General features: G+C 51.6%; 4 protein-coding genes across 7 annotated transcripts; 2 read left to right on the forward strand and 2 right to left on the reverse strand.

The window, feature by feature from the left end:
* Positions 1-3,162: 3,162 nt before the first annotated feature.
* On the forward strand, positions 3,163-10,461 carry PRSS27 (serine protease 27; the record flags this gene model as incomplete). Its single annotated transcript, XM_082670420.1, is given in 9 exon segments — positions 3,163-3,195; positions 3,464-3,472; positions 3,474-3,500; positions 3,504-3,621; positions 6,936-6,962; positions 7,620-7,782; positions 8,896-9,167; positions 9,548-9,717; positions 10,168-10,461. Coding segments are annotated over 9 exon segments (1,113 nt in total).
* Positions 10,462-13,788: 3,327 nt separating this feature from the next.
* On the reverse strand, positions 13,789-41,459 carry KCTD5 (potassium channel tetramerization domain containing 5). 2 transcript variants are annotated; one of them, XM_082671275.1, is made up of 7 exons: positions 41,197-41,459; positions 29,142-29,250; positions 27,401-27,492; positions 25,334-25,429; positions 21,987-22,112; positions 19,153-19,211; positions 13,789-15,465 (listed from the first exon to the last, which is right to left on the reverse strand). In XM_082671275.1, the coding sequence occupies exons 1-6, from the start codon at positions 41,449-41,451 to the stop codon at positions 19,167-19,169; spliced, it is 723 nt and encodes a 240-aa protein (XP_082527401.1). In that variant the 5' UTR covers positions 41,452-41,459; the 3' UTR covers positions 13,789-15,465; positions 19,153-19,166. The 2 variants fall into 2 exon arrangements, with proteins under 2 accessions (XP_082527401.1, XP_082527402.1); XM_082671276.1 differs by lacking the exon at positions 19,153-19,211.
* A 346-nt stretch (positions 41,460-41,805) lies between these two features.
* Positions 41,806-113,201, reverse strand: PDPK1 (3-phosphoinositide dependent protein kinase 1). Of its 3 annotated transcripts, none has more exons than XM_082670205.1 (14): positions 113,075-113,201; positions 85,690-85,956; positions 82,673-82,715; positions 82,271-82,408; positions 77,122-77,266; positions 76,137-76,234; positions 64,298-64,373; positions 59,974-60,042; positions 59,642-59,738; positions 58,443-58,616; positions 56,510-56,565; positions 49,103-49,160; positions 47,937-48,089; positions 41,806-47,511 (listed from the first exon to the last, which is right to left on the reverse strand). In XM_082670205.1, the coding sequence occupies exons 1-14, from the start codon at positions 113,096-113,098 to the stop codon at positions 47,395-47,397; spliced, it is 1,515 nt and encodes a 504-aa protein (XP_082526331.1). In that variant the 5' UTR covers positions 113,099-113,201; the 3' UTR covers positions 41,806-47,394. The 3 variants fall into 3 exon arrangements, with proteins under 3 accessions (XP_082526331.1, XP_082526329.1, XP_082526330.1); XM_082670203.1 differs by having other exon boundaries at positions 56,510-56,727; XM_082670204.1 differs by lacking the exon at positions 59,974-60,042 and having other exon boundaries at positions 56,510-56,727.
* A 1,048-nt stretch (positions 113,202-114,249) lies between these two features.
* LOC309832191 (large ribosomal subunit protein eL39-like) lies at positions 114,250-114,458 on the forward strand. The gene has a single exon (XM_082669833.1). It carries the CDS (start codon positions 114,281-114,283, stop codon positions 114,434-114,436), a length of 156 nt encoding a protein of 51 aa, XP_082525959.1. The 5' UTR covers positions 114,250-114,280; the 3' UTR covers positions 114,437-114,458.
* The last annotated feature ends 7,438 nt before the right edge of the window (positions 114,459-121,896 follow it).

Consider the following 121,896-nt stretch of genomic DNA (forward strand, 5'->3'; position numbering starts at 1 on the left):
CATTTAGGTCTTTAATCCATTTTGAGTTTATTTTTGTGTATTGTGTTAGGGAGTGTTCTAATTTCATTCTTTTACATGTAGCTGTCCAGTTTTCCCAGCACCACTTATTGAAGAGGCTGTCTTTTCTCTGTTGTATATTCTTGCCTCCTTTATCAAAGATAAGGTGACCATATGTGCATAGGTTTATCTCTGGGCTTTCTATCCTGTTCCACTGATCTATATTTCTGTTTTTGTGACAGTACCATACTGTTTTGATTACTGTAGCTTTGTAGTATAGTCTGAAGTCAGGGAGCCTGATTTCCCCAGCTCCATTTCTTCTTTCTCAAGATTGCTTTGGCTATTCGAGGTCTTTTGTGTTTCCATAAAAACTGTAAAATTTTTTGTTCTAGTTTTGCTGTCACCTACTTTTGAGAGAAATCCACATGACTGCAGAAGCCCTCCTAGATGATCACTCCTGAACATTCTGCAAGCTTTTCTTTTGGATGGTCACTCCTGAACATTCTGCAAGCTTTCCTTTTTAAATTTCAAAACAACAGCTTTTCTGCTGTTGTTTTGAAATTTAACTTCTTTCAGTCATTATATTTTCTAAAAATCTTTATACACATTCTTTTAAAATTTCCCCTTATATTATGAGCATTTTCCACATTTACCCACTCTCCATGGAAATGTCATTTTTTATTAATTATATTCAAAGGAAGTTTTATTTACCATCATCCAACAAATTTTTGTTTTTGTTTTGTTTCTGCAATTATAAATGACCTGGCCACTGACATCTTCATGCTTTTTCTGTATTTAGGATTTTCCTCTTAGAATAGATTTCCAATGATGAATTCACTGAGTCAAAGCAAATAACTATTTTTAAAAGACTGACAGACCAATTTATGGAAGGGTTGTGCCAGTTACATGCCCACCAGCTGGGGCATTTCCCCACGTCCTTGACTAACAGCATTCCAAGGTCAAGCTAACTCCACACAGGAGAACAGTATCTCCTTGCTGTGGCTTTGATTTGCATTTCTTTAATCACTGATGCTGAACATTTCTCAAAAAGTCTATAAGCCAAATTGCTTTCCTCTTCCGAGACTAGTCTGCGTCCTTTGTTCTTTTCATCTTTAGGGGCTCAGGGTTTTTCTGATCAATTTCTTAAGCACTCTGGACAATAATGTTGTCATCATTTGGCCACATTTCCTGCAAATATTTTTCCTATTGTTTGCTATTTTATTTTGAAGCCAACTTTGCTTGTATTTTTTTAGTTTATGGGCCACATCTCTTTTCTTTTGTGTTGTGTACTGTGACTTCTAACATTAGAAAACATGCCCCCTTCCAGAGTTGATAGATACCCACTTTTTTTTTTTTTTAAGGAGAAACTGATAAAACATATTTATGTCTCTGAATCCCTCTGGATTCCAATCCTCCTCACCTATTTGGTGGCAGGAGTGAGGAAGGGACCTAGCTTCCTGCTCACCCTGCACCCCTACCCCCAGCTCCCTGCTCAGTTGGGGGTCCACAGGCTCCGGGCCAACGGGTGTCCAGGGTACACGGGTGCTCTTTCTCTAGTCACTGGAGTCATCAGGAGCCCAACCTTCCCCGGTGTCCCCACTTTCTGATCACCTCTCGACTTTTGTTGCTTGCTTGATTTCAAGGCACAGCCTTCTTAGAATTGGCTTTTAAAAGCAAAGGCAGAGAAAACCGAGAAGGACCTGAGAGTAAGTGGTCGGCCCAAAAGAATCTGAAAGGCCTCTGAGATCCTGGGAATTAATCATCAGGTGCCTGGAGAAATGTGGTTACCCTGACGTTCTGAAGCACTTTCCAAAGTTTATGATTAGACATTTTTGATTTAATTCTGTCTTGCCATCTCCTCCACACCGTTCACCTTGATGTTCCCCATAACTGGACAGTGCTGGGCACCCAACGTGCTCAAAAAACACTTGTGGACTGAATGACCGAATGATTCTAGAATCCCTCTTCCCATACTCTGCTCCTCCCTCCCCGAGGGACCCCACTCGCCCAGACACCCCACCGGGAACTCCGGGACACAGGGGTCGCAGAGAAGGGACAGGGGAGGCAGGGGGGCGAGAAAAGGCGGGTCAGCGCCTGGGTGGCAGTCACGAATTCAGGGTGACGCCTCCTCCCCCTCACAGGGCTGATGGAGAAGCAAAGTGAGAATTGGGGTGAGGGGGTCAGGAGAGGAGGACAACGGACGGTGGGAGTGCTCGCGGTGTGTGTGGGGGGGAGGTGGGAGGAATGGGAAGAAGAGGGACAGTGAGGAGGTGAGAGACCCCCCCCCGCACCCCCCCTCAGCATCCTGCCCGGCCCGCCCGGCGCTGCTGCAGGCGGCCACTAGAGGGCAGAACTGCGCTGACCAGGAGCTCCCGCGAAGGCCAAGGCAAGAGGGCGGGGGTTGCCTGACACCCAACCCAGCCCCGGAGACCGCGACCCCGGCTCCGACTGCCCCCCGGGGCGTACCGTAGCACACCCAGGCCACGCTCGCACCCACTGCGCAGGCGGGGAGGCTGAGGCAGGGCTCTGCCTCTTATCCTGCGCTCCCCATCCCAGTTCTGGAGGGGATCTGCCGGTCCTGGTCCCTTCCTCCGGCCAAAATCCGAACCGCCGCCTGGGCGGGCAGTGGCCGCCGAGACCCGACTCCGCCTCTGACGTCAGCCCCATACCCCAAATAACTTCCTCCCGGAGTCGCTTCCGTGGCGGCCGCAAGTCCCGGACACGGCCAGCCGCGCCCAGGGCAGGGTTACCCGGGGACGGTCATCCCGGCCCGGCCTTCCCAGAACCAGCTTCCGCCCCGCCCACCCCGGCCCTCGGGTTCCGGGAAGCCCACCCCCCCGGCCCCGGCCCAGGGGAGGAGGGTGCTGCCCCGGGGACGGGAGGGAGGCAGGGGAAGGGAGGTCATGGCCACCTTGGGGCCGGTTCTGGGACTGCTGGGACCCACTTCCTGGAGGGAGGGCCGGTGAGAGCGCTGGGGTCGACTGGGGACCCCGCTCCGGACTCCTTCCCTGCTCTCCTTTGTTCCATAAGCACAGGTGACCTGGACTTTTCCGTGCCCATGCCCCCTCCCCCCAAAAGTGTAAGCCCCAGTCCTGGACTCTGTTTCTTTCACTGATGTCCAGTACATAGTAGATGCTCAATAAATATGAATGAACAAATGAATGAATGAAACAGGAAGGGTCTCATGGGCAGACTGTAGTCAGCTTATGTGGGGCCTGTGGTCAGTTGGGGGATGCGGTCAGCCATGGTGGGGGTTGGAACCCCATGCCACAAGCACCTAAATGGGGCAGATGCACCTTGGCCCCCAAACCCCAAGGTGTCTTAGGGTGAGGGGTCTGGCCCCTTGGGGTTCAGGGCCAGGTCATGGAGGAGTCGGGGTTCTGGGGTGCCTCCTTCCTGCTGAGAGGAACTGGGCGGGCCAGGCTGACAGGTCCAGTGGCATAGCCAAGCTGACACTCATCTCCAGCATATAACCCCACTTCATGGAGCCCCGAATGTTGTGCTAGTGTTCACGGAGCTCCTGCCACTGCTGTCCCCTGCCCGTCGGGCACTCCAGCCAGGCCAAGACCATGAGGCAGGTGCCGGCTGTGGCCCTGCTCCTGCTCCTGCTGCTGCTGCGGTTTGGTGAGTCCTAGAGGCTGCAGGGCCCCTCTCTCCTACCTGGAGCTGTAGCTAAGCCCCCCACTCCCTGGCCAGGCCTGGGGCTGCAGCACGGGCCTCTCCTCCTTGCCCCAGGGGGAAGGTTCCAGACATCCCACCTGGGGGAGTGAAGTGGGGAAGTTGGATTGGGGTGTGGATGCAGGCCCGGGAGGAGCCCAGAGGCAGTAACCATAACCCTGCTTCCCTTGCCTTGGGCAAGCACGGCCAAGCTCTGGGCTTGGCGCTTCTGCTTCCTCTCATCTGGGCCTCTCTCCCTTCTCCAAGGGCTGCATGGGTGCAGGATCTGAACTCAAAACCCCTGCCCTCCAATCCCTGGGCCACTGTTTGCTGGGCCCGGGAGAGGTAGCTGAGCTGCTGCCTGAGCCTGGGATCCTTGGGAGGCTGGTGAGGGCTTAGCAGGGAGCAGGGGGACAGGGGTGCAGGCTCCAGCTCCCACCAGAGAGGGAGGGTATGGGAGGAGCAGGCCCTGAACCCCTGTCCCCTCTCCCAATCATGGGTCAGGGTTAGCAGGTGCCAGCCAGGGGACCCACCTGCAGGCCCCTCCCAGTGGGCGGGCTGCTCTCTGCCAGGGAAACTCTCCCGCATTCCTGGGCCACCTCACTTCCCTGTCCTTAAGTCACCTCCCAGGGCCAGGCCGGGTCACCCCAGGCTGCAACTCAGCCAGGGCTCCAGGCTTTCCACCAGGGGAGGAGGGCACCAGGGCGGCACCTTGGTGGGGAGGCCCCAGCCTCCCTGGGCTCCACAGGGCCTCTCCAGGTCTCGCTGCCCCGCCTACCTCCCCTGGCCTCCTGGTTCAAGAACCACAGCGTTCTTTGAGGGAGCCCATCTCTGCCAGGGTGTGTAACACTGTGATTGCTCCTGGTGGGTTGAGAAACCAAGGTCATTGCGAAAATGGAAACAGCGGCCTGCACTTGGCTCTCAAACAGCTGTGACCAGAGGCCTGAACTCCTTCAACACTGTCTTTGCCCCTCATCCCTGGCTGTTCCCTCCTAGAGCCTTGGGTCTCTCCTATCCCCACTAGCAACTAGCTACAGGAGCATGAGGGCCCTGGGCCCAGAGGAGGGGCCTGACACCCCCACCAGCTCACCCAGCCCCTATAGGACACCCACCCTGCAGAGTTCAGGTCTCCACATCACCCCTTCCCGGTCAGCCGTGCTCCCACAGCTGCTCCCATTCTCTCCCTCTTATACATTCCCCGGGCTCAGGCCCCCTGGATGTGGGCTCTGCCTTCACAGAGCTCCTGAGCCCATAGGTGAGATGAGACAACAATTCTACCCCCAGGGCAAGGTAAGCAGAGCTCTGTGAGGCCAGGCAGGAGGACAGAAAGCTCAGAAGAGGGAGCCAGGCTTCCCAGACAGTGCAAGCGAGGAGGGCTGCCTGGAGGAGGAGGCATTTCAGTTAGGCCTGATCTGGATTAGGACCATATAGAATCTGGATTTGTAGACACCAGGAGGAAAGGGGTGCTGTGGGCAAACATTCAGAGGCCAGAAGGCTCAATCCGAATGAGAAGCAGAGTTGCATTAGGCTGGGGTGAGGAAGACTGCAGAGCTCTAACGGGGTAGGGGGTGGGTGTGCTGCCAGGCAGGGTGGGAGTGCCCTTGATCCTGGGAGCAGGCAGTGGAGGATCCATCTGCATGTATGGGAGGGGGGATGGCTGTGGGGAGAATCTGGACAAGGCTCTGGAAAAGTCCCACAGGGAGGGAACAAGCCTGAAAGCACGTTAATGCCGGCAAGGACAAGGTGAATGGGAGCATCTTGCCAGCAGAAGCATCAGCCTTAGAAAGAGCATGGGGTCTGGTGTTATCAATCTAATTAAATCATATTATACTAAGATGAGGGGCTGGAGGGAACTGCCCTCCTGGGGGTATTTGCATTTTAAAAAGGCACCTCATTAACACAAATCAATGTCCAGGCAGAATTCCTGCTCCCCCCCACCCCCCGCTGGCCTGGGCTGACTACTTCCACCCTCACATTTCTGCTTGGCACCTCTACTTTGAAGAGTGGCCAGTCCTGCCTGTGCCTCCTCAGGCCCCTCCTCCTCCTCTTGCTCCAAGCACAGCTCCCCCCCCACACCGCTTCTTCATCCAGCACCCCCAGCATTGGGGAGTGCACCCCTTAGACTGCAAGAATGGGGGTCCTGTAAAAATCCCCAGGGTCCTTGGGCACCCCATAGAGAGGCGTGGCTCAGCCTGGTCGTTTCCTGCCCCCAGGGCCCCTCAGCTGCCTGGAACTGGTTACCAAGAGGGGCTGGTGTATAGGGGGAATACTGAGGGCTGAGGTGGGGAGAGGCTGTCCTGAGCCCCCCACCCCAGCTCTGATCAGATCTGCCCCCAGTGAACCAGATATGTGAGTGGGGCTCTCTCTACAGGGCGGGTATTTCTGGAGTGTTGCTGGCACTGGGCTGGGGACTGTCGGCCTGGCTGGGGTTTCCGGGCTGGGGGGGGGTGGGTCCTGTCAAAGCCAAGTAGCAGGCCCTGTGCCTATGTCCAGAGACATGGGGGCAATGATCCATTGGGGATCATTGGGGAGATGGAGGCCATTACCGAACGGTTCCACCCTCACACCTCCCCTGTCCCTCCCATGGGCAGGGATGCCATGGCCCAGCAGGGTGCCCTGGGCTCCAACTGCAAGCATGCTGGAATGTCTGAGAGAGGGGTTGGCTCCTGGGAATCTGGAATCTTGGAAGGACTGACCCACAACCACTGGCTGGCCTTTCTCTACTCCCCCGAGACCCAAGTATCTGGGCTGTCGCCCCAGGACTCCAGCCAGACATGGAGCCCCGCTCCCTTTATCTCGTCCTTCATCCCAGCCCCGGGCTGGTGGAGAGGGATGGGGAGGGAGATCCCACAGCACCAGGGCCGAAGGCTGGATGCTCCGCAGAGCTTCTGACCAGGACGAGTGTGGGGTGTGGCGGGAAGGCCCTGTGGGGACAAGAAGGAGTCCTCCTGCCCCAAACAGGAGAGTCAGCCCTGACAGGGTCCCCTCACTGGCATCTCCTGATTGTTTCCCCCTGTGGCAAGGGGCTTGTCTGCCCTTGCAGGTGAGCTCTGGCCCACATGTCTGGCCTGTACACATCTCGGGGGCCAGACCTGTGGGGAACTGAAGGCTGCTGGCCTCTCCTGCCAGGTCCCCCCGTGGGCTGTCCTGCTGAGTCCTCAGGAGGTTGCGTGTGGAGCAGATGAGGGGCTACGCTGACCAGCAGTGGTGGGTGGGGCGGGGAGGAGCAGACCTCAGCTTCAGCTAAGTTGGCTGATCACCCTCTTTTTTCTCATTTCCAGGGACTCAGGAGGCTGAGGCATTAACTGGTAAGCATCCAAGTCCCCTGGGTCGGGGGATAGGAGTGGGCTTGTCTGAGAGCTGCAAGACTAATCAGAAACCCACACCCTCACACACCCCTGGAATGAGACCCAGAATGAATGGGCCGGGCACAGGGAATCCCACAGTGCAGGAAAGTTGTGGAGCCCAGGCAGGAGTGGAGGGGGAAGGTCTGACACACAGTGCAGGTGGCACAAGAGGGCCATCAAGGCAGGAAGCATGGAGAAGGGGGGCAGGGAAAGCAACAGAAAAAAAGGTAAAGACAGAGTTGGAAGACCACTCACCTACCCTACGTGGGACCCTCCCAACACCCACTGACCTTCCAGGAGCCCATTTGTCAGGCTCTGTGATAAGACCTTTACCCGTGTTATCTCACTCCCCGCCCCAGGTAGGTCTGATGTCACCATTTCACAGGTGAAGGGAGTGGGGCCCATGGTTGTGGGGGACTTTCCCAGAGCTGGGAAGGGTCTGCCTGTGTCAGAGGCTGACCTGATGCCCAGGCCTCTGACTTGCCTAAGGTCCCCAAGCAGGTCAGGGGCAGGGAGGCCGGGAAGTGAACAGAATGTGAAAGTGTGGGTTTGGGGGTATGGAATCAGAGCCGATGGAACTGGCCCCCAGTGAGCGCACCCCTGGCTGTGTTCCCCTAGCCTGCGGAAGCCCAAGGATGCTGAACCGGATGGTGGGCGGGCAGGACACCTTGGAGGGCGAGTGGCCGTGGCAGGTCAGCATTCAGCGAAATGGAAGCCACTTCTGCGGGGGCAGCCTCATCACAGAGCGCTGGGTCCTCACTGCAGCGCACTGCTTCTCCAAGTGAGTTGGCTGAGCCCCGACGCTCCCCCTCCCCACCCCCTCGCCAGCACAGCCAGCCTCCCTCCCCACCAGGGGCACAGACAATGCAGACAGGACAACACCTCCCACACCTCCCCAACCCCGCAAAACGCCCAGCTTCAGCACCGCGGACAGAGCCGACCCGCTGCAGTGTGGGGCGCTCAGGCTGACCACCTATGGGGGGCGGGTTCGGTCTGCATTATCTGAGCTTTCCCTACCAGAGCTCCCTTTAGGTCCAACCTTGGGGCCAGCTTCCAGCAGCAACCCCTGCTTCCTGGCTCTTGCTCCCCCCAGCCCAGCTGGGAGGGGTACACTCCCCTACTGCTGGTCTCACCAGTGAGGTGTTTTGCCAGACCTGGGGCCTGCCCCTGCCGATGCTGGCAGGCTCCTCCCATGCCCTGGCCCTCTTCCCCGTCCCCCTCCCACACCTCAAATCCAAGACACTCCCTTTCTGGCTGGGACTCTGGGTACAGGTGGACTCGAGCAGAATGGCCTTAAGGTCACCTATGCCGTCCCTAACCAAAGGGCCAAGTCACCCAATCCCTACTACCATACTATGACCCACCTGGTCCTAGACCTTCAGGGTTTCCCAAGCATCTTGGCTCTTGCCTCACCACAGCTCTGCAATTCTTTTAAAACCTCACATTTTAAGTTCAGATATTCGGGCTCAGAGGGAGTAGGCGGCTTGCCTAAGGTTAGGCCCAACCCCCAGATGCACCCTGGTGGGTGATCATCTCCTTCAACCCTCACAGCAAGCCTTTCAGGTGGGGAATGTTAGTGTCCCCATTTTACAGACAAGGAAGTTGAGTCACAGAGAACTTGCTGGGTGACTTGCCCACGGTCGCCAGGCTGGCCGGGGTATAGCTGGGAATTAAAGTCAGGAATTAAAGCTGCTTCAGTTTCTACCCCCTTACCCACCTCATCCTGATGTATGTCCCACTGGAGATTACTTTTTTGAAGACAATGTACAGAGAGATGTTGGCACCATGGGGAGCCCAACTCCTCCCTCTTTCCCATCTCCATTTAACTTCCACCAACTCCACCTGTGAAGCCCTTGTGGGGCTGCCTCACACCAGCTCTCTGCTCTCCCACCAGCACCTCTGAAACATCCCTGTGCCAGGTCCTGCTGGGGGTGCGGCAACTGGCGAAGCCAGGGCCGCATGCCATGTACACCCGGGTGAAGCAGGTCAAGAGTAACCCCCTGTACCAAGGCATGGCCTCTAGTGCCGATGTGGCTCTGGTGGAGCTGGAGGCACCTGTGACCTTCACCAATTACATCCTCCCTGTGTGTGTGCCTGACCCCTCAGTCATCTTTGAGACGGGCATGAACTGCTGGGTCACCGGCTGGGGCAACCCCAGTGAACAAGGTAATGGGGCAGGGCCAGGAGAGAATGCGGGACATGCCTAGAGAAGGCAGTGTGGGGGCCACTCTGAACCAACAATCTTTTTCTGTTGATATTGGTGCACATGATCTCTACTCAAATGGGTGGAGTAGGTATGGGAAAGGGGCAGTAGACTCAGGAAGAGGAGGCATGGGGAAGTGGAGAGTGGGGAATAGAAAGAGCCCAGGCTGGTGGGTAGGAGGAGGGAAGAAGGAATTCTGTCTCACAAAGCCCCCAGCCAGAAGAGAAGGTCTAAACGCAAGCAAGAATGGGAAGGGACAGAGTTGTGGTTCTCAAGAACCCAGGGCCCCGGAGTCCTTAGTAAGACTGTCCACTGAGTCGCAGGCTGTGTCTCCCCTCCCTAGACCACCTGCCCAACCCCCGGATCCTGCAGAAACTCGCTGTGCCTATCATTGACACGCCCAAGTGCAACCTGCTCTACAGCAAGGATTCTGAGCCCGGCTTCCAGCCGAAAACCATCAAGGACGACATGCTGTGTGCTGGCTTCGCCGAGGGCAAGAAGGACGCCTGCAAGGTAGGGACCAGGGTGGGCCGTGCCAAGGCTGAGCCCTGCTCCCCAGACCCCAGTCAAGGTGGAAGCCAGCCCACCTGGGACAAGGGATAAGGCCCCAGGAGGCGGGCCCATGGGGTCAGGACAGGGCTGTGCATTTGACCAGCTGGGAAAGCAGATTCCTGGACCCCACCCGGGGGAGTCAGGCAGCAGGTCTGCAGTGGGACCCAGGAAACTGCATTTTCAACACACTCTCCTGAGATGAATCAGGGTGGATAGTCTGGGGATGTTAGAGAAATGGGCACCCCAGGTCAGAGAGGAAGGACTGGGTGGCGGGGTGGGGGTGGGGGGGTGGGTCCTGGGCAGGGAAGAACAGATAAAGGGAGGCAGACAGGCATGTGTGCACCCATGTAGCTGCAAAGTCTGGCTCTTGCGCCTCCGTGGACTCTAACGGTACCTCTTCTTCACCTGCAGGGAGACTCGGGGGGCCCCCTGGTGTGCCTTGTGGGTCAGTCATGGCTGCAGGCTGGGGTGACCAGCTGGGGTGAGGGCTGCGCCCGCCGGAACCGCCCAGGTGTCTATATCCGGGTCACCTCCCACCATAACTGGATCCATCGGATCATCCCAGAACTGCAGTTCCAGCGGCCTAGCTCGGGTGGCCAGAAGCGGGACCCCCGGGGCCAGCAGCCCCTCGGTCGGAACTTTGCACCCTGCCTGGCAGCCCATGCCATCCTCCTGGTCCTCATGGCCCTGCTCACCTTCCTCTGAGCTGCGCTCAGGCCAGTGGGCCAGTGGCGCCCCGGAGCCTATGGTGTACATTTGTAAATAGCTCTCCAATTCTCCCTACTCTCTAACGCCCACTTATTTTTATTTATGTTCACTCTCCAATAAAACCCTAACCTCAGTGCCGGCTGCCTGGGTGTAGACCCTCGGGGAAGGATGGGGCCGGTGCTGGGCAGGGGGTGTGGCGGATGAGGCTCCCCAGTGGAAGGAGCTACAGCAGGCACATTGGAGGCTAGACATCCCCGAGTCCTGTGACACCTGTGCCCTGACCCCCTCACAGGGGCTTCCCTGACCCGCCCCCCCGCCTCAGCATCCTTGCCAACGTGGTCGTCACCATGAGTGTTGCCAAGGGGTGCCCTGTTCTGGGCACTGGGACACTGGCAGGGGGCCCGGCAGAGGGTCCTGAAGGAGGGGGGCTCTGCGGGGCGTGGGGGAGCACAGCCCCCACTGCCTATGTCTGAATCACCCTGAACTTCTCTTGGCTGTCACACAGAGGAGGCAAGGCCCAGGCCATTCGGGGCCGTGGAGGTCAGCAGGACAGGCCCCCCACTGAGACAGGCCAAGGCTTCAGCAGCTCCCTGGGCCAGGACCCCCTCCTTCTTCCTTCTGCAAAGTTTGGGGTTCAGGCCATCCTTGCAGCAGTCTTTAATGGTTTCTGCGAGGATCCCTGGGGAATTCAGGAATGAGCTGCAATCCTGCACAGAGAGCCTGGTGCTTGGCCCTGCCTCCAGGGGCCCCACCCCAGCTCTGCTGCCCCTTCTCGTCCCTTGTCCTGTCAGTAGCTCCACGCCATCCCCCTCCCAGTCCTCCCGTGACGGCCTGTGGCCACCAGGAATCCAGCAGAAATAGGTCTCAGAGCCCAGGCCCCAGCTCGTTCTGGCCCTGCCTGTCCTGGCCGCGATGGTGCGGCTGCCCACGGAGGTGGCCCCGGGTTCTCAGCCTGGCCCAGCATGTCCACGGCAGGCCTTCTGCAGTCGGACGGCCAGCTCCCCAGTGTGGGCTGATTCCTGAAAGGCACCCAGCCTCCTGCCGTGCTCAGTGACCATGAACAGACGAAGAGGCCTGAGAGGGCAGGGCCTCGCACACCACACACGCACACCCATGCTCACATGCTAGTACATGCACACACTTGCACACCCACACACAGAGAAACATGCACACGTACGTGAGCACGTGCACAGGCCCAGCTGGCCCGGCAGGTGCTGGGAGAACGCAGGCCTGGCTATTTATGGAACGTATCAATAAGCACTTAGCAGGAACCTGCTGTGGACCGGCCCCGGGAATGGAGTGGGGAACACACACTGAATTCGCCTCTGCTCTGCTTTGCCTGGGCATGTTCCTGCCAGGCAGGGAGCACTGCTTGGTGGCCCTCCAGGGACTGAGCCATCTGAGGGCTTTTTCTCCAGAGCAGAGATGGATTCCGAGTCCCGGCGGGGAAGGTGGGGGTGCGGGGCAGCGGGTGCACTGAGGCCTGATGGGGGGACGACCGGGCTGTGGGTGTCCTGAGAGTGGCCCCAGGGACAAGTTCTGGGTCATCTTGGCTGGGAGCAGGGGCTGGCCTGGGTCCTGCAGCTTGGGAGAGAGGCGACCCTGCTGTGGGGAATAGAAAGAGCTTCAGGTCCTGCAGTGATATGGGGGTCAGAGGAGGTTAGGTGGCCCATCTGCCACGTCTGTGGTGAGAGGCCAGGATGGAGCCCAGGTGAGGGCCAGGCCCCCCTTGGAGGAGGACTTGCCACCCTGCCCCTGCCTCCTCTTCCTGCTGTCTTAGCTTTCTGAGTGCCCTGGGGTCTCCCATCACCCCACCATCCTCCTGCCTCTGCTACAGGGCAGGGGTCTGGTCAGGGTCCTGTGGGCCTAACAGGGAGGAGGGGCGAAGATGTCAGGGCAGCCCAGTGCTCCCTAGTGACGCCCCACCCAGCCGGGCTAGGAGAGCGAGGCTAGGGTCCTGGGTGGGTCCCAGGCGGTGGCCAGTGTGCGACCCTAGGGCACAGATCCCCCACGCCCTGGGCTCCCTAAACCCAGGGTGGACACTCAACGAGACAGCTGCAGGAGGGGAAGGGACACACTCGTGCAGAGACTAAGGGTTTAAAGGGAAGCAGGTTTTATTCACACTGTTCACAGTGCGCTCAGTGCTGTGAAGGGGAAGGAGAGAAGTGCCCCCAGCTGTCACGGGTCCCCTCTCCCACCTGGGTGGGGCGCCACTCAGACACAACTTTTGCTGCCCCCAAGCAGCGCCTCAGGGCCACTGCCTGGTGGGTGGGGGCCCCACCAGGGCCCCGCCGGCTGCAGGGAGAAGGCTTTGGAGTGATAGCCGGCTGGCACAGACCACTAAGCCGTGGCGGGCGGAGGGAGCGGGGCTCAGCCCAGGGCAGGGCCCACCTTGCAGCAACCAGAGCAGCCAGCAGGTGAAGCCACAGGAGGGGGCCACAACCGAGCCTGGAAATCCATGTGCACACACACCATACTGCACGCTTAGGATCAGCCTGTGGGAGCCCCAAGAAGGAAAACCACTGGGCCAGGACTCCAGGACCCCTGACCCCTTCTGGCCTCAAGGATCAGGGGTCAGCCATGGTCCTGATGCCAACACCTGGAGCAGGCAGGGGTGCAAATCAAAGCCCCCCCCCCAAACCAGAGACACCGTCCCGACCCAGGGACTGTACACCAGCGTCCTGATTTGCAGTTTGTCTCAGGGAAGCACGGCTCAGTCCAAAGGCGCCAGAGCGGCACTGCCTCTGCTCACAGACGCCAGCCCTGGAAACACGACAGACACTCCAAGAAGGCTGAGAGTTTGGGTTGCAGGAGACTCCGGCATCTCGGGGTCAAAGACATCCTACCCAACCTCTGGGAGCCAGAGCTCTCCAGGGAACACGTGGAATGGGAATTTCCTCAAAGCCTTGGCGTCCCGGGAGTTTCTGAAGAGCCACCACCAGGGGGAGCCAGAGTGGCTGTGGGGGGTGCGGGCCCAAGGAATTTCAGAGAAATTTCTCTGAAGCTGGTGCTTCTGGCCAGGGAAAGAGACAAGACAGGTGCACACGCTTGATGCAACGAGGCATCCGTACTTTTAAAAAAGTCTCTTGAAGATGATCTCCTTGGCCCAAGGGATGGGGGCACGATACCATCAAGAGATGATGGGTGAGGGCCGGGGGCTGGTCCAGCCGAGGCGGGGAGACAGGCCTGTGCTGCTCTAACCTGCCAGCACCAGGCTGGACAGTGACACAGGCGGCAGGCCCGGGGCTGTCGCGAGCCCAAGGCGGCGCTTCTGCAGTAGTGGCTCTTCCGTGCATTTTAAGACACTAACAGTTGTTCTGCTCATTCATAAATACACAATTTTATTTGCTATTTTCAGGGGAAACTTAGGCATTAAACTGTAAGCTGATAAAATACGGATACCTAAAAAAGTACAAAAGTATAAATATCCCCTTACAATAAATTTTAGTGAATTAAGTCTTAATATCTTTAAATTAAAAAAAAAAACCCACAAGCCTATCTATTACGTCAAGGTCACAAATCAAACAACGCTAAATGGCCAGCAGCGCCCCACTGGTACACCCCGAGGCCAAGGAGGGGCTGCCCAGCCCCCACGCGCTCCACCGGGAGGACAGGTCACCAGGGCGAAGTGTGTCCTACAGAAAGATTGCTATAAACGGATGAAGCCAAACATTTAACAACATACAACAGACCTTACAAAAGGAGGAGGTAAGTCCTAGGTGCTGGAGAACTTGGTTCATCAGGTAATATTGGCAAAGGAGAAGAGGGCACAGGCAAGAAGCCTCTGGAAGCGTCTGGAACCAGCCAGCGGTCGGTAGGCACAGCTCCCCTGGAAGCTGGAGGTCAGGTGGCAGAGCCGCCTGCCCGGCCAGGCCCCCCAGATGGACAGGACCCACGACCAGCTGAGGAAGGTCTGTTCTCAAAGCATGCGGACAGCGGTTTTCAAAGGAATCCCGGTAGCTCCGTCACGTCAGGGGGCAGGGCCCGTGCAGCCTGTGTCCCCACCGCCCCAGAAACGTCAGAGAGAACTGCATAGTTACACGAGAGAGCCGGCGAGAGAGAGAGATGTTTGTGATGTGCTGTAAACATCCAATTTCCAATGTGACCTGGAGTTTCAGCTCCAGAAGCCGGGTGGACAGGCTTCCCGCCCCGACCTCCATCCCAGGCGAGACCAAGGCACTGATGGGCGCCAGCTCCCCCTGAGCCCCAAGGTGGGTCAGACGAGGCAAAACTTGTACCTCCCTTTACATGACTTAACAGATCAGCCCAAAAAGCAGCAGCACTTTTAGGCATTTCTAAGAAGTGAAAGCACTGGGTTGTCTATCCACAATTGGAAAGAAAGGATGCAAAGGTCTCTCGCCTGGAAACTACAAATGGAGAAGCCTTGACTGTGCCAGGCCGGATCAGGCCAGTGGAGCCCAGCTCTGAAGGAGGACCGGGAAGTAGTGAACACGTGGAGGCTGGGAGAAACCACCAACCGGTCATGTCTGGGAGGCACAGCAGACCCCCTGCCCTGAGGAAGAGGGCCTGGTGCATGCCAGGGTGACCAGCAGGCACCCAGAGCCCAGGGCTGTGGTGCTGCGGCCACTTCCTACCAGCAAGGCCCAGGCTCTGTTACAGACTGTTTATGTAGCACCAAGAACGCTGTCCTTTAAATGATCTTCGGTGATTAAAGGGTCAGTCAGGAGCGCCCTGCCTCAGGCCCGAGCGGCACTTGTGAAAACCAAGCGGAGGGCCCTACAGAGACGCCCGCCCAGGCAGCATGCCGCCTCTGAGTGGCGACGCCCGGCCTCGGACAGCTGGTCCTGTCTCTCACCACCCACCTCAGAGGCAAAAAAAGGATTCACACCCAGATCTCTAGAGAAATTGTCAAAAGCAGGTTTCTTCTCACGGCCAAGCTTCCTCGACATGGCAGATCATTGCATCTTGGGAAAAGGTAAAACGTCTCTTCAGTTGTCAACACTGTGTTCCTCACATCCTTGAACCCCGTTCTTGCAAAATCTGAAAATGCCAAATGCAGACAATGAGGACTCGGGCCCTGAATGGAAAGGCAGCCTGCAGCCGGGAGCTTCACGGCCCTGAGGCCAAGTGCCCTGCTTGGGGGTGGAGCCCACCGCAGGCCAGGGTCCGAGAACGGGGACCCCGTTGTGCAGGCCTAGCTTGCCCACCTCCAGGCCGCACACAAGGGGCAGGCCTCCCAGCTCTCCACCTCTCCACCCGAGCCTGACATCACCATGCCTGGGAAGTAGTGAACCTGTGGAGGCTGCGAGAAACCACCGAGCAACCACGCCTGGGAGGCAGCAGCAGACCTGTCCTCAACCCGGCGCCTCCCGGGCCTCCTGAGACATGCGGCAGGGCTCCGGGGAGATGACTCCTCATTGAGGCCCCAAGGACTTCTGGGCAGCATCTCTCTCAATGGCCTCCTGAGGATGGGAGGCTCCCTGCTCCCAAGGGTGCCAAAGCCCACCTGGCGGTTTAACTGCCCACCGACTCCTGATTTTCTCTCCAGCCCAGCTTGATCCCGGGCAGAAGACACATGTGTGCAACCAGGGCCCCTGGGCCGCCAGCCCAACCTGACCCTCTTCTTTCTTCCATGCCCCATCATAAACCACGTCCCTTCCACCCTGCAGCCACACACCCAGAAACCTGGGCCCCTGGGATTGCCGTCACCCCCACATCCATACGTGCCAACTTGCTCCCCACACTGCCTGGCTGGGGTCACATCTTCTGTAAATGGACCACCCTCCTTGAGGGTGCCAGCCGCCTCCTTGCTACAGCCAGACAGGACTCTCTGGGACACACACCTGACCCCACTGGGGGACCCTGCCAGCCCTCGGCCGCCATGCTTGAGCCTCTCCCTCCCACTCCTCCTCAGCACCTCGGAGCCAGAGCAGCGCCCCCACCCGGCCTTCCTCGCCACTGGAACCATCCATGCCTCCCATCTTCCCCCAAATCAAGCTGCGAGCTCCTCAAGGCCACAACCCCATGGGAGCCAGGGGAGACTTTGGAGCTGGCAAAGTGTGCTGTTTCGACACGTCAAGCGTGGCTACTGAGCATCAAGTAACCAGGACAGAAAGGCCACGCGTCCCGGCCAAGCCCAACCATGCCCAGGCCAGCGCTGTAAGATGACCCTCCTTGCGATCCCACTGGCAGCGAGAGTGGCCTCCCGGGGGCATTTTCCACTTGAATTTCAGAGCTAAGAGAGATACGGCCCAGAGGACACTGTGTGTTGCTGAGCCCTGGACCCGGTGCAACGCGGGGACATGCCTGGAAGGGGCCCGTCCTGCTCGTGCCAGGCCCAGCTCACACGGATGACCAGCCAGAGTGAGGCCCTGCGGGCACAGGCAGACTTCTCAGGCTCATGGCCAGTGGCCACCGGCCCTGACTCCTGCTCACTGTCAGGGCGGCTGTCCAGAACCACACGGCCCATCTCTCACGTCCCCCGAGGGCTTGTTCAAATGACTTAAGAGAAGCCCAAGCTCTCCAGGCTGTCCCCTGACGCCCCCCCATCCCTGTGGTTCCCCAGGCCTGTCCCTCTCTCTCTGACAGCTCCGAGGCCGTCCAGGAAGCACACCCTCTTGCCCGCTGCCCATTCCCCAGTAGGTGCACCTTCCACTGTGCTGGGGGAACAGCACCCCAGGCTGAAGGCCCCTCCTCAGGCCAGACAAGGACAAGCCCCTAAGCTCAGCAGCACTCGCCCGCTCACTGGGAAAGCCCAGGAGGCCCCTGTCGGAGGGACATGGTCTGAGGACGTGACTTGGGGTGAGGGTGGGTCCCCACTCAGCCCTAGAGGACCCTCTGGCCCCCTTGGTGCTAGTCCCAGCCCCAAGAAGGTCTGCCACCCTATCATCGTGGCTGTTTGCAGGGAAAGCTGGAGTTTGGGGGGCCATGAAGCCGAGAGCTGCTCACTCAGTGGGAGCCCAGCAGAGCAGACGGCGTCCGAGTTCACAGGCCTCAGTGGTGGAAAGGACAAGGCCCACGTAACTACCACGCGGCCTGGGAGCAAGGTGACAGCACAGGAGGGGCTGCCCTGCCAGAGCCAGAGCCCCAGTGACTATCTCCTAACAAGGACAGAAGACCCCTCCTGGGACCTGTGACGGTCACGGCCCGTCTGCCCTGGAAGGAGCTCTCACTTGGGCTGCCGCCCACAAGAAGGCCTGAGCTGGGCCACAGGGACTGAGCAGGCTGTGCATGGCACATGGCACCCCCGCCCCCCACCCCAACCCAGCGGGCCCAGGGGCCAGGGCCACTCCAGGGCTGCCCTGCCATCAGCTCACCTCGCCCCTCCCACAGCCCAGACCCTGGCAGTCAGGGCCACTGAAGCGGCTCCTGCCAGCAGATGTGAAGTCTGTAACTGGGGGTAGGGGGTGGGCAGTGCTGCTGAAAGAAGCCCCTCCTCCTGGAGGTTGGCTCCTCTGTCCCTGCCCCCCCACCCCACCCCGTGTCCCTGGCTCCTACCACAGTTGACCATCAGGCCACGCCAAAGTCAAGCTGAGCCCCTAAGGTGCAGTCACTCCAAACCGAGACGGGCCACAAATGCAAACTACCGCCTGATTTCAAAGACTTAGAGAAGAGCGAAGTAAAATATGTCAGTGATTTTTTAGGTTGAAATGACAATATTATGCATGTAATGGGCTAACAGTATCAGCATCAATTTCACGGATCTTTTTACTTTCTTAACGTGGCTGCTAGAAAGTTTAAAACAACAGATGGAGCTCGTGTTGCACATGCCCTGGACGGCAGTGGTCCAGACCAGGGCCCAGCAAACCTTTCCTTAAAGGGCTAGGTAGTAAATACTTCAGGATTTCCAAGTCAAGAGGTAAAGCTGAGGATATTATGCACTCATATAATCACCAGAAAAATAACCACTAAAAATGCAAAAGCCATTCTTGGTCTGCGTTCCCAGACCAGACTCATAGTCAGATGTTGGCCTCTCAGCACGTGGCTGGCCACAGGCTCTTCCCAAGCTCCTCACCTGCAGGGCTTGGCGGGGAACCCCTGCATGACACCTGTGCCCTGCCCTCTCTGGGCCTCAATCTCCCCTGTGCAACGCAAGGGAGCAGACGAGGCGCTCCCTGCTGATGGGATCCTGGCTGAGCCACAAGTTTTCGACAACAAGAAGGGCCAGGAGGCAGCAGGGACTTGAGGAGCAGCGAGGGGCTGAGGGGGCGTCCACGGAGCCTCCCATGACAGGGCAAACAGAAGGAGGGTCCCCACAGACTCCTCTCCACCAGCACCCCTAGTCTGAGGCATGAGGGAGTAGGGCTGCCACAGGCTTTGGTGTCGGGATCAGGGCCCACTCTCTGTGGCACAAGCTCCGACTCCTTGGCCCTGAGCCTGTGGGTAGACTGGTGACGGTGGGGAGACTGGCGGGCTGGGGGCTGCGTGTCCCTAGGGGGCGCAGGCCCACGTCCCTGCTGCTGGCACCCATGGCAAGGAGGCCCTTCCCAAGCCTGACACACACAGCGCGGAGGTGCCTCAGCCAAGGTCCCAACCCCACCCACACGGGCATCCTCAAGGGGACAGACAGCCCCGCCCCGAGACAGACTGGCTCCAGTGCAGATCTATGCGCTGGCATCTATCATGGAAGGTTCTCTGTCAACTACAGGCATGAGACAGACGCAGCGGAGGAGGGGCTGGGATCAAGGAGACTAAGGTAGGTGGTCAGTTTCAAGGGCGCAGGCTCACCATGACATTTACACTTAATCTGAGTCATTCCCTTCGTGACCCGTGTCCTCGTCGTCACTCTGGCTCGGCACCGGCAGGCGGCAGGGAGGAGAAGAAGAGAGGGACCGTCAGTGTAGGGCGAGGCGGGAGGCAGCAGAGGGAAGCCCACCCAGACAGGCCAGGTCTCCACAGGACAGCAGAGAGCACGGCGCTCAGGGATGGACCTAAAGTTGTGCTGTGCGGCGAACTACAGGCCAGCCTCGTCCAGATCACACTGTGGGGGGAAGCACGACGTCCCTGGGCCCCAGCACTCCCGAAGTTCCAGAGTTTTCCTTCCCTCTGTGTTGTGAAAAACTGAACCTTGCCCAAACAGAGGTCTGGCCTTTGCCCTCAGCTCCTGGGAGGTCACGACCTCCAGGACACACCAGTCTGACCATGTGATGGGGGGGGGTCAGTTGGCTGGGGGACTGGAGACTGCAATCAAGCACATGGGTGATCAACTGTTGATCAATGGATCAATCATGCCTACGTGACTGAGCCCAGTAACATCTCTGCACACGGAGGCTGGCGGGGCACCCCTGGTGGGCGGTGCTCTGTGCACGGTGCCACGCATCCTGACTGCACGAGGAGCACCTCTGCGACCTGAGCTCCACGTCTGGCATACTTCCTGGCCTCTGCCCCACACACCCTCCCCTGGCAAGTTTGAAATCCCCCCTCTTTGTACTTCCTGTAATAAACTGTAACTTTGAGCAGAACAGCCAGCAGTGAGTTCTGAGTCCTCCCAGCAGATCATGGAGTAGGAGAGTGGTTTGGGAAGCCCCTGAAGCTGGGGCTGCTGGTGGCCGCTCTCAGTGGACTGGCCCCCTCACTGAGTTGCCCGACCCCCACCCGCTCTCTCCTGCCACTTCCACCTCAAGACGTGTGTGTGTGTGTGTGTGTGTGTGTGTGTGTGTGCGCGTGCGTGTGTGTCTGGCCCGTGCTGTGGGCACCCAATGAGCAGGTCCACAGTAGTGGACCCAGTGTCCTCAGAACATGAAGTACTGCTCCAACCAGGCTGTGCACAGGTGTCCCCAGATCGTGACCCCCAATCTGGCCTCAACACTTTTCCATGGCTTACAGAGGCCCTGGCTGTGCTCCACCTCCTGGGGAGCTCCTGCCACGGCCCCAGTTTAGAAGCCGCTGTTGCTGCCACACTCCAGAGCCAGGTATTTCTGGAGAGAGAAATAGGGCCGCACTTTCAATGGCAAAGGGATTTGGGGTCATGAGTGGAGTTCTGTCAGCACAAACGCATCCCTTCTGCAGCTGAAAAGCCACCTGAGGGACATAAGCTCAGGCAGTTGCCCTGGAGAACTTGGCTATGAGAATTTTTCAAGTTCAGAAATAAAAGTTTCTAAAAATAAGACAACTTGCAAAAGAGCCCTGCAAATGCTCAGAGGTATGGCTCCTTGTGAGGCTGGGGGCTCCGGGAAGTGGGGTTGCCTCCTACCCTGACTCAACAGGAAGCACGTCCCCAGGCATGGCACCAGAACCCCTTTGCTCCCGGCCCATTGCGGGGACCTGCACCAACCCCCACGACAGCCTGTCCTGGGCAGTGGCGGAACAGCCCGGACCCTGCACTTGCAGCTGCAGGCACCCTTGCAGGCCAGGGGTTGGGGGTGGGGTGGGGGGGCAGGATGTGAGGACTCTGGAGGCCCCAGGGCCTGGACAACTGCCCAGTCGTGCTGGGGTGAAAGAGCTGCCTCGAGCACCAGTGGAGGATGGCCACCGCGGGAGGACCAGCGGGCGAGGTGAATCTGCCATCCATTTCCAAGCCCATGCCTCCAAGGAAGACCCTGAAAGGCTCACAGGGGCAGTTCTAGGCAGGTAGCAGCCAGGGTGGCACCAGCCAAGAGTGTGAGGAAGGCCTGGAGCCCCCAGTTTAATGTCATCAGTTAAAACCTCGCTGGCCTTGTCCACACTCACTCAAAACACCCTCTGACAGCATGCCAGAGCCTTCCCCCAGGGCCGCCTGTGGGCCCAGGACACACAGGCTGGCTGCCACAGAGCCCCTGGATCCCCTCAGAGCCGGCTATGGGGCTGTCCAGGCACCACCTGGCTTGAAGGTCCAGAAGTCCTGCCCAGGCTGATGCTGGACTCTGCAGGACAGACACATCTGGAGTCACCAACCTCAGGAACAAGCCCAGAGGAGATGCCACTAGAACCTGTCACCTGCAGGCAAGGGTAGCAGCTGCTCCCTGCCACGAGGCTGCCCTTGCGCTCCTTGGGAGACAGAAGGGCCAGACGTCCAGCAGGGAGCCGGTACAGTTCAACAGGAACTGGCCTGTGCCAGGCCAAGGCAACACTCCGTGGAGTCTCAAAATCACACAACCTGCCAGATCTGCTCCGTTTACAAACCAGCACGACTCCCAAGCTGGGATGGGTGTATCCGAGGCAGGTGCCACCAGGAGGCTCTGCCCTCCAGCCTCGACGTCCCCAGTACCCAGGAAAACAGCCCACAGTGGCATCACTCAGAAGCATAGCCCCCACCGGCAGAACTGGAAGACAGCAACACTTCCAGGAGCAGGCTAGCGGGTTAGAAGAGGTGAGGGCGGAAGGCCTGGGCTGTGGGAGCCGCAGCATGTTCAACAACCCCGCGCTCCACCACTCGCGTCCCGTGGACATCCGTGTCCTCTCTTCCAGGACTCTGCTTCTGATATGCCAGGCGAGAATTATGTGATGATGGACAAGCAGCATGAGGCGAGCAGGCCGCCAGGAAGCCTGCATGGCCAGGAGCGCCGCGACGACAGTAAGAAACAACACAGCAAAGGAGAGAAACCCAGCCCTGCAGAGGGCACTCGGGCCGCAGCCTCACCCACCTTGGCCTTCTCACTGGGCTCACTGGTCGTGCCATACGGGGAGTTGTGCAGCTCCTTGGAGACCACGCAGAGGAACTCGGCCTGGTCTTCACTCCCGTAGTTGTAGGAAGAGCCAATGCTGACCAGCTGGGAGGAGAGAAGGCCAGTGGGATGTGGGCAGAGAGCCTCACACACCTGGCTCAAGACCAGCCCCCCACCAGGAGGGAAACAGCCTGCAAAGACCCCCGGCAAAGACGGCCGATGCTCAGGGAAGCTAAGGGACAGGATTCAACCAAGAGACTTTTAACGAACTTACTGAAAATAAAGTTCCTGAACACCAACACTCAAGCTCAGATGCACCCGTACACACACACCACGTGCAGGACAGGCCTCCTGTGCCAGCACGTCCAAGCTCCTCTCAGGTTCCTGGCTGGGTCCAGGGGACGCTGAGTGACCCGGGGAGGGGACTGCAATGCTGGAGTGGGCATCAAGCGGGCCGGGCCCGAGAGCAGGCAGCAGGGCGGTGGCACTCTGCTCTGCCCATAAGTTGTGCCCTCCGCACGAGCTCTGAACATACGAGTGTGAGCACACGCCCACACACATGTGAGGGCGAGTCCCTCCCCAGGGAAGCCAGGACCAAGCCTTCCTCTCACTGGGGCTACTGACTGCGAAGGGGCATAGGAGGGACGCAGCAGCTCCGACAGGCTCAGGAAGAAATGCCGGGGCTGTGGCTTCCCACGCCTCAGCCGCAATCTCAGTCTGGGTGTGTCCACGCCCATGGCCCTGCATCCCTGGGCCTCCAGGTCACCACACAGGAGCTGAGGTCCGACCTGCCTGCTCCAGCTTAGCCCAGAGCCACCAGGGACTCTGTGTTTAATCAAAAGAAACGCACTAAAATTGTAGTGAGCTATCAGTGGCACAATTATCGAGGCAGTGCCTGGAAGGCCCTCCATCTTTGCCTTCTCTACTGATGGAACTGCCCACGGAGGAGAGGCCAGGGGCAGGAGCGCCACGTGCAGTGACAAGGACACGGTGAGCACCGCCGAGTGAGGGAAGTGTGCAGAGCGGTGCGGGCCGCTATGGGAAAGGAGAGGAAAGCCCCAGGGCCAGCGTGCCCACCCTGTCTCTCTGGTGGAGAGAAGTGGATGGTTTTTAGAGGTTATGGAGGGAACTGATCAGATCCCCTGAGAAACTCATCCCTCCCACCCTTCCCCCAAGGCTAGGTAGGGTGCCCACCTGACAGTCTCTGCCAGAGATAACACTCTGGATGCTGGGGAATGGGGTCCAGGGAGTTTGTGTTTTGTGTACACATACAGGTATTTGTTTTCCCAAACATGGGACTGATTTTGCAGCAATGCTGTTTTGTAATTTCTTTGTAAACCTTAGGCTTTTCAGTGGGGGTTAGATGGCTAACAAAGCGAGAGTGAAATAAAGAGTTGAGGACGGGGAGGAAAAAATAAATAAAAAGGTCTGTTCTAGGAACAGACTGGAAGGCTGTTCTAGGTTCATAAATGCCTCTCAGAGACAGACCTGCCACCTGCGGACCTCAGGGGTGCCCGGCCCTGGGTGCAGATGGAGCAGCGCATATGCAGCCACTCATAATCAGGTCTGCCCAGGGACCACATCCTCACGAGGCGTGCAAGCCTCTCAGAACCTGGCTCTGGCCTTGTCACTGACCACTGGCCAACTCTGGGTTAAGCCCCACCACCTCGTGGGGTCCCAGGCTCCGGCCCCTCTTCCCCTGCAGTCTGGCTCCTGTTTCTAGGAAGCAGACAAGTGAACAAACGTGACCCTGGTTCTGGGGTTTCTCTGGCATGAACGGGGGGAGCACGTTCCCAAGGGAGGAACTGGGCAAAGCAGGTGAGACTTAGGGAGAGAGGAGCTACTCTTTGCTGGGGGTTTGGGATCCGCCCAGAGGAGCTCAGGACAAAGCCCCTGAGCTGGTCTCAGGGAGGATATGCCCATGCAGGAGGCACGGGAACCCCTCTCCCTTCCGCAGGAGCCACAGCGAGGGTGACCTAGTTCACGGATCCTGAACCAGTGACCGCAGCTCCTGTCTCCCCAGCCCTTTTCCAGGCTGCACACCAAGGGACAAAACGAGGGGTGGTGGGAGACTTCCTTTTCTTTGTGAGCCTGGTGTGACTGTGCTGGGGTCAGGGAGTGAGGAATGCAAATGTAACCACGGGACCCCACCGGGACACCCTCCACACCCCCGCCCCAGGGCAAGGGCAGGGCATCAGAGCAGCCCTGCTGGCTACGTCTCCGGGTGAAGAGTGGGACACAAGTGCCGACTGTGCCTTTCATGACATTTCAAGAGGACGCCAAGCATTCTACAGCCTGATTCATTATTTCAAAAGACCCATAAGAAAGGGTAGCCTTAATTAGGAGGGATGCCAGGGAACCCCATGATTTCCTACCGTGGACAGAAAGCTGGCACCAGAGGAGGCTCTCAGGAGCCAGAGGGGGTGGGCTGGGGTCACAGACCTGGTCTCCGCCCTTCAGGACCAGCGCCCAGGGCTTGGGCCGGGCAGGGTCATAAGCCCAAACCTCAGAGTCTCTGCCTAAGACACACAAACAGCGACAATGAGCTTGTGGGCAAGGTACCGCCCACTCAAGAGGACATCCTTGCCGTGTTCTCAGGCCCACAGGTAACGGGCTACAGTTCCCCAGGACGAGAGGCAGCATGCCCACAGAAACACCAGAGCGCTGTGAACAGAGGGCGGTGGGTGGGTGGAGGAGACTTGGCTCTCACCCCTTCTCACAGGCATCCTAGCAAAAGCAGAGCCGAGGAAAATGAGGGGCATGGCCGAGCCAGAGTCAGCAGCACTTCCCAATCAAGGGCTGGGGGACTGCAGAGCAGCCCCAAGGGGAAGGGCATCTATGCCAGCAGCAGCACAAAGGAGCCGGAGCCCCATCTGCTCGGCCAGCACAGAAGGGCCAGGAGGGGCCAGGGCGGACAAGGGAGGGGATGGGTGCCGGGGTCATGCCAGGAGGCACTCAGGATACATACACACACACACACACACACACACACGCACACGGAGATGTTAGAAAAAAGCACACAGAACAGTGCTCCCACAAAAGAATGGGCTAGACTAAGAAAAATAACTGCAGAGAGAAGACTTGGGAGGTGGGACCCTAAGAACAACTCTTGCCGCTCCCCCCATCACCCGTGACCAATCTAGTCAGGACTGGTACAGCTGCTGCTTGTGAGAGGTGCTGGAGACATGATGGGGACCCATGCTTCCATGAACTGCAGGCCGCCCAACACCTCATTACTGGTCCCGGGGGCCAGCTGACCTGAGGACCCGAGCAGGGCCTTTATAATTAAAAGATCCACTGTGCTGCAGGCTCAGGGGGTACTCTACCTGCTCAAACTTCCAGCCGTCGGACATGGTGGAGACCATCTGCGTGAGCTCCTCCTCCTGACACTGGAGCACACGGTACACGTGCTTCACTGGCACCTGTGAGAAGGGCCACAGGTGAGGGCAACGCCCGTGCCCCGCCCCCTCGCAGCCCCGCCCCACGTGCCAATTGGGGATGGCGACGGGGGCCCAGGCGACAGGGGCCCAGGGGAGGCCTACGGTTCCCTTCCACCTCTTGGGCCCAGGTCGTGATGCCTAAAGAAACCCCAAAGGCATCCACTGAAGAAGCAAAACAAACATGCTGGAACAGCTGCCGTCTTCTGCTTTCCCATCCACCTCCAAAAATATTTCCATTTCTGAATTCCAAAATAAAATGAGTCATGTTCCTGAAATCCCAAGAGCACCTGTGGCTAGATGTGAATACACGATGACAGCCATTCCTGTGCCTTGGGGGAACCACACAAACTAAGGGGGTGCCTTGAGAGCTAAGCAGGACCAGCCTCAGCCCTGCTCACAGAAAAAAGCTCTCAGACACGCACAGCAGCTCAGACAGGAGCCTGTGGATCTTCCGATCCACTCACCCACCCGACCTTCGCTGAGCTCTGCTCCAAGCTCGGCTTCTGGCAACACCGCGGGGAGCACTGGCCAAAGGCCTGTCCTAATACAGCTGCCGCTCCAGCCGATACACAATGTGTCAGTGATAGGGTCACAGCTCGAAGTACACGGGTCACCACACAGCCCAAGTGCTTTCATTTGTGAAACAGTGGAGGACACTGAGCACTGCTCAGCCTGAGCCTGCTAATCCCCTTGCCAGCCTGTGAGGGGGCCTCTCCCACATCCACCATGCAGGGCGGACACAGGCACAGAGGGCTGGTGCCAGCCCAGGTCACAGGGTTCGTAACCAGAGGGGCTGGGCGGAGGGAAAAGAGGCCTCAAACTGGCCAGAGATGACTGGGGAGCTCGTGGCCACATCTCCTGCCCCCTCCCCAGGCCCCTCCCGCTGTCCCGATGGCCCTGTGGCTCCTGCAACAGGGAGAGGGCGGGAGCTGTGTGGTGGGTGGTCCCAGCCTCCCATGCCGTCACCCCAATGTGCCCTCCCCTGGCCCCTGACCAGCCACTTGGAGCGGCCAGGCTGTCAGCAAGCCTCTTCACAAAGGCCAAGAGCTCCAGCTCTGGGCCTGCTGGGTGCCCAGCGGGAAAGCCTGGGGTGGGTGGGGGGCAGTGAAAGGGTTTTAAGTGGATGGAGACTCTTCATGTAGTCTGGCATGAAGCTCTGAGAGAAAGCGCACTTCACAGCAGCCTCCTGGCAGAGGGAACCCGCCAGGCAGGGCCTGGCGCTCTACTAGCAAGTGCAGAGCTGGCACTGCAACAAAGACTAATGCCTAGACCCTCTGGTACCTCCCTTCGTGGGAGGTGCTAGACACAGCCCATCTCAAACAACACTGGCCTAATGGGCAGCAGAGTGGCCGTGCTGGGCCTGGCACTGCTGACCGTGGCCAAGTGCAAATGGGTCCCACATGGGGCTCTGCACCATTGGGGACACAGTCCAGCACAAAGAGTACCTACTGAGCCCTTCCTTCCTGGTAAAAGCCAAACTCTCATCGTGCCTACACACACCTACAGGACCCCCACCTCATCCGTCTGTGCCCAGCTTGCCGCCAACTCCCCTGTGCTGTCCCTCCAGCCACACTGGCCCTCTGAATGGGTTGAGTACTCAGCTACCACAGGCCCTTTGCACTCGCTGTGCCCTGTCTGCAATGCCCTCCCTGAGACGGCCACACACTCAAGCCCCACAGAGGCCTCCTGCTCTCCCTCTGCCCCCTCCTCACCCTCACTGGACCGTCCTCCTCAGCAGCTGCTCATCGTTCCCCACTGGAGTGGGGCCCCCGAAGCATGTGCCCTGTGTGCCGGCCAGGGCGCCAGCTGACAGCACCACGGGAGGTGTCCAGAGGGCGGGCCACAGGCACCAGGACAACTCCAGAGGAAGCCAGTCAGCAAGGAGGGAGGGAAGCGAGCCGCGCCTTTATGCCAGGCCTCGGAAGGTTCCTGCACCTTAGTCACCGGTCTCACCTGTGATGTTCTGCTGTCTCGTTCTCTAATTTTGTCCTTTACAAGTTTTATTAGTGAGGTGATATTGTAAAATTCTGCTTCCTCCAACACCCCTAGAATAAAGAAAAACAACTATAATTCCCACCAGATCAAAGAATAAACGTTGTGCCTCTGCCCCTCAGTGGACCGGTGGCCCGTTCTCAGCCCAGCCCACTGGAAGCCCCCGGCCCCCGTCCTGCCATCCTACAGACTCTGCAGACACCGCTGGCTCTCAGGGCCCCCAGGGTGCACACGGAGAAAGGGCACGTTTGTGGACGCACGTCTGGCCCGCGTCCTTCCAGGTGACCTGCTGGGTGCTGAGTTCACGCCAGGCCCCCGGGACGTTTCTCGGACAGACCCCCTCCAGAGCCTGCGGTCGTCTGTCCTGGGCTAGCGGCCACCTCACATGGGTCCCTGTGTCACTCAGTCAGAAGACAGCTGGTTGAGAGGCTGCTCAGCTGTGGAACTCCTGCCAACTTAGGAACCCTTTCCTGCCGTTTGCAAAGTCCCCAATTTAGGGGCTCTGAACGGCCAGGTAACTCTGAAGAGCGGATCGGAGGGGCCCTGCCTCGGGGGCTCCTCATGGGTATTCCAGAAGGTCAGGTGCATGCCTCCTGCCACCATGCCTGGTCGTCCCAACCAGTCTGCACTCTGCACAGCGGGTCCCGGCGCTAGCGGCACCGGGCGCTCGGAGCCGTGGACTCTGTCTGACCCTCAAGCTGCAGCCTAATGAGGTCTCAGGGACTCAGCAGAGCGGGTGGTGGGGCAGCCAACGCCCAGGCAGACGTGTCTCTCTTCAAGGCCCCAAAGGGAGGTGCATCTCAGGATGATGCGGGGCGACGTCCTATCAACCCTTCCCTTTGGATCCAGGGGTGGGGACTGTGGGGCTGTGAATAAGCCCTGGAAGCCTCAGGATAAGCACTTTGGCCTGAAGGGCCAGCCTTCTACCATCCAGACGCTCCAGGTGCCCCTCGTGCTCTGAGGGGCAGATGGGAAACGGCACCCGTGGGGGCCTTTCTCCCGAAAAAAAGCACTGCATCTGAGGCTGACGGAAGACAGGTGAGTGAGGCCAGGCAGCAGGGGCTTGATCCGTGGCAAGTACCACATTTGCTTTCTAAGCAAATCATGCTGGGAACAGTTTGCCTAAAACTGTACAGCTGCACACACAGAACACACGTGTGTGCACGAAAAAGACACTGCAAAAGAAGATGCAGACACGCAGTCGGAGGAGCAAGAGGGCCCGGAGACAAGGAGGGAGCAGGCTCAGCTCAACAAGCAAAGGGGAGAGAGCCCTGGGCTCTCAGCACCGACCAGACCCTGAGCTGGGAGCCATAGCACGGCAGGCATCTGGAAACGCAGGAAGAACTCAGAGGGGGTTCTGCCAGGGCTGCCCCAGAAGGAGAGCAGACCCAGGGTAACCGACACCGGGGACCCTTGGGAGGTGGCGGGCCCCAAGCTGTGTGAATCAAGGCAACCAGAGAGCAGCAGGCCCCAGGGAGGAGTTCCACCCTCAGGGCACCACCAACCGGACACCTGAAGGAGGGAGTGGGTTGCAGTCCCAACCAGCCCCCACTCAGCTCTGGATTGTCTCAGCTTCCTGGAGGAAGAAAAGGGGAAGAAGCAGCACCGAGCAGCCCTGTTCCCTCTGAGATAAGCATCTGTGAGGGATGGAGCTGGAGAGCAAGGGAGGGCCCCCCTGATCCCGGTCCTGCCTGCAACTCACCTTCCTCGGCAAGGTCTTTGTTAATGACCAGCTTTCCGTGTCTCAGGTAGTTCAGCACAGGCCCAAAATAGGTAGGGTCTCTGTCGATTAAATAGGCACCTGTTTCATCCTACAAAGAACAACACACCAAGGTGAATCCCAGACAAGAAAGCACAGTTCCCACAGCTGGCCCGCAGCCCAGCCACAGCTAAAGGGGGTTTTGGAGGCTTGTGGGCTGTACGTGTCTAACACACAACTGGAAGGATCAGCATTTATGGCTCTTTAGGGAACCCCTAAGCAGTGTCGCCTGCTTCCAGCCACCTGCAGCCGTTGACCCTGATCTGTCACCACTGCAGGTGAAGCCAAGTTTAAGCTCTGCTGCGTCAAGGTGACCTCCCTATTTACTCTGAGGCAAGGAGATTGTGTACAAGGCCTCTTTCCTCATAGCTCCAATAATTCCTGAGAGCGAGTTCATCCTTTTCTCATTTCAGCAACCGTCTCACAAGAGTAACCTGACACACTTTCCCCCATGGGATGCTCTCAAAAGCGGGACTGATGCCAACAGGTCAGCATCTGAAAGACACCGTGACCCAGGCCGCCGCTGCTCATTTTGGGGCTCCTCGCTGGGCAGGACTGGGTAGTCAGAGGCTCATGGAACACAGCTTCATTTTCTGTTGCCAAGTGACCCTAGAGCTCCCCTGAGACTGCTGACCACCGAGGAGGCCTCCCCCACAGCAGCGCCCCCCCGGGGTCCATCTACGGAAGGCACTCCCTCCACACCTGGGCAGGCCCTGCTTCGCCCCCAGGGCCAGGGCCTTTCTGAGTGTTAGGGACCCTCACTGCCCACGGCACACGGCATCAGGCATCTTGGCAGGGAGGTGGCGAGGTGGAACCCCCTGAACCTCTTGGACACAGTGAGCCCACGGGCCCCAGAGCTCACTCCCACTGGGAGGAATCTCAACTGTGAAGCGGAGTGCTGTGTTAGGGCCCCCTTCTCACTCATAAGCATCAAACCTGGAATTTTGTGTAATAAACCTGGTGGTTTCAAGGGTTTCCTCCTGAGTCCACAAAGCTGTAAAAATCTGCTCTCCTCAGATCAAATCCGGATGTGGGGCCAGCAGGACCCAGAGTCTCGCTGATGGGTGGGCAGGCCCCGCTCAGCCCAGAGCACCTCTGCCCCTTCCTCTCTCCTACAGGCCCTGGGTGCTCAACCCAACCTCCTGCCTCGATAGGCCACTGCCTGGTCCCCCCATGGGCTTCCTGTCCCCCAGGGCAGCATCCAACCACACACAGCCCCCCAACTTCGTCTAAGGAAGCACTGGTCAGATATTGTCCCAAGGGATCCTGCCTCCCGGCCTGGCTCCTCAGCCCTTTCTCCAGACTCCCTAGACCCCTCCTCTTTTCCAAGCAAGGCCAGAAGACCCCTGGGCCAGGCTTCAGGAAGAATGATGCTTCAGCAGCCTCCCTACTGGTGAAGAACAGCCGCCATTTCCTACAAAGGGGCCGAGGTCTGGAAAGAAAAGGATGGAGCTGCCACAACATGGAATCCAGGGGCTCTTCCCTGCACCTTGTGGATGAAAAGAGCCCAAGTGTGACAAGTGCAGATTGCCAAGCTCAGGAATTATTCATCGGCTCACTGCTACCTCCACAGACAGCTGGCAGAAGGTCGAGAAGGAAAGATCAGACAAGGACTGGGCTCTTCTCCGCCCTCAGGACACCCCAGGGAGCCTCCCTTGTCACACGGGGCTGAGGCCCCACGACGGGGCTCAAGGCCATGCCACCGACACACTGGGTATCTCGCTCAGCACTGGGAGTGGGCAGGAGAGGAAAAGGAAGTGACCCAGGCCTCCAAAGCCTGGAGGGATGGGGGATGGGACAGAGAAGGAGGGAAAGGAGGTGAGCCCACAAAACTGTGGTGGTGGCACGCCCAGGGCCAGGTGAGAGGGCCACCGCCCAGATGCAAAGGGACCCCAGACCAAGCACTGGAGAGCATTGGAGAGCATTGGAGAGCCAGCGATGGGGCTGGGCCTCCAGACATCAGGCTGACCCGTAGAAGGGCAGGGGTGGGAGGCTGCTGAACAGGGGTGGCTTTTTCACTAAAAGGCCACGTGGCCAATGCTCCGAAGGAACTCCTACCCAGGCCCAGCCCTCAGCTCGGCGCACACCAGGCCAGGCTCGTGGCCCCATCTTAGGGTGCCTGAGGTGAGGCCCTCTAACCCCGGGAGGCTGAGGACTCCCCAGGAGGGACTGGGGATCCAGCACCCAGGCTGGCAAATGCAGAGGTAGCAGCAAGGGGCGGGGGGACAGCACGCCCCCAGCAGCCTCCCCAACATGCTCCCACCCATACTCTGTGCTCAAAGGCAAGTGGCCTCCGTGCTCAACTACCCAGCCATCCAAGGGGAGGGGCAGGCTTGTCGCTGCGTGGGGACCCTTGCCTTCATAAAAGGAGCAGCCTCACGGATACGTCCAGAACAAGGCCAAAGAGTCCAAGGTGTTTGCTGCTAACTGGACTGGAGCCCAGGCCCAAGGGTGGAAGAGCAAAGAGGACCCCACCTGCGTCTCAGGGTCTGGAACCCAGGCTTTGTATCCACCAACAGACGTTCCTGGTGGCCCACCCGGAGAACAAGAGAGGCACTGGTCCCTGGAGGTGCTGGGAGCACAGCTGGGAGACAGCTGGCACCACGGCGAGTGGGGGCACAGAGCCACAGCTGGAGGGAGCACGGAGGTCAAACCCCTGGGGTCCAGGCTCACGCTCAGCTACTCAAGGCGCATTGCTCCTCTCTCCAGGCCTCAGCTTCCCCATCTGTCAAATGAGATACTCAGCCAAGAGGCCGGGGGCCCTTCTGGCTCTAACGGTCTGTGTCTAGTCCAACGTCTCTTCAAGGTGACAGAGCTGGGCTCGTGACCTGTCCTGGGGGCTGGGACAAATTCCAAGGCAGAGGAAGCCACATGTTCTGGCCACAGAGATGGGGAAGCACTGAGCCAGGAGACTGAAGCACACACCTGGCCGGGCCCTCGGAGGCCTGCGCCTTCCACGCCTCCTCCCCGGCAGTGCCTCCAGTGACACCCTCCCCACCCCCCACCCCCCGCCGCACAGTCCGTGGCTTATCTTAAAAACCCGTGTGAAAACCTAGAGGAGGCCATCCTGGGCACTCAATCCACACATAGGTTTAGAAAGCTGGGGCCGAGCACCCCAGAAAGAGAGGCCTGGGTGCTGGGCATCCAGACCTGCACCAGAGCACTGGCTGCCCACAGCTGGGCACCGCCCCCCCATCTCATGCCAGCTCTCTGGGTGTCCCAGGACCCGCTGCCTGAGCCAGCCTCCAGGGCACTGGGGAAGCTGGAATGGGCTTCAGTTGGGACCCTTGTCACCCCATGCTTCTCCCACGTGGTGTCACCAGCTGAGGGCAGGAAGCTCAGTCCAACAGCTGCCACGCTGGCCCCAGCAGTGTGGCCTTAGCACTCCCTCCCGGGAGGGAAGACCCACCCACCTAGACCTGGAAATGCAGGCCCATGGGGTGACCCTAAGATACTGAAGGTCAAGTGGCCATCCCCTAGCAGTGACAAGCCCACCCCTCCAGCCCTGCCACTGCTAAGCAGACTTCAGGAGGCTTCATGGCAGCTTCCTCCATGAACCCCACAGGGCTCTCTGGCCCAGTTTCTTCCCGTGGATTTGTTTTGCTCTGATGGGCTTCATTACGAAACAAGGACGAGGACTTCCCTGGTGGTCCAGTGGTTAAGAATCCACCTGCCAATGAAGGGGACACAGGTTCAATCCCTGGTCCGGGAAGATCCCACATGCTGCGGGGCAACTAAGCCCGTGCGCCACAACTACTGAGCCTGCGTGCTGCAACCACTGAAGCCTGCATGCCTAGAGCCCATGCTCTGCAACAAGAGAAGCCATTGCAATGAGAAGCCCGCACACCACAATGAAGAGTAGCCCCCGCTCGCTGCAACTAGAGAAAGCCCACACACAGTAACGAAGACCCAGCACAGCCAAAATTAAAAAAAAGAAAGAAAGAAAGAAAGAAAAAGAAACAAACAAGGCTGAGACTCTAGGGTTAGGAGAGACTGGGCAGCAGCATGTTGGGGCGGCGCTCTCATCCTACAAGGAGTGCCGGGGGCCCCCAAATTCCACTGGGCTTTATCTTGGACAACAGCCCAGAGGACCGCAGACTGACTCTCGTTTAGAGGCACCCAGGCAGGAGCTCTGGAGGAACACCGTCTTCCAGCACCTAAGCCCGAGCAGCACTGGAGAGTGTACACGTGCCGGCAAGGGCTGCCTGCACACTCGACTGTGACCAGGCTGCGACTGACACGGGCACCAGGGCCCTCGGCATCTCATGTTGCTTGTGTTTGTAAGTGGCCCTGGGGCCTCCATCCTAAGGCAGAAATAAAGAAAACTACAGAACACAGAAAAAGAGAAAATACCAAAACATCCCAAATTCAGAAGTCTCAGACTCACTTATGCAAAAGCTAAGAGAGAATGGTCTCTGTGACACCCACACCAGCAGCGGAAGGGGACGCCCGAGGCTCGGCCACTGGCAGCTGTGATAACAGCACCCCATCCATCACCTGCTCACGGGAGAAGAACCTTGTGATGTGCACTTGGCATGGTCACACTTACAAAAGGCAGCAAGACACGAGGATCTCTCTCCCCCCTCCCTCTGTCCTCTCCTCAATTTATATAACAAGCGTGTGCTACATTTATATAGTGGCAAGGCTTGAGGTTTTTGGGTTTTTTTGTAAAAGAGCCAGAATTAAGATTGCTTGCTTGACAAATCATTTTCCTCTATTGACTATCCCCACTTCTCACTGAATCTGCATTTGACCTACTTGTGCTGGTTTTTAAAATATATATCTACCTTAAAGGCATAAAAGAGAGAAATGCTGGACTTAGCTCTTGAATATTTAATGGAGGTCATGCCCGTCAGGTTACACACTGTTTGCTGGGGGCTCACTGACGCCCAAGTTGGCCGAATCCCACTCCAAGGGGGCCCAGCCTCCGAGGCCGAGCTGTTGGGCTCCAGGGAACTGTGAATCCTGCATCCCTGAGCCTGTGCTGCAGAGGGAACGCCCTGGCCACGGCCAGGAGCACCTTGCCCGCAGTCACTTCTCTGAGAGGAGGCAGCAGGCAAGACAGGCCACGTCACACGCTCTCTGAGGAGACCCCTGACCTGCAGTCCCAACATGGACAGAGGCAGAGAAGACGATCCTAATTAGAAACCCACACAGCCCCAACCCGTCCACTCCCTTCCGAGCAGCCCAGCAGCCTCAACCCTCGGTGCTGGTTAGGAGGCAATGCTCTGACAGGGCCGCTGAGGTTCTCCTGTTCGCCTGTGCCTGGCCCTCACGTTCAAGACAGATTCGAGTGCACTGCGCGGCGAAACATCATAGGTCCAGGGCGGGCCCCCCACCCCCTTGATAGAACCGTGCACATGGCCTTGAAAACGGCCATAAGGAACAAGGGTCGAGGAAGTCAGGCTCTCAGGCAAGGCTGGAGACGGAAATGCATTCTGTGGCCACGTCTCACTCCAGCTCCGTGCATTCTCTGGAGAGGCCTGCACCTGGCTCCTTTCTATCACATTCCCAACTTCCACAAACACACGAGGAAATGGAACACGAGAAACACACGGCCACTGGAGACTAGAAATGCAAAGGGTTGAGTGTCCCAAGCTAAACGCAAGATGTATTCTGTCAAATTTCCCCATTTGAAATCTGAACGCAAAAGCATAGAATTTTCTGTACACAAACATTTGCAATCAACATAATTAGAATTAATTTTCACTCTGAAATTATCCATTTCAGTGATTCTGTTTCACTTTAAAACCTTCACCTCTGCTCTCTTTTCTCTTTTGTTTTCTACAGTTTGTCAAATCCTTGACCTAGAAGAGGCCTTAGACATCACCAATTACAAATGAGGAAACAGAGGCCCAGAGACCTGTCCAAGCAGCGGATGTGCAGAACTGTGCTGACGTGTGTGGGAGTGCTGGCTGCTTCTGACTTAGCTTTCCCCATATAAGACCCTACGACGCCCTGTGTACACCTGGAGATCGGAAACCCTCCGGCACACACAGGGAATAAAGTAAAAGCAAGAGCTCTGGGCCATTCCCACCCTCAGATCTCAACCAGCACCCAGCTCTCAGGGTCCTGACCCCCGGGTGCCTCCCAGTCTTAGAATGTGGCTTAGAAACAGAATTTAGGGTGACATAGAGGACTCAAACGAGGCTCACTAAGAAACAAATGCAAGAGGACGTGTGAAAGGACCCCAGCACATGAGGCTCCTGGTTATTCTCGTAGAACAAACGTGCTTCAAATTCACCTAAGGTGGGGTTGCGGGGGGGGTCCCACCAAGCTCCACGAACAAGCGGAGATGGCTCACAGGGACCGTTCAGCTCAGCTGGACCAGGGCCCACTTGGAGCAGATGCCACATCAACTGTGCAGGCAGAAACAGGCATCGGGCCACCCCAGGGTGTGGGGCAGTCGTGAGCAGGATGTCATGGGTGGACCTGCCAGCCGGAGAGCCACCCGTCCAGGTCTCAGTGCTATGAACATCTCTGTCACAAGGCAAGGGGGCAGCCATCTGTCCGAACTTCTCAGGTACTTCCCTCCCTACAGACACTCCAGTTACAGAACACCTGCACATAAATCCCCTACAGATGCCACACTACTTAGCTTGGTTGAGAGAGAGAGAGAGAGAGAGAGAGAGAGCGAGAGAGAGAAACTAGGAAGTCAACTTGACATGGAAACAGGCGGAAACCACGACCGCCTGGGAGAGAAGCACCAGTAGGAAGAGCCCAGGGTCCCTGGCCGCAAACCTCCCCACAGTGGTTCTGCCAGCCTGGAGGCGAGGCCCCCTCCAGGCCCAGAGTCTCCAGTCCCCTGGACGCCAGTCACTCAGCTCAGGCAGGCAGGACATTCTGCAGCCAGGATGCCCCGCCAGGGGTTCACACCACGCCCGCTGCTCCCAGGGGTGCCCAAGCCCTCCCCAGCAGCTGCCCCACAGCCACCGCCCTGCTGGCTCCAAGGCAGCCTCTGTTCTCTTCCTATGCTCGGCCCTGCCAGCAGACCGGTGCAGAGTTCCCCCTTCCTTCTCGCTGGGGCTGAAGAGCAGGCCCACGGCTCCTCTGCACCCTCGCCCACCTCCCCTCCTCACCGAGGAACTGCCTGGCGCCCAGCACTGCCTGCCTCTCCGTTACCTGTTTCGAAAGACCTACCTTGGCCTATGTAGTGGCAGTGATGGGCTGGCCCAGCTCATCACCTCCAGAACCAGCCCCAACAGAGCCTGACTTGTAACACCAGGCCAGGATCCTGGAAGTCCAACTACTGAGGAAACTAAAACCCACAGAACATAATACGGATGATGAGGAAAGATGAACGGTACACACCCCTGCTCAGACGCCTCCCTGATGCCAAGAGCCCATCCCAGACACACATGGAGGATGGTACTGAACTCTGGAGCTGTGTTCTCTAGGCTCGAGGGCATCAGGTTTCTCGTACGATAACTCGATGGCTGCCCAGGAAGCTGTGCCCCTCCCCACTGGCACAGGCTCCAGTGCCCAGAGTTGGGAACCGGCCCTCCAGGGCCTGTCCTAAGAAGTGTCCATCTGGGAAGCAGGGGGCACTGAAGGGCCCAGCTTCCACACCCCACCCTTTGAGGTCGGCCCAGCAACCAGAGCTACCTGCCAGCAGCATGAGGTTTGCCGCAAGTGAGGGAGCGTGTAATAAGTGACAAATAGGAACAAAAACAAATTCTGAGGGGGACAAAAAAGCATTCTTGGTACATTCTTTCTAAAAACAAAGTACAAAAGTAAAATAAAGACTACTAAGAGCCATCTCTAATTCCTGCAACAACCCAGCATGAGGCACTGTGTGGGGGAGGGCTCAGATTCCTCAGCTTCCTTAATTCTCACAACTCCTCCTCTGTGACTCTGCTCAGAGAGGTACATTAACTAACCCCAAATCGCAGGGCAGGTTAAGTTGTGGGTGGAGTCAAAGTCAGGCCTGAGTCCAAAGTCTAACTCGGCCACCATGAAAAATGCCCCGTACCCCCAACACCCACATCCCACCAACTCCAGACCGGAATGTGCTGGGTGCTCGGCAGTCTGGGGAGAGCACCAGTGCTCGAGGTGGCCTGCTGGCACCCTGGCCACACAGACCCCTCCCTGGGTGCCACACAGAGTCAGCTTCTCTAAAGGACTTTAAAGATTCCTGGCCCAATGAAAGCTGTCCTTGAGCACCCCTGGAAAGCAGCCATGTGCACCCACTCCAGGGGAACGCAGCCACAGATAAGCCATAAGGAACTGGCATCTCTGGGTTCCCATAAAACTCTATTTGCAAAACCAGGCAGGTGGACCGCAGCTTTCTGACTGCTGCTCGAAACCAAGACCAGTGACTGTCCTGCTGGCCAAGAGCAAGTGAAGGCTGCCCGTGCGGTCGGGGGAAAGAGGAACTGCTCTTCAGTTGACGACCACTTCCTCCCAGCTACCCTCAGACGGCTGACAGGGGGACAGCTGATGGCTGTGTCCGATGCCCCGAACAGCTCTCCTCACTAAAGGCAAGCCCTTCCTCAGGGCTTCCCTGCTCAGGTCCAAGGGGTCCTGTGGAGAGGTGATCATGGCATCCACGGCGAGTGAACCCCCACTGCACTGGGCCACCACCTGCCCAGGGCCTGAGCCAGGCGTGGGGTCAGGGCTGAAAATATGCTCGGAGCCAATCCTCAAGTAAAGCGTGAGACGGCTCGGGACCCCCACTCCTGGCCTCAGACTGGAGACCCAGCCCTCTCACTGGAGTTCACGATGCTCTCAGCCTTTTCACCTCTGACTTAGTCACACGGAACATAATCTGCCGTTTCACTCTAAGTAATCCCCACTTCTCCTGCCAAGCGGCTTAAAAGATAGTCCTTCCACCCACACCCCCATCACTTAGCCCTGTCTGTAAAACTCCTTTCACTATCTTTCTAATCCTGAAACTCTAGCCAACACCAAGTACGCTGGGGGTAGGCACAGGCAAAGAACTGCAGAGGACATGGCATGTCATCAGAAACACCTCGACGGCCCCACCCCTCAAAGACCCATCTGATGCCACCACATCTGCAACCCCAAAGCCAGGACAACGGCCCTGTTGAAGGGCAAAAGCTCATGTGAAACACACAGTTTTCTCCAGGCCTGGCTCAGCTGCAGAGACTGAACCCCCACCCCCATCCCAAATCCTACTTAATCTGAGTGGTTTCCAACCACCAAGTAGTATTTCCTGTTTCCCTTTTATTCCTAAAGCATCTCCACACTGAAACAGGGACTGATTCAGCTCTGAACAAACTCTAACCTGTTTTCAACAATGCCACTGGGCCAGGTACCATGGAATACAGAGAGATATAACCCAAATGAATCACATGTCGAGTATTTACAAAGCACTTCTGGGAAGGAGTGTTACACCTGGCCTGCCCCTGATGGAACAGGGGAGAGAAAAATGACCCAGGATAGCAGGTGAACAGATGCCGAAATGAATAACACAGACACAGCCCTACTGGGGAAGCACCAGAAGGAAGTGAGAATTCACACTTGGGCTATCTATAGAGAGAACTTCGTGGCAGCAAGGGCTCCGAGTCAGAACTGGAGACAAGAGGGTAAGGGTTTAGCGGCTTGGGGCACCGTGGGCACTGGGTCCCAGTTACAGCCCAGCTCCCCACCATCCCTAACAACCAGTCTGTCGGCTATTTAACAAAGCACTCCTCCAGAAAAATGTCCTGACACCACCCCTCCCACAGAGCTTCATGACTGAGCCCCCCGCCAGACCTTGAGCGTTTAACAGCAAGCTCCAGGTACTCTCCCAGTGAACTCCAAACCCATCAGGCTCCTGAAAGATTCCAGATCTTCCACTTCTTGGAACTCCTCCCCCTGATCTCCCCACCCAACCCCGACCCAAGCACTACTCTGCAAGCCCAGGTGCTCAATAAACAGGAGACAAATGCCCAGCAGGAAATCTTCCACCAGGTGCGTCCAGCCCTGTGAATATCTGCAAGGTATCCTTTCATCAATCTCAACTATGAGGTCAGGGCTTGGAGATTTTTACATGTGAATCAACATCCTGTTTCTCTTCCATCACATAATTGCTGGCATCCCACTCTTCCAAACACCCCTTTCCCTCCACCCTCATCCTCAGATTCCTCACTCAAGGTTTAACTACCTAGGAGTGAATCTCTGGGACATTCTTTCACCAGAACCAAAGGGGGAAAAAACTGAGAAGAATGAGTACTTTATACATTTTCTCATTTGAGGTAAAACACTCTACGACCATGACTAACGGGAATTAGCATTACTCTTTCTGGCAAATTCACATCTGTGGCTAAAACTAACCCATATTTACTATCAACTATTTTATGAGACAGAAACTGTATCTGCTGCATTACCTTTATGTTCTAAATTTCAATTTTACAATTGGGACATCAAATGTGGTTAAGTGGATGATGGTGAAAAAAAGCAACTTCAACATAGACATACTCTGATAAATTACCCTCCCCAAAGGACTACTATACAGTAAAGCATAATTTTTTTAAGTAGTCTTGAAACAGTAAAGACTTAACTGGGCAAACTATAGTTAATCAGCTCTGAATAATTGTCTCAGTGCTGAACAGGCAGCCATTGCTTCAAAATAGCCCAATGGACAAGAGCAATGTAAAATCGTACTCAATATACAAAAGAGAAACCCTCAAGTAGAAATGCAAGTGAATGACCACTAAGGCTCACTGTTTAAACAGAAAAACAAAACAGTAAAACATACACCCACGCTATAAAAGGAAAATCATAGCTAACAAAAGCTTATTTCTATCCTGGAGATGACTGTCATTTTCTGGGAGGTCAACTCTCTAAGAGTGGAGAGCTTGGTCAAATGAGCAATGGAAACAGCTGCGGGGGGGGGGTGGGGGGGTACCAGAGCACTGGCATCTCAAACCCTGATTTCTACCCATGACTGGTGGTTTTGTGGTAACTCGAGTTCTCGTTTCCCAATCATAAGGTCATGCCACACAGAGGATGGTCTGTGTCAGGCTTCTGGATCTTGAAGAGGGATCTGAATCTTTCGGGAAGCCTATGCCTGGCAAATGCTGGGCTGGCAAGGCACAAAGCCAAGTGCAATTATGTAGGCTCGAGTGAAAGACACAGGAAAGTTGGAATAAGGTTTGTGAATTGCCGAGGATAAATACAGGTAACAACTATTCTTCCAACAGAGGCTTTTCTGAGTTTCAATGCTGTTCAGCTCCAGAGATATTCTTCAGCCACACAAGTCTTGTAAAGGTAACAATCAAAATAGTTTCTAGTACCATCTGCACAACAGTATGAGCATTTAATCTGATGAAAGGCAATCAGCAAACCAAGCTAGAGATTCCTATCCTTTTGAGAGGGCAATAGGAAAACTAGGTTAATTAGAAAGCAGATTGAAAAAGATTTCCTATTTTGCCCTTCCTTAACACCCCTAAGCCACCCCTTAACATGAGCAACATTCCGTTTGAAAAATCACTCTATGGACGGCAATTTCTGAGAGTGCTGAGTGGGTGCGTGTTGCGGCTGAAAACGATGGAGCACCAACTCTCTAAATGCAAGTCACTGGGAAAGGCAGGCCACCCGTGTCAACCCCCCACACCAACGTTAAGTCAAACGTCTGGAATGTGAGAAGATGAGAAGAACACCAGGGTTCTCGGATTCCAGAGCCACTAAGTACACTGGGACAGAGAAGAGGTGTTCTCACACCAGGGACAAAACAATCTGGGGAAGAAAAGAAAGTAGATCCACAGCAGAGTCTGGGGTCTGCAAAACCTCCTCCACCGAAGAGCAGAGAGGGCGAGACAGAGACACTCCGAGGTGGACTGGCTGGGGATCTTCGAGGGTGGTGGGCGCCAGGGCGCCATCCTCTCCTTCCCCGGCCCAGGACAGGGAGTCGGGGGGCTCGGGTCGAGCTGGTGACGAGGGGAGCGCGGGGCTCGGAGCCGAGGCGGGTCTCCTCAACGTGGGGCAGGGGGCGTGCGGCGGGCCGCCGACCAGGGCGGCCCGAACCCTCCTGGCTGGCCCGCGCGGCCCTCACCTTGTCCGAGTCCAGGTCGGGGTCGGCCTGGCACAAACGGTACAGGAAGGATTTCGGATCCCGGCACAGCGTCTGCCGAGTGGTGAGGAAGTAGGTGCCGCCGACGTTGAGCCGGACCCACTTGGACACGCTGCCGGGGCGCTGGGCTAAGGCGCCGAGCCCCGCGCTACAGCGGCGGCACAGGCTGGCCCCCAGCCCCGCCCCGAGGCCGCCCGGGGCCGGCGGCAGCAGCTCGCAATGATTCTCCGCCATCATCCCAGCAAGCCCCGCCACAGCTCCTCTCTACCGGAAGCGTCCGGCCTTTAATACAGTCCTCCGAGCTCCGTCCCGCCCACAGGTCCGCCCTCGTAAAGCGCCCACCCCGACGTCACGCGGGAGGCGGAAGTTCAGGTCCGGAAAAGCGGCCGGCCGTGCCACCTTCCGGCTGAAGCCCCGCGCGGAGTGGTCCCATGACGCCGGTGCGAGCGGGCCGCGCGTCGGACTCTAGAGGGGTTCGCTGGCCTCCGCCGGGCACCTGAGTGCCCGGACGCCAGGTTCCCGGCCCCGAATCCAGGTCACCCGACCCGCGCCCCGGCCAAAGGAAGAGCTACGTCAGCGAGCGTCTACACTCTGCATGCTTTTTTATTACAAGACTACCGAGCATACGTGGAAAATTCATCATCCGGTAACTACATCTAAAGCACAAATATTTGAAAAAAAGAATAAACAGATTCATTAAATTATGATATGATTAAATCATCGACCAAATAGAAAATTTATATAATAAAGCCAGAAAAAAAAGTTGTAAAATATAGTTTACAATAATTATTCACATTCAAGGCTGTACATCAATACATACAACGTGGCCCCGAACATGAATTCAATCCAAATAATTCATATATTAGATTTTAAATAACACAGACTGAACTAGAGGCCAACAATAGCCAGCAAATAACCTTATATAAGAAAATACAAAAGTGTATATCCTAATATCATTGCATTATTTGTCTTCATAAGTTTTTTTTTTTAATTTTTGCTTTGCCTGTACATCACAGTTACAGCTACAGACCAGGTAGAGAATATTATACATGTTCTAACTGACTGCCACCAACCTGAAAGACAGCTAACATACTACTGATTCATCCTATTTTGTGTTGTTAAAGAACAGCTACAGCAGCTCTAAATATTGCAAAAATTTGATTGCAATGTCCAAACTTATCATGACAGAGGTTTTTCATCAGCAAAACGACCCTTATTCATAGTCACTCAGCCAGATGGGTTAGACTAGGGTGGATTACACAGCTACAAAACATTTTGCCTTTTGTAAAAAGTTCTCTGTACATAAAGTTTGGTATTTCTTCATATTGAAGAAATGAATTCTGGGGGAAATTCAGGTATACATGTAGGCTTGCCCACCACGCTGTCTGAGCTACAGATAAAACTGCCCTTTGCTGGAACAGCTTCCGCCCCAGACCAGTTCTCCACAGGCAGCCTAATTTACAACCCTGCAATCTTGGGCCAGCAGCCTGCACCCCTCAGAGGCTCTGGGAGTGACTCCTGCCCCGATTTAAGGCACTTGCCATGTAGTCTGCCTAAGAGACAAGGGCCACACCCACTTGAGTCACCATCAGTTCATGTTAGGTTTGGATATGAAAAGAAACAATATGGAAAAACGCATATGGCACCATCTCCAAGAATAGTACCTTCACCATGTTCTCATAGTGGCTGCAGCCTCTGCCTCATTCTGTGGACCAACCTGGGGAGAAGGGGATTTGGGGTGTCAGAGGGAAGGTAGGAAACCTACTTCTGCACAATCTGGCCATAATCTCTGGCATAGCCAAGTGGTACTGAGCATGGCACCTAGAAAAATCTTTCATGCATGTTTCACCTCAGAATTGACAGACCCCAAACTAAAGTGGAGAAATTAAGAATGAAACCAAATTTGGGTGGTCTGTACTTCAAGACAACTAGGCAACCTGCAACACTGTGGGCGAGGGGAAGAGAAATCATTAAATCCTTGTCAGCCAGGACAATCACATTCTACAATGAAAAAGCCTGGCCAGGGTGCTCTACTGAACTGCTAAGACCTTCTGACTAAGTCCCGCAATTTGAAGAACACGGGGGCAAACAAACTTCTGTAAAATCTAGTTGTCTACATGGTTTCTTTTTCAAGTAGAGCCTTTGCTCTTTTACTGATTCCAAATGGCCCAATGTACTTTCTGAGTCTACAAACTTAATTACAACTAATCCACTAAGAATGTGGCAAGGTCAGTTCAACACTTTTTATCTCTGCTGACTGTGCAGATGCAAATTCAGTACCATTGTGGACACAAAGTACAAGACTCTGTAAATATCACCAAGCACTTGAAAGCCATAGCAGCAGGGATGGGAAGGTAACATGCAAGCACAACCAGGTTCTTTCAATAAAATAAGGAAATTGGCTTTTGGAAAAATATGTCACAAATGGCCTGCAGTAATGACAACATTTTAGCATTTAAAAAAAAAAAAAGAGCAGTCTTATTCAAACATTCTTGGGAACACACAGCTTACCAGAAATTGATTTGTTCAGGATCTGTAGGACACAACTAAGAAAGTTCTGTACTGGAACTCTGAACATCTAAGCATCAGATCAAGACAGAGGAGAAGAGAGACTATACTAGCTTTAAAATGAACAAACTCTTTGACCCCAAAATACCACTTCTAGGAATCTGGGCAGGGTGGGGGCAAGGGAGATCAGAGTCAAAAATCAAAGAATTATAAGGATATTAATCACAGCATTATTTAAATAGTGAAAAACCAGAAACCATCTAAATGTTTTATAGCAATGAAATGGTCAGATAAATTATAAAAATTATTAACCATTAAACTCTACAATCATTAAAAACAAGGTTTTTGAACGACATTAAGATAAATACCAAGTGAAAAAAGCGGGGTGCAAAATGGTGCATGTTGCAATGTTCCCACTTCAGTTACAAAAGCAAACACATGTGTGCGGGTGGGGAGTAGGGGGCAGCAGGCTAGGCACCAAGATGCTCACAGTGGTCCTCCCTGGGCGCTGAGCCTCCAGTTGATTTTTTTCAGAAAACAAATGTTTCTTAACAAAGTACAAAATCACCTGGAACCCCATGCTGGCACCCTGTCCTCGGGGGTCTGTGCCACAGACTGTCTCCTACAATTCCTTCAGGTCTGCACCACAAATACCACAGAGTAGCCCCCAAGGGGGCTGGGGTAGGTGCAGCTCCCATCAGCTCTGGCATGACCCCAAGAGCCATCTTTCCCAAAGCAAGTCTGTAACCAGCCTCCCGAGAGTCAAGGTTCAGGATGGCAGGCATGCAGGGTGCCACTCACAGGGTGGGGCTTCGTGCTCCACATGGGGCTGCCCATTGCCCACTGGCCTGGTCAGGTTCACAGAGGGAAGGAAACCCCATCCAAACCCAGCTTCCTCACGTTCCCAGAGAGAGGCAAGGCACAGCGGGCTGTCTGGGCCAGCAGAGACTTGGCCCTCCTGGCCGTTCTCCCTCCACTCTGTGCCAAGAGAGGCTGCATGGTGTGAGACCATCGCTGCTTGACAGGTGCTGGCTTTGGTGCTTATCCCTGTCTTGTCCCCTCTCAGTAAGACACTCCTGGATCTATTAAACACCAGGGCATTTTCTTTCTCACCTTGGTTAAGACCACATTTATATATATTTCTAGGTATGTCTGCATGTGTACAGAGACTGACACCCACGTCCACGTCTTAGAACATAAGGCACCTGCATGCCAGAACGATGGCTCAAAGGATGAGGTGGATAAAACTAAAGATGACATGAGTAAGCACAGGGTAAGACTGGAATATATAGGGGCCTTAAAAAAACAAAAAGGAAAGAGGACTCTAAGCAGAGAACGGTGACCTACAAAGGGTTCAGCTGTCACTGGCTCAGGTTGGGCAGTCACTTCAGCTCTGCCAGCTTCGAGCTCAACCCTGAACCCCTTATTCTCTGGTTTCGGAGGTTAAGATGGAGCTTGTCGGTTAAGCCCAGGAGGTAGTGGCGCTATCCAGAGGGAAGAATGCAACAGAAGATTTGTCTCTCCCCGAGCAGCCCAGCCGAGTGCTCTTTTAAAAGCCAAATATCAGCTCTGCTTATTTCCCTGCAACCAGACACCCAGGAAAGACGCTGTGCAGAAGCGGGCTCCTCACCCTAACTGCACACACACAGATGAGGACGCTCTGACGAGGGTAAATATAAACACGGGAGTGCGCCTGAAATCAAAGTCCTGAAAGAAAGGGTCAAGAAAGACTCACTTTCTGGAAAGCACGTGAACACAGGCAAGACTTTTCCAAAACGAGGAGGAAAGGGGGCTCAGTCTACGACCACACGCCCAGGGCACCCTCAGACGCCCCCAGGGCAGGCATCCCCTACACCTTGGTATCCTCGACACACACACACACACCCCAAGCAGAAACCCCTGGCAAACCTGGCTCCCACCTCTGCTCCCATCCAACCCCTCTCCCTGTCCAAGCACCGTGGGATTCTCCACATCCGAACCTTTCTCCTAGTTTAAGAGCCACTACTATTATATCACTAAAAAAACAGTTTAAGACATCTTTCCTCTACATGTGGACCAGTGGTCACACAGGGTGATGGATGGTTCGTTCGAGATAGGAGATGGGGGTAGGGAAGTAGTCAGGGGACCTTTTCTGTGGGAGGTTCTGTTGGTACCTTTGTGAAAGTCTAAAGGAAATGGCAAAGTCATCCCTCCCCTGGGGACAGAGCCATTCATGTCTGTGAGCGGCAGCCTGCGGGCCCCAGTGTCTGCTCCTCTCCCACCTGGGACTGAGGACTGCCCCCCAGGGACACCCTGGGCAGGGAGAGGAATGGCTGAGCCCTGCCTGGCTGACAGGCGTTCTCTGTTCAGGGGGCAGCAGCAAAGACAATCAACGGACCGGTAAGCCCTGGACCATCCTAAGTGCACAGCAGTGCGCAGCCTCTAAAGAGCTAAAGGAAATAAGCCTGAAACTGGAGGAGAGCGGGCTGGGGCTTGGGTTCAAGTGTGGTGTTCCTGCCCCTCATGCAAGGTGAGTGACACTTTTTTCCAGGCAAAGTCCACTTGATGGGGACCAGATGACCGGGCAACATGAGAAGGCTTTTTGATTTTCATTGTGCATATGTAAAAACACTCTGAGTTAGACTATGAGAATGTTCAACTTTAGCAGGAAAAGTGTGCATGTGGCAGCTGGGAGCCTGCCCTCCTCCATGAGGCCTGGGTGTGATGGAGGACCATCCAGTGTGCCAACTCCAGGCACCTCTCAGCCCTGACTTAACCCTCCACCTTTCAAACAAAACTCTCAAGAGGGGCCACCAGCTCTCACTCCTCCACAGGGAGGCCTCCAGGCCCATCTGTTGCACTGCCCTGGCCTCACACGGGGAGGGGAGGCCACTGAGCCCCATCTCCTGGTGCACCTGGTGTTCCTCCCGGGCAGGTACTCAGTTCCTCGCCTCAGAGGGCAACGCTGCTCCGAGGGATGACACATCAGAATGCTTGGCTGGCACCTTCTAACACAGCAGCGACTCCATGTTTCACCGGGAAAACCTGTTCTACTTCTCAGTGCCCGAAGCCTGCCCGGCCAACACAACTCACAGACAGCAAGGACCGCAGAAATCTCACAGCCAGGGCTACTTGAGGAGGCAAGCACGGGCCGTGGAGACCAGGCCATACACTAGGGACGCGAAGAAAGGAGCACACAGACAAAAGCCAAGAACCCGCCTGCCCCACAGAGCTCAGGGGCCACCCCAAGAAAGCTATGCCCGGCTCCCTGGTGAAAAGTTAGTTCCATGATGATCCGGGGGCAGAGAGAGCCCAGAGACATGCCTGGGTGGTCCCCTTGGCCACAGCAGGACCGGCAGGTGACAGGGCACATGGTAGAGAGCTGGTGCCGCGAGTCTGTCTACAAGTCCGGGCAGGAACCAGGCGGATGTGCACGATGCTGGTTCCCATTGCGAGCAGAGTGCGAGAAGCTCCACATGGCACAGAGAGCAAGCAAAGCGACCCTGAATTCCTTTTCGTTATTGGTTTTGTTCTTTGTGTGGTTGGGTATTTTTCTTTTCTTTTAAATAAAAAAGCTGCAAGGTTCCGCCGTCTGCGTCCCCCTTGAGATGGCTGGCAGGTGGTCTGGAAGTGTCCAGGTGGTGGTGAGCCGTGCTGGGCACACGTCCTGCAGCGGGTGCAGGGCCGCGGGCGTCACTGCACGGCGGCGTCCGGGTGGCTCTGGTATCTGTGCCTCCACACCTCCTGGATCTTTTTGCACCATTTGTGAGCATTCCCGCTCGGGTCCATCAGGTAATACGTCCTATTCGGCTGCAGAGACAGAAACGTTTAACATTCTCCAGGGAGTCCCACTAAGACCAGCACCTCCACCCATCAGCGAGCAACTGTAAAAAGAAATCGCCGTCCACTGCAGCCACCGCAAGTCCCTTCTGGAAGCACATGAACATGTGAATTTTTTCCTTCCACATATGTGCAGAAATTAAACATACAGGTGATGACCTATAGCTCCCTGAGGTCACCCCCAAACTGAAAACAAGCACAGGTATCTCCCAGCCCAACTGTGAACTGAGCCATGAACATTGGGGTCCCTGGAAGGTGGGAAAGGGGGAGACCACTGCCCCCCCGACTCCAGATGCCTCCTTGGGCCACAGCATTTGGATGCTCTGAATGGAGGCACAAATTCCCAAAGGCCTCTTAAGTGCCCTGCAAGGGAGAACCCGTGGGGACAAACTCACCGTGTGGACAAAGAAAGTTTTAAAATTCTTAGCCTCTGGCCGGAGTTCTTGTGACCATGGAATTTCACCTTTCAAGACTTTGTTGACAGGATCCACATAATATAAGTGTGGCCCTTCTGTGAGCAGTAACTGTCGTCGCCGTGCAAATAAACCCTGATGCAAATTAAGAAGAAAAAGAAAGAAAGAAGACACTGCTAGTTAAGGCTCAGAAGTGGATGCTGACAGCACTTACTGCTGCCTTGGAGGTTGGACTGTCAGAGTAGCTCCAGGCACAGGGACCACTGCCAGCCACCTGCCCACTCGCCTGGGACAGAGGGGCGTGCACACCTCCTCCTCACCTGGACCCAGCCCCTCAGGTCAGAGAGAAGCGGGCGCAACTCACTGTCCGGCCTGTCTCCCTCTGTGAGCTGGATCCCGACGGCCCTGTGCCGGGCGTCATGTGGGGGAGCGGTCACACAGGCAGCGCACCCGAGGCCAGCACACCGGCACACGGCCCTGTTGCTGAGTCGGCCAAGAGGGGCCTGCCCTTGGCAGTCAGGACCCTGCCGCTTCTCCTGCCCTCTGCTCCGTGCCGAGGCACAGTGTCCTGTCTGCTGGCGGTCCCACCACAAGCCACCTTCACAGAGGTTCTCATGGCAGAGATGCCCCAGGGTATGGGAGGCTGAGTGCAGCCAGCATTGCAGGCTGGGAGCCCTAACTGAGAAGGGCCCACAGCAGCAGAGAGAGAACATTTGTGGAGTCTGATATTTTGGACATGTTAATCCATTTAATTAATCCATAAGACATAATAAATAAGATTTTCAAAAACAATTCTAATGAAGTAATAAATGACTTGCTGGGATTCAAACAGAACCTCTTCAACCAGACAGAAACCTTGACCTCAGTGAACCCAGCCTCAGGCACAAATCGGAACCCTGGCTCCCCAGTCAGAAACGAGAATCTGCATTTCTGTCTGCCACGGCCTCTGCGTGCTTTCAAGTGCCTCCCCCGAATGGCAGAAATCTTCCTCAGCTATGAAATCTAGAGATGATCTCTTAAAGGGAACCAAGACAAAGGTGCTATGGGCAATGAGTTATACAGGAGCCCGAGGAGCAAGGCCTGATCCTGAGTGAGAACTGGGAGGAAGATACAGACGCACAGCAAGGAGCCATAGTAATCTAACTTACCTTGCGCTTGTCTACTGGACCCATTTTTAGTATTAAATTATTTTCTACAAACTGGTGCCTATAAAAAGAAGAAAACATGAATGAGACACCCATATCAGAGTCAGAGACAGAAATTCTCCAAACTCCTCCCTTCAAAACAAACTCCCCGATGGCACTGTGAACTTTGCTTCAGTAACGTGAGAAAACCCAAATGTACCTTAGCATGCAAGCCCTACTGCTTTACAGAATTTGCAATCTGTATGTGGACCAGGGTCCACAGATCCTAGAAATATCACCTACCCTCACCTCTCCTCAGCAGTGTTTGCACAGCAGGGGAAAGGCAGAGGGGAGGTGGTGGGAACACAAGTCTTCATTACTTTAAGCAAGGCTGGGGTGAGACGCAGAACCCCACCAGAGCGGGGAGGCCGCTGCGAGGAAAGCTCAGGATGCAGACTGTTGTTCTCAAGTCACCTCCTCAAGCTGGGACCCCAACTCAGCACTCAGAAACCACTGCACTGTTTAGAATCACAAATCCCTAAAAGAGCCAAGTGGGAAACTTGGTTTAAGAACATCTTATCTGGGGACTTCCCTGGAGGTTCACTGGTTAAGACTTCACCTTCCAATGCAGGGGGTGCGGGTTTGACCCCTGGTGGGGGAGCTAAGATCCCACATACCTCAAGGCCAAAACACCAAAACATAAAACAGAAGCAATACTGTAACAAATTCAATAAAAGACTTTAAAAATGGTCCACATCAAAAATAAAGAGAACATCTTATCTGGTATTTCTACCATAGTAATAAAGCACTTGTATACAAAGACGGCAGGAATTTAGAAGGAAAAGCTTCAAATACAGGTTTTGACTTAATATATGTTGTTACCAAGTATAGTCCACTTTGATTCGTAGGAGTTTAATTTCTGCAGGTTCTCTCTTTTGGTTAAAGCTAACAGTTACTGCTTTACGTTCTGTCTGATTTTACTGAAATTCCTAAGGTTCTACTGTAGAAACAGTAAAAGGCATATGACAATTGTCTCCTCAAACAGTGACAATTTTACCATGTGAGTATCTGAGCACATCCACCTGCTTCCCCTGGCTCCTCTTGGGACGTCCTCCCACCAAGCTTAACTGGCCCCCAGGTCTGCCCAGCCTAACCCACCAGACCAAGGCCCACTCCCCAGAGCCCACTGGGCTTCTCCACCAAGGCCCCATCACGGAGGACCCAGGCCCAGGTAAACTGACACAGCATCATATGGATTTTGAAAACAACTAAGAAAAATGTCAATAACAACAAAAAAAGTGTTATGACCTTTTTGAGGAAAAGTGCGATGCTTCCTCTCAGACGTATTTAAAAACCAAACAAACAAAAACAAGACTTGAAACAAAGAAAAAAATCAAGGAGATTTTATGAGAAGGAGATGTAATGAGGGTCACTGCAGCACAAGAAATACAGGGCCAAAGGGAAAGCCCCTTAACCAGCAGGCCCTACTATGTCAGAATGTTTGCGTAGTAAAGAACCACAAATTGATAATAAGCGGAAGACTTTAATTAAATTATCGGCGGGGCGGGCCAGGCGAGTGCCGTCTAATCCCAGGCCAGTTAAGGACCACACCACCAAGGCCTCCAGTTAGCTGGGCTGCTGGGGCTGGATCGCCAGGGCAGCCTGACAGGCAAGGACAGAAGAAGCCTCAGGGAGCCTTTGCAGCCTCAGCTGGGTTAACATGAAGGACGGTTTAAAACAGTATATTAAACAAGAGAATGAAAAAGAGAAGGGGCCAGTCACCTACGCTGAAAAAACAAGTCACCAAATACAGAGTAACAGACATGACTACACGGGAACAAACGGAATCTCTAACTACAAAAATAACCAAAATTCACATGAGAAAAGGCTGGAGAAGATTTTCAGCAAATGTTACCTATAAAGAGTAAACATTTGTACTCTAGAGAGCATACATAAAGCAACATAAAAGGCTTAAAACCTTGAAAGAAAACTGAGAAAGGACACAAACTGGAAATTCCCAAGGGGAATTAAGTGACCACAAATTCTCAATGGCTCTAAACAAAGAAAGGAAATTGAGCCCCACTTTTCAGGCGTTCTACTGGGGTGCACTGGGGTGAGGTGAACGCAGGCGGGGGCTGTGGAGTAGCGTTCTCACCAGCACCACCACCACCGGCCCTGAAATGAGGAGGACTCGCTGAATACTGCAGTAATCCGGCTCCCAGGAATTTATTCTAAGGAGGAAAAGAAAAACAAAAAGGAGCACAAATGTTCACAGCAGTACTAGTCACATGAGTGAACCTGAAGCCTGGGAAGCAGGCGAGCCCCTTCCCAGCCCTGCAGAGGGAGGGGCCCAGCTATCTCCTGACACAAGGCCGAAGCCTGCACCACACTCTCCCAGCTTCTCCCAAGAGACAGGAGAACCACGGGTGGCCCAGAGCGGGAGAGGCCAAAGCAGGGCTCCGACTGCACCCCGTGGCTGTGGTGAAACGAGCCCAGGAAGCAGGACGCAGAGTGGGTAGTCGGAGCAGCCCAAGGCTCCACTGTTAGCGTAAACACCCCGGTCCATTCATTTAGTTAACTGACCAAGCAGCTTACAACAGGCTACCGGTTATTGATCTACTTTGAAAAGCTTAAGGACTTAAAGGAATCATTTTGATCTTTTACTTCAGAAAGTCAATTCCCACCCTCCTGAAGAAAGCTCCCCCAGGCCCCCGCCCCGCACTGGCACCTTCTTCTCTCTGGCAGGTGGTAGATGCCGTCTGCAGATTAAGCGCCGAAACCAGACCTAAGTCAGAGACGCGCCTGATTCTCAGCATGTAGGTAGCATGTAGTTAGCATGCAGTTAGTGTGTAGACAGGGCTTTAACACAGCCTCGCTTTCTCACACAGCCTCTGGCTCCCATCATTCAGGCGACAGTTGTCATTGCCTCTGTACAGATGTCAACGTGGGGGCTGAGAGTCTCACAACTTTCCCACCATCATTTCACAAGGGGTAACAGTGTAAACCCCCCCACTTTTTTTGATTCCAAAGCCAGTTCTCTCCTCCTCACCCTCTCCCATCCCACCCAAACCCTGAGAAGACCAACCTCAAGGATATAAACCTGAGGCCACCAGCAACTTTGGGCCATTTCAGGAGAGCCGAGTGAGTCTGCCAGGGCCCGACGGGCTCTACAACCACCTCGGGCAGGCTATCCATGCTGGGCTTCTAGGCAGGTAAGGGAGGACCACATGAGCACGGCCAGTTTGCTCTAAAATGCCATCTCTCAACCCTTCAGGTCTCAGGACCCCTTTATACTCTAACTTTATGGAAGACCCCAAAGAGCTCTCCTTCATTTGGGTTAGATGCATCGACACTTATGAATAAGAAATTAAAACAGACATGTTCAAATATTTAATTCATTAAAAAGCAAAATAAATCCATTCCACATTAACATAAATGATTTTTTAAAAATAATTTCTTTCGAAAATGAAGGTAATTAATGAGAAACATGACACTGCTGTCTTTGCAAATCTCTTTAACATCTGGCTTCACAGAAGAGAGCTGGATTTTCACATCTGCCTCTGCCTTCACTCTACTGTGATATGCTGTCCAGGCTGAAGTACATGAAGAAATCATAAGAGTATTTTAATAGCCTTTTCAGATATTTGTGGGCATTCTTCTTTGATACTACACCAAAACTCCAGAAGTGTAGTTTCTTAAACGTTAGCTGCCATGTGGAATCTGAATCCCCAAGAATGAATTTTTCATACTTTTGACATTAGAATCCACCAACCTACCTTGCACTTTGAATAGATCTTCTGCCCTTATATGATTTTACAGCACCAAACATTGGTCATCTGGAAATAGTGGTTCGCTGAGTTATGGAGATCTTCCAAATGTTGACAAATTTCATTCTACGATATCAACAAATCAATTCATAAATATTGCTACCTTTCTCCCCAAAAAAGTCTTTAAATATTGGGAAGATGTTAAGCTCACAGTGATGAATAAAGTTTCGCACAATTCTAATTTTCACTTGAAGGTTTTGATTTTATCATTGGTAACAAACACCAGCAGTTGTTTTCCTTGAAGTGACAGGCTCATTCCAGTCATTTTCCAGAAAAATGCTGGTCAAATAGCCAAGTCTGAACAACCAGTTTGTCAGTCAAACCTTCCAGTGAAAATGGTCTTCCACGAAAAGAGCAGCTCCTTCAGCTCCCAGCACAAACCACCACACAGCGCTTTTCTTGAGGTAGCCGTCACCCTGTAGGTGCAGCAGAAGTGCTTTATGCGTACTTCCCTTTTCGTTCTACAGCACATTAATTAAATCAATCATCTTCAATGACCACTCCAAAGGGAGGCTGGCTTGTTGTCTTTTCCTCTGCCCCTGTGATCGTGTGGCTGTGAAGAGCCGGATCTTTTCGCACCTCCTGGTGCCATGGCCGGGATTCATGACCTGGCACTGACAGTTTTACCCACCGTTGCTCCCGCACCATCACTGTACATGTCAACATGTTTGTTCCAGAACAAATTGTGAGATTCAAAAGAGGTGCTCAACACGGACTGTCTCAGCACAACGTGTGCTTTCTGCCAAGCACTTAGGTAAAAGAACCATCTTTCTTTGATGGTAAGTTGGGGTGAACACCGGACAAATACAAGTAAAGCAGTGAGTCTAGTCCCATGTGTAGATTCATCCACTTGGAAGGCAAAAAAACAATTTGGAGGTAGAGATACCAACTCACTCCCTGTGTCCTCCGCAGCCACATCTTTAATCCAGAGAGTCGCTGTATCGTATCGTGGACCACCGTTGTGGCCGGGATTCCTCTCAGTGGCTCTCATCTGCATCAATAGCATTCACTCAGCAGGGTCAATGGCCCGAGGCTCTTCAGCCTCCCAGCGCTTGTGTGACTCCTCCCGCCGCCCCACTTAACTCCTCGGGTAAGGCGCTGCAGAGGCTTTCTGATGTTTGGCTCTGAAAGAGCTCATCACGGGTACACTTACAATATTCAATTCCTGTATTTTAAAATTCTGAATGACTGGTCTCTAAATGATGCTGCAACTTAACTGGCACCAAAATAATATGCAAAGACATTCTGTTCATAGACACAACACAACAAGGTATTCACATCTATAAAGCCAGGGAAAGACAGCCTTTTGTCCTATTTCTGTTTCATATTTACAGTTTTGCCTAGTTTCTCTGGAGTGGATTCCTTCCTTCCATGAGTCAGAGAACCCAGTGTCTTCTTTTTGCATCTTTAGACTGAGGTGATGCTACTGTGGGTGGGAAAGCAAGTCTTCTCCCTTTTTAAGTCAATGATCTATACTCAAATATGAAAAACATATAAATGTTCTTTTGTTTTAGAATATATCATTAAAATCTAAAATAAGTTTCAGATAGAAATTATTAAAGTTTTTGAGAAATTTTAAAATAATATTGCCAAACAACTCAAAGTATACTTACTTCTTCACTGTGTTTCCATGTGGACACAGGAAAAATTTCAGGATTGCAAAGCAGTAAATTACTCGATGATAGGAAGTTACAATAATTATAGGAGGTATAGCTGAAAATAGCTAGTAAGAGCCCAGCAGAAATACTGAGAACTTATTAATGTCTAAAAGTGCACATATTTATACCATAAACCTACTTCTTTAGAAGATTCAAAAGACAGAAAACACAAATTCCATTAGCTGTCAAAGCAATGTCATCCTACAGTGTGTAGCTTCTGAAAAACTCCACTGTACATTTATAGAAAATAAAAGTAGAAAAGCAGACACCATCTTAGTATTATTACAGAATGATTATTATGGTCCATGGGCCAGACATTGAGAATCACCGTTCTAAAGAATGTGCCTGAGGGATCTCCACTGACCAAATGAGAAATGCCTTAAGCTTTCCACAGCCAGCTTCCAAATGGGATTGAATTGGGAGGAAAGGGAAGAGAGCGCAGAAAAAAAGAAAGAGTGGGTGAGAGGTTGCAGGGCCTGACCGGCCACCAGTTGCTCTGCCCTGCCCGGAACTTAGGCTGAAGGGCCCGGGCTGCCCAGGGCCTCTGAAAACACCCCGGGCGAGGCACATGGGCCTTCTGAGTAGCCACCCCCATGCCGGCAACAGTGCTTCTCGGCCGTGCTCTGCACCCGGCCAAGCCTGTGGGGAGGACACAGCAGGCCCTTCTCAGGGATCACAACCTGGTGCATGGACCTGCTCAGAGCAGGGCGCCCAGAAGGAGGCCTTCCCTCCTGCTCAGTACACATTAGGGCTCCTCGGAACACCACTGCAGGAAACGTAAGCCCCCAAGAACTGGAGATTGTTTCAGCTGGCCAAGAGATACACTCACTTTTCAAGAGATGATCTTTTTTTTTTTTTTTTTGATGTGGACCATTTTTAAAGTCTTTATTGAATGTGTTACAGTATTGCTTCTATTTTATGTTTTCGTTTTTTGGCCACGAGGCATGTGGGATCTTAGCTCCCCGACCAGGGATCGAACCCACACGCCCTGCATTGGAAGGCGAAGTCTTAACCACGGGACCATCAGGTAAGTCCCTAGAGACAATCACTTCTAATTGTACAAAATCCTAGCCTCATCCACCTGCCACTTTTCCTCTGCGTCCCCCACTCCCATTCCTCCACACAACAGCGCCCATGTCCAGGTGGTCTCTCTTCCTCTAAGTCTCCTTCCCCACCCCCACCCAGGCTCCTCTCTGCCTGTGCAAAAGGTGAAACCATAAAAATGCTTGAAGAAAATGTCTAGGTGGAGAAGCTCTTCTCAACAGGACCAAGATGGAAAGCAGAAAATAAACACACAAACAGGTTCAACTTTGTAAGAATCTGCAACTCTCCCCACCAAAAAATGCACAAATAGAATGAAGAGATAAACTGAAAAAAAAAAATGTTTGCAAAATAAACGGAGAAATAGTCTTCATATCTATGGCTCTGAAAAGTCAATTTTAGAAAGATGCAAAACATACAAGAAAAAAAGAGTCAAAGGATACAAATGAACCTCAAAAAATAAATACAAATGGCCAATAAACATGGAAGATGTTTGCCTCGATAAGAACACAAATGCCAATCACATGGGTCCATTTCTAGAGCATCTGAACGCTCCAGGGCAGGAAAGGCTGTTGGGCAGCGGTTATTTAAATCATGGTGAATCCAGGTCCCAAAACGGTTGCTGGCATGCCTGGCCCACCAAGTCCCAAAGGCCAGAGCCCGGAGGGTCCCAAACCCACTCACCCCCCAGCCAGCCCTCCAAACACCCACTTCCAGTTGGACACTTTGAGGGTCCTTATCTACAGAAAGGCAGCTGTGTGAGGCGGAAGGGAGCAGAGCCTTTACAGCAGTGGTGACGAAGGCAGGACGCCCAAGCTCTGTCAGTTACCACGGCTGGCGTTCATCCCCGCGCGTTCCACCCTGCGTTTCTAAATGGGGCGCTGCTTACAGCTGTACGTTCTTACCAAGGGTTTCCGCTGGCCTGCTTCTCCAATAACAACCTCTTCTCATCTTCAGAAAACTGTAAGTCCAGTTCAAAAGAATTAGTGTCCAGGTCGTGGATATACTGCTCGATGTTGCTTCCCACCCTCTGGGGCAGCCCCGCGTCCGCGGCGGACAGGGAGTGGGAGGAGGAGGACGACGACACCTGCATGCAGCCGAACTGGCTCAGGAGATTGTCGTACTGCACAGAGAAGAGGGAAAAGTGAGAACAGTGCCTGGACTTCCCTCCAGTCCAAAGATCCAGACACACTCTGACCTATCGTACACCCAGCAGGCCTCACCCCAAAGGCCATGGGAGACGAGTCACTGACACGAAGCCCAGCTTTCTCCTCTACTACACAGCTGACCACCAGCCTCAGGCTGGATCCAGCCTGCCCTGCGTCCCCCTTCTGATGGCAATGTCAGAAGCTGTTCGCCCCAGAGAGGAGCTTATCCTCAGTATTAACCTACAGGAAGGGGAGGCCCGGGACCTGTGGCCTGCTGGCCTCTTTGAGCCCCGTGCTGCCCTGGAGGATCAGGATTAAGATGGCGACACTTGAGTACCAAGAAGCCAGAGCTCTCAACATGGCAAACATGATGGAACAGCAGACAGAGGGCCTGCAACAGACACTCAAGAGTACGCACACACCCATGAAGCCAGGCTCCCTGGGCACCGAGACCTGAGACAACCGGGGCCCCAGTGGCTCCCTCAGAGCCTGGCCAGCAGAGCATGCTGCTCCCCTGGCACACCCCTGCCAAAGGCCCTGGGGACCCCGCCTGTGCCTGCCGGCCATGACCCCAGAACAATATCAGGGCCCAAGGGCCTGGTCGGCAACTAGGGCCAAGGGAGGGAGCCCTTTGCAGTCTGCACACGCAGAGGCTGTGGACAGCCGTGACCACTGAGGTAGGGAAGCAAGTCAGTGGGGAGCACAGATGGCACTCCACATCTGGCTCAATTCAAGTCTGGGCATAAAGGATATTTTAGGGCAAAAAAGGGAGGGATGTGTTGCTTAAAACAGTAGGTAGGAGACATAGGGGGCTCTTGATCTCCAAGAGGTGATGCCAGTTGTAATTTTAACTTAGCCTTGGATGACTTTTACGTGAACTCTAGAATTCCTCAGTCAACTGAGGCGGAACTCTATATAAGATAACTGGTTGCAATAAGCCACAATGACAGAAATCAAACCAGAAATATGGACTATGACTGATAAACAAAACACCTGACATTACATGTAAATATGGAGGTCCTGGTGGAGGGTGACCTGAAGGTGGTGACAGACACACTGCAGCTCACCATCCTCCTCAGCCCATTTCTGCATGTTTCACACCGTCCATAAGGAAAGTTTAAAGGACAAAGTATACTGAAGACCCTATGTCTGAGCTTCCCTCGGACCCCAGGGTGCCTCATCCCTCGAGCCTGTGCCACTGTCCCGCTTGTACCAGGCACTAAGAGCCGATAGTGACCAGTGTCCATCCTCAATACTACATCCCCCCAAAGTTCAAAGCAGCAGCAGCACCCTGGGATTCTCTGGGAAATACCAGAGGCATTCCAGAATGTCTTCAGATACAAAATTATAAGGACATCAGCCAAAACCAGAAAACAGAAGCCCACCAGGAGAATCAGTGCCCAGGCTCTGGTTCGACCCCTTTGGGCAAAAATTAACTAGAGGAAATGAGAAAGGGATGCACGCACCTGGTGATCTGCACTCGGGGCAGACGTAAGCCTCTTCGGCCCCAGTCTCAGTGGGACTCAGACTCGGGCCACAGAGTGTTCACTGCCCCTCCCCCTCCACGGATCTACACTGGCTCCCCCTTTAGCCACTCATCCCACCACCTGGGGTCCCTGGCCCCGCCCAGAGGAGCCACTTCCCAGGCGGGGCCGGCAGGACCCATCTCGGCCCTGGCGCACTGGCTTACATTGCCGTAGCAGTCCTCATCATCTTCTGACATGGCCGGTAAGTAAGCTGTGAGCTTCGGAGGCGTCTGGTGATGCAGGTTCTCCCACGTGATGGACTCAAAGAACGGATGAGCTTTCAGAGGGCCGTACCCTTCCATTTCTTCACAGCCTAATCGCTTTGTGGCATCTAAAACCTTAAATAGAAGTCAAGTCAGCATTGGGGTTAAAAAGTAATTCTGACAAAAAAAATTACTTCTGAGTAGTAGTTCTTTTCAATTCTTGGGATCTCCTGGAAATAGGAAGGGCACAGTGTGCTGGGGACAACTGAGTCACCATGGGGGGTAGGGGGGTGGCCACGCGCAGCTTTCACTTCTCCGGAGTCTCTGCTCCTCCCCCCACAGGTGAAAATGAATCACTACATCAAAAGTTAAATGAATAGCAGCAAGTATTCTCTTAAAATCCTAAAACAAGAAAAAGAGGAACTCACTGGCTTTAATAAGAGAATGAAGAGTTTACATGAACAGGAAGCTATCACAGACGGGGAGTAAAGTGCCTTGGGTCCCCCGCTTGCACGTGGTCTCAAAGGGCCCCACAGCCAGCTCCTCCAGAATTCGGCTGCCCCCCCCAGACCCACAGAGGATCCAACGCACTCCCCCACTGAGGGGACAGACACACAAGGGACAGGTGGGAAGAGGCTGACTGACCCTGCTCCCCCAAATCAAGTGAATGGAAGGTCTGGAGCCAAAACACACCAGAGGAAGGGACACTATAGTTTCTAGAACATAAACAGACACTCCCTTCCTGGGTAAATCTGTTTACCTTTGCTATATAGCTTGGGTTGATCTTTAGCACCTTCACGTAGCTGACTCTAAAGTTGATACAGATGTCGCTAAGTAGAATTTACAACCACCTGCCACTGCAGCACACCGAGCTGCTGCAGCGTCTGGTAACTTAAAATGGTGTGTGTGTTGATGAGCAAATGCAAAGTGATACAGTAATTTCCTATCTTATTAAGCTCAAGAATCAGGCACTTGGAAACTGAAAAGGCCTGACAGGATGAGACTGAAGATATGCATCTACCTACAATCACTATCAACCCTAAAATGCCCTTTTATTAAACATAGGTGCCTCCAAGGAAAGGCCCTCTGACCACAAGTTCAGAGGGACTCAGGGTGTGGCTACTGGATCATCCTACCAGAAGAAAATTTGAAATATTTACCAGAAGTTTTTCCACAAGATCTCTTGCCTTAGGAAAGAATTTTTCAGGAAAGTCATATTCCAACTTAATGATCTTCTGAAATATAAGATATTCATTTCTGTAAAATAAGAAAAGCCATCATTCTGGGCAGGGTCACACAAACCTCCCCAGTACAGAGCTGTACTTTCCTGGGACAGCCATCTCCCTCTCTCCCCAGAGAGCCACCATGTTCACTAAAGAGCCGTCATAAAACTTCCCCCCACTCTGCCCTAACCCTGGGACTGCCCCCTCCCACTTCTCTGTCAGGCTGCTGAGAAGGGCTAGGAGTGGGGTGTGGGGTGTGGGTCTCTTACCCAGCTCGGAACGGTGGCAGTCCTGCCACAAGCTGGTATATTATGCATCCAAGAGCCCAAAGGTCTGAACTTTAAGGGAGGGGAAAAACAAAGAAGAATGACATTTGTAACATTTCAGTGGCGAGCATGGTTCATTTCCATCCTGTCTGTTCACACCACCCATTTCAGCCTCTAATCTATTTCTCACCTTTAAAACCAGGTCAGTGTGAGGGTGAAAACCTGCTCTGGGATCTCCTTGAGGGGGCCTCTCTGCGGATCCAGGACCAGAGGATCCCCCACACACACAGCAGGCACTACTGGGCCAGGCTGGGCGCCTCGCTCAGGGGCAACCAACGACCTCACAGGCCCGGTCTGGTCCTGGCCAGGGAGCAGCGGTCACTCCTGACTACAGCAAATACTGGCCAAAAAGCCCCTTCTTCCAGTGCCAGGGGCAGGGGCAGGGGCACTGGCAGGTTGGTACAGCTGAGTCTCAGATTCTCTCACAGCTCACTGTTTACCCCCAGGCCACAGACGCGAGCTCATGTATGCCAAGGAGCCAAATCACAGTCCACAGGATGCGCACAAAGCAAGCTTTCTCTTTCCCTTCTTGGACTCACTGTGCAAAGCCCTGCCCCTCCTTTATGAACATTTTAATTATACATTTTTAAAATTTTTATTTTTATTTATTTTTGGCTGCATTGGGTCTTCGTTGCTGTGCATGGGCTTTCTCTAGTTGCGGTGAGTGGGGGCTACTCTTCATTGTGGTGCGTGGGCTTCTCGTTGCAGTGGCTTCTCTTGTTGCGGAGCACAGGCTCTAGGAGCGCGGGCTTCAGTAGTTGTGGCACGTGGGCTCAGTAGTTGTGGCACACGGGTTCAGTAGTTGTGGCTCGCAGCTCTAGAGCACTGGCTCAGTAGTTGTGGCGCGTGGGCTTAGTTGCTCCGCAGCATGAGGGATCTTCCCAGATCAGAGCTCAAACCCGTGTCCCCTGCATTGATTGGCAGGCGGATTCTTAACCACTGCGCCACCAGGGAAGCACTTAATTATACATTTTAAAGGAAACACACTACGGTTCTGAATTTCCCTAAGTCTTTTCCAGAACCAGCTGGCAGGGACCCTGGAGGGGCTGCTCTGCTCACCACCCTCTTTCCCTCCTGCTCCTGTTTTTTCTCTCCCCTCAGTGCATCTCAGAGTTCATGGCTGAGAACTACTTTGCATATTTTATTTCCTCTGTAAATCTTGCATTCTATTCTCAGCTCAGCCCTATGAAAGCATCAAGACACAACTTGCCCTGCATGGCCAACTACCTCCCCACAAGCCCTAAATGTACGGAGGGTTCATGCATTGCTGGATACAGTCAGTTTCTGCAAGAGGCCACAGCTTGGCATTCTGGAAGATGAAATCGTAGGTCGTGGGTGGAGACAACAGGCCAATTACAGTGCTGGGGGCCTTGGGTGAAGGCTCTGTCCTCAGACCCATATCACAGCACCGTTGGCCCGGGGTAGATGAAGCACTTGATGTGGGTGAAAAATGCCACAGATCAGAAATCTGAGTCACAACACACAGATGGAGTGAAGGGCATGTTAAAAATGAACGTACATTCTACTCAGTAACTAGTTCTTACACTTGGTTTTCTCTGCTGTTTAGTGTAGTTAAAATGGGGAGCTACAAGAGAAAAACGCCAACGGAAAAGTATCGGCCTTTCCATGTGGCAGTGGCCAGAGAGGAGGGGCAGAGCTGTGGGGTGGGGCTGCCTCTGCTGCTTTCACAGGTCATCTCCAGGGAGTGGGACTGCCAGCAGAACGGCTTCTGGGCTAACTTTCCACAGGTATCTTGCCATTTAAAATGTTTTTTAATACAATGAAAACTAAAGGGGGAAGCCAGTGTAACATTTCTGGAAAGCAGTATGCACCGATGATTTTTTAAATGCTCAGTTAAACCAAGTCACTCTACTTCTTGAAATTCAAAGAGGAACGTGGGGGATCCCTGGGAGACTCTCCAGCTGAACAGGCAGGAGGGCCCTTCTTCCCCAGCGCAGGACATGCCGCACGTAGAGGCACACCAGGCTGTGCCCAATATATGAAAACTACTTCAACGTCTTTAACAGTAAAGGAAAAGCTCAATGAACTACAATGAATTCATATGTTGGAAAATCACACAGCTGTTAAAAGATTTCTGCCAATAATGTTAGTGATATGGGGAAATGTTCACCATATAATCACAGGGAGCAGGATTCAAAACTGGTTATTCAGTATGATTCCAGTTGTATAAAAATTATGTAAACACATTTAAAACACACAGAAAAAAGTAGCTGGAAAGAAAGACATACCAAAACTTATCTGTGACTACAAGTGGGTTGGAGACTATGAGTGTTTTTTTGGCTTTTATTGTTTGTTTGTTTTATTTTGGCCACCCGGACTGTGGGATCTCGGCTCCCCACCAGGAACTGAACCCAGGCCTCAGCAGTGAAAGCGCCGAATCCTAACCGCCAGACCACCAGGAAACTTTTTTTTTTATTCTCCATATTTTCTAAGAATTCTTTATAATGAGTAAGTATCATTTTTAGAATCAGGAAAAAAATTCTTAACTATTTTTTAAATAAGTATCACATGACTTTAAAAATTAAAAGCATAAAAAGGCACCCAGTGAGGTCTCACTCACAGCCCTAACCCTTACCCCCACCACAGATAACCAGTTATCCATGGCTTGTATATCCTTCTTGAGGTTTAAATGCACAGACAAGTGACTCTGGGTGGCCACTCTGTATCTTCCTTCTCTCACTGAGTAGAGCCTGGAGACCTTCCTCCATTAGTACGAAAGGAATTCCTCTTCTTGAAAGTAAACCCCAACTCGAGGGAAAGCTAGTTCTTAGGCAGCAGTGACACACACTTGGGAGAATCTGGCCCAGTGCACCCACCACCTGGAGGAGGGTCTCTCAGCCTGGGCCCTGTGGGCATCTGGGACCCGTCATCCTTGCTGGGGGGCCATTTCTACACTGTAGGATGTTGGGCAGCGCCCTTGGCTCCACCCATTCCCTTCCCACCCCCGCCAAGTTGTGACACCAAAACTGTGTCTAGACATGGCCAGATGTCCCCTGGCGGGCAGAACTGTCCCAGCTGGGAAGCCCTGACCTACAACAGCATCTGGCCCACAGTGAGAGCTCAAAGTCTGTTGGTTCAATAAGAGTAGAAAACAAAAAGCAAAACAAAAACAAAAAAAGCCCAAAGAGCCCAGCAACTGCTAAGATGCCCAAGCTTAATTTTTCTGAATATACTTCCAACCATCATGTTTGTGCCCTGTGGCTCCACTCCCTAAAGAGGTTTTAAAAAGCCATCAGGCTCAGAAACACAGAACTGCTGTGCCAAGAACCATCACTCTTCTGCTGCCCTGGCAGTCGCTTGTCACTTTAGGAAGGCGGCCCCTGGCAACCTGCCACTGCATGACACTGACCGTGTGGGCCTCTGTCAGCTCCAGCGATGGTCCCAGTGGGTTGAGTGTCTGGCTCAGGGCAGGAAGAATTCAAAGAAAAGCTTCAACCACAGAACTTGTCATCTCCAAACTCTGAAAGCCTAGGTTCTACTGCTGCCTCTCCATCTTCTACCTGCCTCATGTCCACCCAAGACAGCACCCCAGACTTCTCCCAGCTCCTGGCCATCGTCACTCCCACCTGCTTTACCTCCACTGCCCAACTGCCCAACTGACCCTCTCCACTCTCTGGACCTCCACTCTTGTGAACACAATATCCCACCCCCTGCACTTCTCATTTTCACAACTGAGGACTCCACCAAGGCTCTCAATCCTGTCGCCACCACTGGGCCTCCCCCCTGTAGTGATAGCTGGGCTCCTGCTGGGAAACTGGCCCAGTCCTGTCCCCTCCCACAGACGCTGCCTTCTGGGCCTGTCCTGCACTCTGCAGAGCACGTTACACTGAACAGTTGACCTGCTGCTGCTGCCACAGCCAGGGTGCCTGAGCTGGAGGTGGCACCGTGGCACCAATGGTCCCGGGGCTCTGGGACACAGCAGGAAGCCTCGTGTCACTAATACAGACCTGTCGGCCACAGTACTCCCCACTGAATAGTTAGTTGTTTAGTTGTTCCTGAAGGAACAAGATCAAATCTCGAAGCATAAAAGCAACAACCACCCCAGGAAGTATAAGTAGTAACAAAGTAGCACACAGGTTATCAAAGGAAAGATGCTGGTTAAAAGACAAATGGCTAACTTCTTCCAAAGTAGGCTTGGCTATGTAAAGGCCATGAAAGGCACTCTCTTAACTATTAATTTCACCTGAAAAAAATACCAACTACTTATAGAGAAAAGAGAATTATGGATCAGATGAAAACAGGTTACCTTTTACAGGCCGATTTCTCTGTGAGCAGCTCTGGAGAAACATACTGGGCTGTTCCTACAAACGAGTTGGCCCTGGCTGATGAGAAGAGGGAAAAGGGTAAAGTTCATGCTGAGACACAGAGCATTTTCCACAGTGGACGCTGCACAGTCAGTGTTCATCTCTCGGGAAGCCACCGTCACCTGAGATCAGACTGTACGCTCCCGAGAACGGGACTTGTCAGAGGCCCTCCCATCACACCCCCTTCTTGGACCCGCCCCTTTGAGGGCTGGCTTCAAGGCTGCCTGCTCAGCAACACCAGCCCTGACTGCCAGGGCAGCCCCGACTGCCAGGGCAGCCCCTCCTGGACCCCTCCCTGCCTTTCGCCAACACACCTGAGTGGCCCTCGCCCAGCATGCTGTCAGCTGGGAGCATCTTGAGGACAGGGGCCTTGTCTGTTCACTGCTGGACCTGTGGTGCCTAAAACAGCCCCGGACACACGCAGAATGTGGAAAGGACTGGATCTCCCGCAAGCTGCACGCAGGGCAGGGATACCCTCTCCTCATAACAAACAGTTCAGGCAGGTTAGGGACTACGAGAGGAATAAGACTCGGGCGTCACGGCCAGAGACCCTCTGCAACAGTCTGCCACCTCTAGTACTGGACTGTGCCAAGTTCAACTGCAGACTTGTGGGGTCTGGCTGCTGGCCCCACCCATCACTGCCACAAGGAGGCATGACACCCACGTCACCCTAGCAGGTCCTCAGGGGCTCATCAGTGGCCAGGCAGCCCTGAAAGAGCAGCACTGTGGGCACAAGCCAGCCTGCCCACACCCCATCCCCCAGCACCACTCCAGAGGTATCCCCCGCAGGGCATCCTCTGGCATCGGGGACAGAACAGCTGCTTTCAGCCTTGCCCACAACCAGAGGACACAGGATTGGGGATTCCTGTGTGAGAGCCGCCCACCATCTGAGGACAAATCACTTCTCTAAGGAGCACATGAAGTGCTGGGTCACCTCCACTGATTGATTCACTGGGGACACCCAAGGCACTAGCAGCCAACTGCCTCCCACGACCTTCCACGCCTGCGCTGCATAACCAGACTCGGTAACCCGCTTTGAACGGCTGCCAGCGAGGCTCTGGTCCTGCTCAGACTGCCCTTCCCACTACCAGGTCCCTGCACGGCAACCCGGGGCACATGCAGGACACAACACCACAGCTCAACACCATTGTGCTCCAGACACACAAGACCCTTTCACCTAGCCTGACCTACAGATCAAGCTGTCCCTTTCCTCAACATCTTTAATAATCTGGGCTAGAAATTACTTGTCTCCGTAGACAAATTTTCCTGAACTAACTTAGAAAGTGTACCGGGTAAAACATTACACCAATATACCTACCACTGAGAGGTCTCTGGCCCTTCAGGATCACTTCTGAAATCAGGCAACACTAAAAACTGTAACAGGCCCCCGGTGAAGGGACCTGCCTGTTGGCCCCACTGTCTCAGCTGTGGACAACTGGGCCCCCGGGACATCTGGCAATGCCTGGAGACATCTCTCGCTGCCACAATGGGGGCGGGAAGGGGCTGCTGTCACCTAGTGGGTAGAAGCCAGGGATACAGCTAAGTATCCTGCAGGGCACCAGACAGCCCCACAGCCAAGAATTCTCCAACCCCAAACGCCCCCAGGGGCTTGGCTATGAAGCCCTGGGTGGCCTCCTTGGGACAGCGCTCTGCCCAGACATTAGCACCTGCCCTCCAAAGACCCGGCTCTAAACACAGCAGGAGCAACTCACTCAGTTCTGGGATGTTCTAGAGGAGGAAGAGCTGGGGAAGGGAGGATGGCTGAAATTGCTTCTTTTTAGTCTTTCCTTCTCAAAGTCAACCACCCTGCTACACAAAGTGCTCCAGTTTGGGGAAAGTACCCTTCTCTTCCTGCACTGACTGAAGGCTCTGTACTGGGCACCTCAACTTAGGCCTGACTCAGAAATAACTTGACAGGGTACAGCCACCTGCAGTAAAACACGACAGACCCATGCTTTGTCTATAGCTGTATTCTTTACAGTGTATGGCTATAAACAACACAACACCAGAATTAAAATGCAAAAGAAACCCAGGGCCCATGGCCACACCAATTCAGCATGCAATGGTCTGCTGTGAGGCAGGCCCACTGGCCATGGTGGCCATCGGCTCCCCATCTGCCATCCCTGGGGTGGGCAGCCAGCAGGGCTCCCCATACGGGAGACTTCCTAACTGCGGGTCCAAGAGCCTCCAAAGGCAGATGCCTAAAAAATACAGACAAGGCCGACATGCTGCACCTTCCCCATGTGTTCCCAGATGCAGTCTCTGTCCTTCTCTGTGCCCTGGAGCCAGCAGGAACCCCCAGTGGGAGACAGGAGAGAGATGGAGATTATTCCTCCTGGCCAACCCCCAGGCCACAGCCCTCTCCCACCAGAGAGCCCACCCCCCACCCCCACCCCCACCCCGCCCTCAGGTGCTGGTCCCTCCCACCTGCCCTCCCAGGGCCGAGGGGCTCTCTATCCCGCTGCGGGAGTCCAGCTTCCTTGGGCCCTGCTGTCTGTAACTGGTCCCCTAGGTCAGCTACTCTCCTGTAGAGACTTCTCAGCCACGTTTGCATCCTTCCAGGACCCTGACAGCCGAGAACACTGAAGTGATTCAACAGAGGAAGAAAACAAATCAAGAGCTAAAACCAAGTGAAACCAACCTTACAATGAATCAAAGAAATGTTAATTAATATGGTAGCCTATCAAATCGGCAAAGATAAAAAAGAAGGAAAATGCACAGTATTGGCAAGGATTTGAAGAGGAAAACCTCACAGTGCTACTGGTGGGAATGTGAAATGCTGTGACTTTGGAGGAGCAATTTTCCAAAAAACATCAAAAGCCATACAGGACAGGCTTGCTTTCTGACCCAGCAATTCATTTCTGGCACCTGATCCTCCAGGACGGAGCCAGCACAGATGGCAGGGCCATGACACAATCCTTCGGGGGACAGGCTTCAACTCGATACTTCACCTGTTCAGTGTTTCTGTTCTTCATAATAATTGTGCGTCACTTCCGTGATTTATATTTTTAAATGCTATTATTGAAAAGTTCTAGAAATATATTTTTATATGGAAAGATATGTATTACACATAATTAAATAATTCAGGCTATCACACAGTATGCAGAGGTATTTGTGCTTTTAAATAGCTACATTATGCACAAAACAAAGTGGACAGGAGACACACACACACCACATGGCTGGGCTTTAAAGAGCAAATCGTGACGGCATCAGGACTGTGTGCTGCTGCTGCTGCTTCTGTAAGCTTTCTGGGCCTGCGTCTGCTTGTCCCCCACAACACCTGCTGCTTCCTCTTCCCCAGGAGCCTATGTCCACCTTCTTAAAGGGACTCCCAAGTCCCTGGGGATACAGAGTCACCCCCTTAGAAAGGAGCTCTTTCGCTAGTCTAGAGATGAATGAATCCTCTGGAGTGTGGAAAAGAATAACTGTCCTCAGAATGATGTTCTAAAGACATAAAATAATATCTACAAGACTATACATAATGAAAGTATCAAAATATTAAAGTAATAAATATGCAATATACTAATATGTTTCTTTTTTATTAATGCACCAACAAGATCTGGCAGCAGGTCTATTAATAGAGTAATTCTGAAGTAGCGATGAGCATAAACAATAGATCAAGAATCTGTGACGACTGTGACAGGACATGAAAACATCTGTGATTTCTAATGACACAGATGTTTGTTGCCTACCTTCATAACTGAAGGAGATGCTCGATTTCACTGAAGGGTTAGTGAAAACAAGTAATTTTCTCCTCTCCCACTTCACGAATGGCAGATTTCTATCTGTGACACCAGGGTAAGAGCCCAAGAGAGCATTAGAAAGCCACAGAGATAATCTAGTTACCTACCCCTGTAAGCTCAGAGATTAGCCAGAGGTCAAAATTCTCCAGCTACTGGAAAACCAAGGCCCACAAGCCACTGTTGGCTTATGCTGCCTCCTTTAGGCTACTGACCCACTCAACAGGAGGCCAAAGGGTCAGGGTAAAGAAGGGTTTGGGCTGGGTTGTTACCTCCACCGTCAAAGTGGTTCAAATAAACGGGCCAGCACCCTGGGCTGTGGACCACTCTGGCCACCACAGATCTGCAGGTCAGATTGTGAGGTGCCAGTGGGGAAGGAGGGACCTGACATGCTCCTGAGGTCAGAACACTCTCTTCAAAGCCAAAAGTGCAGACCGCTATTGTCTTATCCATGAACCCACATATGAAGCACAGCAAACACACTCCACAAAATGTGCTTATTAGCTCTTGGACAGAACACAAGCAAATTGAATCCAACAACACATAAAAAGGAGTGTGCACCATGACCAACTGGGATTTAATCTCAGGAATGCAAGGGTGGTTCAGCACATAAAAACCAATCAATATATTACATCACATCATTAGAATAAAGGACAAAAACCACATGATCATCTTGATCAAGAGATGCAGAAAAACCATCTAACAAAAATTCAACACTCCTTCATGGTAAAGTATAAAACAAACTAGAAACAGAAGGGAACTTCCTCCGGGCTTCCCTGGTGGCGCAGTGGTTAAGAACCCGCCTGCCAATGCAGCAGACACAGGTTCGAGCCCTGGTCCAGGTAGATCCCACATGCCGCGGAGCAACTAAGCCCGTGTGCCACAACTACTGAGCCCACGTGCCACAACTACTGAAGCCCATGTGCCTAGAGCAACAAGAGAAGCCATCACAATGAGAAGCCCGCGCACCACAACGAAGAGTAGCCCCCGGGGTTTCCCTGGTGGCACAGTGGTTGAGAGTCCGCCTGCCGATTCAGGGGACACGGGTTCATGCCCCAGTCCGGGAAGATCCCACATGCCGCGGAGCTGCTAGGCCCGTGAGCCATGGCCGCTGAGCCTGTGCGTCCGGAGCCTGTGCTCCGCACGGGAGAGGCCACAACAGTGAGAGGCCCGCGTACCGCAAAAAAAAAAAGAGTAGCCCCTGCTCGCCATAACTAGAGAAAGCCTGCGCGCAGCCACAAAGACCCAACGCAGCCAAAAATAAATAAAATGAATAAATTAAAAAACAAAAAAGAAGGGAACTTCCTCAACCTGATAAAGGCACCTATGAAAAACCCACAACGAACATCATACTCAATGGTGAAAGACAAAGCTTTTCCCCTAAGGTCAGGAACAAGACAAGGATGCCTGCTCTCGCCATTTCTATTCAATGGGGAGGTTCTAGCCAGGGCAATTAGGCAAGAAAATGAAGCAAAACGCATCCAGGCTGGAAAGGAAGAAGTAAACTATCTCTAATCACAGATGACATGATCTGTACGTAAAAAGTCCCAAGGAAGTCACTAAAAAACTATTAAAACTAATAAACAAGTCCATCAGGTTGCAGGACGTAAGATCAGTGTACCAAAAAAAACAACTATATTTCTATATACTCTCAATGAACAATCTGAAAATTAAGAAAACAATTATATTTACAATAGCCTCAAAAATAAAATGAAATACTTAGGAATAAATTTAACAAAAGAAGTGCAAAGCTGGGACTTCCCTGGTGGCGCAGTGGTTAAGAATCCGCTTGCCAATGCAGGGGACACAGGTTCGATCCGTGGTCCGGGAAGATTCCACATGCCACAGAGCAACTAAGCCTGCGCGCCACAACTACTGAAGCCCACGCACCCTACAGCCCAGGCTCCGCAACAAAAGAAGCCAACCGCAATGAGAAGCCTGCGCACAGCAACGAAGAGTAGCCCCCACTCACTGCAACTAGAGAAAGCCCGTGCACAGCAACGAAGACCCACCACAGCCAAAAATAAAATTTAAAAAAAAAAGTGCAAAGCTTATAACACGGAAAACTACAAAAAATTTTTGAAAGAAATTACAGAAGATATAAATAAACAGAAAGACATTCCACGTTGAAGGATCAGAAGACAATATTGTTAAGAGAGCAATACTCCCCAAACTGATCTATACATTCAACAAAATCCCTATCCTAATCCCAGATGGCTTTCACTTAGCACAATGTTTTCAAGGTTCATCAATGCTGGAGCCTATATCAGAACTTCATTCCTTTTAAGGCTGAATAACATTTCACTATACAGATAGACCACACTCTGTTTATCCATTCATCAGTTGATGGATACTTGAGTTGTTTCCACTCCTTGGCTATTACAAATAAAGCTGCTATGAACACTAGCGTACAACTTTTTATGTAAACATTTGTTTTTCAGTTCTCTTGGATATATACCTAGAAGCTGAATGGCTGATTATAAGGTAACTACGCTTAACCTTCTGAGGAATTGCCAGACTTTTCCAAAGCGGCTGCATCATTTGACAATCCCACCTGCAGAGTACAAGGGCTTTGATTTCTCAACAGCCTTGCTAATACTTCTTATCGGATATCTTTTTGATTAGTCATCCTAGTGGGTGTGGAGTGGTGTCTCAGTGTGGTTTTGATTTGCATTTCCCTAATGATATCGAGCATCTTTTCATGTGTTTATTAGCCATTTGCTTATCTTCTTTAGAAAAATGTCTATTCAGACCCTTTGCCCATTAAAAAAAAATTTTTTTGTTATGAGTTCTTTATATATTCTGGATACAAGCCCCTTATCAGATATATGATTTGAAATTTTTTTTCCTATTCAACCCCATAGGTTGTCTTTTTCACTTTCTTAATGGTATCACAGCACCAAAGTTTTAAAACTTGTTCTGCTGCTTGTACTTCTGGTATTGTATCTAAGAAACCAGACCCTAACCCAAGGTCAAGAACGTTTACTCCCATGATTTCTTCCAAGAGTGTAATAGTTTTAGCTCCTACATTCAGATCTCTGATCTGTCCAAGTTAACTTTTGTGTATGTTGTGAGGTGGGATAATAATGTTTTTGATGAATTGGTCATCATTGGAGGATGACAGTGAACCAATTCATGCTTTCCAAAAGCTGCAAATAAAGGGGAATGAAGCAAGCATTTATCCTGTTTTTCCTCCACAATCAATATCACTAAACAAATAGTGGCTAAGGGGAAGTTTCTCTTTAAAGAAGAATTCCAGGGATTTTTCCCTGGTGGCGCAGTGGTTAAGAATCCACCTGCCAATGCAGGGGACACGGGTTCGAGCCCTGGTCCGGAAGATTCCACATGCCGCAGAGCAACTAAGCCCGTGTGCCACAACTGCTGAGCCTGTGCTCTAGAACCCGCGAGCCACAACTACTGCCTGTGCACCTAGAGCCCGTGCTCCGCAACAAGAGAAGCCACCGCAGTGAGAAGCCCAGCACCACAACGAACAGTGGCCCCCACTCACCGCAGCTAGAGAAAGGCCACGCGCAGCAACAAAGACCCAACGCAGCCAAAATAAAATAAATAAATAAATTTATTTAAAAAAAAAAAAAAAAAGAATCCGCCTGCCAAGGCAGGGGACACAGGTTCAATCCCTGATCCGGGAAGATTCCGCCTGCCACAGAGCAACTAAGCCCATGCACTACAACTACTGAGCCTGCGCTCTAGAGCCCGCGAGCCACAACTACTGAGCCTGCGCGCCCTACAGCCTGTACTCCGCAACGAGAAGCCCGCGTACCACAACAGAGTAGCCCTCGCTCGCTGCAACTAGAGAAAGCCCGTGTGCAGTAACGAAGACTGAACACAGCCAATAAATAAATAATTTTTAAAAAAATTTTAATTAAAAAAAAAGAAGAATTCCAACTCAAGAATGAAAGAACTGGGCTATGATCACTCTGCATTCTCTAATGAATTGATGGATCTAGGATATCATGGCTATAAAGGGCTGTAGACAGGGAGAGACGAATGGATGCTACATGCTTCCTAATGAAGAACACACCACACACACCAGCCTCTGGTGTGAAAGGACTGAACCTGAATGTGATCAAGCAGCCACATCCAACTCCCAATTTTCAAGACATACAGAGGGGAGAGGAGCATGTTACATGACTCCACAGAGATGCAATCAGCAAACTCTGGGAAACTCTATAAGACAAATGACCTGGTTTCTTCAACAGACTGCAAGGGAAAAAACAGATGGAGAAGAAGCTATAGATAACAGAAATTTAAGAGAAAAATTAGCTAAGCTCAATGTGAGAATTTTATTTGAAACCTGATTCAAGTAAGCAACAACCAAAAAATTATGGTGTGGAATTATGGCGACTGGAAACTTAACGCGGACTAAATATTTTAAGATATTAAGCTATTACTGCTAATTTTTTAATGTATAAAAATGGCATGGTATTATGGTTATGTTTTTTAAAAATAAGCTTTGTATTTAGTAATAAATACTAAAATATTTACAGGGAAAACAAATCGATGATGGTGGAAATCAGGTCACAAGGATGTTCTGAATTTTTACAAAAAGCAGGTACCCTTGTGTTTTAAAAACAACAACACTCTATGCATCACAGATATGACTAAACGAATACCAATACTGAAAAGACCAGAGTAATCGCTTCTCGATGGCTGGGAGGTATGCTTGGTGGTGGGAGTATAGGGGGGCAGGTGGCCCTGCATATGCTAGAGTGGCAGCAGGGCAGAGGCTGTGAGAGGGTCTCCAGCCCACAGCACAGCAGGATGGAGGTCAACGCTGGTCAAAGGGTCTGGACAAAGGCGGTCCACAGAGGGCCACTGCACAGGTACAGGTGCAGTGACAGTGATGCTGGCTCTGAGGCTTCCCCGCTGCATCCCCTCTCCAGCAGTCCCCACACCTGGCGCCCCCCCCTCCCTGCACCCCCATATGTGGTGAGTGGAGCCTCCACGCCCAACTGTACCAGAAAGGCCTGCACAACTCAAAACAGGCTTCCAGACACAAACCTCAAGTCTCAACCTCCAGGGCACCCTGAACTCCCCAAGCTTCTTGCAAAGAGGGCCACGGCCAGGCACACGGCCACAGATGAGGGGCTGACTCCATGTTATTAAGCCGCCCTCAGTGTAAAGCTCTGTGGGATCCCTGTGCAAGGTTAGAAGGTCTAAGTCCTCTGTGCCAGAAAGGCCCATCGACCCATGTGCCCACCCACCCTCACAGCACAGGGGTCACTCCCTGGACCCGACAGGCAGCAGTAAGAGAGGAATGCGGGGCTCCCCCCATCCCAGGAGCCACCCACTGGGACGGAGGTCTGTGAAGACAGACAGCCTGTCTCTCACAAGGCGGAGGGCGAAACATGCTCACTGCACAGCTAAGGAACCTGGGCCTCGCTCCCACCAACACTTCCCTTCTGGAAGCTTTAAGATGTTTTGAGGAAACCATCTCTGTACAAAAGTTTATAAAGCTAATACAAGTGCTCGCTTCGGCAGCACATATACCAAAATTGGAACAATACAGAGAAGATTAGCATGGCCCCTGCGCAATGACACGCAAATTCATGAAGCGTTCCACATATTTTAGCTGATTCACTTTGTTATACAGCAGCAACTAACACAACAATGTAAAGCAATTATACTCCAATAAAGATGTTTAAAAAAAGCTAATGCAGGAATAAACTCTAAGATTCTAAACTATGTCAAACAGAAATGAGAGTATGTCACCAAAATTATTCATTCACGTAATTATACATGTTTTCTACATTTCCTCTAAGGAAAAAAAAAAAAGCCAACTCAACTGTGTATATATAAGTATCGATAGTTCTGCCTGGTTTACAATGTTAAGGACTTTTTAGCCTCCTGCTTCCAGACAGATTTTAAAACTCAGGTTTATTTCACTATTTCACCAATGCATTTAAGTTCTTACATTTTTTTAATGGCTACATGACAGTAGGACTAGCCTGTGCCAAATATCAGATCTGAAGAAAATCTAAGTGAAGAAAAAAGGACCAAGCAGACTCTGAGGGGGTGACTCCCATGGCTGACTGGCAGGCGGTGGCTGGTCTCAGCGGCAAGTCACACACGAGATGCCCAGCAGCCCAGCAAGAACATTCAGGTTCTTGTTTGGTTCACCTCTGTCATGGACAATGCTTAGGTTACGAGTTATACCATGTCTATCAAAACATAATTAGCGGCCAACAAAATGTTACTATACAATAGGAATGAGTCAAATAGATCAAAGTTTGGGGCATGTCACAGGAGGACTTCCTGGGGCTTGGGAAGTGCACCTCCAGGCAGGAGCCCTGGGTGGGAAGTACAATACAAAGGTAGGCAAGCGTCGCCAGGACTAAGCCTCACTGAGAAATAAGAGCATCTGCCTTGACTGCAAGTTCTGTTTCAAACACAAAAGGGTGGTGCTTTAAGATTCTCAGAAAAGTTCCCGAATTCAAGATGCCATCTTGTGACTCAAAGAGTGTCTGTGCACAGATGAAAGCACTGACAGAATCTTGACAAGAACCCTCCGTTTGAAAACACAGGGCTGGGAAAAGGCCTGGAAAGGAAAGATCACACACCCTGCTGAAGGGAACCCATGGAAGCCCAGCCAGGCCCTTCCAGCAGCACAGAGTCAAGACTGCCCACCATGCCCGGGAGGAGCAAAACCCCAGGTGTTAGCCCCGCAGCTGCTGCGAAACAGGCCTCAGTTCAAGCCCGAGGCAGAGCAGGCCAGCGCAGCTGAACTAGAGGGCTCTTCGGAGAGGCCCAGCTCCTCCCCACCACTGCCCTGCGCTCACAGCTCCCCTTTACCACGCAAGAGCAGCTGCAGCGAACTGGATGCTTCTGTCTGAATCTTTCTTCCACCAACAAACCCTCTACCCTCCCCTAGCATGTCCATCCCCCCAGGGCTCTCCATCAAGGTCCTTCTTTGAGGGGTACTCACAAGCCCGGCAGAGAAGCACATGCCCTGGGTAGAGGTCCCTGCAGCAGCCTCCCAGGTCAGGGTAGCTCTGACAGTCACACCTGTCTGTACACCCAAGTTTCATTTTCAAGGTCACTTATTAACTCACACAGGGGCTTTGAGTTTCCCCAAACCCTCACCATAAAGGGCTTTATCTTCTCTCTACCCCAATACTTGAACACAGTTTTCAGGAGTTAAACTGCCATTTTTTATACCCTCGGAGTTTATGATTTCCATTCAACAAACACCTGAAGGACAGCAAGATGCCCCCACCCCCACCATGGCCGAGATGCCCCTGGGTAGCTAAGATACCCAGGGCTCTCTTCTGACCCAGGTGGACTGCGAGCAACTGTCACAGTACATAATCCGGCTAGGAAATACCCTAGAGGAACAGTGGTTAGAAGGGTCTGCAATGATTAACATGCACTTGACCAGCAGGAAAAAAACAGCCCCCAACTCATTCTGTGATCTTATAGAACCTCACTATAATCGGCGTGCCTGGGCCACCACCCCTGGCAGGTGCGCACAGGAGACAGGCAGACAGTCAGCACTGGGATACAAGGTCAGTCGCGCGCGTGCGTGCGTGCGTGCGTGTGTGAGTGCGCGCGTGCGCGCATACCACCCCCCAACCCCAGAGAACCCACAGTGCCAACAGGAAGACCTGGGAGCTGACCTCACACCCCTGCATGGGAGACCAGGAACAAATGTGGCACCCCAGCATCTTCTAGGAAGATGACTAGGGAGGGTGAGCCACAGTGGGCATCTGAGGGCCTATGACAACATGCAGAAAGCGCCTGGTGACCTACTACCACTTGAGGCCAGGAGGACCAACCACAGGCAGCCTGCGAAGCCCCTCCCTGCACCCACCAGACCAGGCACACACCTGCCCAGACCCTCAGCTAAAGTTGCCCAAAGGCAGAGGCTTCCTCTGTGAAAACTCAAGCATCCATTTTATAATAACAAAGGTACTACAGACAACTGTCATTAATGATGAGCATAAGGCAATTCAACCTGTTTCTAAGAAGTTGGTTTTGATTTAAGCACTGAGCAGGGATCTACTAGAAATAAAACACACACCTTGTTTACTCTCTGGGGATAATACTTTTGCTGTTCCAAAATCTGTGATCTGGATGTGCATATCTTCATTTAACAAAATATTTTCTGGTTTCAGGTCCCTGTGAAAGCAGATTGTTTTACGTTTGAGATGAAATATTTAAAACAGTAACATTATTACAAACTCTAAATTTTGCTAAAACCCCAAATGAACTGATTAATACCTATAATCTTTACAGACTAACAACCAAGAATGCAAGTCTAAAGTTAGCACTGAACAAATATCAACTGCATATAATGAGGACAAATTACATCATTTCATAACTGCATCTACCATTTTAATAAACTTTTAATTGAAGTATAATCTATCATGCCTAACCTATAAAGCGCCTTTAAACCTTCTGTGGTATCATTACGCAATAAATGTACACCTTAAATTTGTATATACATATGTCAACTATTTCTCAATAAAACTGGGAGGGAGAAAATGGTTAAATGGTAAATTTTATCTATTTTAGGCTTTTTTCTTTTTTTTTTTTGTCTGCGCCGCGCAGCTTGGCGGGATCTTAGTTCCAACCAGGGATTGAACCCATGCCCCTTGCAGTGGAAGCTCGGAGTCCTAACCACTGGACCACCAGGGAATTACTGGTAAATTTTACGTTATGGGTATTTTACCACCAAAAAAAAAAAAAAAACAGTAAGAAAAAGAAAGCTTAAATGAACACTTTCAACTTGACTTTATCGGAAAATCATGGAAAATGATAAGTACACACAGAATCTACAACTGACAAAATAAAAGCACCAGTCAACATGGCTAAGAGAATCGTTAGTCTGGCAAAAAAGACATCTGACCAATTTCATCTGATATTAAAGGTCCACAGTCTCTCAACATCAGAGTAATGTGAACTCTTCTTAATTCTCACAATGAGGCATCCCACCCTCCATAAAAGAGACCAGAGCTGACCCCCCAGGCCTGGGGAGCAAAGCCTGTAGCCCCCTGGCTTGGTACCTGTGAATGATGCCCTTGCCATGCAAGTACTCTAGGGCAGACACCATCTCAGCTGTGTAAAATCGGGTGCATGTCTCATCGAACGAACCAATTTTCCGAATGTATTTAAGTAGTTCTCCATTTTTGGCATAACTAAGGCCAAAATCTAAACATTGGATAGTTAAGGAAGAGAGCAAAAATCTTTCTTTTAAACTGACCTTAACAGCCCAGTAGCAATTTTTTAAATTAATTAAAACTGAAGGTACCTGTGGCCTGAGACAGCTGCCCCTCTTCCAGCCAGACCCAACCGCAACCGCTGGGTCTGCAGGGAATCCCTGGCTCCAGGACAGGGTCCCAGCGTGAGTTTTTCACCAACAACAAAAGCACATGCCTCTCAGGCCAACTGCCCCTTCTGGACCCCCCATCCCCAGAAGACACCTGTGGGCTCAGTGAAGGGAAGCCGCTAGAGATGGCGGTCAGGGCCTGTGGCCCCAACGCCATCAGCACACAGCCTCCAACCTGCACCAACCGCACATGCCGTGCTCAGTCCATTCACGTAAAGATTCCTCAAATGAATGCTCCTTCCCAAGTATAAAGTGACAAGTTTTGTAAGAGAAATGCCATTAATAGATAAACTCAATCTATTTATTGGGCCCCCACTGGGGAGAGACTCGAGGAAAACAGTCATCTTTCCCTCGGACACCACTGCAGTGTGATTTGTTTTACTTCTGTTCTCCCTTTTTCTAAGAGGAGAAACTATAAATGGATCCCATATAACTGCTTCCTCCTGGAAGCACCGAACATCCACACCTCTTGATGGAAATCTACAGGTACTCTGCCACTCCCTGGCAGAGTGGCACCCAAGTCCTCACCTGCCCTGAGCATCAGCTCCGAGGGGGTAAGGGGTGACCTGTGCTCAAGGTGTCCCATCTGGCTTCTGTTTGCCAAGGCACTTGCCATCTCCCACCAAAGAAGATGCCTGAAGCTGCGGCCCAGGAGGGAAGAGACCACCAACCGAAGCTGCTCAAACCTGCCTGTGATCGAGCCCCACATGTGGCCTCCCAAGCCCTTCCAATTAGAACAACGTTTAACAGGAAGCTGAAGCCCAAAACCAACCTTACTTCTAGGGAATGCAAAGGGTCTCGGCCAGGGCCCCTTCCCTCCTCTCCTTGCTTTGATCCCTCCTCGGGGAAGGCTGGTATCCGTGGCCTCCTCACCAGCAGCCTGCAGACTCTGGCCCACCCAACCCCAAGCAGGGGCCCCGCCTGGATCTGGACCTGGACCAGCCGCAGAGCCTCCCCACTCAGGAGCATAGTCTCCCAGAAACCAGCAGCCCACGTGAGAGGCTCGGCCATGGCCACAGGGCCTCTTCTGGCTTCACAGGTTTTGCCCCTTATCTGACCACTCCCTGAGTTCCTGTTTCCGGTGTAAGGGACACTTCTAGTTCTCTGCTCGGCTGTGGCACTAAGTGACCGACAGGTTTTGAACATGACATGTTGTAGATCACGGCTCCAAGCCCGTGTTCTCTCTGACCACACATGTTCCTCATTGCCCAGAAACACTCTTTCAGACCTCATTGGTCCATTTCACACCCTAGAACATTTCTACCTCCCTCAGCACAGCTAAGGCCCCAGGGCAGTGAGGGGAGGCTGCTCTCTCACAGGGAGCGAGTCAATTCCTGGGATGATGAGCACAGATCAGGCCTGTGGCAGAGCCTGAGAGCCTGCTGAGCCCAATGCCTGCGCTTTGCAGAGGAACCCAGCCCAGAGAGGTTAAGCAACTGACTCAAGGTCACAAAGCCAAGGAGGGACAGGACTGGAGCCCAGCTTCCTGAGGTCTAGTGTGCTGTTCCTGTCCCCAAGCTTCAAGAGACGACACACAAGGACAGGCAGGTGGGAGGTGGAGGAAGAACGCAGGTTAGCAGAGCAACAGTCTCTGAAACCCCTCAGCCTTCATCCCTGCTGGAGGGAAAGGCACCCTGGCTGGCTGGCTGTGGTGCCCAGCCCTGCATTGCACCTAAGGAGGGAGGGAGGGCTTCTCTGAGCTCAGCCCTCTCTGGGGAGCAGGAGTTGAGTCTGGTCAAACTGAACCTCCAGAGGGCAAAGAGGCTGACAGTGCCCAGGAGGTCCCTCACGGATCTATCTGCCTGTTTTCAGGCTGCTGCAGGGGTGTCACCAGCTCTGCCTCACCTGTCCTGAGAGTGTGCTTAGCCCTGTAGTCACTGGAGGAGCTGCTCCCCTCTCTCCCCAATGTGTAAATTACAGCTAAAAGGAGGATAGTGTGCACACTGGGGCTTTTATTCAGGCAGAGTGCTTCCTTTTCTTTATCTTTCAACACACTGTATATTACAAAGGATTTCCAGTGGAGCAGAAGTCCCCAGGTCTCGCTCCTGTCAGAGGTAAGTGAGCCCCTGCAATCTCCACAGGCTTTCAAATTTGTCTTAAAATGTCAAAAGCAACAGACACCACTGGATAGAGACCTAGAGTCCCCTCCACCTGCATTACTCTGGCCAATCCCGTCTGAAATCAGACAGTGAGCTCACTCATCTAGCCTCTGAGTGCCTGATCCTACTGAACATGACCTTGGGAGAAGATGAAGTCAAGTGTGTGCGACCTGCCGGAGCCTCCCAACCAACACGACTTATTCTCCCCAGGCCCCGTAGGAAGCCCAGGCCTGGGAATCCAGGAATTCTGGCAGCCAGAGAGCCCCACAGGCTCAAAGAGAAGCACCATCACGTGGGTGCCATGGAGCACAAGAAGCAAGAGGTCTAGGTGGCCTCAGAGGTGAGATACAGAACAGATCGGTCACTGATGGCTGCTGCATGAGCAGTGACAGCAGACGGGGACATGGGGCGATGCTGAAGCCAGGTGGAGAGGCAAACACTTTAAAAGACCTAAAACAAACCAACAAGGAACCCCCCTCCCTGCCCCACATGCTCTTGGCTACTAGACCACTTTACTGCTCCCCTTTACGGTGAAACCACTGGGAAAAACCTGCTTTGTTTGCCTTTCCTTGCCTCTCTCTCTTGATTGAGCCCTCAGCCCCACCCCCAGACTGCCACTCTCAACAACACTTTGCATGGGAAGCAATCCACAGGTCAGGCCAGGGCCCAGCTACTTGACCACTTGGCACTATCTGGCAGGGCAGCCAGCACCCTCCACCAGAAACCATCTGGTCCATTGCCCCTGGGACTCTGTTCTCTCCACTCACTGGAACTCTTCCCTGCTGGGCACCCTCCGGCCCACCGACACCCCAGCCCACCCCCCACCAATCTGCACACCAACCTGACTTCTCAGGCTCTGCAGGCAGCCACCCAGTAGCCCACTCAGGCCTCAAGTAGCAAGGATCAACGGATGCATCAATTACAGGACCACTGTGCACCCAGCTCTGAGGCCCCACCCCCAGGAGCCAGCTTGACTTACAAGAGCCTTCCCTGCAGCAGCAGCCCGAGTGAGAGCAAATGGCTACCCTGCTCCAGACCCTCCTCCTGGACTCTGTGCCACACTTAGAAGAAAATCCAAAATTCTTGCCGGGACTCCGAGGCCCAAGGAGCTGACCCCTGCCCAGCCTTTTTGTACCCCCCACACATACGCACACCTGCCCCTGCTCTGCCCAGGCCTCGGGCTGACGTCGTCTCCTCAGACCACCAAGTTAAAACAGCTGATCCAACTCTCCACCGACCAACTCCTACCTGGCCCTACTACTCTTGTTCCCTCAGTGTCTATCACACAGCCATTAATCACCTGTGTATATCTAACTCCTGCACAGAAATGCAAGCCCCATGAGGGCAGAGCCTTCACCTCATGTACCAGCATGTTCCCATCACCTGGAACTCAACCAGGACTTCTCAGTAAACAAAAGGAAACATTCAGCTGACAGTTGAAGGAGCCAGAAAATGGTGTTAAAGGGGAAACAGGATCGAGCAAAGTTTTAACCCAGAAGAATATGTGTGGAGAGAGGAGAGAGGGGAAGGGAAGGGGGTTAAGATCAGGCCCCCACCCCCAGGTGGGATGGGGAAGCCAAGCTTTGCAGGTGGTGGGGTGAGGGGAAGGGGCTCTGGAGACCTAAGGGCAGGAGGAAAAGAACAGATGCACAGACTGAGGTTTACACTTGAACAAACTCTCAACTCCATTTGGCAGTTCGACCTCCCTCGTCGAGAAGAAGCCAAGAGCAGCTGCTGGGATTGAAGACAGAGTCTCTGGGCAAACGGGGGCTGAGGGAGTCCCGGTTTGGAAGAACAACTGCAGGAGAGGGGCTGGGGAGTGAGGAGACCTGGCGGGCCTGGCTCTACGATGAATGGCCCAGAGACAAGCTGACGACACAGATATGGCCCACCCTGACTGCCACGGTGCCCTGTCTCCTTGAACCCTGAGCAAAGAAGAAAGAAAAAAGTGCTTCAGGGATTACAGGAGAAGTCAGGGAACGTGAGATGCCCTGAAATAAAACAAAGAATCAGCAGGGTGTGACGTCCCTGCAGGAGAAGCAGCTGGAGAAGCAGTGTGCACAGCCCTGGAGAGCCAGGCACTGGATGATCAGAGACATCCATAGGGGTGGGAGAGGGGGAGGCTGGAGGGCCCTGGGGAGGGGCTGTCTCTGGGAGGACAAGTCCTGGATACGGGAAGAAAGGGTTGGGCTCCTGTGGGTCACTCCCTAGACTTTCTACCTGGCAGCTGAGCCTGAGAAAGATGTTCCTTCCAACCAAACCCCACAACCCAGGGCCAAAGAGGGCAGAAAGGTGCCCACCTCCCGGGAGCCCCGGATGCCCAAGATCCTTCTTCCTCTCTCTCACTTCCCTGCTTTGAGCACTGGATTCGACACCTGACAGATACTCCAAGGATGCTGATTAAAAAGGAATGAGGGCATGCTTTTAAATAAACGTCTAGCAAGAACAGCATTAAAATAATGATCCTTTAGATATGAAGCTTACCAACAAAAAACCTCAAAAATGACTGTGATGATCTCCCTTGAAGTAATGTTCTACTTCAGTGAATGTCAGCAATCCCAGGGGGTCCCAAAGCAAAGTGATGTGAATTCGTCTGTATTTAGAATAAGCTACCCTTTTCCCTTCCAGGGAAGGGGCTACTTGTGAAAACAAAAACGGGGTCATGGTTCCAAAACGATAAGGGGTCACTGGCGTGATATCAGAAGGCTTTGACTGTTCAAAGGATACAGAGCTTTTCATCATCCTGAAATGTGAAGTAAAGTTTAACAAAGAAGGGGTGATCCAGCCGCGACATCACGTCTCTCTCTCTGGTTACATACGGGACTTTGTTCTCTTTGATAATGTGACGTTTCTCTAGAATTTTAACTTAAGAGAGAAGCAAGTTACTACAATTGGAAATGGTAAGAAAACACTAAAGACACAACTCATAAAGTAACAGATAAAAATTAAAGTTTTTCACAAAACGCACCCACCAGATTTGTGATCTCTAAGACCAACAGTGTCCTGTCCCCTGAAATCAGCACAGAAACCTCCAGGGGCTGGGCAGCCAGGTGGCCGCGTACCCAGAGGTGCGCTGTTCCTGCATCCTAGACACTGGAGCATCCTAGCTCGCTGGAGTTAGTTACTTACTAGCATATTCCCTTGAGGTTGCCAGTTCTCGGGCCAGGACAACCTGGTTTGGGAAGAAAAGGGGGAAAAAGAAGAGAAAAAAACACCCAATGTAACCAGGGCACTGAGTCTCACAAGTCACCCTGCAACCAACCACACAGGCTACTCCGCCCCCACCACGAAATTACATTTTAAATATTTTTGGTCCTGTGCTAACAAACATAGCTGAGTGTCAATGACTAAGTTAATGTGTTCTAATAGTTAAAGGAAACACATGTATCTCTCAAATGTTTCCAGAAAGTTCCTCATCAGATGCCAATAGTCCCCCCTCATGCAGTGAAATATATATTCAGGAACACCTTATGACCAGCATAACCCTCACACAAACAGTAGGAAGAAGCAGCATATAATAATATCTCCACAAGGTGGGTACTGGGAATTTCTTCAAAAACTAACTCTATGGATAGGTCCCCAGTACATGTTCATTGCAAAAGGCCACCCTGAATTTGGGCTTTTACAAATAATAGTTGCATTTCACTTGATGCCACTCTCAGATGCTGTAAATCCCATCCCTGCTACTGAGGGCACAGGAACCGCGGCCGGCAGAGAGCACCTCCCCCCAGCATGCAGTCACACACACACCCGCCCCCCGCCCCCCATGCCCTCTCCACAGCACAGCCCGGTCTTACACTACTTCGGGGACAGAGCACCAGTGGGGCCTCACACACATTGAAAAGAACTTTCTACACGAACACACCCTGGGCACAACCTGAGTAACAACTTCCAAATGCCTGATGAGCCCAGTCTGGCAGTGAGCTGGGGTGGTCCCCACCACCGCCAGCTGGTGCAAATTCCTCTCCTGAGACACCTACAGGGAACAGCCGAGGACCAGAGAGCAGATGAAAACCTGCTGACTCCCGGGAAATACCGGAGCCTCCGGGAAGACCTCTGGAGGCCCCTGGTTGTAAGTTATATTCCGTTAGGGAATTCTTCACCAAGTTCATCAGAAGTGACCCTGGAAAAGCACTGTATGTAGCCCTGCGGTTTTTAAGAACAAGGTCGGATTATATGTGTTCAAATGGAAAGATCTTAAAGATCTCTGTGGAGAAAGGAACCTGTGTGGATTGTTCTCAGGCGCTGGTGAGTCAAGGAGAGTGGGCTAGGGAAGGGCTGGCATTCTCTAGGTTATGTACTGATGTAATGCTAAATTTCTTCACAGCAGCATGTACTAGCTACGTAAGTAGGAAAAAGGAAGAAAAACACTGAGTGCTAATATTTAATGGAATCCTATCTGAAGGAGATATTTATGTCATCTTTCTGTTGTGTGAACTCTGCATGTTCTATGCAGTTTCCTTATGTCCCTCCACATGGCCCGGGCCAACTGCAGGGGCAGTAGACATCAGGATCACCCTCAGGTTGCCGGCGGCAGTGGACCCGGCTTCCCCCTCTCCAGCACAGGCTCCATCACGTGAAGGTCCTACCTGGGGATCCAGCCTGGGAGCTGCCTCCCCTGGAAACCTCATTTTAGGTTGTCTCTATTTCAGGAATGGTGAGAAGGAACTGAGGGTAGCACATATAATTTGAGACCCAAGGCTGCAGGATTCCAAACAGTACCAGAAAGGAGGCTCCAGGCTCACGGCACTTTCCTGGGCACCACCCTGGCACAGGGATGACAAGAATCTCAGCTGGGGCTTTTCTACATCAGGAATCTGTCACCCAGAACAGATGGCACCTACTTTTTTACCCATGGTGGAAACCCAGGAACACAGGGGAATTTCATAAATACATCCTCATTTTCCAGTCAATATAAATGTCCAATGAAGTACAGCTGAGAAAAGGAGAGAGAACGCTTCTTCTTTTACTGGACTCATGTAAGTAACTGTAAAGAACACCCAAGATTCTTTTCAAAATAGTTTTTTCTTTCTGCAAGGACCTGTGAGTACCAGACCTACTGGGGATTATGCTCAAAGTTGAAGGTTTTTATCATGAGGGCCCAATTCTTTCATTAACTTAAAAACTGCCAATAAAAAAATCTAAATAAAAAATGTAAAAGGAGCAAAAGTTAACACTTAAAACGATGTTGGGAACATGGGTGAGCCCCAGTATGTCATGTTCTTTGTATTTTGAATTATTTCATAAATGGAAAAAAAGAAAAGGAAAACAAATTTCACACGAGGTTTCTTCCCAAAGGCCAGGCAAGCAAGTCTCATTATTCAGGACCTGCTGGCCTGAGGAGCTGCAGCTCATGCTGGGCCCAGCTCAGAGACCACAGCGGCAAGGATCTGTCTCTTCTGAAGGCACGGCCAGGGGACAGGGGCTCTGGCCTTCCCGAGCCTGCAGCAAGCCTCTGGCCCGGCCACAGCCACATGAGGCCTCCAACTCAGCAAAGGGCAGCTCTGAACCTTCATATCTTTGCTTTAAGAGGAAAAATACCACAAGATAGGTAAAACTCTCTCAGGTAACAAAAAGAATTACCCTGAGTGTGACTTGACAGTGCTGTGATAGTAATTCTGTCCATGAAACTGAGGACACAAAAATCTGGAAGCTAGCAGATCTTGGGCTGCAACTCTAGCAAATGTCAATGGTGTACTGTTTTATATTTTTAAAATAACAGAGAAATAACAAAGGTCATTAAATGTTTCCCCGAAACTACGAAGAGATACACCAACACTAATGTTTAATCTAAGGAACAGGAAAGCTTCCCAGGGTCTTGCTAACAGGACACAATGATATGAAATGTAACTTAGAATACAATCTAACTGCATTTTTTGAGAAAATTAAAAATAAGATCATGAAATGCCTTTTAAAGCTTTCCCCTACAAAATCATGAGCTAGATATTTAAACCACATGATCTGCCTGGTGGTAGCCAGCCCCAAGTCACCTTCACAACAGGAGAGGAATCCCCAAGGGCCTGAGACCCTCCTCTGGGGTAGAACACCACTGTAGTGTCTTAGTCCCCCAGCTCCAAGTCCCAAAAAAGGCCAGTACTCCCAAGGAAAACACCCTCATTCAACAAACAGCAGCAGTCTGTACTCACTGTTGAAAAAGAGCCTTCACCAAGGATTTTCCCAAATTTAAAGTCTTCTGGCCGTTTCTTCCGAGGCTGTGGTGGCGGCTGTGTGGCGTGTTGCAGCGAGTTGGCGCTCGGCCGGGATTCGGCCGTGGTGCTGTCCATGGTGGGGCCCTGCCTGCTACCACAGCTGGGAACGCCAGGGGCCGTGCTGGACTCAGTCTGGGTCCTCACCATTGATGGGGACGGGCAGGAACATAATACCACGCTGGACTGAATAGGAACGGTGTCATACTGGTGGACACAGGAAAAAAGAGGTAAGATTCAAAGTGGCTCACCCTTCCTAAATGTATGAACTAAAGTGTTGACATCGTTGAAACACCACCAAGCACAGGGCAGACCATCTGATGTTCTGCCATGCAGTTCGGGCCACTGCCCTCCTCTCCCAAGTCCCTTCCCCGCTCAAATTCCACCCTGCCCTGTCCTGCGTGCCCACAGACCCCAGCACCCAGAACCTACCTGCCCTCACCCTCTCCCTCAGTTCTGTGTAAGTCTCCAACACCTCCCCCACCCCCACCCAGCCATGGCCAGCTGGCCTTCCCATCACACTGCCTGGCCTAAACATCATCTGTGGCCCTGTCCACAGAGAAAGCTGGTCCAACCCTGTGACCACGTTGTCTCCCATCCCAGAACCCTTCCCCTGCTCACCCACTCGCATTTGATATAAGGCTAGACACACAGAAGGCACTCAGGGTTTGAACAGACTAGCTTAAGACTGTATCCCGGACTTCCCTGGGGGCGCAGTGGTTAAGAATCTGCCTGCCAATGCAGGGGACACGGGTTCGATCCCTGGTCCGAGAAGATCCCATATGCCACAGAGCAACTAAGCCCATGCGCCACAACTACTGAGCCTGTGCTCTAGAGCCTGTGAGCAGCAACTACTGAGCAGGCGAGCCACAACTACGGAAGCCCACACGCCTAGAGCCCGTGCTCCACAACAAGAAAAGCCACTGCAATGACAAGCCCGCGTACCGCAACAAAGAGCAGCCCCGGCTCACCGCAACTATAGAAAGCCTACACGTGGCAACGAAGACCCAAAGCAGAAATAAACAAACAAACAAATAAATAAATAACTATACCCCACAACTAAATAGAATTTTAACCTAGCAGTCCTGGAACACAGAAGTATAACTTAATGGAAAGAAGAGCCCAAGGATTGCCAACTACATGTAAAAGTTATAGTTAACAAGAAATAAGCTGTTCAAACTGGGCCCGTGAGCCACAATCACTGAGCCTGCGCGTCTGGAGCCTGTGCTCCACAACAAGAGAGGCCGCGATAGTGAGAGGCCCGCACACGGCGATGAAGAGTGGCCCCCGCTTGCCACAACTAGAGAAAGCCCTCGCACAGAAATGAAGACCCAACACAGCCATAAATAAATAAATTAATTAATTAAAAAAAAAAGAAATAAGCTGCTCAAAAAAAAGACAGTAGTGGAATAACTGCTTAACAATTTGAAAAATAACTGATTTAGAGCCCAACTGCTCACTACACACCAAACTTACCTCTAAACAAATTAAAGAATTATATGTTTTTTAGTTATTTAAACAAATTCAAAAACCTAACAAGTTTTTAAAATTTTTCAATGCAATCGCTATTAAAAGAAGCTGGCTTCCTTGCAGAAATCGACAAGATGATCCTAAACTTCATATGGAAATTCAAGGAACCCAGAATAGCCAAACAATCTCAAAAAAGAACACTGGAGGACTCACGCTACCTAATTTCCAAATTCATTACAAAGCTATAATAAGACAGTGCAGGTCTTCCCTGGTGGCACAGTGGTTAAGAATACGCCTGCCAATGCTGGGTACACGGGTTCAAGCCCTGGTCCGGGAAGATCCCACATGCCACAGAGCAACTAAGCCCGTGCACCACAACTACTGAGCCTGCATGCCACAACTACTGAAGCCCACGTGCCTAGAGCCTGTGCTCCGCAACAAGAGAAGCCACCGCAATGAGAAGTCCGCACACAGCAACAAAGGGTAGCCCCTGCTTGCCACAACTAGAGAAAGGCTGTGCAGCAATGAAGACCCAACGCAGCCATAAATAGATAGATAGATAGATAGGTAGATAGAAAGAAAGATAGAAAGAAGACAATGAGGTATTGGCATAAGGATACACACGTGGGTGACTGGAACAGAGTCCAGGAATAAACCCGTATGTCTACGGCCAATCGATTTTTGACAAGAGTGCCAAGACCCTTCAATGGGAAAGAACAGTCTTTTCAACAAATGATGCTGGGACAACTGGATATCTACATGCAGAAGAATGAAGTTGGATGCCTTTCCCACGACAAAATTTAACTCAAATGGATCAAAGATCTACATGTAAGAAATAAAACTAGAAAACTCTCAGAAGAAAATATAGGAGTAAATCTTTATGAACTTGGCAATGGTTTCTTAGATATAAAACCAAAAGCACAGGAACAAAAGAAAAAAACAGGTCAAAGGAACTTCATCAAAATTTTAAAACTTTTGCGCTTCAAAGGCACCACCAACAAAGTGAAAGGACAACCCAATTATGGGAGAAAATATTTTCAAATCATATATCTGATAAAGGAATTGAAGGAATTGTATTCAGACTGTATAAAGAACTCTTACAACTAAATTAAAAAAAAACCACACAGTTAAAAAATAGGCAACAAATCTGAATAAACATTTCTCCAAAAAAGACATACAAATGGCCAATAAGTACATGAAAAGATGCTCTACATCATTAGTTACTATGGAAATGCAAATCAAAGCCACAATGGGACTCCATTTCACACATACCAGAATGGCTAGAATCAAAAAGATAATAATAACAAGTGCTGATGGAGACAAAGAGAAATTGGAACCATCGTATTCGTGGCAGGAATGTCAAATGGTGCAACCACGTTGAAAAACATTACAACAGTTCCTCAAAAGGAAACAGGTATCACATAACCCTGCAATTCCACTCCTAGAAATGAAAACATAGGTCCACACAAATCTTGCACAAGCATGCTCATAATAGCATTATACATAACAACTAAAAGGTGGAAACAACGCAAATGACCATCAATGGATAAATGGATAAACAAAATGTAATCTAGCTATAAAATTGAATATTCAGCCATAAAAAGGAAATACTGATATATTCTAAAAAACAGATGAACACGCAAAACATTATGTTATGTGAAAAAGGCCAGACACAAAAGCCCCATACTGTATGATTCCATTTATCTGAAATGTCCAGAATAGGCAAATCTATAGAGTAAGAAAAATTAGTGGTTGTCAGAGGCTGGAGGGGAGAATGGGGAATGACTGCTAATGGGTTTGTTTTTGGAATGATGAGGATGTCCTGGAATTGGATGGGGATATACAACCTCATGAATATACTAAAAGCCACTGAAATACACTTTAAATGGGTGAATTGTATGGTATATGAATTATATCTCAATAAACTGTTATAAAAATAGCTATATCATATATGACTACATTAATTTATATATAAGATCTCATTCAAATCTGTAAATCCTAAAGACTTTTTCTAACGACGAAACACGCAAAGGATTAGGCACCAAAACAACTCAAGTAACTAGATGGAGAGATATACCGTGTTCTTGGATTGGAAGAATCAACATTGTGAAAATGACTATACTACCCAAAGCAATCTTCAGATTCAATGCAATCCTTATCAAACTACCAATGGCATTTTTCACAGAACTAGAACAAAAAATTTCACAATCTGTATGGAAACACAAAAGACGCCAAATAGCCAAAGCAATCTTGAGAAAGAAAAACGGAGTTGGAGGAATCAGGCTCCCTGACTTCAGACTATACTGCAAAGCTACAGTAATCAAGACAGTATGGTACTGGCACAAAAACAGAAATATAGATCAATGGAACAGGACAGAAAGCCCAGAGATAAACTCACGCACATGTGGTCACCTTATCTTTGATAAAGGAGGCACGAATATACAACGGAGAAAAGACAGCCTCTTCAATAAGTGGTGCTGGGAAAACTGGACAGCTACATGTAAAAGAATGAAATTAGAACACTCCCTAACACCATACACAAAAATAAACTCAAAATGGATTAAAGACCTAAATGTAAGGCCAGACACTATCAAACTCTTAGAGGAAAACATAGGCAGAACACTCTATGACATAAATCACAGCAAGATCCTTTTTGACCCACCTCCTAGAGAAATGGAAATAAAAATAAACAAATGGGACCTAATGAAACTTAAAAGCTTATGCACAGGGCTTCCCTGGTGGTGCAATGGTTGAGAGTCCGCCTACCGATGCAGGGGACACGGGTTCGTGCCCCATCTGGGAAGATACCACATGCCGCGGAGCGGCTGGGCCCGTGAGCCATGGCCGCTGAGCCTGTGCGTCTGGAGCCTGTGCTCCGCAACGGGAGAGGCCACAACAGTGAGAAGCCTGCGTACCGCAAAATTAATTAATTAATTAATTAATTAAAATAGCTAAGGGACTGTGGCCATACAAAGCTCTGTTTCTTATACTGCGTATATGTTTGTTCATAAAGGATAAAAATTTTCTCTCTCCATTAAAATAGGGAAGGGAGACTTGAGAGAACTATGAAGAAGCCTGTAGAAAGTGCACCAAGAACAGGCAAGACAGGGGAGCACACAGTAACCAATGGTTTGCAGAGGGTGACAGCTCAACCACAAGAGAAAAGTTGGAGACAGAGAAGCTCATTTTAAGATAACAAGTAAAAAACAAATCTAGACAGAACATCCTGTGACCCAAACATGATGAGCACGGAGGTGGAGAAGTGAGGCAGCAGGTGGCAAGAACAGGCAGGAGTCTGGGCAGTCCCCAAAAGACCATATAAATCTCGGCTCCACAAGGCAGGCCAGCCCCGGGAAGGCCAGCTCAGGCAGGGTCACCCCAGAAGACACACCACATGCCAGCTCCCAACCAAGGAGCCACCACCAACTCTGGAGCTGCACCACAGCTGGGAGAGGGCAAGCTTCTTTTACTTATTTGTCTGTCAAGATCATTATCACTTCAGGTAAGGTATACAAATATGAAGGAATTAACCCAAGACATAGCATCAGTGAAATACTAGGAGAATATGACTAATTGGCTTTGTAAAAAATATCTAAGAGAATCTGACTTTTTTTTTTTTGCGGTACGCGGGCCTCTCACTGTTGTGGCCTCTCCCGTTGTGGAGCACAGGCTCCGGACGCGCAGGCTCAGCGGCCATGGCTCACGGGCCCAGCCGCTCTGCGGCATGTGGGATCTTCCCGGACCGGGGCACGAACTCGTGTTCCCTGCATCGGCAGGTGGACTCTCAACCACTGCACCACCAGGGAAGCCCGAGAATCTGGCTTTTTAAATGTGGCACACAGCACAAACGTGACCAGCAGTACAGGCTCTCTAGCTGGAATGGGAGTCCAAGACACACCATTTAGTTATGGCAAACTGCTGTTTTCTTGAACGCTCTATGGGTCGCAGTAAGTCAAGTGTGCCTTATGCATTTCATAAACACTCTATCTCATGAGAGGTACCAAGGGCTGGACCAAGCTCTGTGGTCAGTCAGTACCTTAATGATTTGTCCCTATAAACAACGCATACAATCTTAACAGAAGTGTAATCAAATTCAATAACTTCCTTGGAGATTAGCTGGAACTTTCTGTCCTCGAAGGCAGTGGTAAGTGGGGAAGAGGTCACAGTCACCAGGCTGAAGCCCATCAAGAACCAAGATAGGCCTGGACTGTCCTCACCAGCCAGGCCAGCTGCACGATGACCGAGAGCTGTGCCCAGGGAGCACCAAGAACCTCACAGGGCTCCCAGACACAGCTCTGGGCCTGTGTCTGTAAGCACTCCCTGGGCCTGCAGGGTCATTCCGAGTGCAGACCCTCAGGCCCGGGACTGAGGAGCAGCAGGACTGTGTGACCCAAAGGGACACACGCCGAGAGAGGGGAAGCAGAAAGAGCCAGCACTTCACACAGCACCGTCCCAGGCACTACAGCACTGCTTCCAACAGGCCTGGTCACAGGCCCACCGGGGGCCATCGCTGCCCAACGAGATAGGGGAGGGGAGAGCACCGCCTGTCTCTGTCATGCCCCACCCCCACCGCACCTGTCCCACCAAGTGTGGGCCTGTTTACCGACCTCATCTAAGTTCACCTGTGTGCCCAGCCTCCTGCCAAGTGAGGCTCAAGAAGACAACCGGAGATGCACAGAACAGTGGCAAATGTTGCTTTTAATTCAAAACTGACAAGTGAACTACTGAATAAAATCTCAAACATGAAGTTTTTAAATAGCAAAACGTGATGAGTTGACTCATGGACCTGGAAAAATGTAATTTTACATAGACATGCTTCTGGACCCAATGACAATTCTAGCAAAGGCGCCAACGTATGTGTCACATGAAGGTTTCTGGCACAGGCGAGGGACAACCCACTGCTTCTTCACGGAGGGCAGAAGCTCAACTCTGGGAGGGGAGGTGCTGGAAGTGACAGCCAAGAGCAGCAAGGATGAGGAGGCAGGGCCTGCAGGCAGCAGGCATCCACAGCCACGGAAAGCAAGACCTGGCGTGACAAACACCATCAAACTGGCTACTCCAGGGACAGATGACCCTGATGTCAAACACCCTGGGAAGGCCCAGCACAGTGAAGAATGCTTATCCTGGCTTCAGGAACACTTGCCGAGGAAAGGGTCTTCAGCTCCAACTTCCATAATGATAACTGAACACCCGTCCAGCCCACGGAGAGTGGTCTCCAAAGACAGTGAAAGGTAAGTCTAATGAAACACTCGTTGACAAGTACATGTTTCTGAGAGCTTTCTTTCCTTTTCATCAAAGTAGTTTCTATGGTTATTTAAAGGAAAAAAAAAAAAAGGTCTCCAGAACAGGTCCTCAAAGGAGAGCACTGTCCCTTAGAAAATACAGGTTTGCTCCTGACCTCAGCTGGGCCGACCCCACACACAGGTACCAACCAGGCGGCAGCCCTCAACTCGCAACTCTGCCCATTTCTGGTAGACATGCAGAAATCAACCACGAGGTGCGCTGAAAATCAACATGCTGTCTCAACAGAGCTGGACCTGCCTCCAGACCTATGACACCGAGCAGCATCTGGCTGGGCAATGACAAGGTAGGAGGTAGAAAATCGTGCTGGATAAAACCTGCTCACGTCCTCCCTGACACCCGTCCATGATAAGCGCCACGGAAGATGCCCAGGCTACCTGTATACTTCCCAGAACCTGTCACACGGTAAAGGTTGGAGCACAGGATTTTCCCACCTGTAAACATTAATGCACCTGATGCCAACTCTTACTTTTACAAGATGCCTGGCAAGTTCATCCAGCCCAAAAGCACAATTTCAATGAGAGGTATGAAGGCGGCTGATAAGCCTCTCTTTAAGGGATACATGCCACCTTATAAATTAACATAACCTAGTTATGTTTATGTTAAACATAACAGTATAAATTAACATAAACTAGTAAGCCGTCTTTCTCTGTCATTGGTAGCTGGCTGAAACTGTCAGCATGCTCTGGACAGGTGCAGAATGTTCTGGAGCCTAAGCTAAACCACGCCCGCTTCAGTTTGGTGGGCACTGAAGTAAAAGGCTTGACTACAGTCAGAGGAGAGAAACAGAGTGTGTGCTCTGGAGACGCTGGCAGGTGGAAACATGACCCTGGGGCCAGGCTGAGAGGGGGCAGGAAGAGGATGTTGTATGTCTACACACATACACCTGCCGGCCTCACCCCCAGAGCACAACCACCATCCCCCTCCACCTCAAATGCCCAGGACTCCGCCACTGCCCCCAGGAACCTCTCCGCCCCTTCATCCCCCCACACACAGCAGGCATATTTTGCTGTTTGCCACAGCTTATAGTGCATCCCGCAGCGCAGTGCACACAGTCCCAGGAGGGTCAAGGAGAGCGCCAAGACCTTTAACTCACTAGCGCAGACAGCTCTGGAGTGACTAGATGTGGAGTGACTTCTGTTAAGTACACCCTATTCTCCAAAGCCATGCTTTTCTGTTATGTCATAAAAATACATGCACTCATTTTGCTCATCAGTGTTTCTCAAAAAAGGTAAATTAACCACATTTTTAACCCAGTTACTCAACAAACATGGCCGCTGTGCTAGCGAAGGTCCAGGGACTTCGCTGTAAGGCAGGCATGGTCCCTACCCCTAGGAAGCTACATCCCAACACAGTGACAGACCCAATATCATTTACAGAACTAGCAGATTAAAGCTGTGAGGGCAGCCATGGCAGAAGTGGATGAGTGCTGTGAGGCCGGAGCGTAGGTTGGGGAGGGGCTGGCAGAGGGTGCTGGGGGGGTGGCGGGGGAGCGGTCAGAGGGCTGCAGCAGGTCCAGGGGAGGGTGACAGCGTCTTAGATGTGCTGCAGTGGCAGGAAGGGGAATACTCACATACAAAATATGAAATATAATAATAGCTAATCATGCATCACGCATTTCAAAATTTCACTTTCCCCTAATGTTTCAGATTCAAAATTCAGATTCAGCAGCCTTTATGAGTCAGAAGGAAAAACCAGTCATTCTGAAATCAACATCCAAGTGAAGTGTAGAATGAACTCCGGATTTTTGAAATGGCAATAACAGATGATGTAATACAGACAGACATACACACATATCTGCTTTTCCACCACATGCTTTATGAGAAACGGCAGGGCCACCACCAGCACTTCATAGCAGCTTCAGTGATTTAAGGTAAATGCAGTAGTACCCTCAAGACCACGCTGTTTTATCCACTTCATCAACAAATATTCACTGAGCACCTACTATGTGCCATGCACTGTTCTAGGCACTGAAGATACAGCAAAAAACAAAACTGAGCCCATGCCCTCAAGAAGCCCACATTCTAGTAGGAGCAGACAGACTCCCCCCAAAAAACAAAAGCCAGGTAAAATCCACAGTGTGTCAAATGGTGATAAATAACTGTGAGAAAAATACAGCAGGGAAGGAAGATGGGAGTGGTACAAATTTAAATAATCAGAGAAACCCTTACTAGGAAGGTGACATCTGAACAAAGACCCAAGGAGGTGGGGAAAGCCTTCCCAGGAGAGGACTGGGCAATGAGAAGGCCCAAAGGCAGGAGCAGCTCTAGACTCACAACAGTCCAGCTTGGCCCTCTGGACGGGCCACCTCCAGACAAAACCTCTGGATGCCAGGCAGGACCTCAGGGTCCCTGAAACACTCCTCCTGGGGTCACTTCTGGGCACCTCAAACCACAAGGGTGGAAGCCTGAGCAATGGGACTTGCCATAAGAGTCCTGGTGCCTCCTGAACCAGAGTCTGATGCCAGCCTAACCCTGGCTGTACTGTCCCTCATCAGACCTGGGCTGAAGATGCTGAACACCAGACCACTGCCGCTCTGGAAGCGCCACAGCAGCATCTGCTCTGCTCCAGCTTTATGGGCATGATGACACAGGGACTTGTCATGGCAGCCTTTCTCCTTCATGGAATTCCGCAATTTCCTTCCTGCCTCGGCCATAGCACGCCAGCCAAGTACCTCAGTGCAGGACCAGCTCTCATGGCCCCTCACTGATGGAGAGATGTTCATAGTGACAACTCAGTGCTCGTGCTTTCTCTTCCTGCAGTCATAAGTCGCTGGCATGGGTATGTTTTAATGAACAGTTTCACTTCTGCAGTTAAAATGATGGTCGAAATATTACCTTTTAAAGCACTTTAAAAGCATCAATTATAAAATGAAAAACCTACGAAAAAAGACCTCTTCCAGTGTGAAAAGCCCAAATGCTTATTTGTACTACAGCTATTATTCTAAAGGGCTGATTTTTTTTCACATTTGAGGTGGTAATTAAGCTGCATAAACAGCACTCTGAGACGGTCTGCCATGATCTGGAGGACACTCACTATACGGTGGCCCAGGGGTGGAGGCGGGGGTCAGGCTCCCGAGGAGCTCCTTCCAGCCCTCCAGCCCGGGGCCCTGCAGAGGCAGTGCAGCCCCGTGTGCCCAGGCAACCCAGGGCCCTGGGAGAGTCACTCCCTCCCAGCACAGCCCAATCAGCTTACCACCCATTTGGTGACCCAAAATTATGGTAAGTAAATACAATCTGGTTCCTCAACAGCTTCTGAAATTTAAGTCTCTGGAGAAATTTAAAGCAACAGTACCCTGTCCCCCATCCTCGCCCTCCCTAATAAAATGGAGCTGGTCACAAGTTCTCAAGAACACAGCTCTCTACCTGGTCCTGTAGGCACTGTGTCACCACAAGTCATGACTGCTGGTCTTTCCTACACACACAGGTGCACCCCAAATGCAAGCACCTCACACCCAAGAGAAGGCTGGGAGCTGCAGCCTGCCTCACCAACAGCTTCACACCAGTAGCTCCCTGTGGCCAAGGCCTCGCACTGACCAGGCCAGGCCCCAACCTCCACCCTTTCTCCCCCACTTCCCAGTACCAGCATCCTTTAAATCCCCCCACAGGACAGGACTCCTCCTGTGCTCCTCTCTCCTGCTTCCTGTGTGGCTGTCAGAACAAGCTTCCATAACTGCATGAAGTGGGAGCCATGTCTGTGGCTCAGCTCTACTGTGAACAAGGAAGGACGGCTGTTCTCAACTGAACTTGGCCAGGAAAACCAGCGCCACGAACATCCGACACCTGGGATGTCTCTGGAAAAGTGGGTCACACCCCCCTAACTGCACTCAACATGCACCTCGTCCTGCACCTGTCACCGTGTCACGTGACTGAGTAAGCAGGAGGGCGCCTGTGTGCTCACAGCCTCCCCAGAGCAGGACCACGACACCCTTCTGCAAGAGCATCTCTGTCAGGAAGACAAGCCCAAGTCTTAAACAACTGACTTCCAAATGAACTTGTAAAAATACTGTCCATAAACTGGGCGTTTTCTGTAGACTTCAACTGGTTTCACAACAATTTGTATATAAAAACTTAGGATTTTCAACTTCTTTGACTTTTTGAGTGTTAAGTTCAGCAGTCTCCTCTTAGAGGTAGAAACTCTCAAGGGAAAATTAATTTGCGATGGACTTACATTTTCGTATCCACCAAAAACACATCAAGGTTCAAGTTAACTATGCAATACATTGCTCAACCACTAGAGAGCTTAGGAAAATATGAACATCAAAATATCCAGTATCCAACATTCAAAACTGCTAAATGTGACAAATATATATATATATATTTTTAATAAATTTATTTATTGATTTATTTCTATTTTTGGCTGCGTTGGGTCTTCGTTGCTGCATGTGGGCTTCTCTCTAGCTGTGGCGAGCAGGGGCTACTCTTCGTTATGCTGCGCGGGCTTCTCATTGCGGTGGCTCCTCTTGTTGCAGAGCACGGGCTCTAGGCATGCAGGCCTCAGTAGTTGTGCCTCGATGGCTCTAGAGTGCAGGCTCAATAGTTGTGGCTCATGGGCTTAGTTGCTCTGCGGCATGTGGGATCTTCCCGGACCAGGGCTCGAACCCGTGTCCCCTGCACTGGCAGGTGGATTATCAACCACTGCGCCACCAGGGAAGCCCTGTGACAAATATTTGACTGACAAATAGATTAAAATGCAAATGAATTTGGGGCAAAGGAAAACAATGACCCACAGATTTCTTTTCTACCTCCGTCAAGTCTCCTATACTAGACACCTCACCTCTTCCAAAGCTGCAAACAACAACTTCACTAACCCTTAGGTTTACTGCCAGGTAAATGGAAGCTTATTTTTAAAATACATAGTCATATATTTGTAAAGCGCACCTCAGACCTTAATTACCTGGTGGCAAGACAGTATTACGAGGGTCAGATGAGGAAGTGGAGAGAGGACACAACTCAGCAGGTTTCAGAAGGCACTGCAAGTGTGTAGGGGAGCAGCCACAGCCAGTGGCCTGGGTGGCTTCCCAAGGCTCCTGCTGTGTCTAAACATGGGATAGGGTTCAGCTGAAGAGATGATTTCTTCTCCAAAATGGTTCAGAGAGGTTGTGTTAGGATGGAAGACTCATGGTTTCTCCTCCTCTGTTATGAAATATAGTTTGAAACACTTTACAATGAAAAGTGATTTATCTATTCATTCTACTAACAGATACCAGGAGCCCAATCTTACTTGAGCCCTAGGGACTAGAAGGAGAAAAGAAAACAGCAAACAGCCCCTGAGTCAGCACCAGGAAGCAGAGGAGTTGACTTCAGGGAAAAAGGGCTGACTGATGTTCCTCAGATCCCTCTGGATCTTTCTTTATGTCTTTATCTCTTTAGGAAGGATAAAGTGCAAATTAAGCAAGGATTTCATATGAAGAACAAGCTTGGGAGTTTGAAGCTAGACTCAGGGTTGGTGTGATGAGAAACAGTCTTTCATCCTTAGGAGGGAGCCTGTCATTCCGCACCAGAGCCAAGGATTCAAACCTGGGGGCCTACACACCCTGTATTTGAGCAATTGCAACTAGATGCTTTAAACATGTCTTGGTTCTTAAGAGTTTAAAATTTCTACCTACAAACCTGCTGAGGAAGAATCTGACGTCACAAGAATAAATAGCTGCAAATGCTTAATCATTAGTTACTAAACTGTCCAAACCTTTTGCATATGAATAGCTGCTGCCTCCCACAAACAAGTTACAGGTACAAGTACAGAAGTTACCACCAAACTGTGAGAACTCGTACTCTGCCAGGTTGGGACCCCAGCTCTGCTCCTGACCGGCCATCTGACCTTGAACACACTATGTCACCTCTCTGTGGCTCAGACTTCACCTAATAGTCAGGGATAAGGAGGGCAGGACCTTCCAGGCTTGCTGTGAGGATTTAATGAGTTAATCTACACAAAGCACTCAAGCTGACTCCAAGGGAGCACGCTATAAACAGTTGGTTTGGTTTGTTTGTTTTTTAATAAATTTATTTACTTTATTTATTTATTTTTGGCTATGTTAGGTCTTCGTTGCTCTGCGTGGGCTTTCTCTAGTTGTGGGGAGCGGGGGCTACCCTTCGTTGCGGTGCACGGGCTTCTCATTGTGGTGGCTTCTTCTGTTGCAGAGCACGGGCTCTAGGCGCGCTGGCTTCAGTAGTTGTGGCATGAGGGCTCAGTAGTTGTGGCTCACGGGCTCTAGAGCACAGGCTCAGTAGCTGTGGAGCACGGGCTTAGTTGCTTTGCGGCATGTGGGATCTTCCCAAACCAGGGCTTGAACCCATGTCCCCTGCATTGGCAGGTGGATTCTTAACCACTGCGCCACCAGGGAAGCCCCTATAAGCAGTTTTATGATTAAATAACACAGAAGACAAACACACACACACACACACACACACACACACACACACACACACACACACACACAGAGGTTTTCCCAACCAAGGGTCATCAGATGATAAAATAAGCTCTTCAAGACCAAAATGAAGCCCATCCCCCTTCCACATACTATATTTATCTGTGAGTAAACTGAATTAACTATATACTGAATTAGGAGGCCCAATTCTAACTGTGAGGCAGACAAAATGATACAGGAAGGCTGGGCTCCCTAACACACTGGGAGAGGAATCAAGATCAAAATCAGGGCCTTCTATGGTCAAGATGCTGTCATGCAGCTTAAGACTCCAGCCAGCAAGAGAAAGGATCTCAAACTCAAAAGGCTAAGCTGCCTTTAAATGCTGCCTGGGCAGAGTGTGCTGTGAAAGGCCCTCGACTGGTACAGCCAACACACCGCACAGAGGAACACCTCCCTCTAGGCCCCTGCATAAAGGGGGGTGGTAGACTGCCATAAAATCCGACCAGCTCATCCCCAAAGGGACACTGCTCTCAAGTCAGTCGTGCTCACTGGCAAAGAACATTCTGGTAAGAACCTTCTCTCACCTCAAGAAAGTCCACAAAGCTAGGCCCAGCACAGAAAACCTGGCAGAGGCAGGGACAGCAACCACTGCCACCTTCCCCAAACCCCAGACCTCTACCATGAAGAACTAGAGTGAAGGAGCAAAATCGAGGACCCAAGGTGACTTAGCTGAAATCATGGGTAACTACGCGTAAGCCACACTCTCTCTGAGCCGTAATTTACTATTCTGTGAAGTGAGGTGTATAATACTGACCCACCCCTTGAGGGCTGCTGGGTGCCCACAACAGACAGGAGCTCAAAGTCACTTTGTGAAATACATCTGTCTTGTGTTCACAGGGCAGACCAGGCATGGCTACTGCCTAAAGTGGTGGGAGGGGATTGCGGGGCATGGGCGCTTGTAACACAGACCACGCCACATGCTCCACCCACATTAGCCTTCAACCACAGGCAGACCGGGAGGCTGGCCCACATGACACAAATGGTCACCAATGCTCTTGTGCAACTCGACACATAGCAAAATGCAGCTCATCCTAACCAGCATGGAACTACACTTAGGAGCTCCAGGTGGATGGCTGACTGGATTTAAATGAAGACCCGAGTAAGACTTTCTATTGTTCCATGGAGCAGCTTGGAGAAAGTGCACCAGGAGAGGGAGAAGCGTCTAGTGGGTGATCCCCAAGGGTGACCACTTAATCTGTCCTCCCACTCTCTTCTGCAGCCCCTTGGAGCCTCTCACCCAACGAAAGGCAGGTGGAAGAACACAAGGTCACAGCTGCCAGCCGCCTAAAGTCTAGTACACAGGCTTAACAGACCCCAAGACTCAGTAAACAATGTCTGAATTTTGCTAATAAATCTGTACCTTCAACATTAACTTTGTGCATACCACAAACATACTATGAAACACTGAAATACAGGATTTCTTTGCTCTTCTAACTTCCTTGGATACTTTGGAACTGCATAAAGGTATACTTTACATGCCATTAACTAGATTAACATGAACATCAGGATGCAGGTGACTTCTGGGTTGGAAGGGAGGAGATTACAATCAGCAGAACCATTCAGAGGGCTTCTAAGAGCCTAGTAAAACCCTACGTTTAAAACAGGGTGGTGGCACATGCAAGTCTGTTTTAAATTCTCAATATACACCCCTTATAGATACAACTGTAAATAATATTGCTTAAAAGGACTTAATGAACTGCCATTTTTCTCTACTTCTAAAAATAACTTTTATTAAGCACTTGTTGTTGTCACGCACACTTCTGAGCATTTCACACATATTATCACAGTCCTCAAAACAACTCTTGGGGGTAAGGACCACTGGCATCCCTTTTTACAGATGGAGGCACTGAGGCACAGATCAGGTCCCTGTCCAAAGTCAAAAGCCCAACAGTGAAGCCAGATTCAAACTCGCTCTCAACCCTCCCCAGCTGGTAGAGGGTATGTCTGATGCTGATACTCCATGTGACCCAGGGAACAAGAAAGTAGGGTCCCAAATTGGCAGGACCTTCCTGGGAAGCATTCAGTAACCACTTCCATATCACATCTTAGGCTCAAGTCCTTCTGACTTGCCAATTTCTGCTACACTGAATCTAGTTCAGTCAAATTCATACTAAGATTTATATTATGAAAACATTCATTAAGGAAGTACTCCGGGCTTCCCTGGTGGCGCAGTGGTTTAGAGTCCGCCTGCCGATGCAGGGGACACAGGTTCGTGCCCCGGTCCGGGAAGATCCCACATGCCGCGGAGCGGCTGGGCCCGTGAGCCATGGCTGCTGAGCCTGCGCGTCCAGAGCCTGTGCTCTGCAGCAGGAGAGGCCACAACAGTGAGAGGCCCGTGTACCGAGAAAAAAAAAAAAAAGAAAGAAATTACTCCCAACAGCTGGAAATGGCCAGTGTAAACGTCCACAACAGGACAATGGCTACTCATGGTTGACCCACAGAGAGGAGTACTACACAGCCACTGGAAGTGGCTCATGCAAAACACTCAGTGAAAAACAGCAGGAGACAAAGCTGTCTCCTGATATACGGTCAGGGTCCCAATTTGATTTTTTTTTTTTAATACAGAAAGGAAACGATGACCCCTGGGTGAAGAAAAGATAGATCTTCCAGTTGGTTCCCAGTACCTATTAACCTTGATGGCTGCAAGGGATGAAATTTGACCTAGGAGGGTCAGCAGATGCAGCACAGGGGCTCCAGGCAGTGAAGGCCTCTGAGGGACCTTATCAACAGCGCACCGACCACAGGGGCCACTAAGTCCTCAATAGACACTGGTAACACCACGTGGGGCCCAGAGACCTTCTGCACTTCCTTCCAGGTCCATCAGTTAATTCATCCAGAAAAGACGTGCGATGTATAAAAAGTATTTGCTAATAAGTAGATGAATAAATTAATATCTTTTAGATACAGATCCTATGTGTGAGGAAGAAATCATTAACTACCACTGGGGGCCCAGTGTGGAAATCCTATTTCTGCTTTTAAAGCCTGTCATCCTAGAGCAGTATCAGAAAAACAGAAGCAATTCAAAGACAGTCCAATCCATATACTTAAGATTCTGTTTCACAGCCAAATAACTTGGATGAAATCTAGAAAGAATATGCATTAAAAGCTTTAGTGAAAAAGCTTTTCAGTAAAATCTATTATTAGTCAGAAAACAATAATATCAACAAGCTCTCGCCTTCTGTTTTACTAAAATAATTTAACATATTAAACTTGCCAACTAAGAAAAACTGAATTTCTAAGCTCAAGTCACATTAATTATATACCACTTAAATATGAATCTTTCTTTGGGAATTAAACTCATTCAGCAAACGTTTTTCCCCTGCAATCTAGTTTGTGAATCTGAGTGATACCTAACTTGATCCAAAGCAATTTATCTTGAAAGTTAGGTGATGTGGTGAGGCCAGCAGGTACTGAGCTGTTTCCCCTTCTACTCAGAGGAGCTGAACCCTGGGGCTCCTCTTTCCCACTCTCCAGCTTCCAACCCCGGCTCCTTAAAGGAAACCTCCCTCAGCCTCCAAGACTGAAAGGTCAAGGGCTGAAATAAAATCTAGAGCACATGGGCACTTCCAATGAAATGAGAACCGTTCTCTAGGGTTCCAGCCCTCCCAACCCCTCCCCTCCAGCCCCTCCTTCCCCTCTCCTGCGCTGGGGATCCTCAGCAGCCCCGTTATGTTCCCCTTGCTGACACTGACCCACCAGCCATGCCCTCTCCTCCTCCTGTGTCCTTCAACCTCAGTGGGGACTGCACTGTAATCTGTCCTTGCCGGCCCACAGCTTGTGCCCCTCCCCCAGCAAGGTGCATGATCCTTGAGAGCAGCAAACGGACCTGTTGGAACTTCCTTAAAATGCCCTAGATTTTGTTTACCCTCCATTGGTGTTTCCCACACATAAACATACAACCACAGTGATATGGATAACTGTTCTAATCACCCTAACAGATTATCCTGTTTTTTTTTTTTAAAAAAGCCAGATTAATGTGGTCAGACTTTTGTTTTTTAATCCTCTGAAGCTCCTCTCTCTTTGAAATAGGAGAAAAACAAACCAGCCCCCAGAATGCCACTGGCCATACATATCAACATCATCTGGCAGGAACACCCTTCCAGCAGTGTAAACTTACATGGTTTTGCAACGGAAGGAGAGAGACCCAGCTTATTTCTAACTAAGAATGCCTATCCCGACACCTGAAAAGGCTCCTTTAACAGATGCTTTCCTTTCCTGGGCCTTTATCTGCAAATTCTGGATAACAAGTTTCTTATTGGGAACAATAATGGCCAACTGAGACAGAGAGAGACTTTGTCCCACTGTTAACCGCTAACTCCCACAGAAGAGCTTCACAACATCATCAGTGTGCAAAGAAAGATCTATTTTGTCTAGCATGACATTCATCCACACCTCCACCAATCACCAACTTAAGAGTTCAGTTACCAGAAACAAAGAGAGGAGGAGGAAGGAAAGAAGAGCAGGCCAGGCCAGTCCAGTCTCTATTTCACCTTCTCTTAGCCAACCCCAAACATGTAAACTGCCTCCAGACTCCTAGAGTCCTAGGGAGGGACTTCAATGCCTTCAGGCCTCTCCGTCATTTTCTTCATAGTGCTTTGCCCTTTTATCAGTGCCCTGCTCTTTCTTCCCACAAATTCCTACCTTCATAACTGTCTTGTTTTTGCTGTGGTCATATGGAAACGACGTTGGAGGGGCAAATCCATAGATGGGTGGGAAAACAAACCAAACTCATGACTTTCCTGAATATGCCTATCTTCAGAGTTCTGGGCTAGAAGAAACTCCAAACTCTGTGCTTGTTTCAATCTAAAAGTCTCAAAGTAACAGCCCACAAGTCAGGCCGTGACTCAAGACCTTTAGACAGTAAACAACACCATAGCTTCACTTGAAAGAAAAAAAGCTAGAGAACATACCAAAGCTAACCACCTACTTTCACAAGGACCAGGTGATACAGATCTATCCTCCTACCTGCAAAGAAAGCACAAAGAGACTGAGCACACAGGACCTGAGCAGATCACGGCAAATGCTAATTAGATCACAAATAGCAGCTTCCAAATACTCCGGAGGGTCACGGGCCTTCCCCGATTAGAAAGCGTTTCTATCAGTGGGTTCAGGTTCACTCGGCACCTGGGGACATCTCTGAACCTGCACAGTGTCCTGGGGGCGTCCATGCCTGCATAAAGGGGCCAGAGCAGGCAGGCACCTGGACCCCATGCCAGCTCTGACCTGGTACATAAGTCAGAAGCCCACCAAGTCCCAAGTGTCTTCATCTGGAAACCAGAAGGATCCAACTGAGTAAGCATGAAGGTCCCTCCCAAAATAAAAATACTGTGGTCATCCTATGACACACAAACAACAAGTATCAGAGAGCAGAGCAGGGCCATAGGCCTAATTCCAGTCAATCAGAACTAATCTTGTTTCATCTTTCCAGTGATAAGTCATGTGGACATCAGGCACTCCTGATACATGCACTAGGGGCACCCAACTTCCTTGGGATTCTTCCTGAGTCCATAACCCCAGTTTCATCAACAAAAGACATCAGACAAACCCAAACTGAGGGACAGTCTATGAAATACCTGACCAGTACTCTTCAAAAGCATCAAGTTCATGACAAACAAGGAAAGACTGAGAAACTGTCATAGAGCAGAGGAGACCAAGGAGACCCGACAACCAAATGCAATGTGGTACCCTGGATGGGACCCTGCAACAGAAGAGGACATTGGGGGGAAACTGAGGAAATCCCAATAGGTTTGCAGTACAGTAAATAGTGTGGCACCAATGTTGAAGTCTTAGTTTTGACAGATGTGGCAGGGTTGTATAGATGTTAACATTGGGGAAGTGGGATGATGGGTATTATGGGAATTCTGTGTTGTGTTTGCAACCTTTCTATGTATCTAAAGTTATTCCAAAAATCAAGTTTATTTTATTTTTTTAATATTTATTTATTTATTTTGGCTGCTCCAGGTCGTAGTTGCGGCACGCGCAATCTTCGTTGCGGCGCGTTTAGTCGCAGCATGCAGACTCTTAGTTGTGACATGCAGGATCTAGTTCCCTGACCAGGGATCGAAACCGGGCCTCCTGCATTGGGAGCGTGGAGTCTTACCCACTGGACCACCAGGGAAGTCCCTCAAGTTTATTTTAAAAATAAGTTTGTTTGGAGGCTATTTTGATAGCTTCAAGCAAACTTAAAGGATCTGAAAACATCCTGTGTCATTAAAAAACCTGACTCAGGGGAATTCTCTGGTGGTCCAGTGGTTAGGACTCTGCGATTCCACTGCAGGGGGCACGGGTTCGGTCCCTGCTCAGGCAAGCAGTGCAGCGCGGCCAAAAACAAAAACAACAACAACAAAAAACAACTTGACTCAGAGTCCATACTGAATACTAATTTGAAAAATACAGGGCTACTAAAGGAAAATAATACACTTGAAAGGAAGGGAAAAAACCTGACACTGAATAAATTCAGTATAAATTTCCAAATACCACCACCTTCATCATGCACTGTCCAAAAGACATCCGTGTTTGAAAGCACAGCAGGTCTCCCCGAGAAAGCACTAGGCAAGCACAGCTACCTGGTCTTCCCAGCACACAAAACGGCACTCCCTCCTTGAACTTCCTCCACGGTCAGCCACTTCCCTGCTCCCCTGTCCTCCCGGCTGCCCCTGCCAGGAAAGCCCCCCTGCTCGGTGCACCCCGGGGCCAGGTTCTTCTGTGTTCTTCACTGCAGCAGCCCTACAAAGGCCAGCCACCCACTCCTGGCAGGGCACTGCCCTCCCTTCTGGCCGCACTGCTAACCATTTCCCCTCAGCCCCTGAAGCGGGGCCATGGTTAAGGGAGTCACAGAGGGGTGAGAGCGCGCACGTAGGCTGCCCCCCACCCACTAAGCTGCACATCAGGTCCTTTTCACCCAAGGATTCCTTCAGGGCATGAGCATGGAGCCCTGTTCTGTTGATGTCTATTCTCCTAACTCACCACCTGACCATCCTCACCCACCCACCACCCACCCCCCTCCGAAACACAAAGCTCAGTGCCAGTGCTTCTGGGTAAAAGAGTTTTCTAAGATTTAAAAAAAAAAAAAAAAAGCACTTAGATTGTATGAGTTTTGTTTTTATAGGAATGAAAATAAATGTATTTGCAAATAAAATCTATATTTAGATGCACAATTTTAAAACTGTCTATCTGATAATAACAACTATGTACATACAATCGGCAGACTATAATTTTGACCAATGAAAAAAACCCATGAAAGAAAAATGCCAAATTGCAGGAAGAAAAAAATGAGTTAACAATGGAAAAAGAGAGTAGTATGGGCTGAGCTTCTGAGACTGTGCACTGAGGAAACAGTTTATTCTCTCAGTCTCCAGTCCAGGCTAAGCCACAGGCCACTCTGACAGAAAAATGCAGAATGGCTAAGGGCTCACCCTCTAGGAAGGAAGCCGGTTAATAATGACAGGACCCCAGAAATGAGCAGTTATCAAGCTTCCTGGCTTGCTAACTTACCTGCTTCCCCGGGGCCTAGCTGCTACGGATCAGACTTTCCTAAGAACATGCCTGAGCAGAGCCAGTATTCGGGCAATTTTCCCAAAGACTGGGCTGTTCCCACCATTTCCCATAGGAGAAGCACTGCTCACGGCCAGTGCTGGCACACACTTAGGTCTGAAGTTCCCATCCACTCCCGCCCTCCTCCTAGGTTGGTGGCTCTCTCACTCACACTCGTTCACCCCATATCCGTGCACAGGTGCATGGCAGGAAAACCCAAGACAAGGTGGGCTTCTCAGACACTGAGTGTTGGGATCCCCCAGGACCACCAGCCGCACAACCATCTCAGGAAGGTGGAGCCCCTCACAGCCAGGGGCACAGCTGTGGCACTGCACACACCCACAGAGCATGTGCTCCTCTTAAGACAGAATGCTCTTAGAAATTAGAGCAAAGCCAAGAGCTGGGAAAAGCTGTCTCTGACCTTACCCAAAGCAGCAAAGAGAGGTGTGCCAAAGGGACCGCAGAGCAGGGTGGCTGCTTCCGTCATGAGGGGAAAGCACCTTGGCTTCTGGTCAGAGAATGTGCTAGGGTCATCCTGATCCTCAGGGCCCACCTGCAGGGTCCACAAAGCCGACGCTGGCTCTTCTACAGGTTAGATACTCAGGGTCTGACCACATGAGGACAGTGGTCCATGGCAGGGCTCATCCCTGCCTGTTGGCACAGCAGGGTAGCAGTGCCAACTTGGAGAGCCTCAGCCCAGAATACTATATGCCTGACACTAACACTTACTAATCCAGATTTAACCTGACATTTGATCACCAAAACTTCCCAGGAAGGACTGTAGTATAAAAAGGAACCAATGGCTTTCAAATACAACCTTTCAAGGGTTGAAAGGTGGTAAAAGGGTAGGTGGTATAATATACAGAGAGAAAAAAGAGCCATCCCCTTTTTGAATTATATTTCCTTAGACAATGAAGAAATGGTACATGGGACCATGTTTTTAACCATCGGACTTCTTTCTAGTTTGGAATGCTTTCATATTAAGCAACAAACAGTTTATGATGAGACCCTCCGTCCCTCAAACACATACAGCTCTGAACACAGGGAGTCAGAATACACATGCAGGATTCAGAGATGTCTTCGTTAATAAATAGCAAAAATGGTAAGACAGGCTTGTCACAAATATGCCGGGTATGAGAACCATGAAGAGAAAGCGTGAAAAAGAGTAACAGAAACCATCTAGACTCCAAGTTTAGAAAGATATATACATAACAAGGTACAGAACCTGTTTTAGAGAAACAGAACATTGAATATATAACAAAAGCTGATGCAGACCAAAGGGCGGTAGCAGGGGACACAAAGAAGCTGATTGGCCAGAAAAGGCTTCACAGCCTGGGGGTGGGGAGGCCAGTGTGTTTCCACTGAGGGGAATTTCTTCAGGCAAAGAGGAAGGGCCTAAAGAGGAGAACCTGGCAGCCGAGAACATCCTGGACACTGTCCTGGGCTTTATAGGCTGGGAAGAGAGGCCACATGGCACGGGCAACTGAGGGACGCTCGCGGAGGAGGAGCGAAGTGACAAGCCAAGAAAAGCAGGGGAAGTCACAGGAGCATTGGAATTTGGGGACCCCCACCAGCAACTCACTTCCTCACCAAGAAAGGGAAAACTAGGAAGAAAGCGTGTCAATGTTTTCAGCCCCACGAGCGACAGTGTGTGATGAGCACGCAGTGCGGCCATCCCCCTCCAGACGTAACTACTTCCTTCACTGCAGGAGGGTGTCCACAGCCACGCCACCATCGAGCACAAGAACTGACTGCATTTCAGACCCGGTGCAAGAGCAAGGTCTGCAAGGTAAACCTTCCCCTGGACGGGGCAGAGTTCCCAGGTCCACGGCAGCCCGTGTCTTCCCAAATCTTCCAGAAACAGGGAGGGAAGATAGAAAAGTTAACTCCAAGCCCCTTTTCCCACAGGTTTCCACTGCAGGTCAAAGCACTAAGGAGAACTTCAATGCGACTTCAAGCGACTTCAAGCCTCCCAGCGAATCTTATCAACCATCTTTGACAGGATCCAATATTAGGCTGTCACTTTGAGATACAACTCCTGCTGCAGTAAAATTAATTCCAAAAAAGAAAAACAGGTTGAAGAATGAGACTTTAACAATGAATTCATTGTTAAATAAGCTTTTACCCGGATGAATTCTGCCCGAAATACTGCCGAGAGAGACACACACACAGCCTCTCATCAGCCCTCTCCAGTGTGGGCAGACCTGCCACCAGCTCCATAAACAGGCGGAAGACAGGGACCTCCAGACATACCTTCAAACCACATCTTTAAATATTTCGAAGGCTGCAAGTGGCTGGTACAGAGGGCACACAATCCTATCTGTAGGATAGAGGAGGTCACCAGGCCACCAGGAACTATGTGCCCACCTTCATCAGGCCCCTCAACTACATTACAGATGGAAACCACACTTGTTTGTTCTTCTGTGGGCCATGCACCCAGTCATGAGCTGCTAAGGTCAGATTTGTCCCTCTTTTTCACACACAGAGTTTGCAGTGCTGTTCAGTTCTCGCTTCTGTGAGCCTATGTGTAATCCAACTATTTAAAAAGAAACCTGAATCAGTTGCTCTGATAAGGGATCTGAAGCCCACAAATGTAAACGCTTTATAATGAACTCTCTCTCTTAACACATTCAAAACAACTTGGAATTTCTTGGGATAAAAATTCCATTTTAGGGACTTCCCTGGCGGTCCAATGGTTAAGACTCTGCACTTCCACTACAGGGGGCACGGGTTCAATCCCTGGTCGGGGAACTAAGATCCCGCATGCCATGTGGTGTGGCCAAATAATAAATAATAAAATTCCATTTTAAATTAGGAAAATTTTCTAGACCAAGATGATGGAAGCAGACTTCATGCAACTATATAAATGCAACCAGCGTCGAGCACAGAAAACAGACCCCCCCACCCAAGAACCACCATGAACCCAACAGGCCTTTCTCCTCTAAGACATCATCATCAGAACATGTCCCCCACTGCTCTTGAGAAAATGCCCTCTGTCTGTTGTTTCATCTAGAGACTGGATACACAACTGGTTCTCAATATTCAAGTTATTTTTTTTAAAGGGTTTGGTATCACAGTGAACAACAATGCAATCCAGTTACGGAAGAATGCACTACTGAAAAGGCCTTAACAACACATGTCCAAAACTTACAGTTTCCACACCAGCACTTCCTCCCCGGTGATCTGCCCTTTGAACCTGCCTTCAAAACAACTGCTCCACACCCCTATGGCCAGCTGTCATCACAAGGGCAGGCGCAGAGCAAGCACACGTTGGCCCCAACCCTCACACCTGCTGAGGGAGTCATTTCTGCATCAAGTGTTCCTCAGCAGTGGCTCCTTGCTCCATAGTCACAGAAGTGAAGTATCACGTGGGATTCCATCAAAGTCCATTTCCACAGAAGATACTTCTCAGGAAGGGACAAAGTGTAGGGCCAGTGGAGGATCTCCTCACACCATCAACTCAGAAGGGACCAACTTTGTTCGCCCCCTCATTTCTGCAGCGCTTCCCAGTTCATTACACACTTGCCCTACGTGCACCCAAACCCCGCGTTAGGTGGCTCAGCAGACAAGGGCACAGATTGAAGAGGGGGACCCACCCAGGAGCTGCCTTTTCCTCCTCCGCAAACGTGTGCTAAAGGCAGCCTAGACTGTGTATACTGACTCAAGTCTCAAGTGCCACCGCCAGTCCACCCCACCCCCCATCTCCGTCATTGTAACCCATTATCCTGCAGTATGTTCTCCATTACACTTATCATTATATAAATATACCTTACATATCTTAAAAAAAAAAAAAAGGGCAACCTAGAGGCCAAGTCCTGCTTTGAAGAGCTGCCCAAGGCCTCTTTTCAGGTCCCATATCACCACAAGCTGCTGCTGTGATCCTTCTTATAAAACGCATGTCAGAAGAGTAGAACAAACCTACACTTCCACCTTTTATTAGTATAGGGACCTCACCTTGCCACCTCTGGACTCAGCTCAGTAAGTGCTGTAGGGATGTCACAAATACATCACACTGCACGAGGCCACATGAGAAGCTCCCCAAAAGGGTGTGTGAAAATCAGAACCCACTTCTTTCCATGTTCTCTGCCTTCCCCACTGGTTTCCCACACAGATGCAGTCACCCTTGCAAAAGCCACCCTAGAGTGTGCAAGGAACCACTCTCCCTAATCAACAGTTTTACCTTTAACAAAATCGTTGCACAATTTTTTAAGAAGCAAGGATTCCAAACCTCACCCATTCAGAATATCAGCCCTCAAATAAGGAGGGACCAGAGACTCTTTCCAAACAGCTGCTTTCTGACAGTGTGAGGCTGAAACAGGCTCCAGGGGTCACAGAGTTCAGCCATCTGCCCAAAGAAATAGCTAAGTGTGCTGTCCTTCCACAAGAAGATGTCCCTCCTGCCTCCCACACGGCAGTCCGAGGACACGCACAACCCCCAGGAAGACGTCCTGGGCAGTGGTACTGAGGACTTCCCCAGACAGAGGACTGCGACCCTCCCTCAGGGCGCCCCTCCCAGGAGGGGCAGGGTGGCACCCAGGCCTCTGCCATCGCTCAGACATGGGTTCAAACTGCACTCTATGTATTAGGCGGGTACTTAACCTCTCTGCACTGTGGAAGCTGAAGTTTCTGCACCTGTAAAATGGGAGCGACACCTATCTCACAACACTTTTGACAGAAGTCAAGCAACACAGTGTGAGCTATCTTGCAAAGTGCCTGCCTTGAAGTAAGTGCTCAATAAATGGTTCTGACAGCCTCTGGCTCACCGTAGTACCAAACTGGGCTGGGCCATTTCCAGACTTCTCAACTCATACTGCTCCCCCGCTGGCTGTACACATGTAAAGAAGAGGGAAAGTAATTGGGACGGGGCCTCTCCTAAAGTGCCACCTTAAAAATCCAGGTGCAAACTCACTTGAACAGTGCAAATCTATCTGTCCCCAGATGAAAAATCCACTACTGGGGGCATCTTTGCCGTTACTGACGGGAAATACAGCATATTCTCACATACATGTGGACAAATGTAGCTGATGAAAACACAAAAGCCTAGTTCCTCTCACTTCCTGATGGGGAGGTCCATCCTGTATTCTGTAATTCATTTTTTCTCACTGGATTCCAGTCTTTTTGTACTAAAAAGCTGCCTTCTGCAAAGAAACTCCAGATGTCAAGTGTCCATCACATGGAACCTCCAAGACTATAACACGATATGCTCTTTTCCTCTTCCCCTGTACGCCATCAGAGCGCACACCTTGTACTGCAACAGCATCACTGTGTGAAAGTTCGTCTTACAAACTTCCACGATCACTGTCAGCCCCAGCCGCCACTGAGGTCCGCCAAGCAGCCTAACTCGTGTTTTTGCGCGTTAGCCCAGGCACCCCGCGGTACAGCCACACATGTCGCAAGAGTCAAAGGCATCCCTTGGCCTTTCACCATTTTTCTCAACTGAACAGGTCCTCCTCCTCTCAGACTTCAGAGTATCACCCATCTCTACAAACCGGAGTTCTCAACCTCAAGTCCATGGACCAGCTCCAGAAGGATCAAGAGCCTCCTGAAGTAACTACAAAATTCAGTAAAGCCGTGCCGTTTTCTCAGGAGGGGACTCAGATCTTGCGTCAGACTCTCAAAAGGGCCCATGACCCCTCAGAAAGATTAACAGCCGCTACCGTGGAAAATAAGGGGTAATGTAAATTTCTTGGGTCTTCCCTCATTTAAGGGATTTGGCTTTTGAACCAGACTTTGCAAGCGGTCTCGATATTCTTCCATTCTTCACATTCGCATACAAGGTATAAATCCTTAAACCATCTTCCCAAGACTCCCGAACTTAACCGAGGGCAAACATAAAAACACTAGGGATACTTTTAGCAACAGAGAGAAAACACAGAAACACTAACGATACTTGCAACAAAACATTTAACCCAACAAGTGCTTTATCTCTTTCCTTCCCCCTAAAATCCCTCCGCCCGGTCAGGCTCACTTGCCCGCGGTGGTGGTTTCAAGCCCGGCCTCGAGGAGGCTTCCCATCACGCCAATGCCGGTGCCGGAGCGGAGCCCCAAGGCATGAAAAGCACCGAAACGCCACCCCACCGGGCCGGGAAAGGAGCATATCGAGTGTATCAGACTCCACCCCAACCGAGAATTCGGAGGGACCCGAGCATCAGGTGCTTCGAGCAAGAACTCGCACGTCCCGCTTTCGCTGCGAGCGGAGGCACTGGGACCCCGTCCCAGGTGAAGGCCCGAGGCGGTTCCTCTGCAGAAAGAACGAAAGGTAACCCCGGAGGCCTGACTCAGGCCGCGCCGCGCCGAAAACAAACTTTCCAAGCACTTCCACCGCGACGGGCCGGTGACACCTCCCCGGCCTCCCCCGCCCTCCGCGCGCCTGTCAGCGCCCCCGCCGGGCCGGCGCCCGCCTCACCCGGGCCAGGGCTTCCTGCAGCAGCCAAGCGGCGCCCCCACGGCGCCCAGGGTCCCAGGTCCGGCCGCTCGCCGCAGGTGAGGCGCCGCCCGGCCCCCGGGACCGCGGGCCGCCCCGCCGGGCCCCGGCGACCGCCGCGCTTGGCAGGGTGACGGGCCGGCGCACCCGGGCGGCTGCCGCGCACTCACCAGCTGGCTGGTGGTCCTGGCCATGGGCCCCGCGCCTGCACGGCGACTCCCCCGCAGCGCTGCGTGGCTCGGCGCCTTCTCAGCGTCCTCCTCCCCGCAGCGGAGCCCCAGCAATGGCCGCCCGCATCCTGCGCCCGCCCCGCGGCCTGCCGCCCCCAGAGCCGCCCCGCCCCCGCGCGACGCCAGGCGGGACTTCCGCCACGCCGCCGCCACCGCCGCCGCCCATTGGTCAGACTCGCCGTCGCTCTGCCGCTGCCCTGGCCAGCCCCGCCGGCGCCTCCGAGCTGCATTTCCGGGTTGGGGCCCGGCAGGCGGGAGAGGCTCGGCCCCGCCTCGGGCGCGGGGGGTTTGGGGGGAGCTCCGCGCGAGCCAATCCCAGGGCCGCGGGGCGGGGCCGGGCGCGGAACCGGGCGAGCTGTCATCCCGGCTGCCAGACAGGAAAACTGAGGCTCGGTGGGGTCGGCCCCGAGGCGGGAGTGGGGCTGGACTCCAACCGTGCAGCTTCGACTCCGGAGCGGGGCTCTGAGTAAAACATCGAGAGGAGCAACTTCACTAGTTGCAAAACTAAGAAGTGTTCGCGGAAGGAAATCTAGACTTTAAAGCCATAGCTAGAAGACAGGAAACAATCCCATCTCATCACTGCTAATAGTCCCAGGGACACCTTAAGAACTTTCTACTCTGCTTATAAATTTTTTTGGAGCTGTTGTTGTTGACGATGATGATGTTGAATTTTTTGGTAGTTGTTATTGTTGTTGATGACCATGATATTGTTGCTTTTTTAAATTGTGGTAAAATACACATAAAATTTACCACCTTAACCATTTTGGAGTTCAGTGGCATTAAGTACATTCATTCAATTTGTTCTAAGATGATGTTGTTTCAAACAAAATTAGAATCGCCTTGTTACCTGAAGGTTTGCATATTTTAAAATAACTTTTTTTCTATTTCCAAAAGAAATACATGTTCATTTTTTAAAATAATGATTTAGACAATACAGAGAAGTAACCGTAAGATAAATTAATCCTTCATCCCACTGGCCAGAATTAATTGTTGATTAGCACTGATGGCTGCGAACATTCACTTGGTGCTTACTCTTATTAAGGAATTTTCATGTCTAGGGCTTCCCTGGTGGCACAGTGGTTAAGAATCCGCCTGCTGCTCTTTTCTCATCCCCCATCCTATGTGTGGTTGAATTTGCTCCTCACCATGTCTTCTCACAAGACTTTCAGGATCAAGCGATTCCTGGCCAAGAAACAAAAGCAGAATCGTCCCATTCCCCAATGGATTCGAATGAAAACTGGTAATAAAATCAGGTACAACTCCAAGAAAAGACATTGGAGAAGAACCAAGCTGGGTCTATAAGGAGCTTCACATATGAGGTGGCACACATGTATGCTATCAAGGTCAATTGCATCTTACTGTATCAGAACATCACTAGTGTCTGGAACAGCTGCCTGTGTTTGATGGGAGAAATGGAATGGCCCTCTCCTCTTTTTTTGATCTTTCCTCACCACTGTTCACTGTGTAACTCAGAAATAAATATGAAACCTTTTGTTGGAAAAAAGCAAAAAAGAATCTGCCTGTCAATGCAGGGGACACAGGTTCGATCCCTGGTCCGGGAAGATTCCACACGTCGCGGAACAACTAAGCCTGTGCACCACAACTACTGAGCCTGTGCTCTAGAGCCCGCGAGCCATAGCTACTGAGCCCACGTGCCACAACTACTGAAGCCCACATGCCTAGAGCTCGTGCTCCACAACAAAGAGAAACCAACCATAATGAGAAGCCTGCACACTGCAACAGAGAGTAGCCCCCGCTCACCCCAACTAGAGAAAGCCCGTGCCCAGCAACAGTCCCAATGCAGCCAAAAATTAATTAATTAATAAAAAGGCAAATGTAACCCCTATCCCTCAGAAGGCTCCCGCTGTTTTTTTTTTTTTAATTTATTCATTTATTTATTTTTGGCTGCGTTGGGTCTTTGTTGCTGCCCATGGGCTTTCTCTAGTTACGGCGAGCAGGGGCTACTCTTCGTAGCAGTGCACGGGCTTCTCATTGCGGTGGCTTCTCCTGTTGCGGAGCATGGGCTCTAGGCACTCAGGCTTCAATAGTTGTGGAACACAGGCTCAGTAGTTGTGGTACACGGGCTTAGTTGCTCTGTGGCATGTGGGATCTCCCCGGACCAGGGATCAAACCCGTGTCCCCTACCTTGGCAGGCGGATTCTTAACCACTGCACCACCAGGGGAGGCCCAGGCTGCCGCTGTTTTGATACTCACTGTTTTCACTTACCAGTGTATCATCGTGTACCCTGTCTAGCTCCCCTGATATCTGATTGCTGCCTTCCTCAGTTGTAAGGACTACAGAGGACCCCACTGGAGGAAGCCTAGAGTCTATAGATCCATGTATTGATCAAGCTCCCTCCTGACACTGAAGTGGTTCCCAGACTTCTACCTCATGAACAAGGCCCTGCATGTCAATCCAGGCACACGCTTACTTCTTCCCTTAGTAAATTCTTAGTAGACGTAATTCCTGGGTCAAAATGCCGGTATCCCCTTCAGGACTTTTGCTGCAAATTGCTATTTGCCTACCCCACTCTGAGAGTGAGACACTCTCACCCTCAGGGGACACAAAGACAGGTCCAAGGTAGACACTGCTCTGGCTCCCATACCAAGCCACATCCAACATTATACTACATCAATAACCACTACTGCATATTAAGAGCAGTGTATTGGATTTTGCCTCAAACAATAGGTACTACGACCATTTCCATTCTTTACATGAGGAAACCAAGGCTTCAGTGACTTTGTTATTCTTGGTCACAGAGTTACTAGGTTACATAGCACAGGACTCAAAACCAGTCCCGACCAACACCGACGCCCTGCTCTCGGCCACTGGGCTCAACTGCCTCCCAACAACTCTTATTTTCTATTTATTTCAATCCTCACAAAGTAATAATACTTTATCCTCAAAGAATGCTAACCACTTTATCTTCTCGCCACAACCTTGAGATACTCAATGTTTATTACCATCTTACAACTGAAGAAATTTGCCAGACACAACGTTAAATGTGAATGTAAATATATATATAGCTATAGAGTCTAAAAATATATATCTTGGGACTTCCCTGGCCGTCCAATGGTTAAGACTCTGCACTTCCAATGCAGGGGACGTGGGTTTGATCCCTGGTCAGGGAACTAAGATCCCACAAGCCCCGCGGCATGACCAAAAAATATGTGTGTGTGTGTGTGTGTGTGTGTGTGTGTATGTGTGTATCACAAGCACCCTTTCTCAGAAAGTTACTGAAGCATGAGCTCCACCAAATGAGGGGGTAAGCACACAGATGGGCAATAAAGGGAAGTCCCAGGAACTGTCCATTCAACAAGCACGTATTGCACCTCCCCTCCATGCCAAGCACTGTGGTAGACATTGGCAATTCACTGGTGAACAAAACACAAAAATCTCTGCCCTCGTGGCACTCTGATACCACCGGTGGGGTGCACGGGGGGGCAGCAACCATAATAAATAAGCACATCTTATGGGATGTTGGAAGGTAATAAGTCCTGTGGGGAAGAAAGAAAATCAGGTAAGTGGGGCAAGGAGTGCCCAGGGAGAAGGTGCAATTGAAATGGATAATGGGGAGAAATCCCAAGATTCCTCAGACCCAAGGGAAGCGAGCAGGCTTCAGAGGGCTCCCCCAAAATAATGAAAATGATAGATTCTATGATAGGTTTCACCACATTAAAAAATTGAATTAAGAAGCTGACAGACAGGGCTTCCCTGGTGGTTCAGTGGTTGAGAGTCCGTCTGCTGATGCAGGGGACACGGGTTCGTGCCCCGGTCCGGGAAGATCCCACATGCTGCGGAGTGGCTGGGCCCGTGAGCCATGGCCGCTGAGCCTGCGCGTCCGGAGCCTGTGCTCCACAACAGGACAGGCCACAACAGTGAGAGGCACGCGTAATGCAAAAAAAAAAAAGAAGCAGCTGACAGATGAGAAAAACTTCAGAAAAACAGCCACACCAAAAACGAAGCACACGTAACTTCCCTGGTGGCACAGTGGTTAAGAATCTGCCTGCCAGTGCAGGGGACACGGGTTCAATCCCTGGTCCGGGAAGATCCCACATGCCACAGAGCAACTAAGCCCGTGCACCACAACTGCTGAAGCCCGCGAGCCTAGAGCCAGTGCTCTGCAATAAGAGAGGCCACCGCAGTGAGAAGCCCGTGCACCACAACAAAGAGTAGCCCCTGCTCGCCACAACTAGAGAAAGCCCATGCGCAGCACCAAAGACCCAACAGAGCCAAAAATAAATAAATAAATATTAAAATAAATATAAAAAAAAGAAAGAAAGCACAATCGCAGTTCACGAGGGAGCTCACTCATCTCAGCACTGAGTGATATTACAGGCATAACACAGATGCACTGATTCAACCAGTAATACTATACTCCACCCTGGCAGGACCCCGAGAGGAAGTGGGGTATGAGAGAGCAGAATTCTCACCTATTTTAACAGAAAGGCAATAGATAATGACAACAAGTGATAAAGCAAATCATAAAGTACAAAGACATTACTTCGAAAGATGGACAGAAATGATAGGAAGAACACTTACACCAGTGGTAAGTGGGCTGTGAGTAGGGAGCTATGTGGCGGGGGCTGCTGCTTTTCATTACAAGCCTTTCTAGGGCTGTTTGGCCTCTTAAACATTGATGCAAATAATGATTAATAAATTGGTATATCTTCTTCACGGAAATTCTAAGAAGCTCTCACTTGTGAATGTAAAGCTGTGTGAGGATGTCTATGACCACATGGCTTTAATAAGAAGCAAAAAACATAAAAGAAAAACAACCAAAATATTTATCAAGAGAGTGGTAAAGTAAATTAGGTACATTCCTCCTGAATTCTCTGCAGCTGCTGAAAAGCACAGGGCAAAGCTCTAACACAGAAAAAGAGTAAGGGCAGAGAAGCAAGTTGCAGAATATGAACTGGAGTCTTAGCCTTTTAAAAATTAGAGTCTATGACACCAAAGCATGGCCAATGGGGATCTTGAGTTATGCAAGGAAAAACAGGGAGGTGAACAAAGCTTGAGGAAAACGTCCGTGGTCGACACTAGAGCCTGCTGGAGAGCAGGTGGAGGGGATCACACACAGCTTCAGGGGAAGGGGTGAGGGGAGAGGGGGAGGCCATGGCCCTGAAGAAGTCTGCCGAGCAGGCAGCAGGGGCAGGGCAGGGAGGGACAGCTGAAAGAAGAACGAAGGACAATTCTCAGTCTTCACGGGGCCAAAAGGCAGCCAGCGTGCAAAGCCCAAGTCACGCCAGGCCGCTCCTCTCACCTTGCGAGAGGCAGGGTACCCCCTCCATGGGCTGGGTTTGGCTGCCCATCCCAGGACAGTGGGCAGCAAGGGAGATGGACTCACCTGGCCCAGCACAGTTCATTGGCACCCCAGCTGGAGAAAGGAGAGGGACGGTCCATGGCTCTGATCTGTCCCTTCCCTACCCAGAGCCTCTATCTCTGGCTGGCTTGAGAGTGACCTCAGGCCAGGAGTGCAAGGGCTTGGCCTGATGTTGTGAGGTCATGTTCTGCCCAGGGAGGGGCAGGAGGATGACTGTAACCATCCTGGGAGGGGGCTGGAAGGCTGCTTTAAGCACATGGCCCATGTGTGTGGAGCACTTGTTGTAAATCAGGCCCTGTGCTTGCAGTTGGCCTGTGCTGTTTCCTATGTTTCACTCACTTCTGTAACCCTCGTGGCACAAGGGAGGAAACGGGTTCAGAGGCTACAGAACCTGCCTAACATCACACAGCTAGTGTTAATTATCTAGTACTGTGCAACAAATGATCTTAAAACTTAGAGGCATAAATCAGCACACATTGATGATCTCATGGTTCCTGTGAATAAGGAATATGGGAGCAGTTTGGCTAGATGGTCCTGTCTCAGGGTCTCTCATGAGGTTGTGGGCAAGTTGTCAGCTCAGGCTGTCACTGAAAGGCTCGACTGAGGCTGGAGGATCCACTTCCAAGATGGCCCATTCACCCAGCTGCTGCTGGAAGCCTCAGTTCCTCATCATGGGGTCTCCTCCATAGGGCTGTCTGTCTTCATGCCACAGCAGCTGGCTTTCCCCAGAGTGAATGAGTCTAGAGAACACCCAAGATTGAAGCTGCAGTGACTTTTATAACCTAATCTTGGAAGCGATATAGCATCACTTCTGACACGGTCTGTGGGTCACAGGGTACCCCTGGTACCATGTGGGAGGAACTGCAGGAGAGTGTGAGTTCCAGGAGGTGAGATCGCTGGGGGCCATCTTCAAGGCTGGCCACCACAGCTGGTCAAGGGCAGAGCCAGGACTCCAATCCCGCTAGGATGCAGGGAGAGACAAGGTGAGAGAAGCAGGCCAGGCCCACACCCCCGGAGGTTTAGTGAGCCCGGGAAGAAAGCGCTCTACCTGGAAAAGGGGAGGCAGGGAGACCAGTTAGGACACATCCAGTTAGGGAGAGACATGGGGACTCTCAAAAGATAATGGGGGGGACTTCCCTGGTGGCGCAGTGGTTAAGAATCCGCCTGCCAATGAAGGAGACATGGGTTCGATCCCTGGTCCAGGAAGATCCCCCATGCTGCGGAGCAACCAAGCCCGTGTGCCATAACTACTGAGCATGAGTGCTGCAACTACTGAAGCCCACGCACCTAGAGCCCATGCTCCACAACAAGAAGCCACCACAATGAGAAGCCTGCGCACCGCAAGGAAGAGTAGCCCCTGCTCGCTGCAACTAGAGAAAGCCCGTGTGCAGCAACGAAGACCCAACGCAACCAAAAAAAAAAGATATTTGGCGTGGTCTCTGCCTCTGCCTACTAAGTCCCTGGTCACCATGGCTGAGGTTTGCTCGTGGCTGCCGGTGGATGGATGAAAGATGCCAAATTCAGCCAACGATTTCCAAGCCACCTGGGTAAATATCCTCCCATGTGAATCATGCTATGTGAGGAAAAAACCTAGACTGAAAGTCTGGAAATGGAAAGTTGCATGAGGTCTCAGGCAAGTAAGCTTCTCTCTCTGAAACTCAGCTTCCCCAACTTTAAAATGGGCTGACTCCCCATACTGGTCAAAATTCCAAAGACTGAAAACATCCAGTGTCGATAAGCATGTAGGGCAACTAGCACCTTCATACACTGATAGTTGTAATGTAGTATCCCCTTTAGACCCAGGCAGTGGGGAGCCCTGGCCTAGGCCCTTCTCTCTAGAAGGTATGGTGGGGAGAATAACACAATAACAGCACCTCCAAAGATGTCCACATCCTAATCCCCCAACCTGTGAATATGTTATCTTATATGGAAAGGGGGAATTAAGGTTGCTAGGGAGCTGACCTTAAAATCAGGAGATTAGGGACTTCGCTGGTGGTCCAGTGGTTAAGAATCCGCCTTCCAATGCAGGGAACGTGGGTTCAATCCCTGGTCAGGGAACTGGGATCCCACATGCTGCAGGGCAACTAAGCCCACGTGCTGCAACGAAGAGCCTGCCGCAACAAAGAGTGTGCGTGCCGCAACTAAGATGCGACACAGCCAAAAAATAAAATAAATAAATTTTAAAAATCCGGGGATCATCCAGGTAGGGCCAATATAATCACAAGTGTCCTTTAAAGATGGAAGAGACAGAAAGAGTCATGATCAGAGTGATGTAATGTGAGAAACTGGACTGCCATTGCTGGCTTTGCCAATGGAAGGGGGTCATGAGCCAAGGAATGCCAGTAGCATGTACCAGCTGGAAAAGGTAAGAAAACAGATTCTCCCCTAGAGCTGCCACAACCTTGATGTTAGACCATTGAGGTTTAATTTTGACTCTGACCTTCAGAATTGTAAAATAATTTATGTCTTTTTAAACCACTAAATTTGTGGTAATTTGTTCCAGCAGCACTAAGAAACTAATACAGAAGACCCTTCTGTGGCCACAGGATGGAGGAGGAACCCACAAGGCCCAAAGGAGTGCCCAGGCAGGGCCCCCTTCAGCCTTTTACATACACTTGAGCATCAGAATCCGCAGAGTTCCCTGTGCATCACTCCAGGGTCCATCCTCCCCAGGGCAGCTGGGGTGGGTGGGGAGGAACCCAGCTGGTCCATAGTGGGATCTGGTTATTAGGTCAAGGAACATCCATTTTAGAGAACACTGGGTACCTTGTTAAAACAGTGAGACAGATCCACGCATCCCCACCTGGGAAGCTCTCCACTTCACGTTGTTCAATTTAAAAAAATAGTGAATGTTAGAGCAGTATTAAAAGTGTATAGGACTTCCCTGGCGGCCCAGTGGTTAAGACTCTGCGCTTCCACTGCAGAGGGCGTCGATTTGATCCCTGATCAGAGAACTAAGATCCCACAATCCACACAGCGGGCCAAAACAAAAACAAAACAATGCAATCCCAGGTTGTAAAACAAAGACATAAATGTGGAAACAAGTCCAGGGTCACGTTGTAAAGAACCACACCAAGCTGTTAACGGTGGGGGAGTGGGGCAGAGGGGCGTGGAAAAGAGGGTTGTGGTGCAGGGGGTTCTACAGGCAGGCGATGGAACGGAGAGGGAACAGGCGCAAAGAGGCGGGGCCGGGCGGGTCTGGGCGCTGGGCCGCCCTTAAACTGGGTCAGAGGGCTCCGCGCACCCCTATCGCTCGGGGGAGGCGCGGCTCTCCGCAGGGCGGCCCAGATTGGCCAGAGCCAGAAGCCCGCCCACAGGAAGGAGCCCCGCACAGGGCGAGCGAGTCAGCGGGTGCCGCACCCCTTCCCGGACCTACAGGTCCTCTTAGCCCGGGCGCGCAGCGTAGCGGGTTGGACCAGGTTCATTGGGGACGACCCG

This window comes from Grampus griseus, assembly GCF_964374135.1.
Source record: "Grampus griseus genome assembly, chromosome: 14".
Lineage (NCBI taxonomy): Eukaryota > Metazoa > Chordata > Mammalia > Artiodactyla > Delphinidae > Grampus > Grampus griseus.

Bases quoted from the DNA above. Each gene is read 5' to 3' on its own strand.
- KCTD5 (XM_082671275.1), bottom strand. From the start codon at position 41,451: ATGATGGCGGAGAATCATTGCGAGCTGCTGCCGCCGGCCCCGGGCGGC. The intron at 27,493-29,141 runs GTGAGTTGCAGG...TCTTTATTCTAG, and splicing joins CAAAGACCTTGCCGAGGAAG to GGGTGTTGGAGGAAGCAGAA. The intron at 25,430-27,400 runs GTGAGACCGGTG...CCCTTCTCACAG, and splicing joins GAGACAGCAGAACATCACAG to GTGCCAGTGAAGCACGTGTA.
- PDPK1 (XM_082670203.1), bottom strand. From the start codon at position 113,098: ATGGCCAGGACCACCAGCCAGCTG. The intron at 82,716-85,689 runs GTGAGTACAGAC...TTCCCAAACCAG, and splicing joins GTGAAGGCTCTTTTTCAACA to GTTGTCCTGGCCCGAGAACT. The intron at 49,161-56,509 runs GTAAGAACGTAC...TTCTTTTTATAG, and splicing joins CAGGCCAGCGGAAACCCTTG to GCACCAGTTTGTAGAAAATA.
- LOC309832191 (XM_082669833.1), top strand. From the start codon at position 114,281: ATGTCTTCTCACAAGACTTTCAGGATCAAGCGATTCCTGGCCAAGAAA.